The sequence below is a fragment of the Peromyscus leucopus genome, chromosome 12 (assembly GCF_004664715.2).
Source record: "Peromyscus leucopus breed LL Stock chromosome 12, UCI_PerLeu_2.1, whole genome shotgun sequence".
Taxonomy (NCBI): domain Eukaryota; kingdom Metazoa; phylum Chordata; class Mammalia; order Rodentia; family Cricetidae; genus Peromyscus; species Peromyscus leucopus.
The window spans coordinates 68257080-68378975 of record NC_051073.1 but is presented as its reverse complement, the minus strand read 5'-3'; the positions used below and the strand labels follow the sequence as shown (position 1 = coordinate 68378975).

The 121896-nt window shown below is 39.0% G+C and overlaps 1 protein-coding gene across 1 annotated transcript; it reads left to right on the top strand.

The window, feature by feature from the left end:
- Window positions 1-1903: 1903 nt before the first annotated feature.
- Ccdc50 (coiled-coil domain containing 50) lies at window positions 1904-67093 on the top strand. Its single transcript, XM_037209809.1, is given in 13 exon segments — window positions 1904-2426; window positions 33845-33907; window positions 34852-34978; window positions 37563-37653; window positions 43643-43760; window positions 48469-48978; window positions 54908-55023; window positions 55708-55752; window positions 55834-55938; window positions 57640-57716; window positions 62349-62425; window positions 62428-62454; window positions 64011-67093. Coding segments are annotated over 13 exon segments (1425 nt in total). The 5' UTR covers window positions 1904-2377; the 3' UTR covers window positions 64031-67093.
- Window positions 67094-121896: the final 54803 nt, after the last annotated feature.

Below are 121896 nucleotides of genomic sequence, written 5' to 3'. Positions count from 1 at the left end.
TTATAGCCGTTATACTTCAGACCTATCATGCTGTGGATTTACTTATAACTGCTTAAGCCAGAGCCTGTTTATAGACAAAGGCGTGAAAAACCTTTGCTTTTAAAGAAAAAGTTTGAACAAGTACAACAAAATCTCCAAAAATATCATTAAAAACACCAGTGATTTTCAAAAGCAAGGAATAAAATGGATCCTTGGCTGGTGGGTTTTTAAAGATTTATTTTTATTGCATGTGTTAGTGTTTACCTGCATCTGTGTATGTATGTGCACCACATGTGTGCTTAGAGCTTGTTGAAGCCTGAAGAGGGCATTAGATCCCCTGAAACTAGAGTTACAGACAATTGTGAGCCACCATGTGGGTGTTGGGAACCTAACACAGATCTTCTGCAAAAGCAGCTAGCACTCTTAAAAACTAAAGCAACTCTCTGGTCTTAACTGGTAAATTTTTAATAAATGTCTGTGGGCCTGTGAGATGGCTCAAAGTGTACAGATGTTTGTCTCTGGTCCCTGGAAACCAGTGGGAGGAAAGAATGGGCCTTGCAAGTTGTCTTCCAGCCCATCATATTTACATTTAGCATACAGGAAGAAGAATGTCATACAGACTCTCTCTCTTTTCTCTTCCTTCTGATTTTTTTTACTTCTGTCAAACTCAACCGAAAGCACAAAAGAGTAGCCCCAAGTGGATACATCTATGGATGTCCGTCTCCCAGGGTAGAGCTTGGTAAAAAAGTTGAAATAATCTAGGGAGAAAAAAAGAAAAGAGGAAATACTGTCATTTTAAATGTTCCCTAGAACTACAGAAAATTCAAATCAGAACCATATATGGCTGGGCAGCTAAAAATATCCCCAAGCCTGCTTTGCTATACTTTCCTCCTTCACACTTAGTTTAAAAAGTGCTCTATTATAGGGATGTGCAAATTTGTCTTGTAAAGGCTTTGATAGTACTTTAGACTTTGGACTTAAAAGGCAAAAATCATAAAAAGATTAGATATTTTTAGTTCTTTAAAATGTAGTATTTAAAAAAATATAAAAATAGTCACTCAAATTCAGTGCGTTGGATTTGACCTATGGGCAGCAGCTTTGTCAACCCCTGACCTAATTTCTGCTCTAATTTTTTGCTTTCCGATTTTAATGTCCCGACCTCTCACACTAGGATTCTGAGCTGAGATGGAACACCAGCTCATGCCAGTGGCTGAAGTGATCCAGTGGACTTTGAGAAGAGGCTGGGGCGCGATTGCAGGGTCTAGCAATCCTGGGAGCAAACCTCACCTCCAAGCTAGGAGGAGGAACTGTTTTGTTACTGTATTTCCATTAGAAAATGCCCCTTGCTTTGCTTTCTCCTATCCTTGGTTACATTCAGTTCAGTTTGGTTGTCTGCTAGTAAGAGTGACCTTTCACTCAGGAAACAGAATACTAATTTGCTACCCTGCCCTTTATGTAGCAAGCCCTGGGAAGCAGTCTGCTCCACCCGATTTGGTCTCACACCCATTCTTTAATAAATATGCATGGCTTGTGGACTAATGGACTGAAAGATAAGAGCAGTGATGACACAAATTTCAGGCAGACATGTTCCCTTCAGATGAGACAGTTCCCAAAGGAAAGTGAATGCGTACCCACGGGGGAAAAGCATATCCACACGAAAGCCGGCCCATTTCAGGGAAACACAAATGTCAGAATTACAGACCAGTGCATGGCATGTTGGAACAGTGGGAAGCCAGATACAAGTCACAACCTCGCCACCCCAATACCGAACATCAGATTTGGTAGACATTTATTGGTTATTGCTGAATGAAGATGACTCATTTCTCCCGGGTGGTTGTGAACACTCTTCCCCCCCGCCCCCCCCCGAAGGGCCCAGAATCGTTATTAATTCTGTGTGCTTCAATTCAATGTGTGGTTCCCCCTTTTTTTCCAAGATGCATATATACGCTCAAACCCTAGATACAAGAGAGCGGGCTTGGCAATCAGTAAGCATTTATTTAAGTCTCCAATCTCAGAGAGGTTCTCAGACAGGACCGATCCCCGTCGGGCTGGCAGGTGCAACCTGCGGTCCGGTCCCGGGACCTCCAGGACAGGGAGCTGCGGCCGGCTGGCCGGGGCTGGGCGCGGCAGGCACACAAGCGAGGAGGAGGCGGTCTGGCTCGCACGCCTGTGCGTGCGGTGCAGCCCTGCAGCTCCCGCCCCCCCGCCGCTGCTGCCGCCGCCGCCGCCGCCGCCGCCGCCTTTCTGTCTCCTCTCTCCCTCCGTACTGGACTCCGGTGCATTTCCGGCCCGGGGGAATTTGGCTTCGACCCGGCCGGGGCGCGCGGGTGGCTGCGGCCGGGGCCCGCGGGGTGGGCGTGCGCCGAGGTCTCCGTGCGCCCGGGGCCGTGCGGCCGCCATGGCCGACGTGAGTGTCGATCAGTCCAAGCTGCCGGGCGTGAAGGAAGGTAGGCCGGGCCTCGGGGGTCCTGGGCAGCGCGGGGTGGCACCGGGTGGCGCGGGGCTGGCCACGCGCGCGGCGACCCGGCCTGGCTCGCCCGGGGCTGCGGGAGGCCCTCGGCCCGGGCCGCGCGCGGCCTTGTTCTGTCCAAAGGACGCTTAATGTAGTAGAAACCACAGCCCAGCCAGGCTGGCCAGGGCCAGGGGGTGTTCAGAGTGGAGTCTTTGTTTTGAAACATGACCCTCACCCTCTGCTCTTTCTGCTCCCCTCTTCTCCCTCCTTTCTTTCCTCGACTCCCTCCCTCCTTCCTTCTCTCCCTTCTCCTCCCCTCTCCCTCCTTTTCCTAGCCTAGGGTCTGGCTGGCTCTTTCTCACCTTCCGAAAAGGTTTTAACATTGCAGGCTTGCAATGGCCTTAAATGGATGGACCCCCGAGTCCTTAGAAGCCTGTCTCCCCTTCTTTTTAATGAAGACCAGAATGAAAGGGAGTGTTGTGTGACCCTCATTTTTCATGGCTCCCTTCGTTGAAGTCCAGGAAAATAAGATTGACTAGTCCTGGCCAGGCCTAGCACTGCAAATAGCCTTCATCACATGCCCTCCGGCCTAGCATTTTTTTTTTTTTTCTTTTTTAATTATTTTGGTTACTGACTCACCTTAACCTCACTCATTGGCTCGCTAGTCTTAGGAAGCATTGAAGTTCCAGACTTAAGCATTTCAAAACCCAGACTGTTCAAGAGGGCTGTGGCAGAGCCAGAAGTTGTTCTACAGGGGCCTTTGTTATGGATACCATTTGTTTCATCTGGGATCTGTGGCAAACCATGGGGCGTGTGGAAGTGATAAAGAGTTTGTTTTCTTGGGACTTGGGGTTTAATTGCTAACTTAATGTGACTCAAATGGTCCTGCTCAGGCCAACCTAGAAATCCCAGGACTATTAGTGACTGCTTGGCTGCATTTGCCCCAGAGTTTCAAAGGAGCCAGTGGCTGGTAGTCAATGATTTTATGTTCAAAGCGTAGTAGATTTGGATCTGCTCCTTTGTTTCTAAAGGGTAATAATGTCCTCAGGCTAAGCTTTTAGTGTTAGTATTTTTCCAGCGTTTAGGTTCTTAGCTTGACTTTGGTTATTACAGTTTTTAGTTCACCGAGACTAAGGAGCTGAATGTTGGGGAAGACAGATGGGTTCTTGACCATGAGACCTGTCTTAGAGCTTGTCTCTCAGAGGTTGACTCTTGCCAGATAGGGGTTTTGTGTAAATGTGTGTTGGTTGGTTTTATGTCTGAAGAAAAAGTGTTCCCTTGGTAGTACTCTCATTTTTGTAGCTGTTGTGGAGGAGGATGAGACTTGGAGTTCAAACAAAGCCTGACACATCAAACAAAGCCTGACACACCAAGTTTCAGCTCCCTGGTGCTGTGCCTTCCCCAACCAACCCTCCATCTTGTATCAGTGACCTGGAAAGAACTCAATGTTTGTGTGTGCTCTGAAAACCTGAGGTCTTCTGATTTCTTACTAAGACATGCCTCATTCGTGCTAGTATCTTATTTCTCCAGGAGTTCCACACTTTCCATCTAAAACTGTTTTTCATCCCCAAACACTAAGAGTTTTAATACATTCCCGTTGGTTTTCATTCTGGATAACATGCCTGGCAAACTCTGATAAATTGATGAGGAAATGTAGTGTGGCTCTTTCACGTGACTTTGTTAAATTGGGATTTGCTGCTTGCTCCCTTGGAAGGAGTCAGAAGCTGTTGAGATCATTGTCCTTGGGAGCACCTGCTTCTCTGGCGCTAAGATCATCAAAGGACATGATGGCTTTACTAGGAGCTCCCCCACAGTGGGGAGGTTTTGATCTGGGAAGTAGTCAAGTCTAATAACTTGTATCTTTCTTTCATATAATTCTTAATTATGGCCCAGTTACCACCTAACAATATCTTCCCCCTAATTAAGGAGATCTCGAAGGTGCCCATGATGAAGCAGAGCATGCCCTGACGCTGTATAGCCCGAAAACTCTTAGCTAAGTCCATGGGATTTAGTAGCACTTTGCTTAATATTTTGGTTCAGGTTTTTGAATTTCATTAAGAAGATTTCTATCTGTGTTTTCCATTTTTCTTTTGAGTTTAAACCTTGGTGAGTTTATGTACAATTACAGTTGACATTATGGGTGGTTCCAATAGAGGCTGGGAAGAAAGTGTGTGCCCTTCCCACTGCCCTTTCTTTAAGAGAAGGTAGGACACTTTGATCTTTGATGTATCAAGAACAGAGATCAGGGTACCGGAATATTTCCAAGTCTTGCCTAGGTTATGGTTTTATGGATGTCAGAGCTTCCTTGGGAAGACCCTTTATACACACAACTTGGAAGTGTATATGCCAAAACCAACAAATTAGGAGACAAAGACATTTGAGTTTATACAGGTGAAAAGAGTTGAGTCAGCTAAACGTCAGTACATTCCTGTTTCCTAATCAAAGTAGATTTGGAACATCCATATACTTTTGTAATGGAAAACGACTCTTCTCTGTCAGTCTTCTCTTTTTCTTTCCATTCAGTGGTTCTCCAAATCTTGTTTGGTGTTCTTATTGTTCAGATGCAAGGCTCATCGTTTGCCTCGTCCATAATAATCTGCACCCTCCACCCCATTGTGTGCATGTGAGTAGCAACATGCTTAACATCTAAAATCAGTGCACCCAGGAGTGACCTGTTTTTAGCGTATAGGCCCTGTTTATGAGCCAATGCTTTTTTATAATCAATAAAATTTAATACAGTTTTAGAAATAGCTATACAAAGAGTCATCCCTAGAAAGTGCTGGTTGATTTTCAGTCTAAGACTCCCAGGTGGCACAGTGGGGTAAATTAAATGAATGGTGTAACTTCAGAACTGCAAGAGGAAGATATTTAAAACAGTGCCTGGCACGGCAAATTACCCTGTAGTTCCAGAGATCCAACACTTAATGCCTGCCCTTTCAGCAGCTGATATGGTATCAGCATTTGTCTGGTTCCAGGGTGAGTTTACCTTTCTTTTTCTTCAAAGATCCACAGCAGAGTGTGACTTTTTTAATGAGACCCTGATTTGTCTATTTGAAACTTTTTTTAGTCTCACTGTATTCTTCTCATCTACATCCATGACTTTTATGGAACCAGCAATTATTCAGGCAATATTTGAATATGTGATTGAATGAATAACTGAATGAGTACACGTATTTTAGATGTTCCCTATATGTTTAGAAAGTCTATCATAATGTAACTCTTTCAGATTCCTTCTCAGACTATAGGCTTCTAAAGCCATAGTTCCTTTTAGTTATATCACATGCCAATAATGCCACCATTGAATTTAGAAGGACATACACTTCTACATACAGACATACATATATACACATTTATATACACATATATCTTGTAAGTAGAATTCATCTAATATAAACATGTAAAACATACAAAGAAGAAATTTCTTGCTTTATATTCTGGCTTTGGAAATAATATTGGAATAAAATTATACTAAAACCATTATTTTCTTAAGTACAAAGCAGTGTGACACAATTTGGGAGCTGTATGGACAGATTTTTTAAAAAATCATTTTTTTATGTTATGTATTTGGGTGTGTAGTCTGCATGTATATCTGCACTTTGTGGGTACTTGGTGCCTGAGGAGCGCAGAAGTAGGGCATCGGAACCTCTAGAACTGGCATTATAGAGGGCTATGAGCTGCCATGTGGGTTCTGGAGATTGAATACAGGGCTCCTGGAAGAGCACCCAGTGCTCTTAACATTTGAGCCATCTCTCCAGCCTCCACAAATAGATTTTTAAATAAATCTGCTCATTGCCATATAAGGTGTGAGGGTAGCTCCATAATACAAGTGCCCTGGGCTATACATGGCTGTGAATCTTGACTGCAGTTTATACTGCATGGAGTTATTTCTGATTTTGAGTACAGTTTATGCTTCTTGGAGTTTTTTGTTTTTTGTTTTGTTTTCTTTCTTTTTCTTTTTTGTTTTTTGAGACAGGGTTTCTCTGTGTAGTTTTGGTGCCTGTCTGGATCTCGCTCTGTAGACCAGGCTGGCCTTGAATTCACAGAGATCTGCCTGCCTCTGCCTCCCTAGTGCTGTGATTAAATGTGCACCCCCCCCCAGATTGAGCTGTCTGTGCCATGCCTGTAATCTCAACAAGCAGGAGGATTATACATTTGAGTCAATCTTGAGATACATAGTGAGACCTTTCTCAGAAACAAAACAAACTTGTACAAGTTACAGTCATATGTGTTCTAAAAATACCTCCTGCTTAAAGAGGTAAAAAGCCCATCACTTTATTGCACTATGTAGGCAAGTAATAGTTTCTTGAATGAATAAGTGACAGTTGTTTGTAAAATAGAAAACAACAACAAACACACACACACACACACACAAACCTCCACAATCCTGCAGGTATAGAGAATATAATTGCCATTTATAAAACATAAAGCTCACTGTCATTTTTTAAAAGATAGAATAGAAAACACTACGAACTATGTATGCTGGCAAAGTATTCCTTTTCATTATGGAACTTGGGAACCAGGGATGGCAATGAGTAGTAGGACTGAACAAGTGACGTCATTAGTGGGATTTGCTGCTGTCAGTCCTCCCCTCCTTCTCTCCCCTTTCCTCCCCTCCTCCCCACATTTTCCTTTTGAATTGTTATGTGTATGTCTAAGTAGAACTTCTGAAGTGCTTCCTGTAGTGTTACCATGTTTAAAAAGTGGAATGAAAATTATGCATGACTAGACTGTTTCAGGGATTTTTCTGAGGAGTTATTTTGGGGATAATTTTTCCTATGATGCTTCATAGCCTTTATTTTTTAACTGAACATTTTTTTTTCATGTTTGAGCAAATAAATTATTGCATGAGTTACTGAAAGTCACACTTTTGCCTCAGTGTTTCTCTGCTTGAAAAAACAAACACTTGTTTTTTCTTGTATACTCAGTCTTCATGAAAGGGTTAATGTTTAAGGATATAAACTGTCTACAATTAAACTTTTTAAGGGATTAAACCTTAAGGAAAATCATAATTCGTGGTCTTTCCTTACTTCCTATATGCATTTTCCAGATAAATGAATTTTACTTCAGTGACCGAAAGCACTTTGAGAGGTAGTCACTGTTAGTGCCACTGGATGGACGGTTTTAACTGGTGACACACTTAAAGGTGTCCTTGCTGCATAAATAGACAATTAGGACACCTAGATCTCTGATAAGACCTACAAAGGGTAATTGGTTTTATATTCAGGAGGACTGTATTCCAGAGATTATTTATATCCAGGAGATTATTCAGATGTTTGAAATATGAAACTAGTGTAAATGAGTGTTCAGATCCTTTTTGTTTTTTTAACAGATGACAAATAAGAACTCTTTCCTTTGACACCATTTCATTTAAAAGTGGGTACACACTCACGTACTCACAAGCATGAAGATGTGTGCACAGGGTAGTTGGTGACCATAATGTCATGAAAACCTTATGGTTTACACAGTCCTTGTTTTCATATTGCACCTCTTCTTCCTTTTCCTTTGCTTCCTTTTTCAGTAGAGTTCATTGCCTTATGATTTACATACAGTCAAGTATCATTTGTTTTAGTATATGGTTGTGAATAGTTGTAGAGTCTATTTAAAAAGTTTGCCTAGTTTTGTAAATAGACTTCTGATTGAAGTTGGACAATTCTCTATATATTCTGACTGTACATCAATACAATTTACAAATGAAGTTAGTTTTAAATTTTCATTTAATATCACAGCATTGTGTGCAGCTTTATTAAATACCTATATGTAACCCTTTAAATGTCAGGTAGATCTCTTGGAGATGGTTCCAGGAAGTTGTGTTAATACACAAGACTACTTATACATTGAGCATTTGGAAAATACAGATGGAGAATATTGTTGCAGCCTCAGTCCAAGGATGCTTGAATGTTTAGAGCTTTTGCAGTGACCATATATATGCTTTTCCAGCAAGTGTACAGAGGGTGCTTTCTGAGGTTTTAATGGTGCAAAAGACAATTTGATTTATAAAGGCTGTAAATTGAAATTTCAGCAAGTAACGTGTTGTAGGGGCAGTCATGGCAGAGACAGTTCTTTATAAAGTACAAACAAAAGGTATCTTTAAACTTAGTACAAACACTATTGTAACCTTACTTTGATATCAAACTCGGGGCTTTACCCATGCCAGGCAGACGTTCTACCACTGACTTACAGACCTAGTCCCAGGAGACTCAGCTCTTAAAATAGATTTGCTCATTTCTCTTTTAGCTTATTGCTCAGAAATTGGCTGCTTTCAAAATCTCTTCTGTGCATTTGCATAGGTGAAGTATTACTTCAGAGACTGTGCCAGAGGTGTACCTAGACCAGCTTCCCACCAAACCTTGAAAGCTTTCCATCTGATAGACATTTGCAGAAGAAGCGCTTTACTGACAGAGAGGACAGATAACCAGGGAGGTCACCACTGGACTTTCTTGCTTTGTCTTTGTACTGAGTCTTCAAGATGGGGTTAGTTTCCTTCAGTTTACTCTAGACATGAATATAGTAGAAGTGTGAATGGCATCGGTCTGTGCTTCCATCCCTTCTGTCTCTGCATCAGCAGCATAATCAGTCTTGTTTCCTGACTGTAGAGGCACTCACATTTACTAAGAATCACATTCTCTGATTTTGAGGACACTGGGAAACGAGGCAGAGAAAGGACTCAGTTAAGGCTCCGTTAATTCCCTTTTGTGGTTCTCATTTGTCCTCACATCTGGGCTAGCAGCTCTTTTAGAAAGTGTCAGTGTCTTCATTTATAGGCCACATTCTGGCTTTGCCTACAAAACGTTCCTTGTTTTGTCAGTGATAGCAGGATTCTCAGTTGAGGTCTGCTTCTACTGTTTTCCCAGAGGTCTGTTGTCTGGCTTCATTTTAAACGGGGCTGTATTGTATGTGCAACTCATTCTTTTATTTTGTTGTTGTTTTTTCCTTTTATTGAAAATAGATTCTTTTTTCATAGGTTATATCCTGGTTATAGTTTCCCCTCCCTCCATTTCTCCCAGCTCCTCTCCACTTCTTCTCCCCTCCAGACCCCCCAGTCCCCTTTCTGGCTGTCATTAGAAAAGAATAGGCTTCTAAGAGATAACAACCAAACAGGACAGAATAAAATATAGTGAGATAAAGCAAAGAACATCACTTTGAAGCTAGACAGGGCAACCCAACAGGAGAAAGAGTCCCAAGAGCAGGCCCAGGAATGAGACACTCATTCGTTCTCACATTCTTCGAAGTTAAAAGCTATGATATCTGTGTAGAGGACCTGGTGCAGACCCACGTAGGCCCTGTGCTTGCTGCTTCAGTCCGAGTTCATATAGGACTTGCTTAGTCCTCCTGGTGTCCTCTATCCCCTCTGCTCTTACACTTTTTCTGTCTCCTTTTCCTTGGGGTTCCCTGAGCTTTGAGGGGAGGGATTGGATAGAGAAATCCCAATTAGAACTGTGTGTTTCACGGTCTTTCTCTCTCTCTGTATGATATCTGGCTGTGGGTCTTGGCATCTCTTTCCATCTGCAGCTAGAGGAAGCTTCTCTGATGGTGACAGAATAAGACACTGATCTATGAGTATAACAGAATATCATTAGGAGTCATTTTATTGATACTTTAAGACCAGTAGCATTTGGTTTTACCCTAGGTCTTTGGGCTATCTAGCCTCTGGTTCCTGGTTACCACAGCCATGTTGGGTATGGGTTCCATCCCGTAGAGAGGGTCTTAACTCAGCAGACATTAGTTGGCCAACCTCACAAGTTCTGTGCCAGCCTTGCCTCAGCAGTTTTGCAGGCAGGGCGGATGAAAGGGTCAAAGGTTTTGTGGCTGGGTTTGTATTTCCGTTTCTCTGTTGGTAGCCTGCAGAGTACCTTCCCACACCAAAGTCACTACTTTTTGGTTGCTGACATTAAAGGACTGTGGCCTCTAGGTTGGTGTTTCCTCCAAGGCTTCTGTGTTGTCCTCTCACCCATCCTTTGCTCTTGGGCTCCAGCACCTGAGGCTGCTGGCCCCATGTATGCTGCCCATTCCCTTGCTTGCATGTGCTTTCCAGGTGACTTGTGACGGCCTCCCTGTGTCGCATGTCAGGCATTCTGTATCAAGGTTGTCCTCACTCATACCAGTTGGTGGACGGTGCATGAGCAAGAAGGTGTCCTTTTGTTGTTTTTATTGTTTCTCCATTAAAGCTCCATAGAGTTGATACGTGAAAGTTATCCACAGGAAGGGGGCGTGGGATATGATGACGGAGTAGGATCCTTGCTAGAAACCCTTCCTGGCTGTGTAAATGCAAAGCTTCATTGGCTGGTGAAACCTGAAGGCTACGTGTCTCCCAAGACTGTTTTGATGGTCCTAATTTGTTTTTAAGTTTGTAGTTATTAAGTGAAATATGAAGTGTGCACTAAAAAAATGCAGTAGAAATGATTGAGACCTCATGCATTTAGTACCAGGTTTACAAAGACTTTCCTTGTCTTTAGTTAGCTCTCTGCTTGCTCTCTACTTAGGGGTTTCCCTGTGTATTCCCTAAAAATGTGGGGAACAGATGGCGAACTGATTTTGCCACACAGGAGTGCTAAGAAATATGTGCGTTTCTGATTCCCCACGAGCAATGTGTAACTCTCATTTTTTTTTGTTTTAAGATCAGGTGTAGGAGGCTACTCCTTTGCTGTACCCATCTCTGCTACATACTTTGCCTGTAACTGAGCCTCCCCTAGAATTACTTTGCAATATTTGTTCCAACATAACAGTAAATTGAATTTGACATCTGCTTGCAGCATAAAATTTCAATTCTGTTGAGAAACTTCTTTGTAAAGGAAATTACCTTGTGCCTAGATCTGTAAGGCCTGGTTTTGTCTCTCTTCTTTGTGATTACTGTAGCAGTGTTCTCAACCTGTGGGTCATGACCCCATAGGGGTCGAAGAACCTTTTCACAGGGGTCGCCTAAGACCATCAGAAAACAGATATTTACATTACAATTCACAACAGTAGCAAAATTGCAGTTATGAAGTAGCGATGAAAATAATCTTATGGTTGGGGGTCACCACAACATGAGGAACTATGTTAAAGGGTCACAGCATTGGGAAGGTTAGGAATTACTGCTCTAGCAACTCAGAAATGAGTCCTGTCTTCTGGTTCCCATTTCCTTATCTTTTCCTCAGAGCTAATGTTTCCTGGGCCAAATCCATGAGCTTGCTGTGAGAGTTCTCCTAGAACTTGACATTTTGTGCAGTAGAGTGGTGGACATTCCGTCTGCTGTTACTGCTGTCCAGGTCACTTGGTAATCACACCAGCATTGTTTCAGTGAGCCCTAATCGTAGCTCTCTGCCTGGAGTTGATGTTTCCACTTTGCAGATGGAGCCTTTCTCCATTCACAATCCCTGGCCTGCCTAGCCTAGCTCAAGTGATTGTCTGGAAGTCTGAGCTGCCCCTTTCCCGTATGTCTCCTGAGCCCCCTTTGAAGTACTTACTCCTGGAACAGCCTGCCCCATTCTCTGAATGGTCTGCTGGTCTGTTGACTAGGCTGCAAGCTGACTGCCTTCACTAGGTTTTACAGTTTTGTACCCTAGATAGTACTCTAGAAAAATGTGTGTTTTCCTGGGCAGGAAGATCTGGTGTAATTGAACTACTAGTAGAGTAAGAGCTAGGATCCTGCTCATGAATTCACTAGGGTAGCAATGGGAACGAGGATTAAATCATGTTCACTTTTTCTTATACAAATTGTCTCATCTTTCAGATATCTAAAGTTTTGTATTTGGGTTCATTCAAGGGAATAGACAAATCTGTTTAAAGATTAATGTTAGCTTTGTGAGACCCTGGTAAAATATTATCCAGTAATTGATGTGCCAGTATCATTGTTGATACCAGAAAATATAGTTTTTTAGATAGTGTTGCATTTAAACTTAGAATTCTTATGTGTACTATTTTCTTCATTAGTATTTTTTTTTTTTTTGGATAAAGAATATTAAAAAACCATTTAAGGTAAATAGGTAGATTAAGTGCTTTTAGAAATAAAGGGAGATAATAGCAAATAATTTTGAAAGCTTTATATTAGGACAAAAATTATGTGCAGGTTGTAAATTTATAATGGTTTATGATGAAAAGAAGGGGAAAATAATAATCCAAAGTAGCTCAAGGGTTTTTGCTTTAGTTATGTTTAATTTGTACTTATTTTAGTATGATCTCATTTAGTTTAAGTGGCAAAAGAAAACTTAGCACTCCTTTAAAAACACAAATGTTATAAATATACCCTTGAGAATTCCTTACATGAATACAGTGTATTTTGATCGTATCCGCTCCTTCCCCTTCAGCTCTGTTCAGACCCTCTTCCCTATCACATCCCCTCCCAACTTCATGCCTTCCCCCTGATTTCTCCTCTTCCTTTTTAAACTTGTTTCTTTTTAAAGAATTATTTTTATTACTTTTGATTCTGTGTATATGTGTGTGTCACTGTGTTGGTGTGTTTACATGAATACAGGTTCTGTGGGGGTCAGAGGCCTAAGGTATTTCTGGAGCTGGAGTTATGGGTGGTTATGAGCCTCCTGATGTGGGTGCCTGGAGCTGAATTTGGATCTTCTGCCAAATCTCTTAACTGATATGAGTCCCTCTCCCTGAAGTAACAACAGTGAGCTGCCAGTGCTCTGGACATAACCGGTCCTCTGGAAGAGTAGCCAGTGCTCTTAACCACTGAGCTATCTCTCCAGGCCAAGAGTCAATTTTTTCTGCACTCATGTGCATGCAGGGGCAGACCAATATATGTTAAGTAACCAACGTGTATTCATCTTTTTGCAGGGTGAGAGATGAGGATCAAGTTTCTTTCATCTACACGTAGCTACTTGGTTTTCCATGCATCATTTGTTGAAGGAGCTGTCTTTTCTTCAATGTGTATTTTTGGTATCTTTGATGAAAAATGGCTGTAGGTGTGTGTTCTTCTGTCTGGTCCTTTGATCTGTAGGTGTGGATTGTGCCTGTGCCAGGCTGGTTTTTACTGCTGTAGTAGTATAGCTTGAGAACGTGCATGCAGACCTCCAGCAGTGCTGTATTGCTCAGGACGGCTTTGGCAATCCTGGATGATTTTTGCTTCCCTATGCATGTAAGATTGTTTATGTTTTGTTTTCTTTTGTGTTTGTTTGTTTTGTTTTTTATTTCTGTGAAGAGTTGTAGTTGGAATTTTGGTGGATTTACGTGGAATCTGTAGTTTGCTCTTCACAATATTCTACCAATTCATAAAGATGGGAGATCATTCATCTTGTATTTTCTTCAGTTTCTTTACGTTTTAAAGTTTTCATTTTTTAAGTCTTTGATTTCCGTGTTAGGTTTATTCCAAAGTCTTTAATTTTATGTAGGGTATTGTGAATGGGATTATTTCCTTGATTTTGTTCTCAGTGATTTTTGTCTTTGGTATGTTAGTTTTTGTATCTGTCATTTTACTGAAAGTATTTATCAGCTCTAGGAGTTTCTTTGGGGACCTTGGGATCTCTCATGTACAGAATAGTATTATCTGCAAAGGGATACTTTGACTTCCTCCTCCTCCTCTATATCTAATCCCTTTTACTTTCTTCTCATTTTATTTCTGTAGCTGGGAATCCATGTGCTTTATTGAATAGAAGTGAATATAGTGGACCCTTTGTCTTGTCCCTGATCTCAGTGGGAATGCTTTGATTTTTGCAATTACATGTGATAGTAGTCCTAAGTTTGTGGTATAAAGCCTTTATTGTATTTAGATATGATTCTTGTGTTCCTAGTCTTCCTCAGGATTTTCTTTTATCATAAGTGGATGTTTTATTGTATCAAAGGTCTTTCCTGTGTCTGTGAGATAACTGCGTGATGATTTCTGTCCTTGATTTATATATATATATGAGTTACACCCATGTCCCTAACTTGGTCTTTTGGATGTGTACTTGAATTTGCTTTACAAACATTTTGTTGACAGTTTTGCATCTTTATTGATCAGGGAGATCATGTTACAACTGTTTAGGATGTGTCTTTACATGGGATGGTATTGGTTGACACTGGCTTTGTCAAAGGCTTGGAAGTGTGCCCCCATTGCCATTTTACAGAATAAGGTTTGGAGTATTGACATTAGTTCTTCTTCGACGGTCTAGTAGACTTCTGTACTGAATTAATCTAGACCTGACTTTGTGTGGTAGGGAGGTTTTTAATTACTGCTTTTACTTCATTGCATGTATAAATCTTTTTAAATGATTTACTTCATCCTGGTTTAGTTTTCATAGATCTCCTCCCATTTCTTTTAAATTTTTCAGTATAGTGAAATGTAAAGTTTTAAAGTATGTCATGATTGTTTTGAAATTTTTTGGTGTCTTTTAATTTCTCCTGTTTCATTCCTGATTTTACTAGCTTATGCCTTCTGTCTTTCTTTTGGTTGATTTGTGCAAGGGTTTGTCAATGTTTATCTTTTCAAAGAACCAGCTCTGATCTATTGATTCTTTTTATTGTTTATTTCACGAATTTCTGACCTTTTTAAAGTTTCTTTCTCAATTTCTCAGTGTACCATTCATCTTTCCATAGTGTTTCATTTAGTTTCCATGATTGTGTACTTGCTATACTTTCTCTTGCTGTTGGTTTCTAGTTCTATCTCATTGTGGTCAGATAGAATACACGATGTTACTTCAATTTGTATGGATTTATAGAGACTTTTTTTTGTCCCATACATGATGTGCTTTAGAGAAAGTTCCATGGGTTGCTGAGAAGCATGGATTCCTTTTGTCTTCTGGTCTGGATTTTACCCTGGACAAATTTGTTTTTGCCAGTCCTATACTTGTCTCTTTTGGGTTTCCAGTTCCATTTCTGTATGGAGTTTTCATATGGAACTCCTGGCACAAACAACTGTGAGCTCAAGCTAGCAGATTGACGATAGTAGGGCCATCTGCCAGGATAGCTGTGTGGTGCCTAAAGAATTGTTGAGAGCATGTGTTTACTTCCCAAGGTTTTGTCATCCTTGTTGAGGCACTATGATGACTCTGGCAGCAGTCACTGCAGACCCATTCTGTAAAATCGACACTGCACTGCTTGGTAGATTGCATGGAAGAGCTCTTTTACCCACTGTGCAGTTAATTGCTAGCCTGAGTTTGCCAGATTCTGCACCTGTGAGGCTGATGTATTTGGTGCATGCAGTCCCAGCAACAAGTAGGGTGGGTCCCTTGGTAGAGGACAGTTTTGGGTCTGGTGGCAGAGAAACTTTGTTTGGGCATTGGCAAATAGATTCTGGGGACTAGAGAGACAGCTGGTGGAGAGAAAATATTCCTGTCCCCTTTGTTTCCTAACAATAATCAGCCACTCATTCTGACATAGCTTCTAGTCCACTGTCTTACCTGGAAAAAAATGTATTTCTAAGAGAGATACAAGCCTTTTTTAAGTCTCTAAATAATATTTATTTATTTTTGGTGCAGGGCATTGAATCATGGGCCTCTGGACCTGCTAGGCAAACACTGTATCCTGACCTATCTATCTATCAGCCCTTCCTCCAAATAATTCTTACCTTTTATGTAACAAATGACAGTGTAGTTTAGTAGTAGAGCTTTTGTCTTGGCTCCAGTACATAAAACAGAACAAAATAAAAATACCTTTAATCCCAGCATTCGGGAGGCAGAGCCAGGAGGATCTCTGTAAGTTCGAGGCCAGCCTGGCTACCAAGTGAGCTCCAGGAAAGGCGCAAAGCTACACAGAGAAACCCTGTCTTGAAAAACCAAAATAAATAAATAAATAAATAAAAATAAATAAAAATAAAATAAAATACCTTTAATACTCACACTTGTACACACACACACACACACACGGACACAGACACACTCTAGAGCAATAAAAGTGAAGTCTATTTTCTGCATCAGAAAAGTATGTGGACATCTTGTCTTTCTGTTAAAGATGCAGGCAGCCCTTTTCTGTTCAAGATGCAGGAAGCTGGCTATTATTGTGTCATTTTGACACAAATTAGAGTCTTTGGTGAAGGGGGAGCTTCAACTGAGAAAATGCTCCTACCTGCCAGGCTGTTGGCAAGTGCCTTTAATCCCCGCATCCAGAAGGCAGAGGCAGGCAGATCTCTTAGTTCTAAGTCATGCTGGTCTACAGAGCAGATTCCAAAGCAACCTAGGCTATACAGAGAAACCCTGTCTCTAAAAACCCAAACAGAAAAAGAAGGAAAAAAGAAAATACCTTCGCCAGATTGGTCTGTGGGGAAGCCTATACTGCATTTCTTTAATTAGTGATTGATGTGTGGAGAAGGCCCAGCCCATTGCATGTGGGGTGTATAAGATGGCAGGTTGAGCAGGCCTTAGGAATAAGGCAGTAAACAACACTCCTCTATGGCCTCTGCATTGGTTTCTGCCTCCAGGTTCCTGTCCTGACTTCCTTCAGTGATGGACTGTGTGTGACTTGAGAGTTTTTAAGAAGAGATAAACTCTTTCCTCCTCACTTACATTTGGTGATGGTGTTCATCACAGTAGAAACCCTGACTGAGACACCTGTAGTGTAACTGAGCTTCCAGCCCCAGGAAGCCTTTTAGCAAAAGGTGCAGTCTTCATTTGTAGTCACCAGACAGTTGATGACTGATAACACGGTTTCCCTTTACCCTGATAGTGAATGCTTTGTGAGGATTGCTGGTTAGAACAGGAAAAGCTTACCAACAGAAGGTTATTTGGGGGTTCACTGATGAATAAGAGTAAGTATTGGTTGCTTTGGTTACTGGAAATAGCTTCACAGCAGCAGTGTGGAAACAGTTATTTGATGCAGGACAAGGTTAGCACTTCAGTTAGTATATGTGCGCAGCCTTCATGTAGGCTACAGTGGACAGATTTGTATCATTATATTGAATAACTTCGCTTCCTTCCACCCTGTCTTGGATGAGTTCATGGGGCTACTGTAGACTTCCCTCCACAGCCCAAGCTCTTAAGTAAGAAGGAACCTGTCATACATAATTCACTGTTGGTCAGCTGCCAGAACTTAGCCTAAAACTCTGCATGTTTTCTGGGAGCAGGTGTACCTATGTGTTACAGTAAGGTCATTTTATTTCTGCATATTGGCTACAGTTAAAGATACCAAAATGGTATATAGATTATGTGGAAAGTTTCCATTATGAGGCAATTCAGAATACAGAAATTAGGAAAATCCATCTAGTTTTAGTTACACGAAACCTTTTCCTCTACATTTTAATGTGTTACTTGGATTTTGCATAGCTGTGCTTCTCAGTATGCAACTGTAATTTATTTCAATTGTGATGCTTTGATGATTGTTCTGTTTCACAACTGTAACTGTGATTTTCATAGAGAATGTTGCATTTCATTGTTAATCCTAAGCACTTGACTGAAAATTTGGAATGGTGAAACTAATCATTTTAGACGTTCTGGTTTCCCCTCAACTTACACTTACTCTGTTTTGGAAATGTGCTATCATTCTGTTGGATGTTAGTTACAAAGGGGTTCTTCTGCTTCTGTCCCCTCATAATCATAACTGAGTGTCCAGCCTTCATTGAAAATAAAGAACTATCAAGCATCTGCTGTGGGATGTTCTGTATGTCCTGTGGGAAGCCCATTCTTGGGTTCCTCGTAGCTTTACCCAGCAGGTCTGCATAGAGGATGATTAGGACCACGGGCCTGAGTGCAGGTGTCTGAGATGGTCTGCACTTGGCTGTGTTGGGGGATGGTCTGTATGTCAAGTTGCTCTGATTGGTCAATAAATAAAACCTGATTGGCCATGGCTAGGCACAAAGTATTAGGTGGGACTAACAGAGAGGAGAAATAAAAGAACAGGAAGGCAGGAGGAGTCACTGCCTGGAGCCGCCACCAGGACAAGGAAGATTTAAAGTACCAGTAAGCCACGAGCCACGTGGCAAAGTATAGATTTATGGAAATGGATTAATTTAAGATATAAGAACAGTTAGCAAGAAGCCTGTTACGGCCATACAGTTTGTAAGAAAAATAAGTCTCTGTGTTTACTTGGTTGGGTCTGAGCGGCTGTGGGACTGGCGGGTGACAAAGATTTGTCCTGACTGTGGGCAAGGCAGGAAAACTTTAGCTACAAGCATCCACCCCTGGAGCTGGAGAGACGGCACAGCAGTTGGGAGCATTTCTGCAGATTATTAAAGGCCCAGAGTGACTACCAAGTCCAGTGTAGAAGCCTAGATCTGAGTTACCAGTGAGTTAATAAGACCTGTCTAGAAGAGATGCTTAATAGAAAAGAGCTAATTATAAGACATTATTAACTTTGATGACTCCAACACTAATAATAGGCTTTATTGAATTACTTCTTGTTAAATGGCAAATATTTACTTTACCCTTCCTATGGCATAATTTATTTTAATAAAATGCCCCTATTTAAAGAAAATATTTCGTGGGTATAAAGATAAATAATTGTACATACTTATATCCTGTTGTTATATACGTGAATACATAACATAATGCTTAAATCAGAGTAAACACCTGTGCAAATATTTATCAGAATCCTTTTAGCCTATGGAAATATTCATTTTATTGCCATTTTATGTGGAGTTGTACTGTTCCATAATGCACCAGATTCCTGGTACCTAGAACTTAGTACCCACTCAATTATATTTCCCAGATGAGACACAGAGCGATTAAAGGATTTGCTTAAGGTTTTTAGTTGATGAGTAAGTAATATGTGAATCCTGATCCATGTAGTTCCAAAGCTGATGTTTTGTTTTCCTTGGAAATAGTTCTGTGAAATAATAAACAAAATTCACAACATATCAATGTTGTCACTCAGTGTGCTGTTTACCTTGTATCTTAGCATCCTTACTGGAATCTATCTCTGTGAGCTTTGCTTTCTCCCTTCATAGTAATAGCTGACTTTCAGCTTTTGTTAAGAAAAGAAAGCTATCAAGACTCCACATGTGGGGCTGGAGAGATAGCTTAGCAGTTAAGAACACTAGGTACTCTTTCAGAGGACCTAGATAGGATTCTTCTCATCCACATGGAATGAAAGCTCAGAACTATCTCCACCTTCAGTCCCAGGGGAGTCAAAGTCCTCATGGCCTACTTAGGCACAGTATACATGTATTATATACATATTAGAAGCAACACACCCATACACATAAAAATAAGTAAAAATTTAAATAGTCATAGCAATTTGAATACCAATAAGATTAATAAGGTTTTCTTCCTCAAGAAATGAACAAAATATGAACAAAAATAAAAACTTAACCTCACTCAATTTACATAATCCCTTTCTAAAAAGCTTTGTGCATTCCCTCATTTTTTTTTTGAATTGCAGTGTTATGGTCATGCTGGGAAACACAGGCTAGTTTCTTCTTTGCAATTACTGCAGGGTCTCTACATAGACTTTATTTCTGGAGTAGAATATATAATTTTAAAGTAAGTCTCCTTGTCTGGCAGCTAGGAAAGTAGTTCTAATCTGTGTGGATACCTACATCATTGTGAGACTGGGTTGGTTCTAGGAAGGTGCCAGTCTTAGGGTATCTTCTAGGTACATTTTTTATCCATGAATATGACCTATTTTTGAGATATGATGATATGTCAGAGTGAACTTGTGGGACTCTCAAGACTTGCTCATGTGTTTCTGACCTAATTTTTAATTTACGTATTCCAAAGTTACTGGCAACTTGTGTAGATTCTGAAAGTTACCAGAATGCAAATGTGAGTTTTACAGTTGATGGGAAACTTTTTTAGGGATATTTCACTTCGTTTGTTTTGAGTATTGGTTATTTATTTTTACTGAAATTAATTTATTAATGATAATAGGGGAAAGCATATTAACCAAGTATATACTCCCAGAAGAGAAGTTGAGAGTATACAGTCTGGCTCAGGATAAAAAAAAAAATCTTGTAGGAGCTAGGAGCTAGTACTTAAGGCTTCATAGAGCAACTCTCTTGTTCTATGAAGCCACAACCCAATAGGGTTTTTCCCCTGCTCTGGTAAGTTGGGTTGGATGTGATCTTTTGGGTTTTAATGAGTACCACTGGGTTTATTCTACAGAGGTTTAAGGAGATGAGTGGCTTTTCTTTCTAGGCTAAGGCAAACAGAGAACTGGTTGCCAAACCATAAGAGGCCATAAAAGTGCCAGAGAAATACTCAGAGAGGGAAACAGATGGGTGGAGTTTCTTTCAAGATACATAAACTCAAAGTAGGATAAATAGATTCTTATTGTCTGGATAATTTTAGAGGAAAAATGCTTTAAAAAAAACCTTTTGTATGTTACTGATTATATAATGTCGTATTCTTTTGAGGATGCCCTATAGTTAACAATAGTCTTATTTTTTAGACAATGTGACTGTTTCTATCAGAATGAATACCTTTAAAATAATGATGCTCTGTACTGCTTAAGTACTTACTGATGGTTACTTCTCTCATACTACAAATGAGCAAACTTGTGTTCACACTTATGTGTTACCAGAATATTCAGTTAGAGAATCACAGAGGCGGTCTTGGTTAGCTTTTCCTGCTTCTTTGTGCATTGTGCATTCACTGAGTACCTCATAGAACCAGGGTTGTACAATATACTATGGAAATGTGTGAGAGCTCCATCTTTTTATAAGGATGGTTAGGAAATTTTATATTGATCTGAAAATAATGAACATTTTAAAACAGGTGCTTCCATTTTAGTAATTTTTACGATAGAAATATTTAATTATTTTAAGTTCAAATATTTCTGAATTGTTACAAAGTAGATCAACCATATAAAACATAATTATGTGTACGGAATGCAGGGAAGACAATAACATTTAGGAGAATGCTTTTTCAATTGTGACCACTTTGATTTTTCAATGGTACAAGCATCTGAAGCTAAGTTGGCTAACACAAGAGCAACAATGTGCTCAAGACCCCTGATTGCTCGTAATTGCAAAGTGATTTAGAAATATTGATTAAAACAGGTGTACCCCCACATGTACCTGGATACACACATACTCACACATATGTGCACAACATATGTACACTTAAAGGTGGTATTGGTTTTAGACATTTATGTTACAGGGCCTAATCCAGGTTTGACTGATCCATTTATCTAAATGAGCACTGTCCCATCTGTCCAGATCTAATTATTATCTGGAACACTGTTATGCAAGAAAACTTAGTTGATAATGAAATTATTCTATATTCTATATATAGTATATATTGTATACTATATATAGCTATTTAGTACCACCAGCCCCATGGAACAGTTTAGCACTGGAAACATGGTTCATGGAACTGAGAACTCAGTTTTAAAGTTTTGATTATAATTAACTGAGGCTGAAATAGATCCATGTGACTAGTACAGCGTGAGACATTATTGTATCCCTAGGTCAGAGATAAATTGTACTTCAATAGAGCCTTCAGCCTTTGGTCTTCACATGAGCTCTCACCTGATACTGTCTACCCAGTGTTGGGCCGTGTAGACTGCACATCACTGCAGTGTTGAAGGAGCCCTGTGACAAATGGATGAACCAAAAGAAGGCAGAGCTCAGCCATCACTTCGGTGATCTTCTGATTGAACTCATCTCAGGAGAAAGCACATGCTGCTGTTACTGGAGTCTCAGTAGTGCTATCAGTCTGTGTGTCCGCATTTTCTGAGAATAGACAGGATCTGAAATGTAGCTTGCCTAGGGTAGATTTAGGTTCATTTCTGCAACAAAGGAAGTTGATGGAGTTGTGTTTTCTAAACTCATAAGGGCAATTACCTTTGGAAAGTCGTCTCTAAAAGGTGTTATTAGTATGAGTAACAATTCTTCATCCCCCTGTTGCTTCCCCCGGAGTTTTCATTGCTGCTCTGAGCCCCAGTCATTTTCCATCAGATGGAAATTCCTGACTCAGCGTTTTCTCTTTTAGTTCCTTACCCATTTTCTCTGTGGTCTTGATAATGAAGTAGATGGCTTGTGATATTAAAGTAGTACTTCTGATTTGATGACTTGTATCATCTCAGCATTTTCAGAACTGCTGGCCTGTAATCTGCTGTGTCTGTGGTTAGCTATAGTCCTGCTTGCCAAGTAAGTGGTTGAAGTTACTGGTTTTACACTTAGCTTTGAATTTGGAGGGGGAAAAAAAATCCCAAAACAGTGACTCAGAAATTTACTGTGATAAATTGCATAATAGTGAAAATGTTTGGATTAGATAAATTGTTTTACTTTAAAAATATCTCTCCTATTCTTAGCCTTGTGTGGTGGTGGTGGTGGTGGTGGTAGTGGTGGTGGTGGTGGTGGTGGTGGTGGTGGTGGTGGTGGTGGTGGTGGTGGATGTGTGTGCATGCGCCCATGTGTGTCTTATGTGTATCTATGTATGTCTGTATGTTTTGTGTGTGTGTGGATGTGTCTTTGTATGTGTGCATATGTTTAAACTCATACATACTATTTTTCCATTTTATTATTTAAGTTCTAACATGAATTTACTTACATATTTTATGCTAATAAACAGTTTTTCCAAGTAAAGAACTAGCTTTAATTTTCTTTTCTAGTGATAAGAATGAACTACTCTTAATATTTTACCTTTGCTGCTTCAGAAACAATCAGAAAAATTTATGTAAATTTTATTTATTTGTGTTTTTTTTATAATACACAGAAGCTCTAATGGAATAGTATATATTGAATCAATAAAACCTGCTGAGCTTGATTTTTTTCCTGTTTGATGCCTTACATTTAGATATTTAAATTATAGTAAAAACACATCTTATTATATGTCTATAAAACATTTTATTATAAAATGATTTGAAAGGATTATAGGTACCCCCTTTATGGAAAATAATTGGTAAATAGAAATGTCCCAAAAAGAAAGGAATTTCAGTTACATTGTAATCCTACAGTATATTACAAAGATTTTTATGCTTTTCCTTTCTGGAACGTTCTAAAAATTCTACTTAAGTTGAAAAGTCAGACATTCCTGTTTTAGTCAGAGTATTCGATAAGGCTCACCAAGATCACTATTGGGCTCTGCTTGTACCACAGAGAATAAATACTTGGCTTGTGGATTAGCCTCTTATAAGATACACTGATGGACATCTGTGTGAAGGATAAGCTGTAATACATAGTGCCAGGGTGGTTCCATTGTGTGCTTTAGGGAATGTGGATGCCTTTGGGCTGAAACTGAGACCCCACTGTACAGGATACCCACTTTAGGCCAGAGGATTGTGTTTTTCTGAAGACCATTTTACTTAGTTACTTAACAGATTGGTTTGAGGAAGAAGGCTTCATGCAACAGAAGTATTTAAGAGCAATATAAATAATTGCTTGGATTGAACAGGGAAAGCTTTGATTTGACAACCACTGAAACCTTTTGTGATTATCACTGTTAATTAAAATTTGGTTGAGGTGATAAGTTATTCACCTTTTTTGTGAATAGTGACTGAATTTAAAAATACTGCAATGCGTTCAGTCATCCAATACCTTTATTCTTGACATTTTCTCGGTTTTAAAGGTTTCTGATAATTGATGCACTGGTGCTCTCACTGAGATGGTGACTCTCAGTTACATTTGCATTTTGAAGGACCTTGCTGAGGATGCTGGTATGGAACGTTTGAGTACTGAAGTCGTTGTCTGTCTGTTGTCCTTATTGCAGGACTATTACCTGTGAACTGTCTTTTTATTACTAGATTTCTTTAAGATTTTGTTACTTTTCCTTTCTGTTTTTGTCTTGTGAACCTTGACTTGTTTTTGTTTTCCATTCGCTTTATTGATATTTTCTAGCTTTAAGCGTATTTGGCAACCATCAACTTCTGAGTCATAGGATAGATTTTCAAACCAGTGACTCAAGAAAGTGGTTCGAAGTTCTGTAATTGCTTCAATGTGCCACCTACATCCTAAGTCTTGCTGCTTGCCTTAACGGACTTACACACACACACACACACACACACACACACACACACACACACACACACAGCTCTACATTTGGGCAGTGTCACTATTTCATGATCTTGGAATATCAGGTTTATCATATTTTTTTTTATACATTTAGTGGTATGTTTTATTATGGCCCAAGGAGACAAGAGTTGATCACTGAGTAGACCATCTCCTATGTCTAGGATTCTGTCACATACAGCATACTGAATTTGGGTTGACAGAATTCACTGTTGCTTGAAGAAGTGTTGATAGACATGAAGCTTCTTAGCCTTGTTTTGAGTAAGGAGAGAATGTGAATGAGTCAGTATGCTAGATGGATATGGGTGGGAAATGAAATTTGTGTGTATGTGTGTGTAAAATGAAATTATCCTCATTCTCTATTTAAAAAGCATTATCCAGGCATTGTTACAGAGTGGAAATAAAGTGACTCATAAGATACTCCTTCTCTTTCAAGGTTTACAACATATGCTGGAGACCGAGATGAATGATAGTTGTGTCATGCATTAGTGCTGCAGTACCAGCATATAAACCTCATGTTGATACAGCACTGAAAAAGAGCAAGCATGTCAGATGGGTGCTTAGGAGCGAGCTAGATGTGTTGGCATAAGTTTGGATTATTGGAAATGTGGTATTTGAAATGGATATTGAAAGATGATTATGCTTTTTCTACCCAGTTGGTGCTTTGGCAAATAGGATAGACTTCTCCCTCCCACCATGTCCCCATCGCATATAATGGTGTATGAGCTTTTCCAAACTTGCCGGGCCTTTCCTTTCTCTTTGTTCGATATATGCAGCAACCAGACCAATAAAAATGAGAACTCAAACCAGTAAGAATAGGAATCATTAATTAGCCTTTTATTTTAGACTTTTAAAATTTTATATATATGACAGTTTTGTGTGTATTTATGTTTATGTACTGTATACATTCCTGGTACCCACAGAGACCAGGAGAGACACTGGATCCCCTGAAAGTGGACTTAGAGACAGTTGTGAGCGTCCATGTGGTTACTGGGAATGGAGCCTGTGTCTTATACGAGAGCAATAAGCCCTCTTTAACCACCGAACCACCTCTCCAACACCAGTGTCCTCAGTTTTACTGTGGGTTCATATTACTTGATCTTTCAGTATACAGAAGTATACAGAAATAAAAGGTTTTAGTTTTTCTGATTTCCACAAAGAAATTTTAGAAGTCTTTTTGTGCTTTGTGAGTAGTTCAGTAGAGTATGATCACATCCTAACGTAGACAGATTTTTCTTTGAGCACCAGCTCACAAATAATGAGATGGAGACTTAACTTTTAATTATGAAAGCTCGGCCTACAGTTTAGGCTTGCTCCTAACTAACTCTTATAACTTAAATTAACCCATTTCTATTATCCACATTTTACCATGTGGCTTTTTGCCTTTCTTTATGTATGTCCGACTCCCTCCATGTCTTGTTGTTATCTTTCTTGCTCCTTAATTGACCTATTTCCTCTTATCTCTGCCTGGAAGTCCCGCCTATACCTCCTGCTTAGCTATTGGCTGTTTGGCTCTTTATTAAAACCAATCACAGCAACATATCTTCACACAGATATCCCACAACATACAAAGGATCATGTGTGACTGAATTATGGATAGATGTGATTGAATTACACACACACACACACACACACACACACACACACACACACATACAATTATATTGTGGATCTTGGCCAGGAAGGATCATCTATTTCCCAGGCAGGTGGAGCAATATTGTAAAGAATAGGATTTGTAGAGTTGGTCAGAGAAACAGTATCCCTGACTTTGTTCTTTTGACCTGGGACAAATAATGGAAGACAGAGCACTTGTGCATTTTATCTGTTCAGCAACTGCCAAAATTCCTCGTTCCCTTCTTTCTAGCCTAATGTAGTTTGAATTGGTTAGTTTTATGTGAAGGGATTTTTAGGCCACTAAAAGAATCAATGACTTCAATCATCCTCCATTCCACAGCATTATAATTGTTCAAACATCACTTAGACATTTCTTTGTTTTCAACTTTCTCTTGTCATTTGTCAGAGAAACCAATTATCCAGAGTTTTATTTGCTATTTTGAGGTTCAAAATTGGCCAGATGGTGAAGAGAGCAGTGGCTGAAGGTCTCTTATGGTCTTCTGTTTCAGCCAGTGGTTGTACAGATGATGGTGGGTTGGTGTGGATGTCGGTGCCAGCGATGCTGAAGTCATCTTGCTGCGCACACGCGCGCATACGCACATATATACATACACATGTGATATATATCTTAAGTATTTTCAACTTTCCTAATGCTGTGACCCTTTAATACAGTTCCTCATGTTGTGGTGACCCCCAACCATAACATTATTTTTTTCACTACTTGGTAACTATAATTTTGCTACTATTGTGACTCAATGTAAATGTCTGTGTTTGGTGGTGATGTTAGGTGACCTCTGAGAAAGGGTTGTTCCATCCACAGGTTAAAAACTGCTGTCTTAGATATATTAGTCTAAAATTCTTTAGTACTATCTCTCCCCTGAGGGGAGATTCTTTGATGTGAAATGGAGGACCAGAGTGGAGGAGGCTGGGTTTGTGAGGTCCCATAATGGAAATTATCCTTGATTTTTCTGCTTCAATAAAAAAAAAAAAAAAAGACTACAATGTTCTGCTGTCGGTCTCCTAACAAGCATGGCAGATACCTTAACGTTACTGCTTTTCCAGAGTGAATTAATTGAGGTGGAGTCTTGCTGGTGGTAGACGCCTACTCCAACTAAAGACTGTGGGAAAGTAAATTACCTCCCATTGGTTCTTCTGGGGCACTGTATAAGTACATATATATACCATCTTTTCTGAAATTTAATTTCCTTCTTTCTTCCAAAACCCACAATTGTATTATTCTAACTATCATTTAATACTACCACTCCTTTATGACATTCTGAAATGCATATTATTTATCTCAGTTCAAATTTTATCACACTAATATTTCAGACCAGAAGAGGTGAATATAATTAATAATGTTTGTTTGCTAGGGGATCTTGCTCAAGCCCCTTCTTTTTGTTTCAGTTTCTTCATAAATCAAAAGAGCATGTTGATAAACCTTGATATTTAGATGATTAGGAGAAATAAACAGGCAAGTCTTATAGATGTCAGCTGTGACTGTCACACATTCTCCATACGGAATATGTTTGGAATATCCTCATTGAGTGACTGAAAGCAAACACAATGCCACACCCCTCTCTCAGAGGAATCAGTGAGTATTCCATCTGATGTTAATGATATTTACATGAAAAAGGACAGTACATAAAATTCGACCATTTCATAAAAGGGGAGTTGAAGGAAATAGTCTCTAGTGAACACATTAGTAGTCTAGGCATTTGTATATGGCAGTGCTTCTGGCTTGTGTTGGATAGGTTGATGTGTGTGTGTGTGTGTGTGCGCGTGCGCGCGCACCCCCCCCTCTATATTTACTATGTGTATATTAATTTTGTAGCTACACTGGAGTGAAAGGAAGAGTTCTTACCAAAAGAATATAGCTTAACTAAACTTTTGAGTGGAATTAGTTTAGCAAAATGTTACTTTAAGCTTTTGAACCTTACTAAGACTTTTTCTTACCACTGTAAATAAATTGATGTTAAATGCTTGATATTTGGCTAAAATTTGAGAATGAGTTCATTTGTTGGAAAAGGAAACGGAATTTCTGCTTGCACTTGGATATGTTCATATGTCTGTGCATGCTTGTAGAGGAGCTAGGAGGGATACTTCTCTTTGTCTACACAAAAGGTAGGAGAATCCAATGACTTAGGCTCTGTCACTTCTAAATTTCTCAGTAATAAAAAAGGTTACATCCTCAAAACAAGTTTAAAGAGAGTACTTGGCTCACAAGCAACAAACATATTTTGAATGTGCTTTTTAAACCGACACTTTAAAACATTTTATGTAAAATACAGACTAATGTTTTCCTTTATAGGTAGAAAACTGAGGTGGTCATAATATGTTACTATTAATGACTAAGAAAACATTTTAAAAATACTATTTTAAGACTTTACATTTGGTTTCTTTGGGCTGGAATTCTAATCATTGATAGTCAACTTTTCTAAGTTGTTGATATTTAAAGAAATTTTCGACTGATTGGCAAGAAGAGGATGGATGGGGTGCTATTTGTGTAAGATGTAGTTCTGTAATTATGTGTGTGGAAAGTCCCACAATTACTGTAGGGAGAATTGGGAGACAGGCAGTGTCTGAAGCTCAGAGGTGAAGCTGTTGAGCAGATATGTTTGTAGGGACAAACGATGAGAAAACATAACAAGAAACAAGTTAGTGATTGAAGAAGAGGAAAAGAAAACCATAAAGGACAGTTTTGTTTTTTTTTTTTTTGTTTTTTTTTTTGGTTTTTCGAGACAGGGTTTCTCTGTGTAGCTTTGCGCCTTTCCTGGAACTCACTTGGTAGCCCAGGCTGGCCTCGAACTCACAGAGATCCGCCTGGCTCTGCCTCCCGAGTGCTGGGATTAAAGGCGTGCGCCACCACCGCCCGGCCAGTTTTGTTTTTTTAATGCATTTCTTTTAGAAACTGCCCCGGGACTACTGTGGGGTTTGCTGATGCATAAGCTAGCATCCGTAGGGTCTTTGCAGCTCACTCCACTTGCTGTATTCCTAGACTTCTGTACTTCAGAACACAGAACTTGAGGAGATCTGAAGCAATTTTGTGTTTTGCATTCGTTTTTTTAATTAGTTTTAACTTTCCTTTGACACCCATCTCTACATGTTAATTTAGAGTTCTTTGGTTTTATACACAGGAGTAGTATAGCTACTTTACATGACAGTTCATTTTTAGTTTTCTGAGGAATTGCCACTTATTTATAGTGGCTGTACATACATTATTACATTCTTTTTCTTAATGAATCAATTTTTCATACACTATTCTAATCACAGTTTCCCCTCCCCTTTGGTCATTGACTCAACTAGATGTAACTCATTCCTGGCACTGGAGGTTTCACTTAGTGCTGAAAGATGTCTAGTTGGAGCATTGTCTTCCCTGTTCTTTGGTGACTCCATTCATAGTTATTCTTATATGTGTATATTATAAAAAGCTCCTACAGTAGTAGATTTCCATATGACCCCTCAAATGACCCTTATCGTTAGTTATCTTCCTTCATATTCACTTCCTTATCCTGTCATGCATCTCCCTTCCCATTTAATCTTCTTGTTCTTGTCGCACCCCTCACTGCATCTCTCCAGTATGCTATTATCCTCTTCTTGGGGCATCCTCTTTTCCCTCCTAGTTCCTTACTCAACACCTAACCTTTGTGATAATATGATTTGAATCATGCTTATTGGAGACTTAAAAGCTAATATTCACATGTAAGAGAAAATGTACAATATTTGCCTTTTTGGATCTGGGTTACTTCACTCAAGATGAGTTTTTCTAGCTCCACCCACCCATTTACCTGCAAATTTAAAATTTTGTTTTTTTTAAAACTGTTCACTAATATTCCATTGTGTAAATATATCACATTTTTATTAGCCACTCATCAGTTGATGGACATCTAGGCTGTTTCCAGTTTCTGGTTCTTATGAATAGAGCAGCAGTGGACACGAATGAGCAAGTTTACATTCTTATTGACACAGTGATAGAAGATTATTTCTTGTCCCCATCGTCACCATCCTTTATCATTTGTTCTCTTGATGACAGCCATTCCAACAGGTGAGATGGGATCTCAGACACATTTACTTTACATGCCTGCTGGCTAAATAGTCAACAATGTTTCACCTTTTTGCTTTCCTTTTAAAAGGCATCTGTTCAGTTCACTGGTTCACTGGCCAATTAATTGACCTGTTGACCGTTTTTTTTTTTTTTTTTTTTTTTTTTTGTATTTGCTTATGTGTTTAGACATGATCTCATGTACTATAGGCTTTCCTCAAACTCATGATGAAGCAGATGACAACCTTGAATTTATTGATCATCCTACCTATATTTCTTATGCTTGGATTACAGATGTGTGCAGTGGATAGAATCCAGCACTTGTGAATGCTAGGCAAGCACTCTACCAACTGAGTTCTACTCTGTGCCTTCTTGGTATTATTTGTCACTCTATATATTCTGGACATTAATACCCTGCCTGAGGTATACTTGGCGGAACATTTTCTGTAGGCAGGGTTATGTTCTCAACTATTTTCTGTAGTTTGCACTTTTCAATTGTTACTGCCTACTTAGAGCAGTATTTCACTCTGGGGTGGTGGCAGCTTATTTTCATACACCTGACTTGTCGGTGTATTTTTTTTTCAGGCTCCCACATCTCAGGATGGTGCCTACTAATGGACCTTGAAGTCACACAGTATGACAGAATAGTTCCTCTCTACTGCAGACCCATCCTTCAGTAGGATTTGAGTGTGTGACTGCTATGGGCTTGTTCTGAGTCTGGTCTCTTCACCAGGTCTCCAGGGCTAATCCTTTGGATGAGGCTTTTATTTCCCTTGCTTCTGCCAGGGAACTATGCTGCTAGAGGTGTTTGGCTTGGCTGCTTCGGGCTGTGTTGCCTTTCGTATTTCCCACATATTTTAGCTGTTGTGTCACTCACTGCCTGTGTGACTATTGGAAGCTCTTCCTCTTCTGTCTTTGGAATAGTCTGCTCTTTCTTATACTGATTTTATTAGCTGGATCATATGGAGTGACTTCTAGTTAGCCATCTTTCCTAAAACTATCAACGTTTGCATTTAATCAGCATCCATTAGTTTTCCTGTGTGCATACATTGTGTAGAGAAGGTGTGGAGATAAGCCCCACAAAGTCCCCGCCCTTAAGATTTTGCAACACATGGAAATGCCTGGTGAGTGAAAGTGAACATAACAGTGAAGAAAGATTTGAGAAGTAGGGACATTAAATTCAGTTACCAATGCTTTGTCATGTGTGCCTTAAGATGAGCTAGAATGCTAACACTGCTTACTTCACCTGGAGTAGGTTAGAGAAAGGCCAAAGTCTCTTCCATCTGCTGAACTTGGCCAGGCTGTGAAGTGTTTTCCGCAATGCCATTCTGGTTACTGATTTACGAGGATGCCTGAATTTGTAACGCTTCAAGTTGCTTTAGGGTAGTGATGCAGTGAACTTAGACGGAGGCTTTGAATAGAAATGCAGTTGATACAGAAGAATTGTGCATCAGACTAATAGTATTTCTGTCTAAATGAAATTATGTATTTGGAAGCTGTTAGAAAACTCAGTAAACTTTGGAATTTTATGTCAGTCCGTGTGTTTGACAGCATACACTTCCTATGATCGTCTTACCCAGCCAAAGTCCTAATCATACTTTGTAGATACTGGTTCAGCCTCTGCAGTAAAAAGACTTAAGGCCAGTTATCAGTGATTGAATGTGCTTCAGTCCAGCCATTTTGATATCTGAAAAATCATTAAAAAGAAACAGTATTCAGATGAATGGTAATCCTTTGAACTGTGATAGGCCTCAGCATGTCTTCATTTTTGAAGATCAGCCAATATATACTATCAAAATAAGTGAATTTAAAATTGTACTTAAAGAATCTGAAATTAAATATCTGAAATATAAGAAATACATTACAACAAAATTAAGAAATACAGAAACCAAGAATCTGGTACATATAATTTAGGTACATGTATATTTATTTATATTTGTATCTGTAATACTGAAAAATAGTTTTTCCAAAGCATAGTCCCATGTACTATGTATAATAGACTTTGTTTTCTGTTAATTATTATTCCTGCTTTTATATGGAATCTCACTGTGTGCCTCATGCTGGCCTGAACGTTCAGTCTTTCCTCATTAGCCCCCGAGTGTTGGGATTACAAACTTGCCTTTCTTCCTGCACCCACACTTCTCTTTTCAAAATACTTTCCTCAGATATAGTATTCAGAGAGTAATGTAAAAACCTGACTTATTTTAGGAGTGTAAATGTTTCCATTAATACTAGACTAAAGGTCAGTAAATAAGGCCGTGCATTTGGTTATATTCGTCATTAGCAATACATTGAGAATAGCACACTTGGATTAGCCAAGAAAAATTCTGTATTAATTAGTTGAAGGGTTTTAGAGACTCCATGTTAATTAATTAATTAATAAGAATATAGTCTTGTCTTTTACAGTTTATTGGAATTAAGAAGGGCTGTCAAATTGTCAGGGAAAGAATGAGCTCTTACTGATTAACATTGACTTTAATTCCAGCTTTCCACCAATGACCACATTGTAGAGTCCTAATGTGGTTCATCTGTTTGTCCCAAGACATAGCATAATCTGAAAGCACTTTCATTCTGTGAGCTAATGAGTGACTCAAACTGGGCCTCAAGTCGTTAGAATTTTCTAAGAATATGCCTGATGAGAAGAACACAAATTTCAACTGGAATTTATTGGTGAAATTATTAAGGCCACTTCACATAGTTAAAAGGAAGATTTATTTAGTGGATAACTTATAAATGAAGGGATAGGTAGGTCGCGGGGTTCTGGGGAAGGTGTATCGCTGTCCAGCGGTGTTCTCTGGAGCTCTGCTCAGTCAACCTCCACCGTCTAGGGTCCAGCAACAGAGAGAGCGCTCGCCCATCCAGGTCTCGGGTCTCCAGACGCCTCCCCTGGCCCCGCCTCGTAGACGAGACAGTTGCCAGAGTCTCAATGGGGGTTGGAACTTCCAGATCCAAGCTGGAATGGCTACCCACTACAGGAATTACTAGTTTAACAGTTACATTTGAAAAGGGATAAGTGGATTATATTCAGTTTAACATGTTTATTGGGCAGAAGTGATTCCTATGCTGTGAAACCATTTCAAAATAATCTTGACATCTCCTGTTTTCACATGATCTGTGGCTCTTAAATTAGGGGCAGATCCCTGGTCTCGAGGATTCCCATTTTCTTTGGACTGCAGATTATTGGGGAACAGCCCTTGGCTTGCATAGAACTAGAGATTCCATTCTAACTTATGTGTACAGACATTAATGAAGGTGACTATCCTCAGAGTAGAGATCTCCAACCCTGAGAAACAAAGTGAGATCCCCCAACCCGCCTCCCCCCCAAAAAATAGACACACCTCTGTAGAAGAGGATCCCTAAACTATGGGTTGAGGTGTAGTAAGATGCTGTGACTCTTGACCCTGCCAAGAAAACCAGCTTTTCCGTAGCAGCAATGTGAAAAGCATTGTTGATCGGTTATTTTTACGGCACCCTATAGAGGCGGATGGGAATTTATAAGACCTTTGCGTTCTGAGGCAGGGGAGGAGAGCTAACCATTGTTTTGTGGCACACTTCCTTCATGTTTAGCAGCCACTATTTTTTATTTTGTGATTTCTTCATTTTCGTTTTCTGTGTATGAGTGTTTGTGTGCATTTATGTATGTGCAACACAAGGGTGCCTGGTGCCTGGTGCCTGTGGAGCCTGAAGAATGGGTTGGATCCACTGTTGTAAGCTGACATATGAGTTGCTGGGATTCAAACCAAGGTCTTTCGCAAGAGCAGTAATTGTTCTTAACCACTGAGCCATTTCTCCAGCCCCATCACTAGGAATTTTTGTGAATGATGAATTAACACTTTATTAGACATTTTATGCATTGCGATTCATTTAAGCTAAAAACTGCAAAATATTGAAATTGTTTTCTTGAAGTACACAGAATTATTTTTATGTAGAAGCACAGTAATATTAATAAGTTCTCCATTCTGTTGTTCTTCTTCAGTGTGTCGAGATTTTGCTGTCCTGGAGGACCACACCCTGGCTCACAGCCTGCAGGAACAAGAGAGTGAGTAACAGTTCTAATTCATGAGCCTACAGCTTTCTCTTTAGTGGCAGCGTGAGGCTGGTTTCTTCCTGTGAGGTAAGGAGAAAGTCAGTAAGTATACCTCACATCTACCCTGAAGCATAGGTCTTGGCAAATGAGAAGGGTGAATAATGAATTCTGCATGTTTTGAAGTGAGTCAGGGTAAGAATAGTGTTTACTGTCTGGAGGAAAAGGATACACAATCCCTTCCATAGGAGGGAGACAGTGGTTGTAAATATATCTGTAGTATGTCAGAGGCTTGCTCTTGGACTAGAAACGGGCATTTTCCACAGGCAATACTAGTGTCTATGTTAAGTCACACTGTGGATTTGTTTGTTGTTTGAGATGGGGTCTCACATAGCCCAGGCTGATCTGAAACACCCTATGTAGTCTAGGGTGATCTTAGAAATCTGATCCTCCTGCCTCTGTGTCCCATATGCTGGCATTACAGGCATGTAACACCACACACCCAGTTGATGCCATGCTGACGATAGGACTCAGGGCTTCCTGCATGCTAGGCATGCACTCTGTCAACAAGGGTGTAATCCCAACCCCACATGGGGAATTTTTCTGAATACTTATTTAGTGGAAAGTAAAACTCAATTAGATGGCAATTTATGAATTCATGATTTGTGAGTTCTTGGAATGGCAAGAGTGTTTAGTAGAAAGAACAGAAATAACAGTGGCCAGCTTAGAGTGTCTATATAGACATCCTGGCATTGCTACTTTTATGTCACATGATCAAAGGCAGTGACTTACTTCTTTTGGTATTTTTATTCAGTGGAGTAATTTTTAAAGTGCTTTTACCTATTGTTAAAAGCATAAAATGGAGTGGTGGATATATGGTGAGGTTCTTCTTAAATTAATTAAGAGTTTTCTATTAGCCAGTCAACACGTGGTAACTCCTCTTTCAATGGTTCTTCCAGTTGAGCATCATTTGGCATCAAACATTCAGCGGAACCGTCTGGTCCAGCATGATCTGCAGGTGGCTAAGCAGCTCCAAGAGGAAGACCTGAAAGCCCAGGCTCAGCTCCAGAAGCGCTACAAAGACCTGTGAGATCTGGGGAATGTTGTTGATATGAGACCTGCCTATGGGACCAGCAGCTGGGGCAAGGAGGCCCCTCCTGGCTCTGTTTCTTTTCTGGCTGTGATTACAAATTGGGTGGTGGCTGTCCGGAAATTTTCTTTGGAAATTTTTTTTGTTACTGAAATATGCATTGGGAAGTGTTAGTCACAGTAGGCATACTTTTAGCTCTATGACTTTGAGCTGATTGGTTGGTCTCTTTCAGTTTAGTCCTTGTACCCATGTCATGAAGAAAATAATCTCTTCTCTTCTGACTGTAAGCTTATTTGGGGAAAGCACAGGGACAATGGGCACCGATTCATTGTGGGCCATCGTGGGCTCCTTTAGTTTTCGTTGCCATGTTTGCTGCTCCATCCTCCTTTGATTGCCTTGCTTTTCAAGAAGCACAGTGTTCTAGAAAGCACTGAGTTGTAGTATGATAGGTTATAAGTGCTAAATGAAGAAATGCCACATTTCTTCATAGGACCCCAAGGGTAGGGGCTCCTAGGCAGCTAGAAATAGTGGCTTTCAACCTTTGCTCCCTGGCTAGCTGGCACAGAAGACATTTTAATTAATTAATGGTACCTTTCACTCTGATAGGGACCTTTAGCTACCTCTGAGCCAGGGTGCCCAGTGTTGACCTCGCGATGCTCAGGTAGTCCTCCTTCCCCATGGCTCTGTATATTTAGCCCACTGAGCTAGAAGTAGCCTGACCTAGAAGCAGGCTTTGAAGTTGTGAAGCTAAGCCTAAGCTACACTTATGTCTTCTGTATCACGTGTGACCTTTGGAATTTTGATCGGCTTTCCACACTGTGCTTCTGCCTTCTTCCTGTTCCTTATCACCTTGTTTAAGGTTATTCCTTTGTTTTCATGGGTAAGATCCTAACGTACTTGACCTGGAACATGAAAGTCTAAGCCATTTTTTATAACTTCTTCAGTGGCATGAAGTGGAAATCAGGTCTGTAGACTTTGCATTTAGGGATTGTTTCTTTGCTACCGTGTCTTAAAACGAAGTCTGTTGTGAGCTCTTATATTCCCTTGTTTGTTTTCTACCACCTTGTGTGTGTATACACATTAGTGTGTGTAGACACACTTCTACTTTTAGATACATCTACCAATTTCCAAGATTATTCAAAACCAACATTTTGTGATATAATCAAAAATGATTTTTATCTCCTTGGGTTTGTTAGAATACTTGGGTTTTAGTTGCTCCAGAGAAAGTTAAGGTTCCCCTGACAATACTTTCTAATGTAACATGCTGACTCTGAGTATTGAGTATACAACCATGTCTAAAAGAATATTTAAAGTTCAGTTATTAGAGGGAAAGTGAAGGGAGATGTATTTATTTAGCAGTTGAACTGCAAATTATAATTTGAATTTTTTTCTAGCTTGTTTTGAAGTAGTCATTTCTAAGCATAATTTTGTTCATCTTTCCTAGATGCTACTTTGTATAAGAGATAACTCCCCAGAGTTATCACATTCTGGAATTTAAAAATTCTCATTTTTCTTAAAACCTAAAATCAGAAGACTCTGTACCTTGGATCATACTTTATAGTTACTTCTGAGAGAATCAGACTTCTTCAAGATGCTAGGAGAGATGGCTCAGTGGTTAAGACAACTGGCTGCCCTGGGAGCATGCTCACATTACCTTCTGTACCTCCAGTTCCAGGGATCTGATGATGTCTTCTTGTCTCTTTGGGTACCAGACATGTATGTGGTGCCTGTTCACACATGCAGGCACTCAACACAAACACATAAAATAATTGACTATATCCTAAAGGTGCTATTCTAAAGGTTCTTTTTCTCTTACCAAGACAATTGCCTTGGTTTCTCCCATCTGAATATATAAAAGACTTACTTTTTTTTAATTTCCTCTGTATTGAGCATCGTGTTGGGTCCATAGTAGTATTGCTTTAATTTTTGTTTTATGTATTAATATGAAAATCAAACAAATAAGAAGAAAACTAAAAACAAGAAACTATGCTAGCAACAGTGTTTCTAATGTCCAAAGCATTGAGAAAACTGATATTTTTCAAAGAGTTCTCCAATTGTTTACTGTTAAAGAATGCAAGCTCTTTTTGTCCTTTTAAATTTTAACACATCTTTTAGTGTTCATTTCCAAATTTAAAAATAATGCAGATCATGTTTTTTTTATACAACACTTTTAAAATCATACTGCTACCGCTGATCACAAAATTATTGATGTTTTCATGAACTTGCTCACATTCTTTTTCTGTGTGCTCTGTATTTGAATATTGGCGGGTATTGATCTCCCGGGCTATACAGCTTCTGTAGACTTCTGGAAGACACTGTATCTTCTTGTAGAGTGGCCCCAGTTGGCTGAAGCAATACTACTTTCATTACGATATCTGAGGGAAATGGCAGTTTTTCACACAGTCAGTTTGTGACCCAGCTTTCTACTTGGTTCAGTTGGACATTGGTCCTTTTTGTCACTGTCATGCAAATTGATTAAAATATGTAACAGCTTGCAATGAATAGTCAGTAAATGGTTCTGCTTAACAATAGTGTTCCCTTGTGTTGTTTGTTTATATCACCTTTGGCTTTGTTTTATAGTGAACAGCATGATTGTGAAATTGCTCAGGAAATTCAGGAGAAGCTGACTATTGAGGCTGAGAGACGACGCCTTCAGGAGAAGAAGGATGAGGTATGACTTTGGTGAGGGTCTACATCCATGGGAGGGGTTTAGCTCAGTGCAGCCTTTCTGGATGGCAGCAGGACTCTCGAGTGCAGTAGGGCCTAGGTGTTGTTTTCTGTGGACCACTATTTATGGCCTCTTGATGGCTTGTGTTTCTGGGAAGTCTTGCCATGAAATCTGAGCTTGTTTTCTAGCGCTACTGAAAGATGTTATCTCCAGCGTGATGACTTAACAGGGTAGGAACAGGAAGTCTGTCTGGCATGAGCTTCTCTGCCCACATCAGCCTCCATCGTCATTGGCATAAGCATGAAGCCCATAACTGGTTCGAGGACCCTGTCGTATCCTATATGACCTTAAATGATTATATCACAAAGGCCTCAAACGGCCACATTTCCAGACTCTGAGTAAATGAAATGCTGGGGGGCATTCTTCAGCTTGCTAAAACTGCATCTGGGTTGCAGCTTTTTTGAGGAAGCCTAGAGTGCAGCTCACACTAGAGTGAGCAGTCAGTTCTTGTGACCTGGCATTATTCTCACGGCCTTTATAGGCTGACCTAATGCATTTGATTCTTCCATCCTTTTTGTTTTTAAAGTTGCAATGAATATAGTTGACAATAGTGCTTCGATTGTGAGAAGAGGAATTTAATTTGCAGATGTTTGCTGTTGTGTTGTTTATTTGTAATACTCTATACTGAGAATTTCATTTGCACAAACTCTGTATCTACCTTCTTTCACACATCTTAGGCTATTGGTCATCATTGTACCGACTTATAGCAATGTAGAAAATGATTGGTCAGTTTTAATGGCAGGTTTATAGTATGATTAGTTATATATCCAGAATCACCTTTCATAGCTACAGGGGGTCATGCTAATAATCACATACAGTGGAACTGTTTTGGGCTAATTGACATGTGTGTCACTTCAGGTAGATCAGTGTCATTAGTAAATTAGCCTACATACAAAGAGTCACCTTTGCTTCCTAAGATTCATTCAGTGTCACTGAGTGTGAGATATCTAAGTGTATTTAGCTATTTGTTAAAGAAATAAGTTATGATTATCTGATAATTATAGCTACAAGTAAGAATTAGGGTTGACTTCTGATGTACTCTGTTAGTATCACAAGAAACCTTTTCTTACTGCAGGATGCTATGCCTCTTTATAGTAAATGCTTTCCTTTGGGATGAAACCAGGCTGAAATAAGTAATTGTATTTTATAGACAGGAAACTTCTGTCTGTAAATTAACAGATGGATTGGCCTCTTATAAATGTTACTTATATTCTCTGACCCTACCTCAATTCAGGAAAACATGGGATAGAAAAGAAAGCCAAACACTTGATTTTAAGTATGTGGGTTCAAGTAAGCAAGGTAGTAATTAATTCCAGTTTGCAGAGCAAGAAAGTGAGTCTTAAATAGTGACTTGATTCCAAGTTATAATAAGATGCAAGAGAAATTTGTTTGTTTTTCCTATTTAGTTCTGACTTATATGTACTGTGGCACAATATAAAACGTGGTTTAGAGTTGAGATGCTCAGGCCTAAATTCTAGCGTTTTAGCTTTTAACTGTTTGGTGTCCACCTGTTCAGTTAAGTCTGCAGTCTTAGGCTCCAGAGTGGCCCATCATGTCAGTTGATAGACCTTTGCAACTGAAAGGCTGTGGTAGGGTTTCAGTGAGGTAGGATGTAAGAGGCTTCTGGTGCTTCCAAGTTGAGAACTGCTTTCCTTTTAGCTTTTGGCTGGCTAGTTTTCCACTTCCATCCCTTGTGACAATATAGATTTCCTTTCCAGAGTATATATGCAAAATTAGGGGAAATTAAATAAGTCTGTTCATTGTGGTGTGATTTAAGGCTCTTCTTTTCAGACCTTCCACTTGCTTGCCTCCACTACATTTTGACCTATCTCTCCCCGTATTCTAGTAGAGTCAAAAGTGAACTGAGAAACAGTCAGGGAGATTTCAGCAGCTAAGTCTTTATGATTAGAAATAAAAACAGCCTTCAGATTGTTCACTGCTCAAACTCCTGCCTTAGATCAGGGTGGCCGCTGTGGAAAGAGAAAAGTGTGACTTAGTGATTACTGTGTCATCAGTAGTGAATGACAGGTTACATTATTGTCACTGGAGGATGGAACAGCATTCCTCAGAAGCAGAGCAGTAGTTCCAAGTCTCCAGCCTGGCTTTGACACATTTCCTGTAACTAATGAGCTGTCCTGTTTTGTTCTCCTCTCTCCTTCACTTCCCTTTGTCTTCCTGTGGAGACTCTGAGTCTGTGGTTCATTTTTCAGTAGCGTGACTGTGGAAAACTAACTCCTCTTTGGATTTTCACTGGGAACTTTAGATATGTTGTGTCAACTCTCCTGAGCAGTCTGCCCCTCCTCAAAAAGTAATAAGATCAAAGCCTCTTTCCTCTTGGATCAGAGATATTTTTCTAAACATTGTTGGTCATGAGACATAATAGAAGTATGCAGTTTTGTGTATGTGAATGGACATTTTCAGCTGTTAGCGTGTTTATTAGTGTTGTGTGTGTTAGCAGAGCAGATGCAAGCACAATAGCCTCTGTGTAGGGAGATGGTGGAGAAAGGAGGGCCAGGGAGGCTGCTGGTTAGCATTGGGAACCCCTGCGAGTCTCCATTTCCCTCCCTCCTCCTTGTTTCCTTTCCTTCGTCCCTGTGCATCCTCCTCCATTTCCTCCTCTTCTCTCCACTCTTCCCCTCCCCACAGTCCTCATACTTTTTTCTTTTCTGTTTGAAAACAAAACTCTGATGTCACATCTTAAATACACTAGTTGAGTTTTCCCTAGGTGCCCAATGGAAAGACTTGCAGCTTTGGGTTGTACTGCACTAGTAGGGTTTGAGGTTCAGACATGTGGGTTGGTTCCATGTCAGGGGGTATCACTTTGGTCACAGTAGGGGCATTTGTTTGTGTTAAGATTTCTTAAAGATATGTTTGCCCATTTTGTTTTATAAAACATGAATTCTACAAGGTTCATATTTTTTTAATTCAATAAAACAACTGTCATAAAACAAAACTGAAAAATCCTAGGTTACTTCTTAAAAGATGTCTTCTATCCAGTTTTGAAAATGTTAAGATGCATTTAATTTATTTATTATGGGGAGCAATACTGTTAATTGAACTCAGAGCTTTGGGTATGCTTGAGATACTTTTCCACTGAGCTATACCCTCAGCCTTCAATGTGCATTTTAAAGAGTTAACTTCTACAGTGAGTGTTTTGAACTGAGTGCTTTGTATTTGGAGGATCTGCTGAGACCATGTGCTCTGTTCTAGAAGATGTGTTCACAGGAAGGGAGCTGAAGATCAAGAAGGCTGTACATATGCAAGGTGATCAGTTGACTGGCTGCATCCAGCTCGCTGACTTATACCAGTCACCTTTAGTGTCAGAGGAAAGCGCTTTGCTGGTGGTCACACTGTCCAGGAGTGTGTCAGGCTGTGGTATAGTTGGAAAGCAGGAGGGGGCTCCTTCGGGGGCCTGTGATCTGGGTATCGTGGCAGTTATTCAGTCCGGTTCGACTCTTCGACTTTAGAAAGCCATTTCTTCTGAAGCACCTAGAATCACTGAGAGCTTAGAAGAAAAGAAAACTTTTGCTGGTTAAGTACCTGACATGTATTCTCTTGCTCACCAGATAGGCCAGCCAGTGCAGTTGTAAAGGAGGTCGTGATTCTTGTTCTGCTATTCCTCAAGGAGTAGACTGTGACTGCTTTATCACCAGGACTGAACTCAGAACCAGGAAAGCAATAAAGGGTTTCCGGAGTGCCCTTTAATGGTGTTTACTGGCAGTTGGGCCTGATGGTTTTCTCTTGTATTCTTTTCTTCAGAGGCAGCATCCATGCTTACTATAAAGCACAGCAGGCACTTGGGGAAATGCTATTGGGGTGAGTAGGAAATAATGTAACTCAGGAGGCATTGTGCTTCTTTCTGCTTCTGTGATCAGCAACTTAAGAACTTGGGAGAATATGTATAGAACATGATAGTTATGGGGTACAAACTATCTTATGCCCGTCCCCCCATTTTGGTTTGAGTATCATTTAGTAAGATCTAAGGCAACAGTTCTGGCTCACGGGTATGGATGAAAGCAGGCAGATTTACTCAGATGATTGTTAAGTTCTCAGAAACAGTTGACTTAATTTAAGGTTGAGTAGCTTATACTTTGTATCATACCAAGCTTAATTGAAACCTTAAGAAATTTGTCTTGAATAACTACTGTTTCTCTCATTATATCACTTTTAGACAGTCTGGCTTGAACTAGACTGAGAACAGAATCACCGAAGGGGCATTTTTCTACCAGTACACTAGAAATTCACTTCCCTGTGTAGAAAAGCATAAAGTGGGATTGTACCCATCTCCTTTACCGCTCACTCTGAGCTGTGGCATCATGTGGGTACCTGCTCAGGTACCTGGCATTGTATAATCTGAGAGTTTAAAAAAATTACAAACTTTCCTCAGGGCTGTGTGTGTATATTTTATATGTATAAGTTGGTTAAAACCATTTGTTAATAGCATATTAAAGTTTGAAACTGGACATTGACATTCATATTATCAGAATGATAAAAATATCTATGTTACAGTCATTACTAATTTTATTTCCTGGTGGCATTAGCATCTAACTTATATTCATTTGTTCATTCATTCATTCATTTATTTTTTTTTTCAAGACGGGGTTTCTCTGTAACAGCCCTGGATGTCCTGGAACTCACTCTGTAGACCAGGCTGGCCTTGAACTCACAGAGATCCACCTGTCTCTGCCTCCTGAGTGCTGGGATTAAAAGCCTGGACCACCATGTCTGGCTCTAACTTGTTTTTTTTTATGTATGTGAAACAATTCTGATTCCTTTGAATGAGTTATTTCAAGTTTTTGTTTTGTTTTGTTTTATTTTTACAGTATTTTACTATATTCTTTTGGACACATTTAGAAAATTTCCGAAAGAAGAAAGGTACTTTTTTGCACCATTAAGATCTGCACACTGTTTATTCCATATATAAAGAGCTACCTCAAGTTACCCATGTTCTTACCATCACTTGTTTGATGAGCTTTCTTGTCCTGTTGTCTGAGCCTTGAAGAAACTGATGGGGCATGGAGTTTCTCTCCAGAAAAGTACACAACATGCACAAAAGTCTTTCATGGGCAGAGTCTTGACGTCCAGAATACACCCACCCCAAGCAGAACTATTGATAACCTTTCATCTTCTTATATAGATGTTCAGGAGTGCCTATGACCCACCCGCCATCTTTTGCTGAAGTATTTCTTATCTTGTGTTCTTTAAGCTTTTGGACATTCCTGTACCAATTAACACCCCAACAGCCTTGCTCATGCTCTGTTCTGCATGTTGCCTGCTGAAATGTCATTCCTTGTCTAAAGCCTACCAGTGCAGAGCTGCAGTGATTCCTTTAAGCATAAGAAGTATTCCTTCTGTGGTGTCTCTATAGGTATTCAGTTGTCTTTGAGGTATCATCTTCATGTTATTGTGGTTGTAATATTTGGGGAGAGAATTAGAATCCATAGCAACTGCTCAGAATAGAGCTTAATATTTCTGTTAATACAGCAGTATTCCTGTGAAAAACCAGCTCAGAATCACCACATGATTATTTTTACAATTTTTATAACTAAATTATAAGCCAGCTTATTAAGTTTTGTAGCTTGCTATTTCCTTGCAAATCCAAATCTATTTGGATGAAAGACTTCAAAAGACAAATTTTAAAAAGTATGCCCGAATTAGCTTTAGACAAAATTGCTATGACTCTTTTCATAGATTTAGCTAGCTTTATGTTTTAATTAGGGAAAAAAGTAAAGCCCAGAGTGCTTTTCTAGATTATGCATCCCTCTTGCTGAGCAGACATGTTGGCATTTGAATGACATTTCATGAGTGCATGGAAGGCTGAAGAGCCTTATACAGCAGAGGAGAACAGACAGGAGGAAGTCCAGTTCCCCTGTGTCAGCCTTGTTTACTCTCTGGTGACCACACTGTTTTGACTTCCCTTTTGTTTTTGTAGGACATAGCACGTCTTTTACAAGAGAAGGAGCTACGAGAAGAGAAAAAGAGGAAGAAGCATATTCCAGAGCCTTCTGGGGGCAGTGCTTTTGGAGATGGCTGCTATTATGATGATGGAGGTAACAGCCAATGCCTGTGCCATGACCTCCCTGTCCTTAGCTCAGCTCCAAAACTCCCTTTTCAGTTGGTCCATAGAGTCACCTGAGGGGTTACGGGACACGGCCCTTATTCTAGACCCTGGGTGAATTTAGATTTGTGGCAGTGTTCTGTTTGATTTTTAAATTTATATCCTATTTTATTTTAATGAATGACTGTATTTCTAAATAGGAAATATAGGATGGCCATGTTTTTACTTAGAACTTGAATATGGCTTATATGGCTTTGTAACACTTACTCACTCTTGTGTGCTGAAGTCATTGTAGTGCTGTGTTATCATCTGAGCACAAAATAATGTAGTGCAGAAAATGCTGGCTGCAGCTCTGGATTTGACGCTTTCCTCAAACAGTGTGAGCAGTGCTGTTTGAGGAAAGAAGGTGCATCATGCAGCAGTCACTGGGTAAAGCTGCTGTTGCCCTTCGTTCCCCTGTGATTACCTGCGGTACCAAATTTATGGTCTTGATGATTTATTTCCCTGCCATTTGATTGGCATGTAGAATAACCTGTGAGGGAACAAAGCCCCTCTGCAGTCCCACGTGTCTAGTGCTGCTTTTCATTGTGGTGGTGATGGTGTGGTGTGGGGATTATCTCAAAGTGTGTTGGGAACAGAACATTTGCAAACAGAGAACACAGTTCAGCTCTTTCAAAGATTTGTCAAATGAAGGAGATTTATTCTAGCATCATGACTTAGTAATTATCGAGGTTCGATTTCAAGACTGTCCTTCCAGGGATAGCAGTGAACACAACTAAAGACAGCCTAGACAGTAAACATTGTCACATCAGTCATCCTAGAGGGCCTTGAAAACCAGTATCAGCTGCTTAAAAAGATTCTATCACCTGAAAGTGTGTCTTTGCCTTTACTGAGCAGACTCAATGTATGTATAGGTGGTAAGATTATTGTAGCTTGAGAATAATATTGCCCAGTCACTTTTTTCTTGCTTTCCCTCACATGACTGTAATTGGTTAGCAGTCAGCTCTCTGGCCTGTTTGGGAAGTAGCTTGATTTCTTCCTCCATAAGCTCAGCTCTTTTTAAAGAGCTATTTCCATTATGCTCTTTTTCTTCTGAATTGTATATTCTATCTTACACAAAGAAAAAGAGTTTGTTACATTGTTTTCTATACTTGGAACCAGAAGGTATAGAGTTTTTTTTTTAATTATTCTATAGTGATGAATAAAATCTTAGAAATGCAGAACTGGTGGATTTTGTTTGTTTATCACTATAATAAAATCATTTTATTTTATGTGTATGGGTGTTTTGCCTTTACATATGTCTTTGCATTGCATGTGCCCATGGAGGCCAGAAGAGGGCGTCAGATCCTCTGGAACTGAGTTACAGATGGTTGTGAGCCTCCTTGTGGGTGCTGGAAATCAAACCTGAGTTGTCTAGAGAAACAACTACTTGAGCCCTATCTTCAACCCCTCTATTTTAAAATTTTAAGTCTAAAAAACTTTAGGATAGAAGAAAAGTCAACTAAAATGTCCATTTACCCATACTAACTGGAGCTGGTACTCAAGTCTGTGTGTTGAGATTCCAGTACTGGTGCCTGAAGCAACTTTATTATAGGACACTATGTAAACTTTTTGTGGTTTTTCTTTTTTTCTTCAGGAATACCTACAATTATATTTATTTTAGCTAGAGAATGGAGTGGAATAAATGCTTGTTTCGAGGTGCTACGAGAATATGAAGGAATAGAAAACGCTGGCCACTCTGAGCTTATGTAGACACTGGTATTTCTTTGGCTTTGGCAGTTATGTGTGTTGTTGACTATACAGTTCTTATTACACACCCTATAGTTATACCTAGTTGGTTTCCATAGGGACCATGCTATTCAACTTGTCATTACAAAGCAGTCATTATGCTCTATGTAAGGATTCTTTCCCAACACACATGATCAATTCTTGGATTCTGCTTTAACTTCTTTTAAAGTCTGATTTTTGCCTTAGTTATGTAATAATCACAGTCTGTCAATATGCTTACCCTTTCAACTTTTGCTGTACATAAGCTTTAATAAATCTTAAACAATGATCTATAGATTGTAAATTTGAAATTATCCAAAATATTTGTGAAATGTTCATAGAAAAAAATAGCATAAATTATTCCTTTGTGAATCCATGTTTATCTTCAAAGCCACTTGCCTGGTATCATGTTCATATTTGTGATTATTTCTTAATACATGAATAACCTTTGAAGACTATCACTTTAGTCCCTTAGGACAATTTGTAGTTTGACAAAGTTATTGACTCTGACTTCTCTAAGACATTTTTCTCATCTCTAAAATGAAGTTATAAAAATATGTTTCTCATATAGATTTTGAAAAGATCAAATAATGTAATTTTGGTGGGTGACTTGTAAAATTTAATGTATATGTGTACATATATACACATATACACTTGCATTGTGTTTAAACAAGATCTTACTTTGGATGACAAACATGGAGATGCACACTTAAAATGTAGATACAAGTGTGTGTGTGTGTGTGTGTGTGTGTGTGTGTGTGTGTGAGATACACACCACACATAGATTGCCAATAAAGGCATTAGTTGTATTTGCCAAATAACTTGGTCTCAAGAACATCCAAATGTCTTGCTGCAGCCAGAAGGGGTTGGAAGAGTCAAGCAGAATCCCCTACTGTGGTCTCTCCTACCTCAGATTTAAAGATGCCATTATAGGTAAATGATAGAAAATAAAACTACTATCAATTAACTGGTTAGGAAGAATTAAAAAAAAATTATAGTCTCATAAATTTATCTCCAAGCAAAATCCTTTGTGCTTGCTCTGACTTAATGATGACTCCACTCATCCACTCCATGAGCACACTGGTATAGAGACTGTAAACCCACTCTCTGAATGTGCTCATCATTAATAGCTTGTCAGTATTACACTAATTCCAGTAGCCAAAGAGTTAATGAGAGTTGAAAGAGCAGATGTTTTTTATCATAGAAACTGTTAGGTTTCACTTTTATGTCAATTGCGAATTAGGCTCTGAACTATGGAGAAAATCGTTTTATAAATATCTTTGAAGAATCAGATTTTACTCTAGACCCACCTTTGAAGGAATGTTCCTTTTCTTTTAGGAAATGTAAAAGGAAACTGAGGTGGTTGAGTTTTTTATCACTGTTGAATTTAGCACTTCCTTTCCTTCTTTATATACATGCAGTACTCTTACATACTTTTCTTTATATTAGAGTCAAAACACCCATCCCAACCAAGACCCCTTCACTCTGCCTACTTGTGGAAGCTGTTTCAGAATTCAGCAGATGCCTGATTAGAGCAAGGAACAGCTTAGTTAGCTGAGCAGTTTTTTCATGGAATGGAAATTTGTTTTTACCATTTCTAAAGTGTAGTAAAAATGCTTTAGAAATGTTAGAGTTACTATGGTCTTGCAAAATGCTTACTAATTTGCTTTCTTGTTTTTATAATATGCTTGGGCCTGATAAGACCCTAAAAAAGCATGTATGTAAGTTTCTTTTCTTTTGAACTGGGGAATTTGTGTTTATAGCTTATATTTTATTTTTATACATAGAAGATAGTATAGATTATTTTAAAATATATTTGGAAAATGATGCCAGTATATGTATTCCATATGTCATTCCTTTTTTAGCTTTTTCCTTGATAGGATTCAACTAAAATGAGGAACAGAATTACCTCAATATAGCAAGTCATTTATTCCTTTACATTCTGCTCTACTCTGTCCTCCTTCTACACCAAACTAGAACCGAGGCTGTCCCAGAAATATCTGAGAATGCTTGTTTTGGACACATGGTGGGGTGGAAGTAGAAGGTGGAGACCTGTGGGTCATTTTGAACTGAGCAGAAGTTAAGAACATTGTACTGTATCTTTTCTGTCACTTCAGTGAGAATGCTCAGAAATCTGAGACTGAAATCTCACCCTTTTAGAAAACATCACTGTTTTACAAGACTTTACAGCCTCTAATTGTTAGTACCTATTCTAGCTGCACATTGATTAGCTTTATAAAGTAGAATTTGATATCTTAGTTAGGATTTCTATTGCTGTGAAGAGACACCATGACCATGGAAACTCTTATAAAGGAAGAACATTTAATTGGGGCTGGCTTATAGTTCAGAGGTTTAGTCCATTATCATCATGGTGGGACATAGTGGTGGACAGGCAGACATGGTGCTGGAGAAGGAGCTGAGAGTTCTACTTCTGGACTTGCAGGCAACAGGAAGTAGTCTGAGACATTGGCCTTGGCTTGACCATATGAGACCTCAAAGTGTCCTTCCACAGTGACACACTTCCTCCAACAAGGCCACACTTCTTGATAGTGCCACTCCCTATGGGGGGGGCATTTTCTTTCAAGTTACCACACTGTCCATCGTTTTGTTATTGGCCTTATAAAGTAGGATTTGATGATAATTGTCCATCATATTGTTATTGGCAAATATGCACGTGCTAAGCTCTTCCTAATCATGATCAGATTCTTTATGATTCAAATGATTTCACTTAAATTTTGCTTTTTACCTTTTTGGCTATGTATGCATGGACCATTCCAGTCAGTATTCATCTCCACATCTCAGTTTGTGAGGTTTCAAAGCAATTTTATCCACCTAAAAATATGTTAGTATTGAGTCCCAGATTCCCTGTGTAATGAATTTATACTCTTATTAAGCTATCAATTTTTATTTTTATACCCTCTACCTCCACTAAGACCAGCCAAGGTCAAGGAGGGCCAGGGAATTGGGTTCTGGATACTCAAGGTTTTCTAGACTCCAAAATGATGGGAAGACTATAAAGCAGAAGAAGGAGAAACCAAGACATCTATTGGAGAACTTGGAAGAGCTGGAGGAACCCTGTTCTTCAGAGAGATCGGGCAGAGGGAGGGATGATGCCCAGACTGCCATTGATCAGCGTGAAAGAAAGCGGACTGGTCAAGAGAGGCTCTGGAAACCTCCACTTCCAAAGATCAGTGGTGAGGTATTTCTGAGCACTGAATCTGATGACTGGGAAGCTAACAGTAGCCCTCGAACTCGGAGTTGGGAAAAACAGTCCCGGCACCATGGCAGACTTTCACCCAAGTCTTCACAGAAAACAGGGCTTCCCTCTAAGGAAATTGTGTGTGGGAGGGACCTTGGGCAAGGTGACCACAGAGAAAGGAGACGTAAGCCCAGGACTCTTCCCTTCTCAGAGGATGAAGAACTTCACCACCACCATGATGCAGGTAATGGATCGCCCTGTTGGAAGTCCTGTGTGTAAAGTCAGTCAGTTTAATAAGCATCGTAAGCAACCTTTGTCTCTGTTCAATTTGAACTTCTGTCCTTAAAATGAATCTTGGAGCCAGGTATTGTATGAGGTTCCCATTGATCTTACGTCTCTAGGAAGAAGGAAATATCTGTACTGTTCTCCTGTAAGAGCATGCTGAGTTGGAGGATTCTCCAGGACCAGGTTGCAAGTACGGGAGCCCATCCCAAATACTAGTCATTGTTTGCCACAGCCTTGCATCAGATACTCTGATTCTAAATTGAAAATTCTTGGATTTTTGGTTTTATTAAGCAAACCAAGAAGATCTGGTTTAGCGAAGGCTTTTAAGGACCAGCCTTAAAGGCCTTCTTGCAGGGTCCAATAGAAATGCTCAAATAAACGAAGGAACTAGGATCTGAGAGATAAGGAATGAATCCACTCACACTACATTCTTTCCATCCATGTCTCTTCAAAAAGTAAGTTTTTTTCTACAGCGAGGATGCCGGCTTATATACATTTACAACAGCAATTCTTTTGGCAATGCAATGTGAGTCTTGAATTTCTCAGGATCACCAAGGCAGATAAGATTCACACACAGAGCAATAACTGTCAGCTTTCACTCATGGAGTGGTTAGTGGAGGCTCCTCGATAAGGTCAACTAGAGATTAAATCACCAAGGGAATCTAAGAGAGGAATTCATGTGCTTAAACTATATTCCTAAGTGTGGCTAGGTAATAAGCTAAAAGTCTATAATCAGTGAAAGTCACGAAGAAGGTAAAAACTGTCATTTTCTTCATGCGCCACTCCCAAGTGCCTCCAGCACTGCTTTTCCAGCGGGCGGGGGTCAGTGTCTTCAGTAGCTAGGCAACCTGCGTAAGCAGTAGAGGAATAATGCAGCTGCTGCTCTTACGCCAGTGTTGGCTGGCTCAAAAGAAGCTCTCAGATCTAAGGGATACAACTTTTGCCTTAAGTGCTTAAAATGAAGGGAGGATCTAAGCCTATTCTGCACAAGAAACGGAACCTGGCACCTTCCAGCTGCACTGGCCACTGTGGCACAGGTTTTCAGCATGTCTGTGGGAAAGTTTACTTTCCTTCAGAAATGAGCAAATCTGATTATCTTTCCCGTTATTTCCTCAGGGCAAAGCAATAAATCTCTAAGCCAAAAACTTGTGTTAATAAACCAAGGTGAAAGTAAGTACAAGGAGTTAAGAATCTTTTAGTTCGAGGTTAATCTAGGTCATTGCTTCTCTTATCTATAGGTGCTACCGGTAAAACTAGGGCATGCTTGTTCTCTTAAGTGGCTATGAATTATCATTTCAGACATGTAGTAACTCTATGTCCTTGATGTATCCGGAAATGTTTCAAATGAGATACTTTTGCCTGGACCCTAAACACTGACCAAATGCCTGCCAATAAAGATAATTGCAGGAAGACAGACGTTTACATTGTTTAAACGTTTACATTGGAGAAAGGAACAAAGGCCAGTTGTGGGAAACAGGTTTTGATTATCTGACTGTTTTCACACATAGCTAGTGGATGTTATCAATGTATCCCAAATGCATAGGGGAAATTGTGCCCAATAAATAATCAAACACTTTTAAACTGTGGGAAATAAATCCGAAATTTGTAACAGATGGGAATAAGCTATGACTTCTGCAGCAAGACATCTATAGCAAGAAACAGCCAATTCATTCAAAAGGCAGTAACTCCAACATGACTTATATCTTGGGTCTGGGCTTAATCCTCCACCAGAACCCTTGGTTCTGATTGGTTGACCTTTATCAATGATGGCTGAATCCCTACTGCACAATCCTGCGGCTCCCAGCACTGGTTGTAATTGACTTAAATGTTTATCCGCCAGTGGGACTAGAAGTATTTTATCCTTTAGACCTCATCTTTCTCGTCTGTAAGTGAGACATCAGAGAGGCAGTCTTTTTAGAATACTTTCAGAGTATGGACAGTCAGATCATTTTTATCAGAGATAGCTAGGGTAGGTAGGGTATTTTCTAAAACTGGAAATCTCTGAGTCAATTTGGAATATTTTAAAGCTATAAGTGATACATAATTAAAGCTTAAAAGTCATTGTTTTAAGTTACCTTTTATGGTTTAATGTGCAACTCTTAACTCTGATGTTCTTCTAAGTGCTAAGATACCCAAGTTCTCAACACCTGTAAAGAAACAAGGAGGGCAAGGGCTGAGGAGTTGGCTCCCTTACTACATGATATGAGAACCCAGACAGAAGTCAGGCAGCCTTAGCAGATGCCCATAATCCCAGGACTCAAAAGACAGACAGTGGATCCCTGGAACATGCTGGATGGCTACCCTGGCCAGAAATGGTTAGTTCTAAATTCAGCAAGAATAAAATTGAAAGGGAGGGAGCAAGAAAAACACCCAATAACTATAGGTGTCCATACACACATGCATTAACACTGCACATTCTCACTTAGTCAAGCCTCAGGGTTTTAAAAGAAGTTTGGGGACCTGAAACTAAGCATCAACTTAGTCTTCAGTTCTGGGGCTGTAAGTAAATGTTTGCTCTGTTAATTCATGGGTTTAGAGAACGCGGTGGTTATAGCTGCTAAGATGATTACAGTGAGTACTGCATAGTGCTTATCATTTTAAACTCCGCCTGCTTTAGACCTTTTACTTCCCAGTTCCTATTGGCATTTGATTTTGAACCTTCTCGGTGTGGTCAGGAGATTCCACTAAGAAATTGTAATTAGGCACTGGTGTCAGCTCTTGCTGTTGAAGACAATCACAGTTCTTAAAGGTGTGTTTGGTATGTGCGAGATTCCTGTCAGTTATCGGTGAATGAACGAGCAGGACAACAACACTGGGTCCAGGAGCGTTTGCAGAAGAATGATGCAGGAATTCAGCTGAGAATGGAGCTGTGGATTCAAGGGAGAGTTGGCTGACTCTGTAGAGCACTTAAACACTGTCTCACTCTGAGAGGCACTTACTGTGCTTACATCTGTGACAGCTTATTGGTTACACAGGTTAGCTTCTCACCTCCAGGGCCTTAAATACTGCACTTATCTGTTGTGAATTTTAACTCAGATACATTAGGATGTGCCCTAAATATCAAATGACTTCTTATAAAATATGCATACATAATACCAAAAGCTCATCAGTTACATTTTGTTTTAAATCATACTTAGTGTAAATTTATCTCCAATACTAGCATTTTTAGTTTTTCTTGGTTACAGGTGCATACCTCTATTCCCAGCACTTGGGAAACAGAAAAAGAAGGATCTCTGAGTTGAAGTCCATTCTGGTCTACATAGTAAGTTGTAGGTCATCCAGGGCTGCATGGTAAGACCCTGTCTAGTGAGCTCTCCACTCCCATTTATCTTACTCTATCAAATTTTATTTAAAGAGAACCGTTCATTTGTGTCTCTTTCGGGGAGTCTTTGCGTCTCTGACTGTAGGATGTTAACTGGAAAGGGTAAGAAACAGGTTAACTGTATGAAAACGGGAGGTGTTGCTCTGCGTAGAGACTTGCCTAGCGTGGCCATCTGCAGCACCACACAAAGAGAACGAGGGAGGGAGGGAGGAGGGAGATCAGGAAAGAGGGAACAGCTGAGATGTGGCTCCTCTGTTTAAGAGCAGTTTCTGGATTGTCTTTAGAGAGCCAAGATGTACAAGTCTTCTCTGTTTTTATAATGACAACTCTCCAATGCACTATATACTTAAAACACCTTTCATTGCTTCAGGTCTAGAGGACACTGTAGTTGGGGAGGCAGTCCATTGTCTTAGGGCTGAGTGTTTCTGTGAAATGAGAATTGCAAATGCCAGTGATGTGCAAGAATCTGAGTAAACTGACATCATCTGTGTGGTTGGGTCTGAGAGACAGAGTGGTTCAAATTCCAACTTTATTAATGGAATTCTGTTTCTTTTAAACTGGTAGTGGTTGTGTAATCATCTTGAGAGCTTAATAATACTGTTCATTTGACTGCACCTCTGTTAGTATTTAAAGTGATGTTTCCATAGTTAATTTTGTTGCATAGAATAGGAGAACACACTTGTGAAAAATGTTGGGTGTTTTGAAAGCTGAATGTATCTAGTTGTAGCATTTCACTAGGTAGAAAACCAGGCATAATTTATCATCCTCAGCGAGGCTTTAGGCTGTTCACTGAACTTGTTTCTTTTCTGTAGATTGGAATATGGTACAGCAATTTATCCATTCACTGATTTACCCAGTGTCAAGTTCCCTACTTAAGTTTAGTTGTTTTCTCTGAAATCTGCCTTTCTAAATACAAATCATACAAATCAAAATTCAGACAAGTGTATTTATCCAATTGCATATACCCTGTTCTTGAGAATATCCCAAACCAGTCAGAAAGCTGTTGTAAACCAGGCCAGACCAGCATAGGATTCAGTACCACTAGAGGTGGTTTGTAGTGTTCTGTAGAGTTAGGTCCTGGGAAGTGTGAGTTAAGAAAGACAAGGTTTCTCATCATTTTTATGATAAGATACACACACATAAGTCTCTATTTTAAATTTACCATAATGTTAGGTAGAATGTCTATTAAAGTACATTTCATAAGGTAAGCCAGATTCTCCAAATATAATTTTATTTTCATGTATGTATATGTGTTAGCAGCTTATGAATCAAATGTAATGAGGTATTTTGCTAGCTATTTTAATATATACTTATCTTGATGGCCCACTGTGCTGAGCCAATTGCTCCCATGTTGCTTGAAGATAAGAATCCATTGGAAAGGCTTGAAAGAGATGCCCAATGCAAGAGCTCACCCAGGCTACTCAAGTTAGAATACATGGTGTTGGAGACAGTATCTTAATATTGGTCAAGTACTCATAAGTGATTCAGGTAGGTGCTAGTGGCTCTGAACAGTACTACAGAGAGAGCTTATCAAATAAATTTTGTATCCCTTTGGTGTCCATTTACTGATGATTATACTACATGCCTGGTCTATGAATTTCATGAAAAGATTTTATTATTTCTGAGGAAATATATTCACCCTGTTGACTAATTGTAACTTGTAAAGGTGTAAGTAAAGGAAAGTACTTACAATTTTGAAATGACGTTAACTTTTGCCTTGTTTGAATTTATAGAAGGCTGTATGTTCCTTTAACATCACAAAGTGACAAAGCATAGTTGTCAGTCAGTTCTCTTCATCCCTGTCTCTCTAGAGGATCACAGTTCTGAGGTCATTGCACTCTCTGATATTTTCTCTGTGTTATGTTTTCCATAAAATTCTGTAATGTCAATAACATATGGGTCAAAGCTGTAGGAAAGATCCAGAGCAAATGGTTTTGTGTATCAGACAGAGGGTAAGCAGGGTCATTTTTGACACGTTTTCACCCTATTTGTAGATGGTCCTGTCTGTTCTGCAGGAAGATGCGTAGGCTACAGGACCTGAGAGGAAGCCTTTCTCTTGGTTGTCTAAACCACAGTAAAACTGATTCTGGAGCCGCCTTTTCTCACCAGTCTTTTCAATTTTAGTGGCTTTTTCTTCTGTTCAGTTTCTGCTTTGAAAACTTGCTTTCATTCTAGTATCTTGTGTGACTATTTGCTGTTGAAGAAACTGTGAGAAATGGTTCTACCAGGCAGACTGGGGAAGTAACTTTGTTAAAATGTTTGAATTGTGTGTTACTATTTCTTTTTTTTTTTTTTTTTTTTTTTTTTTTTTTTTTTTTTTTCGACATTTCTTGTGTAGCTTTGCTTTTTCACTTGTATCAGGCTGCTCGACTCACAGAGATGCCTCTGCTCCAAGTCTGGATAAGCGGCAAACATTTCATTTCATTTCAGTGTACTCCTCACTGAAATCTCCAATGTACAATCTATGATCATCAGTGTTAAATATTAAGAGAGAATGTCTTTTTCCTAATATTTTTCATCTTTTCAGAAAACAGCCAGTTACCTCATTAAATTGAGATTTTTCTAGGAATGCAACCAAGGGGAGTAAAAGAAGCTGTCTGTACTCCTGCGCGAGCGACCCACAGGGACCAGGAATGGTATGATGCTGAAATTGCCCGGAAATTGCAAGAAGAAGAACTTTTGGTGAGTACATTTAGGGTAGAGTTCAAGGGAAGTGGTAGGACTGTATGTGCAAGCCAAATCCTAATTCAGTCTATAGTAAACATTATAGAGTTCCATTGTTGACATTGTGGTTCCATCAGTTGAAACCTGGTGTCTTTCTAATGGTGGGGAAATCAAGTCAGCGGAAGTGGAGTTGAATATCATCCCACTTACCCATGGTTTGCTTTCTGTAATTTTGATTAAGTGCAATATTATTAAAAGTGGTGTCTTTCATTATTGGGGTTATTAATCTTTTCCTGTGACTAATTTGTAAATTAAACCATTTTTGAGTTTGTATGCATAGACAAACAGTCTCTGTAGGGTATGACACTGTCTGCAGTTTCAGGCATTCACTTCAGCTATAGGAATGTGCCTTATTTGATGTGGAGGCCTTTTACACCCAGCTGTGCGTACTGATAAGCATTAGCAACAGAACTCCGTGTCCTGATTTTTGTGTTAATAAGTTTTGGTAGCTATCTAAAAATATCCTGTTGAATGAGTTGCAAAGTCCCTTCATTCTGGCTGGTGAAAATATGCCCACTGACCATCAACTTCAGAGACTCAGCTAGAGCTAATTTCTAACTCTAGTTTATTTTATATAAGTTTTTTTTTTTTTTTAAATGGACAGCACAGATTCCAGTTATCTGTTGTGTTTCTGATTCACAGGCTACACATGTGGACATAAGAGCAGCTCAGGTTGCCCAGGATGAGGTCAGTTCATATTCATGAGATTTCCCTAGATTGTGAGAAACAACCTCAAATCTGTGACTCATGATATTGCCTATATCTTAGGAAATTGCTCGACTTTTGATGGCTGAAGAAAAGAAAGCTTACAAGAAAGCCAAAGAGCGAGAAAAGTCATCTTTGGACAAAAGGAAATATGACTCTGAGTGCAAGGTAGTGTGGGGCCTTTTCTGTTTTGCTTCGCTTTTAAATCGTGATAAAATGAGAGATGAAAACGGGACTCTGCTTTTACGATGAGCTCTCAAAATCTGTTTTGGATATATAAATAAATACGTGCATTACATATATGACTAATATGTCATGGTTGTTTCACAATGAAAAACGTCATTGAATTGGTACTGCTCAGATTGCAAAACTCACTTTGATCATTTTCAGGCTGAGACTCAAGAGCAGGGATCTGTTTTCATATACTTACATTGTAAAAGGATGCATAGTTTTCACCTCCTTCCACAGTGAGCTGCATTTGCCCTGCTTTCCCTGTGTGCCTCCCTTATCCTTCTGCCCTTTCACACAGCTGTCTGTCTGTGTTTGGCAGCTGGAGGACTGGCAAGTAAATTCATATCCCCAGCAACCATTGCTTACGTCTCAGTACAGGAACACTTTAGCAGGACTGGGACTATTATCTTTTCCTCCTTAATCAGAAGTAGTTGCACATCATCATCCCTCTATAAGTTAATCTAATTATTGCGTACACTAGTTGCAAGTTCAATTTAGCAATATCAGTATTTGTGTACAAACGTACCACTCTGACCAGTGTGGGAATACAAAGGTATCCTTTCCTGACAGTGAGAGGAAGACAGCTAGTTGTGTGCATGCTGACAGGAGGATATGCTGAAGAGGCAGAGCAGGAGGGTCACTGGAGTAGGACAGATGACAGACAGCTAACGATGCAAAGCCAAGTATAGTAGAAGAGCATGCAAGGAGGAAGAGAATTACTGAAGTAAAGAGGCAGAGTTTGTACTAGCTTGGGAACATGCAGCCTAGAATATGTACTTGGGACACACCTAATCTCTGCATTATTTTCTCTCTAGTCCTCTTCTAGGTCTCTGGTCCTGCCTCATAGTTTCTGTAATTATTGTGAGGGAAAATAACCCTGAAACTGTACTGATAATGTCACTTAACCTTTTCCCTTTACTTAGTTGCTAAGTACCAGTCTTAAAACAAATGGAAGTATGAATTATATCTCTTTATTAATTCGAGATGTGTTCTAATTAGTGTATTTATTTCCTGAGTTCAGCATCTCCAAATGTTTCTGCTACATAAACGAAGCCACAGATGTTCAGATTCTCTGACCAAGTAAAGATAGTTTAGCTTCCTTGCTAGTGAGTGTCTTGCCTTTTGCAGTTTGCATATTCTATATTTTGCAGCTTTCCATATTTCATATTTCCATTTTACTGGTACAAATCCCTTCTTAGAAAATTTGACTTGAAATGTGCTTTACTTGGCTGGTTGGAAAGTTTTCACCCTGAGTCAGATATACGGAAAAGAACTTAAGAGCTCAAATCCAAATTCCATCAGCTGTGTCTTCTGGATCTGGTCAGCTGTGCAGCTCTTTCATTACTGATTTCAGCTGCGAATACCTGTGAGGATCACAATGTGTGTAGTATGTGTGCGCGGGTGTGTGCATGTGTGTGTGTGTATGCCTGTGGTGTGTGACCCACTAATCTGGTGACCCAGGCAGACTGCACCAGACCGTTGTGTCTGTCAATTTTTGGCCCGAATGACTGCATAGAAAAATATTTTGTTATTTAGTTAAATGTAGCTGAAATTTCCTAAAGGAAAGCTTGTTGGGGAATAGATATTTTCTAAAGTTCACCTTTCCTGTTGTTTGGTGTTTTGTTTTTCTGTCTACAGTCAAAAGCAAAGTCAACACACACAAAGTCAAAAGAGAGTGAAGAAGCACACCGTTCCAAGATTGACAGGCCGTCACGGTAAGATGACCCCTGAAAAGGAAGTTAGCTTTGGGGTAGTGAGCATCCATCAGTTGTCTGAGAAGACTGTTCTTGCTAGCAAAGAGCCAGAACTCTGCAATTGAAAGGTAGTTTCAAATATCACAGGTTTATTTTCAAACCCTGTTCAGAGTCTTACATTGGATTCCATAAATTATTTATAATGGACACTGGGACAGAAGGAGAATTCTTTCTTGTTTTTTGTTAGGACTCCACTGCATACATGCGTTTCACAGACATGTGTGCAAGCAAAAACACCCATGTGCACAAAGAGTAAAATACAGTAAATATTGTAATAAAAAAAGCAATAATAAAAGGAGCTAGGTATGTTTAATCAGATTTGAATGTTTGACAACACACATGAGGGGTGAATTATGTTACCTCATAAATATGTTCTATTTTTATGTTTTTATGTATGCATTCAAACTGGTTTAGATGAACCAATAGGGGCTGGGGATACAGCTTGGTTTGTAGAAATGTTGCCTAACCTAAGAGAAATGCTGGGTTTGGTCCCAGCACTGCATAAACTGGACGTGGTAGTGCTTGTGTGTTGATCCTAGTAGTAGGGAAATGGAGGAAGAAGGTTAAAAAGCCAAGGTCACTGTTGTCTGTGTACAAGAAACCAGGTCTCCAGGAAAGAATAAAAAAGAAAGAAAATACACTAGTAATAGTTCAACCACCCTGAATTAATAAAACCTTGACAATAATCATAACTTAATAGTTATTAAAATTACTGGGCTTTAAAGATGGCTTCCCTCGTAGACATGAGTCCTGATCCCCAAAACTATCCTGCTTGGTGGTCACTTGTAATCCTTGTACGTGGGAGGCAGAGACCACATCCTCAAGGCAAACTGGTTAGCTGGACTAGCCAGGGTTCAGTGAGAGGCTCTGACTCAAAAAAAAAAAAGTAGAAGGCTATTGAGGGAGACATCAAACATTAATATTAAACCTCCATGTGCACACATGTGCACCAACACAAGTTTGAACACATGCCTATACAACATATATATATATATATATATATATATATATATATATATGTAAAAGTTATTTTTAAAATGTGCATTTAAGCTTATGTGATTTCAAAAGATAAACTCCTTTAAGGAAAGGATACTGGATATAAATTGCTCTGGTGACAATAGGAACATAATCTATGTAAAATCTGTTGTTCTTTAGCTTTTGCTTAAGCACATATAGAATGTTTATATTTATAGTTCTGTACATTCCTATAGTATCCATGCAAAGGAAGAGACAATCTGGTAAATATCGGGAGGTAAATATCTGGTTTTTATTTAGTCACATGAGTTCAAATGATTTTTAGGGGTGTTTTTGTTCAGCCTTCAAAGTCGTTTGCCCCTTTTGAACACTAATATCTTTGACAACAGATAAAACGGGGCACTCTGGGATGGCTGTTCCTAAAGGTTCATTAAAATGGAAAACAAGTTTGCAGAATATAAATAGGTCTCTAAAGACTCGTGGGCATGTTGAAAGTGAACAGCCAAGTGATCTTTTACAGTTACTGTTCAGAATTACTGTGGAGTCAGTCGCACAGCCATAGATCCATATGTCTTCTGTGTACTGAAAGGAACACTTGTTCTAATTACTTGCTACAATATTGTGTATATGAGAAAATAAATGAATAAGGATTTTATGAAACTATTTCCTAGTATAAACCTCACAGTTAACAGGTTTGTGAGGGTGTGCATTTTGCATAGCATCTGCTTCCTCTTTCACATTCAGTCATGACGGAAAGGTTGGGTAAGTATTTGCATAGACAGAGTTAATGTAAAGGAGAGGAGGACATGGGCTTCCATGGTCAGTCTGTGCAGTGCTTCAGCTTAGCAGTGGCATCAGTCAACAACAATAACAACATCAACAACAAAACCAACAGCAAATTCTCATGAGGAGCTTGGAGTATCCACTGTCAGCATTTTAATTTCTTTCGTTATTCCAAGTTTTTTTTCCTCTTCCTTGTGGGAATTAAGGATCAATCAGTGGCGTGGATTAATTCCAAGTCAGAAACTGCAGAGGGCGCGCTTGTGCACACTGCAGAAACTCCGGGATTTTATACTGAAGATGCCAGTGACTCGTTTAGTTTTTACCATAGAAAAGTTTAGAACGTTGACAAGTCTCTTTCACTTTCTAGCACATTCACAGGAATATCACGATATTTATCTGCACTCATACTTAGACCTCAGAGAAACAGTCTTTAGGAGTGAAGATTTCTTTGTTGTTAGGAAGCTTACAATCTAACAGATTATTAAGTGACATGGGTCAAAACACTGGGTGAAAAGCCTAGCGAGCCGCATAGCCTGACTCAGGTGCAGGCAGCCAGAGGATGAGGAGCTCTTAGCAATCTTACTAATTAAAAATAGAATTTCATGAGAAGAGAAGGAAGCAGGTAATTGTATCAGAAGAACTACTGAATAAACTTGATTAGTGAGAGTTTTCCCCCAATCCATATTACTAACTTGGAAACAATCCTCTCCATTGCAACATAATGACTGTGTAGGAAACAGTAAGTCTAGGTGTGTTCCTTGTACCACCCAAGGAAGTGCGCTGTGAAACAGTCTCTCCTAAAAATGGCTGCATAAACAAGATCGGAACAATAGCAACATCAGTGGACATGTTAATGTTGAAGGGAGGGGGACTCTTGCTGGGTTCCACCCCTAAACAAAGAACTACAGGCAGCTACTGACTGCTGGGAGGGGGTAGCTCTCCCAGGGATGAGCCCCCTGCTGGTTGTCCAGCGCAGGGTAGTCAGCTGGAAACCATAAGCACAGAAAGAACACAGATGGACTCAGCAGGTTGTATTGTATGAAGGTGTGTGTGTGTGTGTGTGTGTGTGTGTATGTATTTGTGTATACATTATACATGTGTTATATATGTATGTAACAAATATAAGCAAAGGAAAAGTGCCAACTTGAGAATGGGGAGGGCCGTGTCAGGGGCTGGAGGAATGAAAGGGAAGAGGAAAGTGATGTAATTCTATTTCAATTAAAGTTAAAATATATAATATTTTAAAAAAGCTGAACAGAGCAACATAGCAAGAGAACTGAGGGTATCTTAGAGTGACTTGCTTGTCCCTGCATGGACGTCCAGTGCTTTTGTCTTCAGGTTTGGGGTCCCTGGTGAGACTTAGGAAAAACTAAGGAGACCTCTCTGCTCCAGTGATAAACGATACCCTTTTCTTGGTCTTGACTCTCATCTTCAGGCCCTTGTGTCTCAGTTCTTCCTAACATGCCTCATGTCACTTTCTGAGGTGTTAGGATGTCAGTTAACATTGAGAAAACAGACAGACAGACGGCAGAGACAGTGTTTGTAGGCACATGATTTGGAAGGAAAGTATTGCCGTGCTTACTGTGATTTTATGCATGTAGCAGGGACAAACATAAAAACATACAATTAAAAATGTATTTTCAGGTGACATTTGAATGTTTGCAATACAAGGATAAAGAGATCATTCTAGCTGGCCCTGGGTTCTTGTACTGTGTTGTTCTGTTGGGTGTTGGGCTGCACAGAGCATAGACTTTGATTTACTGCTTCCATTTGAGAACATACAGACACATGTATCATATGTTCAGGCTCTGCTGTTCCTGCTGATAAACATGTCAGAGCACTGTTTCTGGAATCTGATTGTTAACAACTGTGTTGTCTGTGCTTAACAAGTGTGTACACTTGGGTCAGCCCTCACCTCAGCCGCCATGCTTCCATACACAGCTATGATGTAGGTTCACACTGAGATATGTGGAGTTCTCCCTGTGTGTACAAGGTGCCATTTCAAGTGATTTCTGCTAGGGAAAAGTGGAGAAATTCAAACATAATTGCTTTAATTTGTAGATTCCCAGTCAATTTTGTACCAAACTGGCTACAACTTTTCAAACCTCAATGTACTTACACCTTATTATTATACAAAAAATCCAATAGCTTGGATATAATTTTAATATATTTTAATCTGGCTCAATGTTTTAATGCAAAATTTTGACTATGCCTTTGGAAAATTTAAACTGGTCTTTCTTTTCATTTTCATCAGTGCCAAGTATTTGCAAAATTATATATTAAATGATTAAATTAATAAATATTTAGAGTTTAAAAATTTCCTTTTTTGACGTTGTTTCTCCTTGACATAAAACCTTGTACATGGATTGCACAGAAAGTACCCTGTTTTTAAGATGGACTTCGCCACCTAGTGGATAAAGAACCCCATTGTTCATGAATGTTCTCCCATTCTTGGTCGGCGCTGCCCTTTCTGACTCCTTGTTTTCTTCTTTTCTTAGCTGTATTAAGTATTTATTTAGTCACTTCTTTGTTTCCTTAGTAAAATCTGGCAAAATGAAGTAAATGGCAGGCCATATCTCACTCACATTTGCTTCCGTGGCCCACTGCCACACACTTGGCAGACAGTGGGAAAATATGCTTAGTGAGTTAGAGGCGACAAGAGCAGTAAGACAGAAATAATTTGTTCAAGGACATGCAGCTGCTCAGGAACTAAGCTGAGAATTCTGAAGCATGGTGGTGTTCCCACTCTACAAAAAAGCTTTTGCCATATTGCTCAGTGAGAGATGGAACTGTAGTAAACATCACTTAGAGGTTTTACATTCTGGCTCCCTGCAGACCACCACCACCTACAGTGATGGGCCCTGAGGATCTGGACCATCCCCATTTTACAAACCAGCACAGTGCCGCTCGTCATTTCCAAAGCCAGAGTCCTCACACAAAGGTAAGAAAGGAATCACAATCCTTGTGAGCAAGCTGAACTCGTGTAGTAGGAACTGAAATGATGTCTTGTAGTTCTGGGAGTGGGAAAATGAGCCCTGTTCCTCTCAGCAGATAGTGAAACTCCAGAAAGCCAGCAGTAACTCACTCTAAATTCCATACCTGGTTCCTGCATCTGCACCGTTTCCTCCCTGTGGAAGTCACTGCTCTTTCGTCACATTAGTGGAGGGAACTGCAACCCCCACTTAGATTGGTTGGCTCCTTTATCTGCACAGTGGAAACAACTGAAATCTGAAGGCTGAAGGTTTTCACACTGACATATTCTTCAGTTTCAGATTTTGGAGCATTTCAGATGCAGACTTTCAGACTAGGGGTGCCTTAACTGCCAATCTATAGTCATGTTGATTAGAAGAGAGAAATTAAGGATAGTCTATACATATGTTTCAAAGCAAAGTTCTGAAACCTAAAACAGTTTTGATTCAAGCATGTTGATAATCTGCATCGCTGACAGTAGGAATGAGGTTTACCGTGTGTGCACATACATGCCACACAGCTTCTCACAGGTGAAAGGTGCAGTGAAGAAAATGAGGGCAGAAGTAGAGAACTATAGTGGATTAATAACTGTACAATGGAAGCAGAGTTAGTTGCATTTGCTTTTCTACACAGAGACACACACTCACATTCGTCAGTTATTCAATGAGAGAAAGAGTTCCTTTTTAACTTCCTTGTCTACAAAAGATTGGTAGTAAAATAATGAGTCCAGAATTGTCAGTTCTGAAAGAAGTCTGTGTGTGGTGCTCTGTTGTAGTCCCAGCACTCCAGAAGCAGAGGTAGAGAAATTGGGAATGGCAGGCAAATGTAGTGAGACCTTGGGAGGTGGGGGAGTATGTGAAAGATGATTGCAGAAGAGGTTACAAACATTAGGTCTGAATATTTGATGGAACTTCTATGAGGATTTCTTAGGTGATATTTGTATCGTTCTTTTTCATTCACTGATGATTTCATCATCTCTGGTGTAGCTGTTTGCTGGTTGGTTTGCTTTTTCTTCAAGCTGAATGTATATCATTTGGGGCCAGAGTGTGTTTTTCTTTCCTCCACGTACATTTGCTGCCAAGTATTAAAATGACAGGATGGTTCTATACATGAGTATTTTATAAGCATAGACTTTAAAAAGAAAAGAGCAAAGAGGAACCACTTGGAGTATATAGAGATGAAGATAAACCCTGGGTAGGGAGACAATGTTTCAAAAATTTTATCTTTCTTCAATTTATTAAAATTTATTATAAAGAACTTACAAATGAAAAAACATTACACAGCAAAATTAACCAGATACAATATTTATACATTTCAGTGAAATCGTATAGTTAGAAAGCTTACAGGTGTGGAACTCCACATTGGAGTTTGTACTTTCATTCTCAAGTATTTACTTTGCACTTTGGCACCATCAAGAAATGAAAAATGCATGACAAAATTAAAACTAGAAAGACAGCCACATTCTCCCCTGACTCAATTGCCCATTACCTACATTTTAATTGTTTTTCCTTTTTCTCCTTTCCCCAGGTTTCCATAATAAGCAGTAAAACAAAACAAACAAACAATGGGATCTGCCTTGAAAATGGACTTGCTGTAGCAGATATTAACTGAACGATACAAAATGCATTCCACGTTGGCTGTTCTCCTTCTATGTGCCATTCCTGGGAGTTACTCTCCAGTGTTTTCCTAACTATAAAAAATTTCAGTTCACTTCAAATGTTTTGGTTATTCTGGTCACTTGGGCAGTGTAAGAAATATAAGTTCTGAATATTGGCCACCTCTTCTCTGAATAGATTTCCTGGGATGTAATTAGAACTGTGTGAAATGACACTTGGTAGGTATAGGATATTGGCATCTAGGGACTAGGGTTTATTCAGCAATTAGAAGTGTACAGAGATACATTATCAAGTAAATCATAATATTTTGATCAAAGAAAACATAGTGAAGTATATGAAATAGCCGCTTTGTTGTTTATTAGTATGATACTTTGAAGGATATAGTCTTTGGTTTTTATCCTCTTCAGAAAAAGTAGAATCACCACAGTAAAATATAGGGAGAAATGCCCAGAGCAGTGGAAGTCGTCTGTTATTCTGAATACGTGGATTGGAGCAGGAGAGGCTCTGGATAGTCAAGTGATCCGCTAGGAAAGTTGCTCTGGTGTCGTTCTTGAGCACTGTGCTGTTATTTCCTCAGTAGCAAGTCTTTCTGAAGGCTTTAGGCAATGCATCATGTGCTAATATTTACTAGTAAAAACCTTAATTATCTGATACTTTCACTCAGGTTCATGAAGAATCAACTGAAAATTAAAGAAAAAAATAGCCTTTCATAGCCTTGATTTTTCTAATTTAATTGTGGAGCCAAAGGAAATAGAACAATTTTCCTAAGAGTTGCTGCCCTCAGTCTTGCTGTGTCCATCAAGCGCCTCGCTCCTAGGATGGAGCATTTTTGTTGGCAACCACTCAGTGAGGTTTTATGCACCTGTCATAATTAGACTAATTCAACATGCAGTTGAATTTGATGAAGTGAGTCATTATCCAGGTATATAGTTCTGCTTTTATGTTGATGGCCATTGTATTCCTTTCCACAAGACCTTTAAACTCCCCTTTAAAACTCCAGTCTTTGTCTGGCTGCTAATTGATAGAAGTGTTTATTTGTCCATACCACTTAGTTAATATAAATGCCAGCCAAGCTACGTCTATGTCTGGTTGGCATTCTCCCAGCTGGACTTGCTGTTCTTTTCGTTGTATGTATTTTTTTTTTTTATTGTTGTTGTCATTTCAGTAAGCTGGTTTTTTAGGAAGGAAGAAAATAGGTTGCTGAGAGAGAAATCATTTAGGGACTGGACTGCCTGCCTTCCATTTGCCTTGTCTTTCCAGAGGGTTTTAACCTTGGGGTGGATTCTGGGAGGCTGCTCCCAACAGATTCTGATCTCTGATTGTCTGCCTTTGGTTTCCTGAAGTTCCATATGATAGAAATTCCAGTGCATAGCAGCTAAGAGTGAAGCTCTGGGCAAGTGTTGATCCGAGAAGATGCAAACAAAGCGGTGCAAACATTTTGGAAGAGTGGAGAAGAGGGAACTTAGAGGCCTAAGTGTGGTCATGAAATACATAGAGGAAGGTCTTCCTTCAGACAGATGGAAAGCCCGGCCTTAAGTTAGAGTCTGCACATTGGTTTCCAAAGCAAAGCTTAGTCTCGTTGCCTTTGCTAATCTCTATCTTTCTTTATCTGCCCGGTGATTTTATATCATGATTGTTAAAGATAGTTTGTAATGGTAACCTTAAAAAGTATAGTTGCATTTTTATTTGATAACTAGACAAAACAGGCAACATCTTTTGCCATATTTTTGTTTTATGAATGTTTATTTTTCTATCTCATGAAATGGTCACTTTTACTTTAAAAATGCAAGGTTTTTTTTTTTGTTTTTTTTTTGTTTTTGTTTTTGTTTTTTGCTTTTCATGCACTTCAATTCATCATATTTATTATTGTAAAATGGACATGTTTCCGTTTGAAAATTCCAAGGCAGAATGCTGTAGGCTTACCTGTTGCGGTGGATGGTCAAAGATGGTGCTGCCCTGGGATAGCCAGCTTAACATCAGTATTGGAAAACTTGTTACTTTTTAAAAGTTTTTTTTTTTTTTTAAGGAGTAGAATTTTAAACTATTTTGTTTATTTTTTGTAAAGTAAACAGATTTTTAAGAGTATTGGTAATTATTTACTTAGGACTAAGAAGATAGAAAAATGTTCTGAATTATTCTTAATGTTCTCAAATTTTTGCTATCACTCAAATAATGCATCTTTGAGATGATAGGAACAACTAATAGTTCTTAATGAACTGCCACTTTTCACTGTGGTTCCTGCTTTTTAATTTGTCCTTTTGATATAAAAATGAAAGCATTTATTGTGTTCCTCCTGTTGTTGATATACACACAGCTTAATTATTAGGTACAGACTGTATTCTCTTTTACCGTCAATATATAGACTTATTCTTCTGGCCTTGAGAATTCCTTTGTTTCTAAATTTCTCTGTAGGTCATGCCCTTATAACACCAGTATTACTGAATGAACACAGTATGTTAAGGAGCCACATCAAAAGGCTACTTGACATGATACTTTCTCCTTCCCTTTCTTAAAGTCTTTTAACTGTTACGTAGAAAAGAGGGTAGTTAAAAGTCAGATTAAATATGCTGACTTGAAAGAACATTGATTCCAGTATTCAGGCTATTGTATTCCAGCTACTGTTAGTCATATTTGCTTTGTTGGGAGAATAGATAATTGCTTCTTTTGTTCTCAAAGAATATTGAGAATTTTTAAAGTGACTTCATCATTGAAATGCTGTGGGTGAAGTGATTTTATGACAAATGGCAGTATAGTAATGAACTAAAAAACAAAACATCAACAACCAAACCATAGACTTTAGATGTCTTTGAGAAAGATCTAAAATAGGAAGAGATATGTGTATAGACAGACACTAGAAGAAACCTTTTCATAGTGGCATTGGTCACAATGGCCTAGATAACCATATTCTAAAAATGTAACCTGTGTTCCATTGGACTCTTCAACACTGTCATAGCTTCTCGAAATCTGTTTGTGCCAAATTGAAAAAAAAAAAAAGCCAACCTACTATAATATGGTGCATTAATTCTGTTTACTACCTAAGTGGTTAACATTTTACAGCCTTGATTTTTAATGAGTAATATCTTTGTATAAAACTCACTTTGGGAAATATGAAGATCTAGTATTCTTGATACTTTTTTTGGTTTTTGAGACAGGGTTTCAAAAGGTAAAACAGTTATGGCTCTCCTGGAACTCACTCTGTGGACCAGACTGACCTTGAGCTCACAGAGATCCACCTGCCTCTGTCTCCCCAGTACTGAGATTAAAGGTATGTGCCACCACTACCTGGCTATTCTTGATACTTTTGAAAGATAACTTCTGATTGGCTGAGATCATCAACCTCATGAAGGGATGAGGCCCATGAAGAAAAAGCTCAGAGGACAAATAGAATAGAGCTTGAAATAAATGGCTTCTTCCATGTGGGGAGGACAGTGTTTATGGGGGGAGCATTGATACTGAAAGGAAACATTGCTCACCTTGATTTTACTGCCTATGTGTGCCATGGCATGTTCTTTTTAGAATAATCTCTAAAAAAAATCAAAACCTGATCTTTCAGGGAAGAAAAAGATCTTTAAAGTATATAATGTGTGTGTGTTATATGCTGCTCATAGCAAAGATGTTACTCTAAAGAGTCTCTCCCTATCTGTTGATACCTGTGTGCTTTAGAGCCATAGCTGTGTATCTGACTGGTGTCAGGATGCTTGTTTCTTCCAATGCTGTGGTAGGGTAATGTAGGCAGAGAGAGCCCTACTATCTAGTGTCCTGTTAATGCTGCATGGAGCAGTAGTATCCAAATATGTTGTGGAAGTTGTTTGTTTGTTTGTTTGTTTGTTCGGTTGGTTGGGTTTTTATCATGGTGATATGTAAGACAATTAAAGGGAAGACTCAGAGGCTTTTGTTGCCTCTGCTGTGTAACTCATCAGAAATGATCACTTTACTTGTAGGTTTTCCAAGAAAGCAAGACTAAGCTTGGAAATCATTAATAAAATAATAGAGTCACATTTCTGATGAGCCCTGCACTTTATGTCAGCAATGTCTGTGAAGATCAGTTTTGCCTTAAATTGCTTTAGTCCAGCTGAGGCCATTGTGTTTGGTATGTAAACAACTCCTCCTGTGAGTGCCCCATTGGCTTACAATTCATAGAAGAGCCTCAAACATCATCATCATCATCATCTGAAGCTTTGAACTTCTCGCACTGTACTTGGGTTGACTTATAATATTAATAGATGTATTTCTCAGTTCCCTGAGTAGCAGAGGCATGACCAGAAGCATTGCAAAGGGAGAAGTCCCTGGCTGGAATATCCATACTCAGTGTTAACTCTCTGAACAGTTGAGAGCTTCCTGTTGCATTTTATGGTGACTGTGCAAGAGATATTCTAAGGGTTCTATGATTCAGTGACAACATTAGGATTATTTTTCAGAATTTTAACAATTATCTTTGCATTAGAATGTTTATTTACCATTAACAAAAATAGGAGAAAACCAAACAAACTGGAGGTACTTATTTGACATGGTGATGTGAAGAGTGTTAGAGCTGATTTCTTTTAAAGGAGAATAAGATAGAGAAGCTAGAAGAGCAGCTTTTAGAAGCTATGTTTGATACCACAGACAAGCACAGTCATGTAAGCAATCACACGTGTTTGCCACTGAAAGCCATTCTCTTCCCTTAGAGATCCGAGCACTGCTCCTGAACATCTTCATCAGTGGTTTAATATGCCTTTGTGGGTTTGGAGCAAATAGAAAATGGTTTTCTCTTTAAGTTGCTTTTCATGGTAATCTGATTTCAGCATTCTAGATCAGGGCAGAATTAATTATGTAACTGTATTGTCCTGCTCATTATTGGTGAGATTCAAATATGAAGAAGGGTTTGAGTAACAAATCAGCAAGAATTGCAAACAGTAAAGAGTAGGCATTGAGAGGCTATACGGTGATGAATTATATACTTTGGGTATATTCTGCTACACTGAATTCAGACTGTAATTGCTGAAATTGATTCTTGCTAAAAATTTGTTAAGACCATTGGGTATTAGAAGTTTTGTACTTCTGAGTAAATTTTCTCTAAATTCCCACAGGCTGTAGCTTTAGCCCTGCTGTAATCTGAAAGGCAGATGTCCTTTCTCAATGAAAGCTGTATTTTTCATGTAGCTTTTAATGAGCAACCAGATATTAATTTCATGAAATAATGTAAATAGTAGAAAGTAAAATGGGGAAGTGGCATATAAAATTGACATTCTAAAATGACAAGTCTTTATAATGCTGGGCATCTCCTAAAAACAATCTATCCCTGCAAAACATTAGAAAGGTGCTAGAATTGAAAGTACAAATTTGTTACATAAATCAAGTTTCTCAGGAAATTTGAGGTGATACTGCCATTTGTCTTATAATTTTGAGAGATAATCTCTTGAGTTAAGCTCTGCAGGAAGCACACATTTCATTTGGTAAGAGCCTTTTAGGTATGGTGAAGTAGATATGCTTATGAAACACATGAAATGAAATTCCAAGTGCTGGTCAGTTTATAGTCAAGGGAGGGGGGTATAATGACTGTGTAGTACGTATTTCAAGGAGCTGATCAGAACCTCAATAGAATATTGTCTCTTGTCTGAAGAAAGAGACCACCTCAAACCACATGCCTATCTAGAGATTGAGTAAAACTGTGAGGGACACTATGTGAATGCCTTAAGGTGACTGGTGGAGGTACTGGTGGGCATGTATGCACCCATCTGAAGTAGGCTGTGGAAAACAGTCTATTCCAAACCATCTTCATACAGCCGGAGTTGTTCCTGACCATAATCTTGTTGAGGAAGATGAGAAACATGGTGCTGGCTACTTCATGTGTCTGGGAGGCTGACATCATTGGTTAACATCACTAAGGCACTATCCAGTGCCCAAGCCTTCCTTCAATACCACTTGTACATCTACATCAATTCATCTATGCAAGCTTGTGTTTTTGTGGTTTGTATTTGACACCTGAACATCAGGTTTAGCATTGGTGTTATAAATAATTTTTAAACCAAAGTATTGTATGAGTAAATCTGTGTGCTTTGTTTCCGTGGATGGTTTGAGGTAATTACCTATCTTGTCTTCTCTTAATAAAGTCATCTGTTTATTAAGGCAATGATGGCCTCCTGTTTTCATCACTACACTTAGAGTCTGAGAAAGTTATAGCAGTTTATTTTATTTTGCTTTACTTTTTGATTGAAGAACTCCACCTAGATCTTTTTAAATACTAGTAAAATTTTACCACTTCCGTGTTTTTTGGTTGAACTCGTATAACATAATGCTGTTACATTGTACAGTGAAAATTTCCACAAATACTCCAAAATGTGCATCATCAAAGTACCCCTGTTTTGTGTATGTTAGTTTGTTGACAGAATTGACACGTTTTGTGAGGCGGTGATACAAAACACGTAGTCTGTGGTTCACACAGTAACCCTGTGACTAAATTTACTCGTACAACTCACTCTGGTAGACAGCTAAGTGAATTTTGAGAAAATAGAATTATTAATTGACATTTATTTAATATTTTATCTTTATATGGATGTTTCTTACTGTTCCAATGACTGTGATGTAAAAACATTCTGCAGAAATAAATCTCGTTTAAAAATATAATGCTATTATCATTTACAACTGAATTTACTGTTGAAGACCCCTGTTGTGTTAGTTAACTTTGTCCACTTGACACAAGCTACGGTCAGCTGAGAAGAGGGACGTCAGTTGAGGAAATGTCTCCGTCAAATTATCCTGTAAACAGGCCACTGACTGGGGCATTTTCTTAGTTGATGTGACCTGGCCCCGCTCACTCTGGGTATTGCCTTTCCTCATGATCTTGGAGTATATAAGAAGGCAAACACTCCTGTATTGTCTTAAAGTCATCCATGGATTAGGTCAGTGATGGCCTCATGTTTTCCTGATTGAATGACTAAGAATATCACAGCAGTGACCCCCCCCCCTTGATGAAATGGCACCAATAGATCTTTTAAAAATTACTAGTAGAATTTTATCACTTCAGTGATTTTTGTTGTTGTTAAACACATGCTGTACAGGGAAATTTTCAACAAGTAGTCCAAAATATAAATCAAAAAGGCATTATTTTGTGTGTGATGTTTGTTTCACATCTGAGACATCTGCAGAACTCTGAACTTCCAAGTAGGGTTGTGATTTTGAAATTATTTCACCTCCATTTCAGAGGACAGACACACTAGTTATTTCCTGTCCACATTGCATTTGGGTCTCATGTTTTGACATGCAAACACAAAGAAAGCAAAAGCAGTGTACTGCAGGAATCTATAGCCCCTGAATCTCTTTAGTGTTGCTTCTACATGTAAGACTTTAGGGCTGACCACATAATATTGTATAAGCAATCAGGGGCTCATCCCATTTGAAGACTCTAGTCACGAACGGTGTTAGTTCTGACAGATTTAAGTTTCTATGTTTCTTTGTGAGGAGTGGAATTCACAGTTGTCTCACTTCTGGCACCATTCTTATTCATTTGTTTTAAGAGAAATGTGTTTTCTGTATTTGGGGCCAAACTTTTTTTTATTACATAAAAAAAAAACTTAGGGAATTAATATACTATCAAATACTTGTTAGCCACTAAATTGATGATTTTTTTTTTTTCAAGACAGGGTTTTTCTGTGTATTTTTGGTGCCTGTCCTGGATCTCATTCTGTATACCAGGCTGGCCTTGAACTCACAGAGTTCCACATGGCTCTGCCTCTCAAGTGCTGGGATTAAAGGTGTGCACCACCACTGCCTGGCATTGATGAATATCTTAACTGTAGCATGATCTACAGGCTATATTAGAAAAATACGTGGTGCTGTCAAGATTATCTATTAAAGCTGAATAGAAGGATGATGCTATTATGTACATATAGTATGAAAAGTTGATAATGAAAATTTTAAGTTAACTATAGAGAGGGGAAATTTTGTTTAGGAATTATAGAGGCTATATAGAGAATGTTCTTGATTTTGAAAATTCTGTTAGAATTAGGTATTCTAAATAATTATGAAGCAAAATTTTACAAATATAGTAAACTTCATATACAGTAAACTATTTCAGCTCTCCACATTTATGTAACTATATATTAGCCCCAAAATTCTCTGCTTGTATCTTTGTAAGTATGTTTATTGCCTCACTTATTTTTCTGCCTATATCTATGTACCTATGCATATTTCACCCCTCTATTTCTCTGTCTGCATTTATCTATGTTATATATCACTTCTCCCATTTGTCTGTCTCTATGTACCTGTGTATGTATCATCCCCCTTTTCTATTCCTGTGTCTATGTAACTGTATGTTTTTTTGCCCCATTTCTCTGCCAGTATTTATGTCCCTATTTATTTAACCACACCACCGTTTCTCTCTCTGTTTCTATATACATATGAATTTATAGCCCCCTAGTTTCTCTATTTCTGTGTATCATCCCTACCAATTCTCTCTCTCCATATACTCAGATATTTTAAAAGTATATTCAGCCGGGCGGTGGTGGCGCAAGCCTTTAATCCCAGCACTTGGAGCAGAGCCAGCGATCTCTGTGGTTCGAGGCAGCTGGTCTCAAACGAGTTCAGAAAGCGCAAAGCTACACAGAGAAACCCTGTCTCGAAAAAAAAAAAAAAAAAAAAAAAAAAAAAAAAAAAAGTATATTCAACAGTATCACTTCACTAATAATACCAAGAAGCAATGAATGACTCAGTAGAAATAACTTCCATTCATGGTCATATTGCTATTTTATATAATACTTCCTACAAAAAAAAAAAAGGCAACAAGCCTTCACACACACACACACACACACACACACTGATTGGTCAGTTTTGGCTTTTAAATGTACAAGATGAACGTAAAAAAACATTACACTTCTCAAAATCAAGCAGGGAGCATGTCTGGAGAGAGAGCTCAGTAGTTACTACACTTGACTTGCAGACCTGAGAACTTCAGTGTGGATACACTGGTGCAGTACTGGCACAAATATTATGGTAGTAACCATTCCCTTTGTGATTGAATTTAAGTCTCCATGAGTCAGAATGAACCCATGTTTGGCACTGTAAAGTGGTCAAGAACCTGAGACGAGGTAAGGCTTAGGCTAAGGGGAAAACCAAATACATTATTCTGCCAAAGCAATATAGCTATCATTACAGAAGTTGCTTCTTGCAGTAGATTGGATATAACACAGACAAACAATTGCAGAGAGTGAGAGACTTTGGAGCATTCTCAAATGGGATGTCTTTTACCAAACCCCTCCAAGGCTCAGAATGTATGTGGAAGAGAGGATGGAAAGACTGGTAGAGCTGAATGTGATGGATGATTACAGGGAAACAGTGTCTTCGTACACAACAGACCAGATGCATAGATGTACTCACAGAGACTGTGGTAACACATATTAGGCTTGCACAGATGGGGTCCCAGCATTGAGAGTGGAAAGTGAGTGTGGGTTCCCACACACAATGAAGAAGCTACGTGCAGTTGATACCCACCAGAAGAGGAAAGTTAGTCTTCTCCACCGGATTCTCACTGGGTATATTGACCGATCCTCAGGGCAGCTCCATGCCCAGGAGTAGGAGGCCAACACAAAACCAATTAAACGGTATTTTGTGGAGATTTCTTGTTTCATTTTGGTCAATTTGGGATTTTTTAAAAAAATCTTATTAGTTTCTTGTTTCTGTATTTTGGTTTTTGTTTTTGTGGAGATATTTTGTGTACCTGTGCGTAGGCGGTCTGTTTCTTGGTTTTGTTGTCCTTTAAAGAGAGAAAAAGAACAAATATGTGTGGGTTAAAGAGGTAGAAAGGATCATGGAGGATCTGGGAGAATGGGAAGATGATCAAATTACATTGTATAAAAGCATTTTTCAGTAATAAAGAAAAGGAAAAAAGTGTCTGAACTAGGTGGAAGATTAGACCAACATCTGAGCTTGTGCCTTTCATCCACATGCTCACCATTGCATGTGCACACCCACACTTCAACCCCCGCCCCCAAACACACACACAGGGGTCATGCCACACTAATATTTACTAATCCCCTGCAGCATGGGCTGTAGACCAACTCATTATTTTGAAAACTTATAAATGATGTAGATAATTGAATAACTATCCTGATTTAAGAAAAATAGGATTTGTACTTCAGGATAATGAATAGGTCCCAAGGGTTAATTGCCCTTGCTGGAAGCATTTTAATTAATTCCTAAACGAATGTGATAGGAGACTATGTTAATTTTTAGAAATATGTTTGTATAAAATGAAGGTGAACTAGACATTCTATTTCATATTGTGGAGGTTGTCTTCCATTTCTCTCCATCGTATGCTTTGAAACACTATCGAGGAATGTAGAGCTCATCCCTTAGGCTGGACTGGCAAGTCTCAGCGATCCTTCAGCCTTTGCCTCCCCGTACTAGGATTACAGATGTGCTACCAACCTAGGTTTCCACATGGATGCTGGGATCCGAACTTAGGTGCTCATGCTTACTCAGTATGTACTTTACCCATTGAGACAACTCTTCAATCCCCCAAAAAACATTTAAATAGCAAGATAAATTTGCATCCCCCCCAATCCAGAAAACTTTAAAAAACAACAAAAATAACCTCAAAACTGGATATACTCGAAAAGAAAATGGAGAGAGGACGGAGGTATTTGTGGTGTTTTAGTTGCAAGCCAGCTGAAAAGAAAAATCTGTGATAATTGGAGAAATATGAACACTTTTGATAGTTGATGATTTTAAGAGGTGAATGTTAATATTTTAGGTTCAGTCATGATCTCAAGATTAGATCATAACCTAAGGGCAACAGTAGCATTTCAGGGCATATAAATACAGCGCAGTAGTTCAGCTGCTCTTTGAGTGGACTGGGGTGAACGTCCACATGGCAGCTCAACTGTGTGTAACTTCAGCTCCTGGGGATCTGTCGCCCTCTGCCGGTCTCTGGGGGCACTGCACATGGTTCACATTTGTACATTCAAGCATAACAGGCTTACTCATAAAATAAAAATAAACAAATCTAAAAAAGTTCCAAGTTGTATTTCAGAAATAGCAAAATTTTTACATATGAGCACAGATAATAATGGATATGATGTGAGTGATGAATAGGAGATAGTGATCATATTTGAACCACTGAGAATTTGTACATCTGATTCTTCAGATTATTTTCTCTTATAGTTTATTTGAATATGATCCTGATGTTTATTAAGTGAAAGGAAAATATACTTTTCAGATAAAATCTCCAAGCAAAATCTTTACTGACATAACTGTGAGTATATGTGTTTCAGGCAACAGAAAATTTTTCATGAAAAGACAAATATGTTAAAAAAATAAATTCAAAAGTCTATGCTTGCTGGTAGACAGGTGAGAACTGACTTTTTAAACAATGGCACTTTGTGGATTTAAAATTCAAGTAAAGTTATAGTATATAAAGAAGATGTCCATAAATGATGAAGAATGGTGTTAAATTATACCAAGATCATATTTCTGAAGCTTTATCCTTAAGCATCTGAGGAGTTTGTGAAATCAGAGATCAGTGTCAGAAACCCAATGTTGGGCTCTAGATTTTGCGTGACTAGCAGGCTTCCAGTGGTATTTTTATCTGCCTATCTAAGAAAACATTTTCAGTAGGAAGAAAAGGTTTCTTCAGTATCTTGAAAGAATCAAAAGTACTATTGTGCTCTGATACATAGTTTTGCATAATTATAATTAATTATAACAACAAAGAGAACAAGAGAGAATATAAAATAACCAAGAATCTCATTATTCCAACTTCTAGTGAGAGACCATACTTTCGGGCACAAAGTATATGAAGCAGATTTACAGCTTTCAGCTAGGCATAAAGGGACAACAAAAGCCAAAGATTTCTAGCAAGCCAATCCCCCAATGCTCAGGAAAGCTGCAGGGTAGGGGAAGCTTCTTCTGTAAATGCCTAAGTACTGCAGTTAAGGGTCGCTGAAAGTCAGCCTACCCAGAGTGTTAGACTCTAGGAAGATGTGACAATTAAGCCAACATGCTGACAGTGCCTCATTTGCAGAAGACAGTAACAGAGCCCAGGATTTCTCACTGATTCTCTTCCTATCTCAGGCTGAGTTAGAACTGTTTTTAGTCTTTCGTGAGAAGTGCACAAGAGAAAAGTGAGAGGGGATGGGTCAGCAATGGCTATCTAGAGAGTTCTCTTGCCCAGCAAATAAGTAGTGGGGGAAATAGGACAGTAAGATGTCATCGATCTGAAAGGAACACAGAAAAACGGGCCAAAGGGAGAGCCAGGGTTCAAACAATGGATTCAAACGCAGTTTGAATGGCTTTTCAAAATGTTTTGGGGCTCAATGTTCCTATTGAAAGAGACAAGACTATCTGGACGCTAAAGTCCACTGATTCTTTGTAAGAACTACTTGAAATAGATAGTACAGAAATAAATGAAAATAAATTTTAAAAAAGTTTCATATAAACTATCCAAACATGATACATATGTGTATATATACAAATATATGTATATATGTGTATTTACTAGAGAAGCAGAGACAAAAACCACATAGATAAATACTTAATCTCACCAGGAACTATTTGACAGAATGGACCAATGCCCTTTCCTTCCAGTCAAAGCTGTTTGGACAGACTGCACATCAAGCAAACAGTTACTCACCTCTCTGCTGCAGTCATTCTGAACCACATTATCCAAACCCTTGACTCCATTGTAAGAATAAGAGAGCACTTGACCATTGCACAAAAGCTCCAGCGCTAGGCATGGGAACTCTGTATTCCAGCTGTTGGTCACCAGAGTCCAACAGACTCTCAAAACAATACAGGCTATTGCCATTGTCCTTTGTTTCCTCCCAGAACTTCAAAATAGAATCCTATTGCTGAAAGAATCACACACTTCATACACAAAGCTTGAAGGATTTGATATGGGTCTAAACTAGAAGGTTCCTCTTTGAGGATTAGCTCTCCCAGTATCCAAAGGTGCTGTGCAAGCTTCCACAATCAAGACTTGTAGCCAGCTGTAAAGCCTATAAACAATGACCAGCCCATCAAAATATCCCCAATAATGCAATATATATTCTTATATGTTCATTCTCATATCTCAGGCTGGTTTCATATTCATTGTGTAGATGAAGTTTGCCTTATACTCCTGATCCTCCTGTCTGTACCTGCTAAGTGCTGAGATTACAGGTGTTGGGGCTCTAAGGTAAATTTCTGTGTTATTCTTTAAGATTGCCAGCAGAGGGCGCTCAGAGATGGCAAGACAGCTTATCCTTCCACTCAAAGCTGATGAACTGACTTTGCTGAACAAACTATAGGAAAAAAAATTCGTATGTTTACAAAGAGCTAGTTTATCTACAAATGCACCAAATGGGTATGATAAAAATAACTTGAGAATATTAATAAGCATAATATAAACTAATTAAACCACTCACTGAAAAACACTTAAAAGCTTCTCTATATTTTGTCCCAAGCTCTGTTTTGTATTTACATATAGTTATAGTTACACTAAGAGGGATTTGAAGTGGAAGGAACCTATGCATGCTTAACCAATGTTGACAATGACCAACAAGAAAGGGAAAAAACTTGAAGAACGTGGAAAATGTGTTAACAATATAACAAAGGTCTTGGTAAAAAAAAAAAAAAAAAGAACTGGAGACATGTAGTATAACATGGCATATATGCATCTATATAGAGAGAAAGAATCAGCTACATGTGAACTATGGTTAAGTCATAGGCCACATAGGGGTGGAAGAAGGCAAGTTTCTTCAAGGCAGTGGGTATTTCCCATACTGAGAACCAAGGGGACCTTTTGGGAGACTGAGGAATGCCATGTGAGAGGGTAAGTTATCGTCTACACTAAGCTGGTGACACTTGGGAGCTTGTAGAAAATGGTGACAGTTTAGAAAAAATGGCCGAGGGGAATGATGGAGAGCCCAGACTAGGAACTGCTGAGTACAGTGGATCCAGAGAGCAGCTGTGATCGGATTCCACGTTTATGGTGGCATCAATCTTCATGGCTGCTTGGTTTTAGCAGCTGCATCAGCAACCCATATGCAGAAGCAGAAATAAATGGATGAAAGTGACCCATTGAGCAACAGGGAGGTGTAGGGCCAGATGTAAGGAAAGAAATTAAGGAGAAGCACCTTGGAAGTGACTGGGGCTAGGGGAAGGAGGTAACGTTGTCAGAGAACAGGAAACTATAGTAATATATGAGTGCATGTAGTAGGAAGTGAAGAACTTAATCTAAAGAATGAACTATTATGGTCACAAAACAGATACTTTAGATATGGAATAGGCTTGCAGGTAAAGGAGTAATATCTTCAGAGGAGGAAGGTAGCCAGGATGAGGGTACAAGGACAAACAGCCCAAGGCGGCTCAAAGTGCCATTTCTGTAAGCACTGAGCTCTGGAATATGGAAGGAAGTGCCATCATGGAAGTTTATATTAATATAGGAGAATCGATCTAGGGGAAGCAATGCTTCCTTGATGATGATCTTACTTCTGGGTGGAGAGCTCACGTCCCTTCCCAAAAACCATTTTGCCTTGCTCCTTGCCTGACTTTTTCTTTCCTTGTGTGTGTATATTTGCCTGTGTGGTATTGGGGAAGAGAAGTTGGGGTAGTATGGTGGTTTGAAAGAAAATGTCCCCCAAAGGGAGTGGCACTGTTAGGAGGCATGGCCTTGGTGGAGAAAGTGTGTCACTGTGGGGGTGGGCTTTGAGGTCTCTTTTGCTCAAGCTCCCCTCAGTGTGACTTCCTGTTGTCTGCAAGACGTAGGACTCTCAGCTCCAGCACTACATCAGGCTGCATGATGCCATGTCCCATCATGATGATGATGGACTGAACCTCTGAAACTGTAAGTGAGTGTCTTTCTAAAAGTTGCCATGGTCATGGTGGCCATGGTGTCTTTTCACAGCAATAAAAAATCCCAACTAAGACAGGTAGGCATACCCACAAGATTTGAGTCTTTCTTTGTTAATGCAGCAGATTTATTTTCTACATCTTCAATTTATCTTCTCTGTGACAGCTCTCTAAGCATATGGAAGATAATAACTATCTTTTATTAATTTCCAGTATTCCTAACAGAAGCCTTAGGGTCATCAGTTTCTCCCTTCATTTTACTTATTTTTGTAAGTATTTTTATTTTATGTTTGAGATTATAGTACAATAATACCATTGTTTCCTTTTTTTCTCTCCCTCTAGTCCCTCCCATGTACCCCTCCTTGTTCTCTTTCAAATCCATGGCTTTTTTTCATTAATTGTTGTTACATGCATATATGTATATGCACATTAATTCCTATTCCTAAATATAAGCTATTCAGTCTGTATAATGTTACTGTGTGTTTTCAAGGCTGACTATTTAGTATTAGATAACTAATCAACTAATCGGTGTGTTTTCCTCTGGGGAAGACTATTTCTCCCACTCTCAACATTCCTTAGTTGCCTGTAGTTCTTTGCCCGCTGTGGCAGACTTTTCTTAATACAACCCAGGGCCTCTGCACTTGTGATTTCCTCCTTTAAGTCATCCCTGTTGGCACCTCATCTGCAGGCAGGGTGTGAGTTACAGGAAACCCAGTGGGCCAGATACTTTTTAGGTCATGGGCATAGCCCATGCATTGACAACCTGCACTGAGTGACAACCTAAACTGATTGACAGTCTAGATCTCCTCTTGTCTTTCACTCTCCTTGCTCACACACCACTATTACTGACTTCCCAGAGGTTTGGTCCACTGTGGGGCATGCCTTGACCTTTTCCCAGGTTAATTTTGTTAGATTTGTTTACAATTACAATTTGATGAAATTTGTGTGTGTGTGTGTGTGTGTGTGTGTGTGTGTGTGTGTGTGTGCATCTTATTTCTGAAACTTTGGATTTATGTGCGGCTTTGATAATCACTGGCTTGAGCTCAGATGTCCAGGAGCTGCTTCATTTGGTATTCTGGACTGTGCATGTTCCTTTAAAGCACCAGAGATTGGGATCTTTCTGCACACACTGGAAGCTGGGAGGAAGGAGGTTTCATACAGTGTCTGGCTTCTTTATTGCCAGGGATGAAATAGAGCTAATGGCTTGCAAACATCACTGTGTGTGCTGAGCCTGCTCCATGAAAACATTCTTCTCGTCGGAAGCAATGGGTTGTTTTTATGGGAAGGATTACTTTCTAACTAAATTGTTCTCATCTAGCATTTTGAAGTTAACTTCTTTAGTTTATAAGGCATATATGCTAATGACTGGGGCATACTTTTATTTTCTCACTGGGAAAAGTGAAATCTGTCAATCTGTTGATCTGCTAAAGGGGGAAAAATGAAAGTAACAAATCTATTGTTTAAGAACGTCAGTCTCACAAAAAAAAAAAAAAAAAAAAAAAAAAAAAAAAAAGCCGGGCGGTGGTGGCGCACGCCTTTAATCCCAGCACTCGGGAGGCAGAGCCAGGCGGATCTCTGCGAGTTCGAGGCCAGCCTGGGCTAAAGAACGTCAGTCTCTAACTTGTTTAGTAGATATACTGAATAAGTTGAGGGAACTATTAATGTTTCATTGTTAATGGATCCTAATTTGTACTCGCAGAACAATCAATAGCCAGATCTAACACTGTAGGTTGGGGCCTGAACATATAATAAACCCTGGTAACCTGAATTCACTATGACTCCATACTTCAGTATTGCCATACCGAAGGAGGAAGCTGTGAAGTGGCGAGGCCCAATGAGGCAGAATGGATGCAGTTTCTAACACAATTATTTCATGACCTCTGGGTATTAGGCCAGGAACTTAAAGACATGGCTAGTATGCACATGTAGCACACAATGTACATCAAATAGGAAGCAGGACCATTCGACTCTTCCAGCTCAGTTTACTAATCTATTTGGCTATGTTGCATGACGCCCTATTCTAACTTTACAGAATTGAGTCATTAGCTAAGTGGGTGAAATGCAGTGGAAAAAGACAAAGGGCCTAGCCAATGAAAGGAAGTGAGTTTGTGTGCTCTGATCCATGTGTGGGAACTGAAGGGTTCCGCTAATGGAAATATGAGCTATTTCCAGAAAATCTGAAGTAGACCTATCTTTTTTTTTTTTTTTCTGAAGAAGAGGAATAGTTGTGGGAAAGAGAAAAGCCAGTGATAGTCAAGGTAAATAAGGTCAACTAAAAATGGGCATTGTGCTTATGGAATGGAGGGAGAAAACCAACCCATCAATCAGATAGTGTCATGATGACCACTAAAAGCCACCAACTCATGAGGAAGCAGCCTTCTTGGTAAATGGCAGATCTTCCGCTCTCTTTCTCTGTACTCTCTTGCTGTATTTTAATTGGCATGCTGGGCACTTATGACCTGTCACAAGTAAGAGACAGTTTCTGCAGATGTAGCCTGGTCAGGTGTCTTAATGTGACACCAGGGCAGAAGTGACAGGGGAGGAGCTGCATATGCACTGGGAGTCTAGGCTGTCAGGATTTGACAGGGCCCTGCCCTAGTGAGGGCGCCGGCCTATGCCAGAAGTTAAGTGCTGAGACCTAGAGGCAGCAGCACTTCTGAGGTAAGAGTCTATGCACCAAGCAGCTGGCTGGGAAAAGCGACCTGACAAACAAGAATCATATCACATCTGCCAGAGAAAGTGATCAAAAGCAACAGAGCTCGGGCAGCTGGGGAAAGGTGACCCTTGGATGCGTGGATGCTTCCAAACAGAGCTGATCCTGAAGACCCAGAAAATGAGCTCACTCACTCACAGCAGGCTCTGTGATGATAAATACCATCTCTAAGCTGCTCTCTCTCTCCTTCTCTCCTCTCTCTCTCTCTTTCTCTCTCTCTCTCTCTCTCTCTCTCTCTCTCTCTCTCTCTTTCTCTATAAAGTTTATCCTTCATAGCATACTACGTATGAGCTATCAAGGCATAGTATTTATTTGTGGATTGAGTCTATTCCAATTGTACTCCAGTCATTTCTTGGGGGAAATATATTACTTTGTTGAACACACCAGAGACTACACACGAGTTTTCCTTGCTTCCTATCAGTTCATTCAAAGGCCAGATGTTGAGATGAAATGAAAAACTGTTTGTAGGAGAAGGCACACTGTAACGACCTGCTTCGTGATTCTTTGGTCACACACTCCACTGGCTGTTTCCTTCAGTATGTGACTATGTAAGGAGAAGAGGTCACTTTCTCGGGAAGATAATTTAATTTTCCACTTTCTTTATAATCAAATAGTTCCTGGGATGTGTTCTTAGCAGGACAGTTAACCTTTTAAAATAAAATTACATTTACTGTAATTAAACTGACTGTAAAATGTTTATTCATTAATGGCAAAATTAAAACAGCATTTACTTAAAGAGTACTGTATATCCTAGAAAACCAACCTGTCATTCTGTTGGGAAGGACACACTGAGGACAGTTTGGCCCCCAATGTCACAGGATCTGCCCGTGTCTCCCACCTTGTTAAGAGCCCAGACAGGCCTTGGATTCTTTCCCCTTGACGCACACTCTCCTCCTCTTCTCAAACTGCGGTCCTGCCTCCATTTTCAAATAAAAAAATCTGTTGTCCATTGATAATCAATGAGAGGCTTCCGAGTCCTTGTTATTCAAAGAGTGTTTTGAGAGCTGATATCACGGACGCCCCAGGCAGCACGTTAAGATGCAGAATCTTAGCTCCTGTCTTTAACCCATAGATGCAGAGCTTGAATTTTAATCAGCCCCCAGAAGCTACATGTGCAAACTGAAGTAATTGATACACAGAGTGCTCAAGTAAGGCTTTTAAGTTTAATTGATAGGTCTTTCATTAGGGTGTGTTCTTCAGGACTTATAAAATTGAAAAGTAATACATCAAATATGTTTCTGTTTCACCAACTTAGTTTTCTCCAGGACAGAAGTTTGGGCACAAGGTTGTCCCAAGTGGACGATGACCTTATCTAGCACACAAATCTCAAAATGGCCTGGTACACCACAGTGACCTCAGATAAAAGAGCCTTCTGTGGCTTCTACTCAAGGCCTGTCTTAATTTGATGTACACTAGTAAGGGATTGTAAAAGTTTTACAAAGATTTTTTTTAAAGTCCCATGAAAAGATAGAAATAGAAAAATTATCTTCCTCTGGAGAATGATCAATTTATTATAAACTCAGTCTTAAATGTGTTCTACAAACAGATTGATGGCCAGGGAAACCTCATGTGCCTCTCATATAAGTGAATTTTCCCAGCAGGAAGGACAGGTCTGATGGTGCAAATTTAAAAACTCTTTTGTTCCTACTGTAGGATGTAGGGATAGGGAACATTTTGGAGGCCCCAAACAGCAAACTTGTGTGGTTTCCTTATGCTCCTAATTCAGCATGTGAGCAGAGTACTCTACTGCAGACCCATAGCTTTGTCCATCCAGCTTTCAAGGATGCTGCAGAGATCCTTAGAGTCAGACAGACAAGTACTGCAGATGTGCAGCTGCCAGAGCCAACATCTCCTAGGGAAGCTCTGGAAGCAGGAGGATTGCAGGGACGCAATGGCGGAGTGCCAGCTAGAGAGAAATGAAGGCATCAAACCACACCAAACGAGAGTGGTGCAAACTCTGACCAGCAAAGCCTTGGGGATGGACCCAGTCTTCTTCCTCATGTGTCTGGCCTGGAGGATGTGGAGTCTGAGATGATCCTCGAGGCTGACAGCTAAAGTACTTAGGTATTATTGTTGACTTAGACGTCTTTAGGATCTGTTACTTCTCCCTTCTTTCCTAAGGCTCCCTTTGCAATGGGAGCCCCTAGCCTATGCCTGTCCTCACCAAAGTATTTTGGAAGCCCATGATTTATTCAGTGTCAAGGGTTAAATTGATGCTGAAAAGAGCTAAGATGTCTGAGGCTACTGGGACTGAATGAAGGTATTGCATATCCAAGGAGGACCTGAAAAGACATGCTGTACTTTGAATGTTTGTATTTTTCCCCATATTTATTGAAATTTGATTGCCATATGCCAGGTGGAATCTTGAAAGGTGATTGGGCAATTAGGCCTGTGCTTTCCTGAGTAGTGCTATAGTTAGAATATGGTTTATCCCTTCTGATCACTTTAAATTTGATTGCCACAGAGTTGGCACCGAAAAGTGGTGCCATTAAATGGCAATTAGGAAAATAGACTGATTTCATGTCTTTCTTGATGCGGTGGGTTTGTTCTTGTGAAAAGCTTGTAATAAATCAACCCTGCAGTTATGTCTTGCATGTTCTGTGTTCCATTTTTACAACGCTCTATGATGAAAGACCACTAGCCCTTCAGCTTTTCTGCCAAGCTATGGTGCACTAGATTTAGCTGCCCTGTCATAGACATACCGGTTTCCAGAGTTATGAACCAAAGAGACTTCTTTCATTTTTGTAAGTTACCCAGCCATCTGTATTCACATACATATGCATAGAATGTGTGCAGTCTTAAAGGCAAGTCATAGGTGCCTGTGGTGAGACGGTGCCTGCTAGACATGACAGGAAATCTATACCCAGGAAGTCTCAACAATACAGTTGTCAAACAAGGGCTGCAGTAATGACAATACCAATTGATGTGCCAGTGTGGATAGGGAAAATTTCATGAGGTCGCACCCCCATATGAAGAGCTTCAGGCAATCAGTGGCTGCTGTGGGAGAGAGAATCAGTCTTCTCAAGGAATGAGCCTTCTGAGATATTATCCAGTCCCAAGTGATCAGCCCTAAACACGGGTACATATGAGCAGTGCTAAACAGACACAGTGGATTTTGTGTGTGTAATTAAAGAAGAGGTTATAAATTTGTGAGAGAATATTTCTGGACACACAGGAGAAATAGGAAGGAGAAAGGAAGAGGTAGAAATGACATAAGTACAGTACTCAAATGAATAACAAAAGGGCACGTCATTTCCCTTAACTGTCTATCCACTCCACCTTCTTCTGTGCCATGGTAAGTGAAGATGCTCACTGCCAGATGCCAATGCCTTAATCTTGGGTATCCAAGCCAGCCTCCAGAGCAAGGAGAAAAAAAAAAAGAACAGTTTTATTACAATTTTTTGAGATTATAATTACATTTCTCCCTTTCCTCTCTTCCCTCCAAACCCTCCCCATTCTCCTTCAAACTTTTGCCCCTTTTTCCATTATTTCATGCATGTATGTATATACATGTGTATACCTAAATGTAATCTGTCGGTCTGTATCTTACATGTATGTATGCTTTCAAGGCTGGCCCATTTGATAAAGTTTCCCAGGTATCGTTTCAGGCATGCTGTGGTTAACTTCACAAAAGTGACTAGCCAGAAAACATGGGTGGAAATGGGGACATAAGCTACAGAGTGTGAGCATTTGAGGAGCTTGGGTAAAGTAATTTTAGGATTTCTCTGTGTTTTATATACAGCTATGCTCTGAGTCTCATTTTCAAAATGAAAATGCAGAGTAATATAAAATTTTATATCAAATTGTCACATGACCATCCTCATGGCATTCCATTTTCATTATAATATAGTAATCTCCATGAAATGTGTTCATGACTATGTTTGTTTTGTTTTGTTTTGTTTTTACAGTAGGATCTCCTTCTCTGGCCCAGGCTGACCTCTAATTGCAATCCTCCTTCCTCAGCCTGCTGAGTGCTGGAACTATAGGTGTGTGCTACCTTGTCCAGCATGACTGTTTTAATTAACACACTGCACACACTGTGATGTTTTCCTTTGTGTGTATAGTGTGTGCTGATAGAATCTGCTTTCCTCAACTCTCTGCTCCACCCCACATAGTTCCCAGTCTCTACTTTGGGGCAGATATTTTGTAACTTCACATAAAAGAGGAAACATGTACTTCATGACTTACATATTAATAAAATAAAACTTCTCAGATAATAGGCATACCATGATTCAAGTGATGCAAAGTGTGTGCACATATCTATCAGAGCTATTAAGAGCACTTTGCTTCTCTTGCAAAGGACCCGGTTTTGGCTCCCAGCACTTACATCAGGCAGCTCATAATTGCCTATAAATTCAGTTTTAAGGGATCTCATACCCTCCTCTGGCCTCCACAGGCACACATACACATGTTCCATACACTTGCATGGACAGTTCGCCTTGCTTTGTTTTAGATACACACATACAAATGACTAAAAACTAAAAAGCAAAACAACAAATAAACAAGCAACTAAGTTGGAAAAATAAGATAGAGCAAGTGCTATGTTCATTGGAAGACACATTTATCCTGTATAACACTGGATATACTAACTTTAGTCTTTGTCAACTTGAGAGCTTAAAAACACTATCTTGCTATAAGAGTCCTATGATTAGCCAATAGAAAAAGTAATCGTTTTTAGGTGCTTGCTGGTTATGCATGTTTTTATGTAGCTTCTCTTCCATTTGCTAACTAATGATGAAGTGCTAAAGGATGCGAAGAGTTGACATGAATGGGTTCCTTTCTTTGTCTATATAGGTCTGTTTCAACAACATCTTAGAAGGAACCCTTTAAAGTGAAGCATGCCTGCAGAGGCTGAGGGGAACCCCTTGGAAATAGCAGAAAAAAAAATCAATCAAGTTGTTTGGAGGAAACTTTGCATAAGATAGGAAATAAAAAAGAGTGAAGGCTAAAAAGAGCTCATGGAAACCAAGAGAGGAGGCTGCTGACAGTGAATGAGTGCTAAAGGCAGAGCCCGAAGCCAGGAAGAGAGCTAGGGTCAGAATGGACCCAACACAGCTGGAAACTGATAGCCAAGGCGTGAGGGGGACATCTAGGATAAGGAGGGTTCTGGTGAACTAAGTTAATTTGATAGGATTCTTACTGAAGGCAAGTTAGGGTGACAGACATCTTATAGGATTGAGGGATTCAGTTTTTTTCTATAAAGAATTTGATCACATATTTATAAGGATTTCTGTACTGGCCTTATAAAATTACTTTTCTAAACTAAGACAATGAAGAGATGAGTACAGGATCAGATGAAAAGAACTCAATGGGGCCCGAGTATATCTAAGTAGACTTGGATGGAGGAGAGAATATTTAGCATGGGCAGATGCACCAGGAGAGGCAGAGACCAGAACACGAGAAGAAAACAGGTGCACACCATCTTCCTCTGCAGGTGGCAAACTCTACAGGGGAATTATAAACTTTGTGTACATTTCTAGAAATAACTCAGTAGAAAGGCTAAGAAAAAGTAAGAGGACTGGGATTATGATGAGGGCTCCTATCATGCATGCAAGAGGTCCAGGGGGGCTATGAACTAATACTGCCACAGGCTAGAGGTCCAGGGCTATGAACTAATACTGCCAATGCAAGCAGTGTCTCAAGCTCACAAGTCTCTTGAATCACCGGAGGCCAGGCTCAAATGTCATCTGGAGCAAAGGCCTACAGATAGGAGTATGTGGCCAGGCAGGTTCTTGGGTCCCTGGAAGACATTTGGGCCTTCTTAAAGGATGGTATTTTGTACGTTGAGGAAGTTTCTGTGCTGTTTTAGTCAGTTTGGGATACCATAACAAAGTATGGCAGAGTGCATAAATAACGGGGATGTATTTTTGTTCTGATGTTGGAGGTTGAAAGTACAGCATCAAGGTGCTGGCATGGTCCAGACCCAGTGAGGGGTCTCTGTGTTGCATATGGCTAACTAACCTCACATGGCAAAAGGAGATGAGAACAGAGCTCTCTGGGGTCCATATTGTAAGAGCATTACTTTCATTTATGTACCCATTTATGTTACTCTCATGGCCTAATTGCTCCAATAGTGATGCACCGATACTCACATTGGAGTGAGGATTTCATCACATGAATGTTAGGGCACATAAATAATCTATTGCATGCTCTGCATGCTCCTGGTGTAAAGATTTCTCTGGATGCCCTCTGCAGGGAAAATGGAGATTTCCAGGAGCTAACTTCCCCATGTGTAGTAATTTCTGAATACTTATTTTCAATTGTTTGTATTTTTATAATATGCATCATTAATATCAAGATCTTGAGACTGAAAGAGATATCTAGTCATATGCCTCTTTACATAGGGCTGATATTCCCCAATAATCTCCTGAAAATTCACTGAGGAAAGTATATTTATATAAACTGAAGAGCAGTCAGTATACACACACACACACACACACACACACACACACACACACACACACACACACACACACACATACACACACACACACACACACACACACACACACACACACACACACACACACACACACACGGGCCTTCTTTTCTTTCTCCTAGAGTAAGTTTGCCTGAGGGTAACTTTGCAGAGATCTCAATAATGAGACTCTTTGGACATGAATAGAACATAATCTATAGTTACAGGGCTTTTTTTTTTTTTTTTTTGCTTTGTTTTGTTTTTTTGAGACAGGGTTTCTCTGTGTAGCTTTGCACCTTTCCTGGAACTCACTTGGTAGCCCAGGCTGGCCTCGAACTCACAGAGATACGCCTGGCTCTGCCTCCCAAGTGCTGGGATTAAAGGTGTGCGTCACCACCGCCTGGCTTTATAGTTACAGGTTTAACTTAGTTCCCCACAGTGTTGACCTCACTTAGGATCGATTTGTGGATTCTTGTGCCAACTTTGATATCTTCATAGACATTGGTAAACTTAAAAAAAAAAAAAAAAAAAAGGATACCAGCTAATGCTATTTGCCTGATCCAAGGCCCAAGTTCTCTTGGTGCCTTGAATAAACTGAGGATTAGACATTTCAAATGAAGGGGGTTGTTTACAGGTGGGAAACAATTATAACTATCTTGGGAGAGACAGAAGTCTTGGAACTCCCTCTTCCAAGAAAGGAACGTGATCGACTCCTTTCCACTCTGCTGAGAGGAAACATTAAACCCCACATTCGGGGGGCAGGCAGTTGTAAACCTGTATATGAAGTTCTAGAACACTGGCTCTCTACTGACTATATGTCATCTGTTATACAAGCGATGAGGAAGACATAAGGACTGTGGGATACTCCAGACTCCATGGGAAGAGCCTGGGAAAATCACTAGCTTTCCCACTGCAACCTGACTGCCTGCTGCTGCAGGATTCACTAAAGAACAGCTTTTGCTTGTAGGCATGGCTAGCTATCTTTGGCAAAATTTCACAGGTCTTGGGTTATTTAAGAGGACAACCCCAATACTTAGAGGATCCGTGGGTGTTTATGTAAATTATTTATGGCCTGAAATCTTGTACATTCTGTCTCTGAGGGAGTGATGCAATATGGATGAAGCCCAAATTCTGCCTTTCAGTATATAAACCATGTTTCATATTCTTACAGAATGGTCTTCTCCATGTGGAGTCTTTTGGATAACTCAGTGCTTTTTAAACCTTTATGAACCAGGCATCTCTCAAGGTGAATTGAATATGTGTGGGAGTTTATTTCCGTTGTAACTTCCTTGTAGAATGGTGTTTGATGTTCTTCTTTCATCAGGATAGATCTGAACTGTGTTTTCTGCTTCAAAGCAGTGGTTCTTGTTTATTTAATTTGAAAACAGTACAGAGGAAATATGATTGCATTCATTTTACTGAAGAAGTTTGACTCTGAAAAGTAAGTAACCTATATTGGTTTAAATATTAAGGCAACTCCACGTAGTTAAAAAGGAGGTTTATTCTGTGGGGTAACTTACAAGTGAAGGGATAGGTTACAGGGTCTGGGAAAGGTGTAGTGCAGTGCAGTGGTGTTCTCTGGAGAACTCTGCTTGGTCTACCTCCAGTGTCTAGGATCCAGGAACCAAGAGAGCTCACCCATCTGGATCTTGGGTCTTTAGGGGTCTTCTCTTGGCTCTGCTTTGTAGGCATGACAGTTTCCGAAACCTCAAAGGGGGTGGTACTTCCAGGTCAAAGCTGGAACGGTTACCCACTATAAACCTACGCAAGATTACATGGTGAATGAATGAGTCTACTCACAACATCCATATTCGACCTTATGTTGAATTATGCCATCCGTTAGCCCAGAGGTTCTGAAACATTGGCATGCACTAGAATTACCTGAAGAAATTTGTAAAACATAGATTTCTAGATGCCCCGCCCCCCGGAGTTTGTGACTCACTGTGATAAAAACCTCACTTTTCCAACACACTCCTGAGTAGCATTGATTATTATAGGTTGAGTTCTTCCATCCCTGATCCATATGTTGAATTCTAAAGCCTGTGATAGTATTTAGAAGGTCTCTAAGGCTTTGCCCTCATCAACAGGATTTAATGTCCATCTAAGAAACCCCAGAGAACCTCGTTCATCTTTGCACCTGGGGTCAGTTATCACGAACAAGACAGTAAATACTGGCTATTCAGTGTGCCAGCACCCAACCTTGACTTTAGGTTTCTCAGTCAGAATGTGAGGAACAAATCTCTGAAAGTTATGAACATATTGCATGCTCTGATGGACTGAGACACTGGTGCTATTGATGCAGAGAGGTATTCTGAATTCCATTTCCAGATTATCCTGGGGTCTTGAAAATGCTACAGTTCTGTAGTTATGACTGGAGTTCATATTGCCTTTTAATTTGGAGAATATTTTCAACACCTTGCATATTGTTATAGATAATAGAACATTTGAATAACTCAAGGGTAGTTCTAGGTTATGTTAGAGTTTTTATTCCTGTACTTTCTTCTTTGAAAGAAAAACTTTAGCTCCTTAGGGAGTTCTGTAACTCAATAATTTGGTTTTATTTCCCTGTGAATATAGGACAAAACTTTGCTGGAATCTAACTGAAATAATTTTTCCTCTGAAATCTCTGGAAGAAATTCTTAGCAAAACTTTCCCCTTCCTTTAAAAAATTATTTTTAAAGTTCCCGACTATACCCTTCCTACTTGGCAACATGGGGGACCACCATTCAGAGCTTCCTGATGATCTTATCCTGACCCATCACAGTGTCTGTGTGATGTGTGATCATACAGAAGGCCCCATTTCCTGCGGGCATTTTTTTTTTTTTTTATTGGTTAATCTAGAGTATTAAGTTGATCATGCCAGATGAGATGGGAAAATTATATGAACATTTCCTCCAAAACATGAATACTACTGTATTTGAAAAAAGTCAAATAGTAGGAGCAATATATTATACATGGTTAATCTGTCTCTAGATATATTTATATAATTAACTGTTGTGTCTGTCTAAATACTTGAAGGTAAGTGGAAATCTCTGGATATCCCTTGCAGCTGTGGACTTTGTGTGTATCTGTTTCCACGATGTTCCTGGGTCTTGATTCTCTGACATGTTACATATTCCAGAGATCAGTACTTGGAATCCTTGCACTGTTGTTCAAATTGCATGAAGCTATAAAACCATGTCTCAAATGAACTTTCAGTGGGTGGCCTATTACTTCTATTTATATTTTCATTCCAATTAATTTTAAGGTATCATTCTGTTTTCTGAAACTAAAATATTGCACATTTAAAAGAACACTGTCTTTGTTCCCAAAGGTCCACCCATATGATGGTACTGCTTTCCTTTGCTTCTTCACTAAAAATAATATGAGTAGCTAACGGACCAAGGTTTTTGAAGTGACTTTAAAGTAGCCAGAAATTGGTTGTTGATGTATAAAACTCTGAGCTCAGAAACTCATGGTGCATTCTGTATTTTTTTTTTCAGAAAATACCTAAATTACCCATAAAACTTTTATGAACAAGGCAATTTTCGAAGTTGAAAAGCATAAAATAATGTAGAAGCTTTCAAAGTGAAGAAAATAAAATCACTACTTACCTCTCCAACACCCCCTCCTCGCTTTTGTCCTAGTTTTGAGTTGAAAGCTATTTTAACATATTGGTCTCCTCTCCTCCTTGCCTCTGAGAGGCTGATGTTTAGAGAGGTCGGCTTTGCTTTGGTTGACTTTAGGGAATACATCTTTAGCACACTGGGCTCAGCACATATTTGTGTCTGTACCATTTTCTGGCTCCAGAGGACCCGCCACTGTCATTAACTTTTTCCGAGTCTTCCCTTCAAGCCCAATTTATGGTCATCAGAGGAGATGGTAAAGACTGGCAGAATGCCATTCCTTTGAAAATCATGCAATATGAGCCAGAAACCCCGGTGGGAAAGGGAAAACAGGCTTATTTAAAATACAGTGGATTGCTTTGGGTTGTCACACAGAGGCGGGTGAGATGAAAGAGGAAAAATGAATTGCCCATGGACTAGGATAATAGTTCCAGACAAGCCTTGGAGAAGGAGTAAAGGGTGGGGGAGCAACATGTGACCTTCTGTGGCTGGCTTGAGGGCCACAGAAGGAAGCGTCACTGAATAAGTAGTTAGAGGGAAGAGGGCAAGGTAGACAGATGTCATTTTCCGTCTATTCCTACTTCCTACAGTTCCCCGTAAGTTTCCCACAGTTCCCTGCAACTTTCCCACAGTTCCCTGTAACTTTCCCATTGTTCCCCTGTAATTCTGCCTATTAAAACAGTTCACTTAGTCACCTGACAAAGGAATCTTGAAATGAGCTTGCTGTGAGTCTCCTCATCTCAGAGAGAAAGAAATGTAGAGAAAAGAGAAAATAATAATCCACATAGTCATAAGAGTTCATATTCAAAGAGAGTAATTTTCACTATATTTTGTATGGTGCCATCATTGTTGGGCTTCCTATGTAAATAATTATTCTATAAAATTTGTCAAGTTTTTGTTATTCCTATTATTATTATATATTATCCTTTTTAATGTTTATTCTCTAATTCATTAGTCTCTAACTCTCTGTTTTGGTTAGAGAATATTTTCAGTTAAGATTCATAATTTAAAGGATAGAATTTTTTATTTCATGTGTTTGTTTATTGCTGACTCTCTATATAAGGTATAATTGCACTTGGTCTAATAATACAGAAAAATATAAACATAATCAATTTAAAAAGAGTAAAAATCTATGACAAATCATTTTCCTGTAGTTAAAAGACTCTGGGGACATACACTAATAGGATTTGTAGAGGTGCTTACAGCTTCTCTGGTGGATGGACCTTAAGTTTTTAGCCATTTCCTCACCCAAGTCAATTGTTTCCTGAAAGAATCTAATACTACATTGAGACTGTATTGGAAATGATGAGAAGAGATTTGTTTGTTATGCACATGGCTGAAGGCCAGTTGTCCTGGCTGGTGTCACTGTGGAATGTTTGAAATGTAAGAATGAGTAAAAGGTACCCAACAAGGAAAACAGCTGACTGGAGTGAGACAACATCTGAGTTATAACTGGGGACTAGAGAGGTGGCTCAGCAATTAAGAGCACTTCTAGAAGATCCAAGTTTGATTTCCATCATCCTCATGGTAGCTCACTGTCTGTAACTCCAGTTCCAGGGGATTCAATACCATCTTCTGGTCTCTGGGCACTGCATGCATGTGGTACAAAATACCATACACATAGAATAAAAATAAATAAAATCTCAAAATATTTTAAAAGTTAAAATATGCAGTAGATAAAAGACAAGTACTGTTTTTTGTCTGTATAATAATTTTGGAAATATCCTCCTGTGTACTTGGAGGAAAATGTTTTAATTCTTCAGCAGAGGGATTATCAAATAGCTTCTGGTAGTAAGGCCTGCAGTACATACAGATTCGTGTAGCAGAACCTCATGTAAGAGAGTGTGATTGCAGTCTGTCATTGCCACCTGAGAGCTAGAAGAGAGTTGAGCTAGTGTGGAGCTCATGTTTCTCCTGTGTAATAGAGATCCCAGAGAGCCTGCTGTAGTTGAGAGGTTTTGCTTTACTGTCCATGACTCAATGTCTGCTCAGTGGCCTTCCTACTCCTTCCTGCTCACACTGTCCTTAGCAGGTGGTGAAAGTCTGGCTCTTTCTCCTCTCGGTGAGTCTGTGCTCCCCATTTTCTCTCAGTATGAAACTTCTTTGCTTCCTTTTCTCTCCCTGATGAAATCCAAACTCTCTTTCAAGGCTCAGTTCAGATTTTTGAAGGTTCACAACCTCTTCCCAGATTCTGTTACTCCTTGAAAAATTGCCTTTTTCATTGTCTGTGTTTCCTACATCAAGAATCCTTTATTTCAGAAGGTAAGTTCCTTTGAGGATACTGCTGCATAGTACCATGGGTGACAGCCTTACATGTGTCTCAGGAAATTGTGCATACTACACTTAGAGAATTTCACATTAGAATTTGATGATATTGAGCTGGGATTTTCAGAGGTCTACTTTTTCAGATGTTTAGTGCATCATTTTTTTCCTGCATCTTTTCCCTTTCTATCCTCCCTTCCTTCAACTTTTCATTTCTTTCTTCCTCGCTCCCTTTCTTCCTTCTTTCTGTCTTTCCTTTCTCTTTTCATATTTAAGCTTATCTTTTCCTTATTCACGTGGTTTCTTTATTTTACATACCTAAATAAGCTATTCTTCTCTTGAGATGAATGTACATCTTGATAAATGAAGACTACTGAAAACAAAGTTTGATATCAAATGCCATTACTTAGTTTGAATAACTTAGTTGAAGCAAAACTGAATTGTTCTCTGCATCTTGTCATGTGTTTAACATCACCATAGGATTAAGCAGTGGAAATAACTTGGTGCTCAAAGACACAGGGTTGATTTAAGGGTTTGTAGCTGGTATATATGTGGATATGCTAATTAATAGAATATTCTTTAACCTACCACAACAAATGAATGTATTTATATGATTGTAGAGACCATGAAACGTCTATATGAACCCATTTTCTGAACTTTAAGTTGTAGACTTTATTAATTTTTTAATGAATAAGAATCCATATAACTTAAGATCATATTTAAATATGAACCTCAAAAAGGTCCTAGAATCTCTAAACTTCAGAAGATGAAAGAGGAGAAATTTGTGCAGGTCTGGGTCAGGGAAATTTATACAAAATGTCTTATTTGTTGCTCCTTGTATATTATCTCATTTTTAAAAAAGCAAAATATAAAATTAATCTTTCTCATGCGCTGAATTATTATAGTCCATAGAACTGCAGGGCAGTGGAAGTGGAAATACTCTTATGACAGACACAACTTGTTTAGCTTCTTAACACCCTTTGGCCTAGGTTCTCTGTCTTAAATGTTGTATCTATGATCCTGGGGATAAAGAGCTCACTAATGGTCTGTCTGGAAACTCTGTTCCTCTGAGTATCTTTTCTTGTGAACCACTGCTTTACATCTCCTTAGAATACTTAAGGCTCTGCTGGCACTAACTCACTCCGGGTTGTGCCCACCCAGATTATTCTCTAGGTGGCACATGGGCCAGGAGCTTAGTTCTGAGAGCAGGATTGCCCTTACGGTACCCATGGCACTTTCCTGTGAGAGCCTAATCCCAAGTGAGCAGTACAGAGAATCACTACTCTTGATTTTTGTCTTCAGAATCTAAATGGGGTTTTAAAAATTCCATGAAAGGACCCAGAGGCTACAAAATTGAAAATTAAACCCACCATTTACAATACAGGAATGGAACAAACTTAATTTTAAACTTCCAAAGTCTTTTGATGTTTCCAGTTACAAGATGTATAATTTTACTCATGTTGTGTTTTCAAGACTCAATTTCTTCTTTTAATATGAAGAGATTGAGCTGTACATTTTAAAATATCCTTTATCCTCTAAGATGCATTTGATTATCAAAAATGTTTTAATGATATTTATGTATGACGTTTCCATTTAAAATAATTTCACCTATCATCTATGTATGTATTTATGCAATTATCTCTCTGTCTTTTTATCATTTTGGTACTGAAGCTTAAACCAAGTTCCCTGTACATGCTAAGCATTCAGTCTACTTGTAATGTATAGCCCTGTCTCCAAAGAAAAGAATTTACCACAGAACCATAATCCTTAAATGTAAATGGAATACCTATTTATATACAATGCCTTAATTATGTGTGCCTAGTTATAGCAATCTTTTAAGCTCAAAAAAAGCATGTTTCAAAATTTTTACATGCGTTGATGTTTTGCCTGCATTATGTCTGTGTGAGGGTGTAGAATCTCGTGGAACTGGAGTTAAAGGCAGTTGTGAGTGCTGGGAATTGAACCCAGGTCTCCTGTAAGAATATCCAGTGCTCTTAGCTGCTGAGCCATCTCTCCAGCCCCCCACTTTGAAATTTTTGACAATTTGAAAATTGGTGTTTGTTTGCTAAACCTGCATTTTTTATTTTTATGCAATGAAAAACTTTATTTAGTACATATGAACTTGGGTATGCAAAGTTATGAAGCAAGCCTGCAAAATTATGAACAAAAAATGTTAACATTTGTAATAAGGAAAAATTCCTGATTTATTTTTGGGTTATATTCTTACTGAGATGGCTAATATGGGTTGTCAATTTGATGGGATTTACAATCACCTAAGGGACCTCAGGGCACATCTGTGGGTGAGTTTCTAGATCGAGTTTTTTGGGTTGGAAGACCTACCCTAAATGTAGATGACACCATTCCACGGGCTGGAGCCAAGGACTGAATGTAAAGGAGAAAGCAAACTGAATACCAGCATTGATCTGTACTTCTTAATTTCAAACGGAATGTGACTAGCTGCATCCTGCAACCATGCTTTCCTCATTGTGATGAACTGTATGTATCTCCTCCAACTGTAAGCCTAACTAAAGTCTCCCTTTCTTAAATAAGTTGTTCTGTGTGTGTGTGTGTGTGTGTGTGTATGTGTGTGTGTGTGTGTGTGTGTGTGTGTGTGTGAGAGAGAGAGAGAGAGAGAGAGAGAGAGAGAGAGAGAGAGAGAGAGAGAGAGAGAATGCATGCTAATTTTTGTGTGAGTGCATATATCCACTCCCAAACAGGAAGTTCAGAAGAGGGCATCTGGTATCTTTCTCTCTCACTTTCCATCTTATTCTCTTAAGACAGGGTCTCTCACTGAACCTGGCATTAGAACTGCAGCAGCAGGTGACAGCTGTCTCCACTCACCTCAGGGCATGTCTCCATGCCTTACATTTTATGTGGGTGCTGGGGTTTAAACTCAGGGCCTCATATGTGCACAGCAAGCCTTGTACCCGCTAAGCTGCTATCTTGACAGTCCCTTTAGTTGCTTCTGTCTGGTATTTTTGCCATAGTACTGAGAAAATTAACTAGTACACTTATACAAAAATTAAGCACTTATAAATTTCAGAAAGAACATATGCATCTTTTCATCACATGGTTAGCATAAAAGAATATTAATAAATAGTACTTGAATTATTTCATTCATCACAAGTGAAGTGCCAACCATCTCAAAAGGTAACAGGGAGGTGAGGAAGACACTGCCCATGACCTTAGAGGATGCTGAATATATCTGCCTAGAGAACACAGGTAAACAAAGTAACAGTCAATCACAATAATTAACAAAATCCAGTAGCTAAGATTGCCTCAATGGGTTAAGATTGCCCACATGGGTGATGCTCTAGCTGAATCAAGTGAAGAGGCTGTGCTGAGGTGCCACTGTTTAAAAAAGCCTGAGTTCTCAGAGACTCAGAGCCTGCATTTCAGTATGGCTGGAATGTCAATATTTGTAGGGTGTATTTCAGTCTGATGAAGCTTAGGTTGTAGGGAAAGTGTAATGAGAGGATGTTGCAGAGACTGGCAGTTCTGCACTGGTGGCCAGTGTTCAGGGGGAGTTATTTGATTCTGGAGACTAGAAGAAGCAAATTCGTTCTTTAGAAGCTGGAGAAATAGAAATGCAGCTTGACTGACTTTGCATTTCACAAAGTTCCTATTGATAATGTCATAGGGGTTATATTAATGGTGGGCAAGCCGGGGCAAAGAGCAGAGGTAAGTGGTTAAAGTAAACATCAAGGGTACAAAGCACTGGAACTGTTGGGTGAAGAACCATCTGACAGAACTGAGAAACTTTTGTGAACTGATTCCACAGCACTTGGTGAGACTGGGAAGGGGGAGAAAGAATTACATCTTGTCTTCTGGATTAGACAGTGCACTGATTGCACTGACTGAGAAGGGATGGGGCGTGGTTTGGGTTTCACTGATTGAAAAGCCCTAAGGACTATATGGAGCATAAACATCCCTAGAATGGAAGTTCTAGAGTCCTGTGAGGAAAGCACCATTGGAGCCATTTGGATCACAAAGTAAATCTGGGCTTTCATGGCATCACTTCGATCGAAACAATTGGACTAGATAGTGTCACCTGCAGATTGAACACATTGAGCAGGACTCTGAAAAATATAGCCTTTTTAAAGGCTACTTGAAAGAAATCACAATGCGAAGTTGGGAAATATTCACAACATGGATAGAAAAATACACCGATTTGTGCTTTGATCACCTTCCAGGAGATGATTTCAATAAACGTTTGGCTAGATTTCTGCATATCCCAGAAAGAAACGATAAGGCTGACATGTGTTCATTTTTATCAGAAATAATGGAGTAACTGCTTAGTGAGAAAAATTGCCCTGGAGAGAGAAATATAAAAGTCTCATGGTTCCAGGTGATGGCAGAATGGGAATGAAAATAAGCACACTTCTTATGTGTTTTGGTTGGGAGCTTAGCCTTTAACAGCTGAGCTATCCCTCCAGCCCTAACAAAAGATCTCCAGGCAGAAGGACAATGGTGCAGAGATTCAGATTCGACCTGAGGTTGCTGCAGCCACAATGCAGAGTGCTAACTACTATACCATCATGGCAAGCCATACTCTAGTTTAAAAAAATAAAAAAAAAAATATTTCTTTAAAAAGAAAATAAGTAGGCTTCTTATAAAGAATGACTTGAAGACCCTGCAAGCTGGAGTTTTGAACAATCAGGAAAGAGAGATTTCTTCCTATTTGTGAAGAAAACTAAAGTGGTGGAGGACTGTTGTGGGCACTGACAGGAAGGATGCTGTGAAGTTGCTAAGAAGAGTAAGATTTAGGGCACAGTTTGAAGGATTATACTCAGACTTGATAGCAGATAAACTTTCATAGGAAACTGGAGAGCAATGATAAGAGCCAGAGGACATAGGGCTGTTTACTGACAGACAGTGGGGTGCGGGGCAATCAGGGAACCAGTGATGACCCAAAGACATCCTCTTTGTGAACGAAAAAGCCTGATGCAATGCTGGTACTTCTGAAAATTTCTAATGCTATTTGATTAGCACATTGATGTCTGATGGTCCATTAAATTTAAATGCTGTGCATAACAAAATATTTTTCAACAAAAAGTTGTGTGGAGTAAAACATTTTCTGATTATTTTATATTACTGTAACAAAAATTTGGGCAATTCTTTATTCAGAAACTGAGTTCCATAATCCATCTTTTTCAACCAGCTCACAGCACTCAGTGTTCCTGTGTCTCTTAGAGGAATAATCTTGAAAGTTTCTGTCTTGGGTTAAAAATATTGAATTTTTCCCATTTGGATGTATAAGAGAAGCAGAAGAAAAAGGACTATTCATAGAGTTTGTTCATGTAACATGATAGTTGAGTGGAAATAAAGACTAATTATTGTGAGACTATTTATAATATAAGTAAATCTATATGATAATCTATCAGGACATAGTGATAATTCATGGGTCAGGCATCACATCATAACCAGTTATCTTATGCTTTATAGATCCATCTGAAGAAAGAATATTTTTAAAACTTTATCTTTGTCTGAAAATGATAGTCATACATATTTTATATGTGTGAGTATACATTTATCAATGTAATGTTTGATATAAGTTTATTGTATAAAATGACTCAATCAGGCTAATTAACAAATCCATTACTTCTAGAAATTTTATAAGCCATAAATTATTCTGTATATTTTCACTCATATGTGGAACCTAGCTAATATGTATATATGTAAACAAATGAATATACAAATACAGTGTAACATGTAGAAAGGTAAACAAGAATAGATAAGTACTAGGGAAATGGTTCTCAACTTGTGGGTCATGACCCCTTTGGGATTTGCACAACATCTATTTGCATTATGATTCATCACAGCAGCAAAATTACAGTTATGAATTAACAATGAAAATAATTTTATGGTTGGGGGTCACTACAACATGAGGAACTGAATTAAAGGGTTGAAGCATTAGGAAGATTGAGAATCACTGTAGTAGGGGATGAGAAAAGACTGAATTCAGGGAATAGACCTGGGTTTGAAAGAAGATATAATTTTTTTTGCGATATCTTTGTCACGGATTTTTTTGTTTTGTTTATGATGGTGGATAAAATTATATTCAATAGTGAAAGTGTCAGTGTCAGCAGGTGAATGTATAGAACTAGAAAATACCATCCTAAGTGAGGTAAATTAGGCTAATAAAGAAAAACATATGAATTCATTTATAGCTAGATATTAGCTGTGAAGTCAATGTTAAGCAAGGTATAATCCATAGAATCACAGAGATTAGGTATAGAGTAAGGCGTTAGTGGGGACAGAGGGAAGGAAAATAGAATAATTGTTATGAACAGACTGGGAGAATGCTAGAATGGGAGGATCAAGGAGAGATAAGGGAACACAGGGAGAGAGAGAGAGCTAAAATTAAGGACCATTTGAGGAGTAGTATAGAAGCATAATAAATGGAAACTCGCTAAAATATATGCACATATGAAGGCTATCTAAATGGAATTGCCAAATAATGGGGAGACAGAGCTCCAACTAGACATCTCTTATCACCAATTGAAACTGCTAGTACTGAGAATGGTTTACATCTAATTGATTTGTTGGCCAAAGGGTTCCTATGGGAACCCACAAACAGCCCAAGCTATTGCCAAGGCTATAGGTTACTCTCCACAAACTGCCAGGCCCTATTGCTGAAGATAGCATCTACACAACTCACTGAGCATGAAGTAGTTGAGTTGGTGCCTATGTAGAACTTTCACCCCTACAGACTAGTGCTTGTGTTACCGGAAATTACTCTACATGCTACTGAAGGAAAAATGTAAACACCAAACCCAGCTACAAACCTTTCAATCTACAATAATGTCCTACCTGAAAGATATGGGAGGGCAATGGTGGCACACAGCCTATGGGATAACCAACCAGTATCTAATCTGCCTCCACAAGATAGAACCCATGTCTGATGCTGCTTGATCAAGAGCCTGAGACCTAGGGTAAAACCAAATACTACTGTTTTACTAAAAGAACATTGTAATAAAGTGACTCCTAATGACATTCTGCTATACACATAGATCAGTGCCTTGCTCAGTCATCATCAGAGAAACTTCTTGTGTAAATGGGGAAAAAATACAGAGACCCACAGCTGGACAATAGACAGAGAGTGAGATACCTAGGAACACTCAGTCCTAAATGGAATGTCTCCATCAAATCCCTTCCCTCAGGGCTTGTATGCAGAAGAGGAGGCAGAAATAGTGTAAGAGTTATAGTGGATGGAGGACACCAAGGAAACAAGACTTTCTAAACACAACAGGACTAAACCACACATGAACTCAGAGACTGAGGCAGTATGCACAGGGCCTGCATGCATCTGGATGTAGGCAGAGTTTTTGTGTCCCAACTGCCTGCTTCCAAATAATCGGCAGCTGCTTCCCAAATAACTGGCTCAGAGACTTAATAAAATGGTACATGCTCAGCCAATAGCTCGGGCTTGTTATTAACTAGCTGTTACATTTTAAGTTAACCCATATTCCTTATTTATGCTCTGCCATGTGGCAGTACCTTTATTAGCATGGTACATTCATCTCTTGTTCCCTCTGCCTCTGGCTGATGACTCCTGACTCCACCCTTCCTATCATTCTCAGTTTGGCTTTCCTGCCTAACTTTATCTTGATGAACTATTGGCCAATCAGCTTGTTTATTAAACCAATCATAGTAACATATATTCACACAGTGTAAAGGAATATTCCACAGCATCACATCAGGGTCCCTGTGCTAAGAGGAGAATTGGGCACAAGCACCCATACCAAACCCAGAAGCTACCTCCAAATGAAAACTACTTGCAAAAGAAAATTTAGTTTTCTGCAAGGGAGTCTCACTTGGGAAAGAAACATTTTTTTTTTTTTTTCGGTTTTTCGAGACAAGGTTTCTCTGTGTAGTTTTGGTGCTTGTCCTGGAACTCACTCTGTAGACCAGGCTCACCTCGAACTCACAGAGATCCACCTGTCTCTGCCTCCCAAGTGCTGGGGTTAAAGGCATGTGCCACCACTGCCCAGCAATAAAGTACTCTTAAGGGTAGGCCCCATGACCCACAATAGATGGCCAACAAAATATGAACTCAAAGGCACCTTTGGAGTTTCCTTGACTCATAATATTGTGTTAGGTCCTTTTCTTTTCACTAATTGTATCTCATTTTTATTTTATTTATTCTCTTCCCCCACTCTCTCCTACAGGCCCTTTGCATATATATAGTGGGTTCCAGTTTAGCATTTTTCTGGATTCTTGAGTGCGCTAACAAGTGGATTTCTGCCTCTATAGATGTTTCTTGTGCCTTTTCTTGATCTCTTTCCCTTCTTTCATTTTGTCCTATTTTGAAGTGTTTTGTTTTGTTTTACTGATGAATTATATTTTATTATTATCCCTTAGAAGCCTGTTTGTTTTCTAATGGGACACAGAAAAAGGGTGGGAAGGGATGTCCAAAGGAATTAGGAGTAAATTTTCTTCACCACCTTGGTTGGTTTTCTTCAAATTATTTGAAAGACTCTTGTGAATAGAATTGTTTCTGCGGTTTCTTTCTCACTGTGTTTGACATTGCTATATGGATCTTGCATCCTATCTTCTTGACGATAGTGGGGGTTGAGGGAGGGGAAACCATAATCAGTATATATTATGTATATGTCATCTACTAATTTATGAACACGAAAGGTCATGCCATCTTCTAGTGCCCTCCACATTTCTTTTAGCCTGCTTTGAAATGTCTTCAGTACTACTGTAGCCTCTTTAATTTGTAATCACTTTTTAATTTAATTTTATTTTTGGTTTTTCAAGACAAGGTTTCTCTGTGCAGCCCTGGCTGTCCTGGAACTCACTCTGTAGGCCAGACTGGCCTTGAACTCACAGAGATCTGCCTGCTCCAGCCTCATCAGTGCTGGATTAAAGGCATGTGCCACCACCCAGCTATTTCGTTCACTTTTAATTAACATTACACATTTTCCCCTTTTATTGCAAATAGATTTTTCTCCTCACATATATATCATGATTACAGTTTTCCCTTCCTCTACTCCTCCTAGTTCCTCCCCACCTCTTCTCCCATCAAGATTCACCCCTTTCTGTCTCTCATTAGAAAACAAACAGGCTTCTAAGGGATAGTAATAAAATACAATAAGATAAAACACAAACTAACATCTGAGAATTGGACAACACTAACAAACCGAAGGAGAAGAAAAGCTCAAGAAATAGAGACCGACTCATTTACACATTCAGGAATCTCATAAAAACACTAAATTAGAAGCTATATTATATACACAAAGAACTTATAGGGTTAAAAGAGAGAAGAAAAAGCATAAAAATAAATAAAGGAAAAATTAAAAGAAAACAGTAAAAACCCTGACACAACGTTATGATATAAGGAATCTCTAAAGGGGCAAGTGAGTTCATCTTCTGTTGGCCGTCTACTGTTAGGCATGCAGCCTGCCCTTAAGAACAGTCTGTTTCCTCAGTGAGATTTCCTTGGAGAAAACCAAATTTTCATTTTCAAGTGGTTATCAGTTGGAGATTGCTTCTGGGTAAGGGATGGGACAGGTGTCCACTTCTCCTTTCAGATCTGGGGTCCCGTCTGGTGCAGAACCCTGCAGTTTCTGTGCCAGCTTACATGTTCTAATCATGTTGATTTAGAGGGCCTTTTTTTTCCCCTTGGTATCGTCTATGCCCTTTGGGTCTTAAACTTAATTTCAATTCCAGTACCAGGACTGGGTTATATCTAACCGAGTTTTTGGACAAAGAGGTTGGTCCCTCATGGGAAACCCCAGACAACCAAGGCTGTATATCCAAGACTGTAGGTTGCTCTCCACAAACTGACAGCAAGGTCCCTTTGTTGAAGACAGCACCCACACAACTCATTGAACATGGAGAAATCAAGCTGGTGCCTACATAGAGGCTTAGATCCTTCACCCCTACATTCTAGTGTCTTTGGTGTAGGAAGGTACTGTACATGCTACCAAAAGAAAAACATAAGCACCAATCCAGGCCCAATCTCTTTGATCTACAATGGTGCCCTTCCTGCAAGATATGCTAGGGCAATGGTGGCAAAATGTTTCTAAGAGTAACCAACAAATAGCTGCTTTGACTTAAGGCCCACTCCTAGAGATGGGACCTGTACCTGAAACTGTTGAAGTGACCAAGAACCTGAACCAGAGTGCCCAAGGACCTAGGGTAAAATGGTAAAACCAAATATTGCTTACTGCTCAAAAAATTAAAACAAACAAACAAAAAAGCATAACAATAAAATGACTCTTAATGGCATTCTGCTATACTCATAGTTCAGTGCCTTGCTCAGCCATCATTAGAGAACCTTTCTTCTACAACAAATCGGAACAAATACAAAGACCCACATGATGCAGAAAGTAAGAGACCTTGGAACTCAGTCCTAAACAAGATATCACCATCAAATCCTTATCATGGCTCAGAGAACCACAAATTACATAGTTACATTACAATTACTTATTGTGTGCTGTGTGAAATATGATATGAGAATTCATCCTAGTAACTAAGATTGGAATAAAAGACCCTAAATTCATATCAGTCATATTGCTGAGGTAGGTGGTAATATCTGGCAAACTGTTGGAAGTAAAATCACTTGTAACTTGTAAATTTATTGTTATAAAATATGTTCTGATATTGTGGAAAACTACAAATGTATTCACTTATGTTTCTGGCATGCTGCGTTCATTACACTTATTGATGCTGCCTCTGTTTATATTTCTATCAGCCTACTGTTGAAGCTTCTTTAAACTCGAATCTTTTGTATCCATTCTGATATCCACACATACACATATGTATATCTATTTATAGATAGATCTATTTACTGTGTGATGTTTGACATGTAAAATGAGAGTTAACATTAATAATCAAGATTGGAAGAGAAGAAACTGTTCACCTTGGTCATATGACCACAGAAGCAGGGTTATCAGGCAAATTTCTACATTTAAAAATGCTGTACCTTGTGAATTTATTCTAAATCAATAATAAATTATGACATTGTGGAAAGACACAAGCATATTTGAAAAGTATATTGTTTCTGGAGTAGTGTTCTCAAGACAATACCCATATTTGTGCAAAGTTTGAGACTGTGGTGTGACAACTTAACATTTTAATATTATTATCTCTATAAAACTACTTTGAGAGTTTCTAAGATCATCATTAGTCCTGTAGAAGCATAGATTTTTCCCTCCAGGTATAAAATGATCATCACTATTTTGGAGTAGAAATTACCTTGCTCTAGTAACCATAGCAACTAATTGAGTAGAACAATACAGTAATAGCTACTTCTGCAGAGTGGTAATGGAGCTATTGACACTCCCTAGTAGACAGAAGAAGGCAGTATGACAGGAACCTCACCTTGGATTCCAGCCATGACTTCCTCTTGCTTCAGTCTCCTCTCCCCACAATTGCAAGTGATCTTAGGGGATTATTGAGATCCTGCTGTGTTCTACCTGATGTTACTCCATATTGTACAAAACAGTGATTGTTTTTAAGATTGTGCCTTGCCCTGAAAGACTTGAAAGCTGAGTTTAACTCCATTTTGAGTGCAAACCTAGAGGACGATTTTGCACCTTGGTGGCAATGCAAATATATTTCTGGACTCTCTAATTGAGGCACAAAATGAGTTATTTGTTAAAGTAGAAAATATGCCATTTTATAAACTTATCAAACTTATGGGACTGCATAATAACAGGTAAACATTAAAATAAAACCAAAAAAACAAGGTTCAAGAACATCTTTGACACACTAAATGGAGAAAAGGGTGAGACACCTTCCCCAGGATAAACGACATCTATCAAGGTGATGGCATTAGTCACTACAGACTTGTCATCTGATCATCTGTTATTTATTTCTAAAGAACACCAGGCAGGGAACTTTCAGCTTTACTGGGGGGGTGGCGCTTCATCTCAGCTCAGTCCTCACCTAATGCAGTTTACGTTCTATATATCCATACCCCAGCATCCTCTGGCCAGACCTGCCATCCATGTGTCTGCTTCTGTAGAAGATGTCCATCCATCTAGACCCAGCAAACCATTCACCTTCATGGTTTCTGTGATCTTGCACATCTCTCCTTTAGCTTGACTCAACACCAAGTTTCATCTAAAAATCTCTGACCTTGTGATGTAACTCTATAGCACATCTCTCAGCAGACATGCAGTAGGGCTCATTATCTGATTCCCACAAGACTCTCCTTACATTCCTATCAGCATCCTGCTTCTGCCTCTGCATCTTTGAAACTCTGGACTCTGCTTGTGAATCTTTAACTCTCTCCCACGTTGTGTGTGTGTGTGTGTGTGTGTGTGTGTGTGTGTGTATGCATGCATGCACATGTGTGTGAGGGACTGTGGATGCATGAGATCTGAGAGTTAATATTAGCAATTAAGATTGGACTAAATGAATTAATGTCTCCTGTTTGCCTTAGCCAGCTACTAAGGTAATCAAAAGTACTTAGAAAATTGCTGTCAACACAACTTCTGTACTTTGTAATTTCATTTGTACTAAGAGAATTCAGGTATTATGAAAAGACACAAATGTGATCATCTATTTGTGATGTAATTGGTGCTTTAAAAGGACTTACTAATAGATTTGCTTAGGAGACATTAAGTCACAGAAAGTAGAGTTTAGATAAGGGTGTGCTGCCTCCAAAAGACCCTGAAAATAACTAGTATGCTAATGAGCTCTGTTACAGATAAGGGAAACAAAGGATGCTAATATTTGTTCACCAAGAGTGACCTCCAATTAGGCTGCATTCCCAAAGCAAACAAAGAAAACTCTTGACTTAAAACTGACCATTAGGCCTTTCCCTATATCAAAGAACATGCCTTTAAGGCAGCTCAAGACCATTAAGTTCTCACCTCCATTAAGTCCCTTGTGCTGTCATTAGGAGAACCATACTTCTGTCAGGTAGGCAAGCTCAACCTGGGTGATAACTATTTGAGAAGAACAACACTGATGTGCATAAGAAATAATGTTAATATCTTTGCTGTATAAATCTCCCATCTGCCCAAATGATCAGACTTGCAGTCTATTGTCTCTATTTAAATTGTTCAAAGTATAATCTGGGTCTGGGACATGAAAGCGATTTAAAGATAACAGTGTTTATGGAATTCATAAGCCTAAGGTGTACCTAAGTTAGCAAAATCTTCTCTTCATGGCTGGCTTTTCTCTGAGCATTAGCCAGAGCTAGAAGTGAGCTGTATTAAAGAACAGAGTGACACAGAGTGATTTCTCACTGGGAAGGCATATTAATATTAGTTCTAGAACACTATGAGTGGTCAGTTACCACTCCAGAGAAAACTGGAGGGACAAACTGTCTCCTAAAAAAATATGCTGGGTGTAAAGATTACTTGTTCTGTCAGGGATGCCTTCAAACACAATGTTTGAGAAAGAGTCAGTGGCGGTGGCTGTAACCTCCTTGCTGACCTAGAGACTATCTGACATGGGTAGCTAGCCTGTGTGAAAGGTACAGCAGACCAAGTGAGGCCAAGGAGCTTGAAACAGCCTCCCTGCATCTATTAGGGGTGGGGAGGTTCATGGTGACCCACGGCACTATCCTAGGATAATCAAGAAAAGTGGATCATGAAAAAGTGATTGTGGATTATATAAAGCTAAATAAAAAATAAAGAAGTACTGACTCTCATCTCTGCTGCTGTACCCCAAGTTACTCTTGTGAAGGAATGATAGAAGTGATAGGGTGTTTTCATGCTTTATTAGACATTGTTAAAGTTTTCCCTTGTTATCTCCTTAGCTACTGACTCCGGAGCCCAATTTGCACTTGTTTGGAATGGGCAGCCGCGCCTCTTCAAGGTTCCTTCTCACCTTCTACCAAACATGTTTTACCACTGTGGTGTCTATTGGTTGTTAATCTGAAACACCTGGGATAAAGAAACCTCAATTGACAAATTGCCTCCATCAGATTGGTTTTTGGATGTTTTCAGAGCATTTTCTTAATTGTTAATTGATGGAGGATTGCCTTGTCCATTATGGGTCAGTGTCACTCCTGGGCAGCAGTCCTAGGTTGTTTAAGGAAACTCACTGAGCAGAATCAGGAATGAAGCCAGTAAGAGGTATTCCTCCATGCTTTCTGCTTCATTTACTGCATCCAGATTCATGTCTTGGATTCTGACCTTGGTTTCCCTTGAGGATGGACAATTATCTGTTAGCCAAATATACCTCTTTCTCCTCAATTTGGTTTTGGTTAGTGTTTTATCATAGCAACGTAAAGCAAATTAAGGTAAATACTAACTTCCAAGTGTCTCACATTAGGAAACCAGCAACTAGTGAATTTAAAATAAAGTGTCTTAAATGGGTAAGGAAAAGCAAGGCTGTTAAATGAACATCCCAGTGCCGAGAGTGACTGTCTCCCCATGAGTTGTTGGTCAACAAGACCCCCAAATGGGTATTGCCACTGCTTTTGGCTGTATTGTCAGAACCTCGATGGTAAGACCGTAGCTGAAGATACCACATTCACTGGTTAAGAAAAAAACCACTGAGAAATCAAGCTGAAATTGAATTGGAAGCTCCATCCTCACTGGCAAGCTTTCATGATGCCAGAAGATGTACCCTACAGGATGCTGGCAGATAATCATCACCAAGTTCTACTCTGTTGTGAACCCTGTGTTTGACACTCACAATATGCAAGGTAATGTGTGCCCACTGGTGCATTGGTCATGCAACTGCTATGGTTGCAACTAATATCTTTCTGACTGGATTTAAGGACTGCTTCACAGTAGGGATTGTTTTCTGGTTCTATTATCCAGCACAAAAACCTGCAGCTAGAGAGGTCATTTTCAGTGGGGAAGCAGACGCTATAATTTCTTTAAAGGCTATGATATGTCCATCAAGTTTATAAATATTTGTGTTTATGCCTGCAGACTGTTGGCATTGATTGTGAAAAAAAATTCTTACAGTAGGCCATGATACCTGATGATGAGACTCATAATTGGTTAAAATGATGACTGTGGTGGTATTATTATTGTTATGATTGTGTATAAACTGGTAACATGACTGCTCCACAATATAGTTAAAAGGAAATATTTTTTTATTGTAGATATGAAAGAAATAGCCAGAGGCACCTGGAAGAGTTCAAAGCAGCAACAGAAAATAGACTGAACATGGCCAGCAAGTCTGGCCAAGACCTGGCTATGAGGGAAGCAGGTGTGTGTGTGTGTGTGTGTGTGTGTGTGTGTGTGTGTGTGTGTGTATGTGTGTGTGTGTATGTGTGTGTGTGTGTCTGTGTGTGTGTCTGTGTGTAGGTGATAGAAAGAGGGACATCACAGGGGAGCAGAGGAAAGGGGAGGAGGAAGGCAGAGAGAAAAGCCCAAGAGAATGAACATAACAAAAATAGCAGGGCTATAAGGAGAATGAGTAGGGAGTGGTAGTAGCTGGCCCATGTGCTGGGGTGTTTAGGTTAGGGGAGGAGGTGAAAAGAGCTAGGATATTAACATGAACTTTGAAATGTGACAAGTACTTTTTGATACTGAAGGATCCTGGAGGCCTGCATGTGCTGATAACCATTTGTCCGTTCTATCTTTTGGAATTTGGGGAAATGGAGTTTCCTTTGGACCTGACAGGTTTGGGTCTGGGCTATTTGTTTGTTTTCAAGTTATCAAGTATTCAAGTACTCATCTAATTGAAAAAAATCTCACACAGATTTGCAAAGTAAGTCTATTCAAATCAATCAGTAGTTCAGGTCAGATACACTGTCAAGAGTGATAGTAGGCCACATGAGTGTGGGTTATTGTTTGGGGCTTCTGTTTATGGGACTCTAAACAAGGAGATGTGTGGGTGCTAAGGGTATTGCATGTGTGGCTCTTTCTCTTGATTGATAGGCTAAGTTTTATAACTCCTTTTCTTCTACACATGTCCCTTTTCATAATGCATCTGATTTAGTAGTTTAATACCCAATTATGCATAAGCACAGGATGGTAAATAAGTGTTTTCCCTTAAGAGTTTACTTTGATGACAGAGTTTGCCTCTTAAGCATTCACCCGCAATCAACCTAGGCCAGGTCAATCCCATTTCTTCTGTTCCCTGACATAAGTAGAGTATAATTGGATATAATCCATTTAATTATGATGGTCATTAAGGGTAGAAGAAACATTTCTTTGTTCAGGCAGAAGTGTTTGTACAGCTTGATGCAGGTGAGAGTCCTAAGTCGATAACAGGGTGCTAGGTACATAGTGTGGAGAGGGGTATATGTGCATATTTTATGCAGGTAAAGGTCCTGGGCTGCCAACTGCATCATTAGAAGAGAGGAGTGAGTATAACAGAAACATAAGCCAAGTGGAGTTCCGGGTTGCTAAACTATTACTTATACTTGCTTCCCTCAGCATGACAACTCTAGTGCTCAGAAAATAATCTTGTACATGTCACCCCTTCCAAGTCTCAGGGAACATTGCAACCGACAAAGGAGTAGAAAGAATGGAGGAGTTAGAGGGAAGAAGTGGAATGATGCAGTATGGCTTTTCCTCTCCAGGTATAATATCATCTATCGTCTCATCATTATTTTGGAGTAGAGATTACTTTGAATCTGTAGTCATGGTAACTAGTTGAACAGAACAATAGTGGTAAGTTTATGATCATCGTAGTGGAGGTGCTAACATTCTTCAGTAGGAAGAAGGAGGAAGGGATCCCAGTACCCTCACCTAAGATTTCAGACATTACTCCCTTCTGTCCTTAGTCCCAATTGCAAGAGATCTTAAGACATGCTAGAGTGATTAGGAAATGGAAGGTTAAAGGAAAGTGAGGTTCCATGATCTATCTTTTATGAGGCTCTCATCTGTGATGGGGGTGTGACTTTGTGGTCATACAGATATTTTGTTGCTACCCATACTCCTATAAGTAACCCTATATCTGTGCTCTGTGACTAATCCCCCAAAACTAACTGGTTCACCAACCTAGACTTCGGTTAAATTTGTACATTGGTCTTTCATGTGTTCCCTACCTGGGTTGATTAGACATTTTCTTATGTCTCCCCATGAAAAGTTAATTCATTTACTACTGCTGTGCAGGATGTAGAGAGCTCAGGGATGTCTGGGCCTTTTGCAAAAATTTAGGATAACGGGAAACAGGAAGCATGGCTTTTCTTTCTAATCTATGATTGATATGATCATTCATGATGTCATTGTATTTAAGCTTCCCCACCATGTCCCCCATCAAAAGAATTTTTCCTAACAATCTTCAGACATCAAACAATCTTTGTATTTCTCTAGTGTATGCTATAGACATGTGTAGACGTAGAAGATGCCAGGAACCTTTTAATAGCATTCCTTTCTTTATCTGATAAATTTATCTCAAGTTTGGTGTGTGTCCTTAATCCTAAATATAGAATCTAAGTTTATCTCCCAGTTTCCTTGAAGCTGAGGTAGATACATGTATCATAGACACTCTCAGTCTGGAACAGTCTTCAACAATTATGTCATAAGTGGGCTCTGCCAGAAACATGATCACTTTATTTCTTTTCAAAATGTCAGAATTTACTGCCTGACAATACATTAACAAGGTGAGGAGTTTTCATTGTCAGCAATTTGCCACATATTCACGTTTTTCCATATAGCTCTGAGGAAAACACAGGGTCTTCTATTCCAATATTGATTACTTATGAACTCTCAGATTACACATTACATATCACGTACTTATGTTACCAAAGGTTAAGGAGGCTATAGATTTCTTAGAGGCCAGGGTTAGGGGTTGAGGGAGTTTGAAAAGGCAGAAGTGCAAGCTAGTCTAGGGGATGATAACAAAGCAGGTGGAGATCTCTGGAGAGACATGATAGCAGCTGTGATGGGTACAAGGTGAGACTTGGACTGTACAGTTGAATGCAGCTGCGGAAGTCAAGAGCATGACAAGTACCAGACAAATGAATAGTCAGAGAGACATCAGGTCCAGATAGAAAAACAGGAAGATGGGCAGATGGTGATTCAAGAAGATTGAATCAACAGTGAGGACAAACAGGAGAGCTCAGACTGTTGGTCCCTTGACGTATACAACCAGATGGTCAGCTGACCAGTTGTCAGGACACTTGCTGCTGAACTGTTAGGTGTCCACCTCTCTACTGAGTCCATGTGAGGCAGTTGCACTCTTCTGTCTCATCAGTGCTTGGGTCTGGGTTTCCTGATAGAACTTTAATTTACCCACGTGCCTCTCTACAGTCCCGGTTTACTCTGATAAATTTAATTGAGGAAGCCTTCCTCCTTCCACGATGGCTGATGTTGCAGGTGTAGAGTCATCCTCCATCATCCAAAAGCTGCTTGTAAGGTGGTCTATCCAGGAAAAACAGGCTCAGAAGCCTTGTTTTCAGAAAATATGGAATAACTTAGGACAGAACTGTTGCCTGATAGCGACACCCACTTCAGAAGACAGCAACACTTGATAGGAGTCAGACCACAACAACCATATTTAGGCAATCCTATCAGACAAGGCTTCTGGACTTGGGGATAGCAATGTCCAAGGTTCTGGCACTCAGCATTCCATGTAGTAAGTATATCCCTGAAATGTGACAGTGAGGCCTGTAGGGACAGTTCTGGATCTCATTCTTGTTCTCCATCTACACCCTTCTCTAATATTTAACTTCGAGCCCTCTATATACAAAGCAGATCTCTCACCTCCTTCAATATAAGGGTTATTGTGGTTTAATAGTCTGACTCTTGATAAGAAAAGGCTGTCGCTCAGCCATCTTGCCTACCCTTTTGTCTCTTTGGTTGATACAGGACCAAGCCTTATATCTCTTGGACATTTATCTCATCTTCACCACTATTGGGCTTACAGTGTCTTTCTTTTGAGTAAATTACATTATCCTATAGGAGCCTACATTCTTATAAGAATTATTCACTTCTTTTTCTCATAAACAAAAGTGATTTCTCTCAGAATTTTATAAACATTACCTTTTGGAAATTATTTTTAAAATTGATAAGCAAGTTCAACATCTTTATATTTACAACATGGCTGTCAAAGTTTTTGAACAGGATGGCAGAAGAAAAGGAGACCAGAAAGATTTATAGGCCATAAGTGTAAGATAGGAAGTTCACATGATTTTGGAACTCTAGAAAAGTAGGAAGCAACATTTTATTGTTTCACCTTACCTGTCAGAATTTGTTTATCCTTATCAAAACAAACTTGCCATAAAGAGTTATAAAGAGTAACTAGATGTCTGTGTTTATTGTAGATCCCCTGTTTATCTGTGGATTTAGATAAACACAACTTTAATTTTTGATTTTTTTTTGTTTGAAAATTGGGACTGGGCATACTGTCCACCTGAAAAGGGTACTCATCAAAAAGACAGTGGAGGCATAGAGATGCTGTTTGTGACAAGTAAGGATTGTAAAGATTACTATCTCTAATATGCATTTTTTTCTCTAGAGTTCTGTTCTATTGAAAATCCCTAAATGTTCCAGAGAATTGGAACATTCCATGGTAAGTAACTACCTCTTTGAATTTTAAAGGAGACTCACCTGGTATGATAAACAGCACTATGTGTATAGAATGATATTAGAGATAAGAAAAATTTTTATCTTATAATTTATAATTTAAAATAACTTTCTCTGATAGGATTCTAAATATAGCCTGATTTATGATCAAAGGGGGAACAGTATATTTTGTTTTGTAGAATTTGGAAAATAAAGGGATGGAATAATTAGTATTAGTATACCTGAATTCAGGTCTTTACACATTCTGTTTGAAAGTATTTTCCTTACACTAAGTTTACTATTAATTTCTCATTCAGACACTTTTAGTGTGGGAACAAAGTTGCCTACTGGAAGCACTTGATTTACCTTCTTTTGGGTTAATAAGCCCCAGAAATATAGTTTTTCTTGTATAATAGTGCCAGCAATATCACCTATGTTCTCACTGGCCTAACCAAGTAACATGCCCTTCATGAATCCCACCATTGTGGTTATAGAAATGGGGTTCTCTGATAGCCCACATTTGGATCACATGTCCAAGCCCACTGGTGAAGTTACAAGAGATTTTGAAATTCAAGAGTTAGTAGTGGATGGGTGGGAAGATTCAAAATTCACAAGTTGGGGAAAAAATGTATCCATTTTAGATATTCTGAGAAGTAGCCCAACCAACGTATTAAGAAGTATCTGTAAGAAATTATTAAAGTTCCCATAGAAAGGTCATGTTCACTGTAGCTTTTATGTCTAGTGATCAATAATTTGGATGTTGCTCCTGTCATCTTGAGAGCAGCATGCATGAAGGCATGGTGACTGTGCTGTTGTGGAGGTAGAGAGGACCAGAAAGGTTCCCACATGGTGGAAAGGAGAAAAACTGTAAAGTGGATACAAGATGTGACTATGTGGAGTCTGTTTTTGTTTTTGTTTGTTTGTTTTTTGTTTTTGTTTGTTTTAGTTTGGTTTTTGAAATTTCTATGAAGGGCTAATGGCATATAGAGGTTCTGTGTCATCCTTAACAGCACTTTGGAGGTGCCTTCCAAGAAGGCTGATCAACCAAAGTAACTGAGTCTCTACAGGGAAGTAGGATTGAGTGCCCCTGTTTTCATCATTATACTTTTTATTCATAATAAACAACGTGAGGAAATATGGGATTTTCCAATGTTAAAAGCAGATGTGCATAAATGGGAAGAGGCTAGTTTCACCTTTGTTTGGGGGACATATGAGTCTTTATCACAATACTGTGTTAGATCTATCATATGGATTCATAAAGTAGAGTACTTGCCTAGCGAGGTCAAAGATCTGGCTTCAGTCCCCAGGATGACTACGTATGCCCCCCAAAAGAATATCTCGTGTGTCCTAAGGTAAGTCTCCTTCCCCAGACTGATGACTTTTGCTGATTTCTTTTGCATCTTTCTAGACTTTCTTCTTTAAATTCAAGAAGACATTATATACTACTTCCCATCACCTCCTTTCTTAAGTTCCTACGTGCCTTTTAAACAGTATGTCTTTGAGTGTTTTTATGTCCCTGCATAAAGTATTTCTTCATGCTCTACTTAGCTTCTGGTATTCCATTATTTCCAATATTCGTTCTTAAAGATAATGATATATATGCAGATACAGCTGAAGGCAAGAAGCAGAAGGAGAAGTGCAGGTAAAAGGGTAAATGATTCCATAATTTATATTTTCAGTCACGCCTTCTCTAAGTGTCATATAAATTTATCTTCAACCTGAAGCATGCAGAATGGCCTGATTCTTCCCAGGCTCATCAATAGCATATTTAAACACAATTAGATCTTGATGATTTAATACATTAAAACTGCTATTGTGGCTCAGTTTTCCATTCCTTTGTTCTTTTTAAGAATAAATACTCAGATGATTGGCTTCTGGCATGCTAGCATTTTTAGAAATTTTGTTGATCTGCTTCCTGGTGAGGCTATGGAAAAATCATAAAAAACAACAACAAAACAAACAAACAAACAGACAACAAAAACAACCACCTAAAGCTCTGGAAAAAAAATCCTAGAGGCAGGCAGCATTTTGGAAAAAAAAAAAAAAAAAAAAAAAAAAAAAAAAAAACTTTAAAAGAAAGTCTTAATAAATTCAGTGAGAAAGGCCAGAATCTGAGATGTTTGAACCAGGATCACTCCCCACCTCTGTTTACTTAGTTCTGTGAGAACTGACACCAGACTGCACAGCATACTGGCCCCTACTCCCCAGCTCATATTCAGAGGCTTTTCTCCTAGAAATGCAAGATTTCAAACCCTCCCACCCTGCTCTGGGGATTACGTCTTGGGCTAGCCCAGCTGAGGAAGGTTCTTATCTCATGCTCATCACTCACTCAGGAAAACTAGGTTCCATCATGGGTACAATGTTCTGAAGACACTGATGTTTTCTTGAAGACAGTTTGCAATTACTTATTGAGAATTTTTGGCCAGGCGGTGGTGGCACACGCCTTTAATCCCAGCACTCGGGAGGCAGAGCCAGGCAGATCTCTGTGAGTTCGAGGCCAGCCTGGGCTACCAAGTGAGCTCCAGGAAAGGCACAAAGCTACGCAGAGAAACCCTGTCTCAAAAAACCAAAAAAAAAAAAAAATGCTCATCAAGGAGACTGGTCTGTAGTTTAATTATCATTGTTTGCATGCTGTATATAATATTGTATTGCTGGATCATAAGAAGAACTTGGAAATATTCTTTCTTGTTACATTCCATGAGTCATTTCAGAAGCATATTTTAAATTTTCTTTAAAAGTCTAGAAAAAAAAAACTACAGTCATCCCTTCTTTTTTGGATTGGGATGTTTTCATTTCTTTATCCAATCTCATTGCTTGCTATTGGTCTGATCTGTTATTTATTTATTTATTTAATTTGTTTATTTATTATTTTTCAAGACAGTGTTTCCGTATGAACCAGTCCTGACTATCCTGGAACTCACTATCTATAGACCAGGCTGGTCTCGAACTCACAGAGATCCTCCTGCCTGTGTCTCCCGAGTGCTGGAATTAAAGGGATGCATCACCACTTGTCTGACTCTGTTTAATTTTTTAAAATCACATTTGACTTTAATGTTGGTGGGTGTATACCTTTAGAAACTCTTCTATTTATTCTGGGCTTTCAAATTTGGCTTCTGGAGGTATGTTCTCAGGATCTAGATTTTATTGGTTGTTGGGATGTCTACTTCTCCATTCTTGTACCCTTTCATTAATTTTGCCCTTCCCTTTCTTTTGTTTAATTAATTTGGCTGAACATCTGGCAATCTTGGTAATCTTCTCTAGGAACCAACTGTTTAGTCCTTTGTATTGCTTATCTCATTTATATTCAACTTCTGCTGTGATTTATTTAATTATTTCTCTCTTTTGCTTTGGATGCTGTTTGCTTTGGGTTCCCAAGGTCTTAAAACTTATAATTAAGTTGTTTATTTGAGCTATAAACTTGTATCCCATAGAACTTTAGTATTTTGTGTTTTAACTCTGATTCAATTCTGGGCATTTTTAAATTTTTTTGTGATTATCTCCTTAGTGATCTATTCATTATTCAATGGTGTATTGCACAATTTCCATACCTGTATTAGTTTTCTATTGCTGTTGATATGGAGATTTATTCCATTGTGATCAGATAAACTGTAGAGAGTATTTCAATTTCCCTGCATTTATTGAAACATGCTCGGTGTCCCTGTTTGTGGCCTATTTTAGTCAAAGTTCCATGGGCTGCTGAGATGGATGTGTGATTTCTAGAGTTTGGATGATAACTTGTATAGGTATCTGTTAAGTCTATCTGATTTATGGTATGATTTTAGCTTTAATATTTCTCTCTTTGCTTTTTGTCTTGATGGGAAACTGAAGTTACCATCTTCAATGTGTTTGGGCTAATCTGTTGTTTATTATTAGTAGCATTTACTTTATAAAGTTGGGTGAACCCAAGTTTGGAGCATATATGTTTAGGGCTATAGTATTCTTTCATTGATTAGTATGAAGTTACATTTATCTCCTCATATTGGTTTGGCTTGAGTTCTGTTTGGTCAAATATTAGAATGGTAATTCCCAATTGTTTCCTACTTCCATTTGATTGGAGTAACTTTGCCCATACCCTTTCACTGTTAGGTAGTGGCTCTCTTCTGGGTTGAGCTATGTTTCTTCGAGGCCACATATAGAAGATGCTTTTTCTTTTTTTAAAATACACCTGCTAGTCTTTATCTTTTGATAGGGGAGTTGAACTAAAACATTCAGAGTTATATTGATTCCTCTCATTTTGTGTTAGTTGTTTTCTAATTCTTTGCTTAATCACTGATATGAAATTGTGATTTTTTTTCATTGTCATTCTTGGATGTGCTTATCTTTTTTTGTTTCAGTCCTATGTATTCCATCTGGTAACTGACTTGGTTGTCATAAATTCTGTGTGTCTGCTTTTATTATGGATTTTCTTTCTGTTTTTTTCAATGATGATAATTAGTTATGCTGTGTATAGTAGTTTGGGCAGCCTTCTGTGATCTTTCGGGACCTATGTGTATCAATCAAGCCCCTGTGGCCTTTAGAAATGTTCACTGAATGTCAGTGGCTATTCTGATACACCTGGCTCCATATGTGACTTGATATTTCTGTACTGCAGCTTTTCAATATGCTTTAACACACTTAGTGTTTTGGCTGTTACATGATGTGGAGAACTTATTTTCTGGTCTTGTCTATTTGTGTTCTGTATGCCTCTTGGACCTGGATAGGCATCTCTTTTCTTAGAATTGGCAAATTTTCTTCTATGGGATTTTGAGAATATTTTCTGTGCCTCTGTCCTGCATTTCTTATCCTTCTATACCCATAATTCATACATTCAGTCTTTTTTATAGTCTTTTTTTAACTTCGTGCATGATCTGTTTATGAGTGTTTTAGATTTATGATTTTCTTTGACCATATGGTCTAATTTCATTACCTTATCTTCAAGTCATGAAATTCTCTTCCCACCTGATTTATTTTTTTGGTGAGACTTTGTACTGAGCTTTTTATTAGATTTGTTGAATAATTTAATTTCAAGTTTTATTTTGATTTGGGTTCTTTGCAGAATTTCTGTCTCTTTATTGAATTTTATTTTCATATCATGAATTGTTTTCCTTATTTCATTCATCTGTGTTTTCTTAGTCTTCATTATGGCATTTATTCATATCTTGTTTGAGTTCCTTGAACATATTTTTAATAGTTATTTTGAGTTCATTGTCTTGTGTGCCCTTTTGCTTTCTTCAGATACATTACTGTGGGAGTACGTTACTAATATTTGGAAGAGACGTATTTTCTTGGATTTTCATTTTATTTCTTTTTTTTTTGTGATGGGATGTGGACATTTGAGTAGGTTGTTGGTTGTACCTTTTGGTGTGGATGTCTGTACCATCTTTGTTGAATAGGCGTTATTTGCTCTTTCTCCAACTTGGCAGGTTTTGGGTCAGCTGAGTAGTGTATGGGTTTTAGTCTTGGAACCATTCAGTGGTGATTGTGAAAGGAGTATCAGAGATGCTTCTAGCTCAGCAAAGGGCCAGGTATACTTTATCACACAAACAAACCCTCTGTGTAGCCATTAGATTTTTGTTGTGGTTTCTAAGAAATTGAGGTTGGTATACCAGAATGAGACAGAGGTGACACTTACCAATGGAGTGCAAAGATGCTAAGCACAGGCTTGCAAATGATAGTGTTTACCTCCCCAGTGCCCCAGTGCTAGGAAAGGAGGAAATCTCTCTTAGAGTGTGCCAGGGCCTCTGGCTAATATCCTCAAATGCTGTCATGTGAAAGAGGGTCAGTGCTACTGATAGGACATGGAGAAGATGGTGTGAACAGGCCTCATATGTTGGTGGCTTTGGGTCATGGAGAGTGAGAGTGTAAGACAGAGCTCTTTTTTTTTAACTGCCATTTTTATCTGTATTACCATCTTCTCATTAGTTTTAGTAGCTTCTATTCTACTTTGGAGCCTCTATATGAATATTAGTTGGAAATTTTTCATTGTGGGTTTGTGTGTTTGTTAGTATTTTTACCTTTTTACTTCACCTGTGATTTTAGCTTTCAGGTAGAAGCCTGCCATTTTATGTAGTTGTATTAATAGGTCACAATTTTATGTGTTATAGATTGGAGTAGTAGAAAACTCTTTCCTGTTCTGAAGCAACAAACTTATCCTCCTGCGATTACTTCTGATTCATTTATGGTTATATTAAAATGAATGCTTCTACTTTACTCTATTTAGAATTTTCCCTGACAAAATTATGAAGCATGTACGTAGTGCACTTTTTGGCACTCAGCCAATAGCACCAGTGCTCTTTACTACTATGTCATTATCTCTCAGCAGACCTGAAATATCGCTCTTGAGACTCTTTTCCTCCTATTAGGTTACCTTGAACAGCCTTGATATGAGGGCTGTGCCTTCTCTTACTGTATTTTGTTTAGTCCAGTTTGGCTGCAGGCTCTCAGAGACCTGCTCTTTCTAAAGAGTGGATTTGAGCGGGATGGGAGGAGGGGAAGAGCTTGATGCAGTGGAGAGATGGGAACATGTGGTTGGGATATATTGTATGAGAGCAGAATCTATTTTTAATAAAAATCATTAGATAACTTCCTGATGTGTTTATTTCATTGTTTGACAGTCCTTCCTGTACCATCCACTGTCCTCTAGTCTGTCCAGTGTCCAAGCTTTTAAAGCACTAAAAACTGTGAAATGTCTTGTACCGACTATCTCTCAGCAGATATAATTTGCTTTGTTGCCTTTCATTTTGAGAGAATTCTTGTATATCCTTACTTAGCTTTATGAATGTTAATCCACAATCAACCCACAAAACCACAAAAATAGAATGCCATTTTTGAATAACTTTAATAACAGAGGCTGATTCGTTATTTTTCTTAAGTATAGTCTTAGTTAGGGTTTTGTTGCTGTGAAGAGACACCAGGACCATGGCAACTCTTATAAAGGAAAATGTTTCATTGGGGCTGGAATACGGTTCATCGATTTAGCCCATTATCACAGTGGGAAGCATGGCGGCAGACAAGCAGACGTGGTGCTGCAAAGGTAGCTGTGAGTTCTACGTCTGGATCTACAGGCAGCAGGAAGAGGAAGTCACACTAGGCCTGGCTTGAGCTTCTGAGATCTTAAAGCCCGCTGCCAGTGACACACTTCCTCCAGCAAGGCCACACTTTCTAATAGTGCCACCCCCTGTGGTCTTATGGGGGTCATTTTATTCAAACCACCACAAATATCAAGCTACATTATAAATAAAATGACTGAATGTTGACAAGCTTCTTACGTTGGTGCTTCTACTTCTTAGTTTGTTCACTTGTTCTTTTGAGATTAGTATTACTTTAAAGTTTTCACTATATAAGATTCTTTTTTCACTATATATAAACTTACTGAATTTTCTTAATAATTTTACCTTTTCTTTGAATGTTGCTATAAGTGTATTTCCCACATTTTATCCTCTGGCGTTCTCTGTGTACTTAGATCCTTTGATTTCTGATTTAGAATTTGATTCCCTACTACATTACTGAACCTCTGATTCTGACAGGTTCCCAAGCAATTGCTTGTGTTTTCAAAAAATACATTATCACATCACTTGAAAATATCATCTAAGTTCTCATTTCCTGAGTATAAACTTCTTTCTTTTTCTTCTTTGAGTTGGTTAAAGTAATATTGGAGAAAAATGACTCCACAGGGAATGATTGCTTTGCCCAGAGCCTACTGAAAATGCCTTATGTGTCATTTTAAAGCATTGTATTTTTTCCTGAAATATATAACCTTTAAAATCATGAATATATTATAAATCTATTAGTTTATCTTTTAGTATTTTGTTCATCAACATATTTAAACTTGTTCAAATGTTTAACTGGATATATCAAGTCATATTATTCTTATCTATTTTAAGATATTATAGTTTGAATAAGTGTATATATAATAGTTTGAATAAGTATAATTATATAAGTATATTAGGTATCCTAATATTTCAATAATAAACCCAATTTAGTAATAATGTACTTACTAATGGTTAGGATATAGCAATTATATATAATAATGTATCTTATTATACCACTTTCCTACATCTACATACTGTATTTTGATCAGAACAAGATGATAATTTTCAGTAACTAATGTAATAGTGCCTTGGTTTTACTGGTAGTTAGATAAAATATGAGATAACTGATGTCATTTAAATATAATAATGGGTGCTCATTACTTTTTATTAAGATTATTTACTACTTTTAAGCCCTTTGGACATATGGTATTGAAATGATCACATCTTGGCCTACAGGCACTTTGATATGAAAGGGCAAAAACAGAAGATTCATAATCTCAAAAGGGAGAAATATTTTGAAAAGGCAAGAACACTAGGTGCTAAAAATCTTAGAGGGTGGAGACATCTGGGCTTCCAAGAACATCACAAATGCCTTCACCAAGTATTTGGCACTTTGAATAGATGGCAAATGTTGATAAATATTTTACCATGTGTCAATTGGGCAAAGGATGCCAAGCTGTAGGACTAACAGAAGCAGAATTTGGAAAGTAAAATGTGATACAGTGAATAAGGAGAAAATCAGTTTCATTAGGGTCATTGGAGGGATTGTGGGGAAGGATGTCATGTAGCTAAAGAGATGTCAGCCCATACCATATTAAT